The 118,557-nt window shown below is 43.0% G+C and overlaps 2 protein-coding genes, 1 long non-coding RNA gene, 1 other non-coding gene and 1 pseudogene across 7 annotated transcripts; 3 read left to right on the top strand and 2 right to left on the bottom strand.

Annotated features, from left to right (window-relative positions):
• Nucleotides 1-14,366: 14,366 nt before the first annotated feature.
• Nucleotides 14,367-34,992, bottom strand: LOC129862322 (F-box only protein 31-like). 2 transcript variants are annotated; one of them, XM_055933835.1, is made up of 10 exons: nt 34,459-34,992; nt 32,876-32,947; nt 28,645-28,731; nt 28,022-28,098; nt 27,655-27,822; nt 26,758-26,832; nt 26,298-26,407; nt 18,728-18,881; nt 17,153-17,556; nt 14,367-16,819 (listed from the first exon to the last, which is right to left on the bottom strand). In XM_055933835.1, exons 1-10 carry the CDS (start codon nt 34,877-34,879, stop codon nt 16,597-16,599), a joined length of 1,791 nt encoding a protein of 596 aa, XP_055789810.1. In that variant the 5' UTR covers nt 34,880-34,992; the 3' UTR covers nt 14,367-16,596. The 2 variants fall into 2 exon arrangements, with proteins under 2 accessions (XP_055789810.1, XP_055789809.1); XM_055933834.1 differs by lacking the exon at nt 28,645-28,731 and having other exon boundaries at nt 34,459-34,990.
• Nucleotides 34,993-37,415: 2,423 nt separating this feature from the next.
• Nucleotides 37,416-62,399, top strand: fanci (FA complementation group I). 3 transcript variants are annotated; one of them, XM_055933833.1, is made up of 38 exons: nt 37,416-37,637; nt 37,999-38,103; nt 38,396-38,468; nt 38,600-38,730; nt 38,927-39,080; nt 39,182-39,239; nt 41,649-41,690; nt 41,812-41,935; nt 42,028-42,113; nt 42,308-42,440; nt 42,670-42,747; nt 43,030-43,166; nt 43,351-43,534; nt 43,953-44,040; nt 44,230-44,360; nt 44,486-44,556; nt 44,803-44,917; nt 45,079-45,201; nt 45,747-45,815; nt 45,897-45,998; nt 46,184-46,375; nt 47,538-47,656; nt 47,954-48,109; nt 48,245-48,424; nt 48,574-48,740; nt 49,257-49,342; nt 53,079-53,195; nt 53,289-53,340; nt 53,972-54,099; nt 54,373-54,438; nt 59,625-59,721; nt 59,908-60,092; nt 60,168-60,224; nt 60,330-60,389; nt 60,638-60,715; nt 60,815-60,910; nt 61,133-61,234; nt 61,564-62,399. In XM_055933833.1, the coding sequence occupies exons 2-38, from the start codon at nt 38,008-38,010 to the stop codon at nt 61,624-61,626; spliced, it is 3,996 nt and encodes a 1,331-aa protein (XP_055789808.1). In that variant the 5' UTR covers nt 37,416-37,637; nt 37,999-38,007; the 3' UTR covers nt 61,627-62,399. The 3 variants fall into 3 exon arrangements, with proteins under 3 accessions (XP_055789808.1, XP_055789805.1, XP_055789806.1); XM_055933830.1 differs by having other exon boundaries at nt 37,416-37,734; XM_055933831.1 differs by lacking the exon at nt 37,416-37,637 and adding an exon at nt 37,744-37,837.
• On the bottom strand, nt 61,982-84,025 carry LOC129861808 (DNA polymerase subunit gamma-1-like; annotated as a pseudogene).
• Nucleotides 82,698-82,770, top strand: trnar-ucg (transfer RNA arginine (anticodon UCG)). The gene has a single exon. It is a non-coding gene; the product is annotated as a tRNA-Arg (tRNA).
• A 5,465-nt stretch (nt 84,026-89,490) lies between the features above and the next one.
• LOC129862320 (uncharacterized) lies at nt 89,491-107,634 on the top strand. Its single transcript, XR_008760755.1, has 4 exons — nt 89,491-89,693; nt 91,651-91,918; nt 93,765-94,045; nt 105,062-107,634. It is a non-coding gene; the product is annotated as an uncharacterized LOC129862320 (long non-coding RNA).
• Nucleotides 107,635-118,557: the final 10,923 nt, after the last annotated feature.

Below are 118,557 nucleotides of genomic sequence, written 5' to 3'. Positions count from 1 at the left end.
GCGGTGATGTACTGGGTCGTATGCACTACCCTATGTAGTGCCTTGCGGTCAGAGGCCGAGCATTTGCCATACCAGGCAGTGATGCAACCAGTCAGGATGCTCTTGATGGTGCAGCTGTAGAAACTTTTCAGGATCTGAGGGCCCATGCCAAATGTTTTCAGTGTCCTGAGGGGGAATAGGTTTTGTCGTGCCATCTTCATGACTGTCTTGGTGTGCTTGGACCATGTTAGTTTGTTGGTGATGTGGACATCAAGGAACATGAAGCTCTCAACCTGTTTCGCTACAGCCTTGTCGATGAGAATGGGGGCATGCACCGTCCTCCTTTTCCAGTTGTCCACAATCATCTCCTTTGTCTTGATCACATTGAGGGAGAGGTTGTGGTCCTGGCACCACACGGCCAGGTCTCTGACCTCCTCCATATAGGCTGTCTCGTCGGAACATAGGTGTTCCTTTTGTCCAGTTGAGAAAGGGCAGTGTGGAGTGCAATAGAGATTGCGTCATCTGTGGATCAGTTAGGGCAGTATGCAAATTGGAGTGAGTCTAGGGTTTCTGGGATAATGGTGTTGATGTGAGCCATGCCTTTCAAAGCACTTCATGGCTACAGACGTGAGTACTACGGGTCGGTAGTTATTTAGGCAGGTTACCTTAGTGTTCTTGGGCACAGGGACCATGGTGGTCTGCTTGAAACATGTTGGTATTACAGACTCGGACAGGGAGAGGTTGAAAATGCCAGTGAAGACACTTGCCAGTTGGTCAGCGCATGCTCGGAGTACACAGCCTGGTAATCTGTCCGGTCCTGCGGCCTTGTGAATGTTGATCTGTTTAAAGGTCTCAATCACATCTGCTGTGGAGAGAGCGTGATCACACAGTCGTCTGAAACAGCTGATGCTCTCATGCGTGTTTCAGTGTTACTTGCCTCGAATCGAGCATAGAAGTAATTTAGCTCGTCTGATAGGTTTGTGTCACTGGGCAGCTCTCGGCTGTGCTTCCCTTTGTAGTCTGTAATAGTTTGCAAGCCCTGCCACATCCGACGAGGGTCGGAGCCGGTGTAGTACTATTTGATCTTAGTCCTGTATTGATGCTTTGCCTGTTTGATGGTTCATCGGAGGGCATAGCGGGATTTCTTATAAACTTCCAGGTTAGAGTCCCGTTCCTTGAAAGCAACAGCTCTACCCTTTAGCTCAGTGCGGATGTTTCCTGTAAACCATGGCTCCTGGTTGGGGTATGTACATACAGTCACTGTGGGGATGAAGTCATCATTGCACTTATTGATGAAGTCAGTGACTGATGTGGTGTACTCCTCAATGCCATCGGAAGAATCCCGGAACATATTCCAGTCTGTGATAGCAAAACAGTCCTGTAGCTTAGCATCTGTTTCATCTGACCACTGTTTTATTGACAGAGTCACTGGTGCTTCCTGCTTTAATTTCTGCTTCTAAGCAGAAATCAGGAGGATAGAATTATTGTCAGATATGCCAAATGGAGGGCAAGGGAGAGCTTTGTACGCGTCCCTTTGTGTGGAGTAAAGGTGGTCTAGAGTTTATTTCCCCTCTGGTTGCACATTTAACATGCTGGTGGACATTTGGTAAAACGGATTTGTTTTCCTGCGTTAAAGTCCCCGGCCACTAGGAGCGCCGCCTCTGGATGAGCGTTTTCCTGTTTCCTTATGACGGTATACAGCTCATTGAGTGTGGTCTTAGTGCCAGCATCGGTCTGTGGTGGTATTTAGACAGCTACGAAAAATACAGATAAACTCTCTAGGTAGATAGTGTGGTCTACATCATATCATGAGATGCTATACCTCAGGCTAGCAAAACCTCAAAACTTCCTTAGATATCGTGCACCAGCTGTTGTTTACAGATATACATAGACCGTCACCCCGTGTCTTACCAGAGGCTGCTGTTCTATCCTGCCGATACAGTGTAAAACTCGCCAGCTGCATGATGTTCATGTCTTCGTTCAGCCACGACTTGGTGAAACATAAGATATTACAGTTTTTAATGTCACGTTGGTAGATTCATCTTGCTCGTAGATCATCAATTTTATTTTCCAATGACTGCATGTTTGCCAATAGAACAGACGGCAGTGGAGTTTTACTCGCTCGCCCACGAATTCTCAGAATGCAGCCAGACCTCCTTTTTCTCCGTCTTCTCTTCACGCAAATGACGGGGACAGTTAAAAGTGCATGTCAGAGCAAAAACCAAGCCACGAGGTCGAAGGAAATGTCTATAGAGCTCCAAGACAAGGTTGTGTAGAGGCACAGATCTGGGGAAAGGTACCAAAACATTTCTGCAGCATTGAAGGTCCCCAAGAACACAGTGGCCTGAGTAATTGGGGGAGAAGGGCCTTTGTCAGGGAGGTGACCAAGAACCCGATGGTCACTCTGATAGAGCTCTAGAGTTCATCTGTGAAGATGGGAGAACCTTCCAGAAGGACAACCATCTCTGCAGCACTCCACCAATCAGGCCTTTATGATGGAGTGGCCAGACGGAAGCCACTCCTCAGTAAAAGGCACATGACAGCCCACTTGGAGTTTGCCAAAAGGCACGTAAAGACTCTCAGAACATGAGAAACAAGATTCTCTGGTCTGATGAAACCAAAATTGAACTCTTTGGCCTGAATTCCAAGCGTCACGCCTGGAGAAAACCTGGCACCATCCCTAAGGTGAAGCATGGTGGTGGCAGAATCATGCTGTGGGGATGTTTTTCAGTGGCAGGGACTGGGAGACTAGTCAGGATCAAGGGAAAGATGAACAGAGCAAGCTATAGAGAGGTCCTTGATGAATACCTGCTCCAGAGCGCTCAGACCTCAGACTGGGGCAAAGGTTCACCTTCAAATAGGACAATGCCAAGACAATTCAGGAGTGGCTTCGGGACAAGTCTATTAATGTCATTGCGTGACCAAGCCAGAGCCTGGACTTGAACCCGATCGAATATCTCTGGAGAGACTTGAAAATAGCTGTGAAGCAACGCTCCCCATCCAACCTGACAGAGCTTGAGAGGATCTGTAGAGAACAGAATGGGAGAAACTCCCCATATACAGGTGTGCCAAGCTTGTAGCATCATACCGAACACTAAAGGCTTTAATCGCTGCCAAAGGAGCTTCAACAAAGTTCTGAGTAAAGGGTATGAATACTTATGTAAATGTGATATTTCCATTTTTTATTTGTAAAATGTGGGAAAAATCAAGGGGTCTGAATACTTTTTGAAGGCACTGTATACGGGCCAGATTATGATTTAGGAAATTATGTCTTTCTTATGCATGCCTTTCCAATGCACTTCCCAGTAGTTGGTATTCAGACTTACCTTATGAAGGTGCCTAAGTACATTTATCTTAGCCATCCCTTAAAACAGTTCAGATTCTGTCGACAGACTCAATAAAATACATAAAGAGAACAGGTTCAGATTATTAGGGACCAATGAAAGAAAGCCATCTAACTATATGCATATTCATCTCAGTTTCACCACCAATTGATAGATTAAAAAAATACTTTGATCTTGTAGATGATTTAGCGTTTGGAACGTATTTATGAATCATAAAAAACAGGTTTGGAGAGCTTTTATGTGCGAAAGAAAGAAAATTATGGTTTGATTCATTCAGAAAATTGCTACATTCAGTTTTTTAACTGTTAATTTTTTTTATAAGGAATTAAGATAAATGATTAAATAATTCTACCCAGAAACTTAACCATTAGGGATTAGATGTTATGTAGCATGGACAAGGAGTAATTAAAAATAGTAAGGGAAGAGAGGAATCTATGTGTGTGCCGAAAGAAAGCAAAGAGAATCCTTAACCTATGTTTGAACCGACCCGGCTATAACTCTGGGGAGATAAGATAGGACAGGGAGAGCCCCTCCAGGTTTCCCTTATCTGGGGGGGGGGGGGATGGGGGGGGACTGGAACTGTCAGCTGGGTAGTGATCAACTGTGGTGAGAATTGTAGAGACCAAGAAAGCTCTCCTAATGTTAGTGTGTATGTATGTGCGTATGTTAAGATAATGTTATAAAGGGAACATCATTGTATATGCACAGGAGCGCTCTCATAAATACATTTTCTGACTATCGTAGCTGGGCCTCCATTTGATTCATTTCAACCAGTTTCATACAAATTCTTGGTTTCAGGCTGAGTAGTTAATTGAATTGGGTTTATGAATATCGAGAACAAAATTCTCGTGACATTAACCCATGGTAATGTTGGAAGATTAGTGTACGGTAATTATAATAGGTAGATTAGTGTACATTAGTAGACTATACCCTCATCTATTGCCTGCACTAACCATGGAACTGTGTGATGACACAGCCAAGTATTGCGCCATGCATTGACTTCAAACAGTTACGGCTTGATCTGCGTTCCGCACCATAACTGTTTAATTAGAACGTATTTTTTTATATTATCAACTGTTACAAATGATCCTCAGTCAGTCAAGTCATGGTTCCATAGCCTCTGGAAGAACAGTTGAAACTGGAGCAGCAAGCACGACAAGGTAGCACTTCTGGTGAACAGGTCAGGGTTCCATAGCCACAGGAAAAACAGCAGAAACTGGATCAGCAGCACGACCAGGTGGATTGGGGACAGCCAGGAGTCATCAGGCCAGGTAGTCCTGAGGCCTGGTCCTAGGGCTCAGGTCCTCAGAGAGAGAGAGAGATGGGACAATTAGAAGAAGTTCACACTATGCCTTGAATCTATGCTATCGTGCCCAGAAACCTGCTCCTTTTACTCTCTGTTCCGAACGTGCTAGACGGCCAGTTCGTATAGCATTTAGCCGTACTTTTATCCTACTTCTCCTCTGTTCCTCTGGTGATGTAGAGGTTAATCCAGGTCCTGCAGTGCCTAGCTCCACTCCCACTCCCCATGTGCTCTCATTTGTTGACTTCTGTAACCATAAAAGCCTTGGTTTCATGCATGTTAACATTAGAAGCCTACTCCCTAAGTTTGTTTTACTCACTGCTTTAGCACACTCTGCCAACCCGGATGTCTTAGCCGTGTCTGAATCCTGGCTTAGGAAAACCACCAAAAACCCTGAAATCTCCATTGCTAACTATAACAAAGATAGAACTTTCAAAGGGGGCGGTGTTGCAATCTACTGCAAAGATAGCCTGCAGAGTTCTATATTACTATCCAAGTCTGTACCCAAACAATTCAAGCTTCTACTTCTAAAAATGCACCTTTCCAGAAACAAGTCTCTCACTGTTGCCGCTTGCTACAGACCTCCCTCTGCCCCCAGCTGTGCCCTCGATACCATATGAATTGATTGCCCCCCATCTATCATCTGAGCTAGTGATACTTGGTGACCTTAACCCGGGACATGCTTCACACCCGGGCTGTCCTACAATCCAAGCTTGATGCTCTCAATCTCACACAAATTATCAATTAACCTACCAGGTACAACTCCAAATCCGTAAACACGGGCACCCTCATAGATATAATCCTAACTAACTTGCCCTCCAAATAAACCTCAATTGTTTTCAATCAAGATCACTGCCTAATTGCCTGCATCCGTAATGGGTCTGCGGTCAAACGACCACCCCTCATCACTGTCAAACACTCCCTAAAACACTTCTGCGAGCAGGCCTTTCTAATCGACCTGGCCGGGATATCCTGGAATGACATTGACCTCATCCCGTCAGTAGATGATGCCTGGCTATTCTTAAAAAGTGCCTTCCTCACCATCTTAAATAAGCATGCCCCATTCAAATTTTTTTTAACTAGGAATAGATATAGTCCTTGGTTCACTCCAGACCTGTCTGCCCTTGACCAGCACAAAAACATCCTGTGGCGTTCTGCATTAGCATCGAATAGCCCCCGTGATATGCAACTTTTCAGGGAAGTTAGTAACAAATATACACAGGCAGTTAGGAAAGCTAAGGCTAGCTTTTCCAACGGAAATTTGCATCCTGTATTACTAACTCAAAAAAGTTCTGGGACACTGTAAAGTCAATGGAGAATAAGAGCACCTCCTCCCAGCTGCCCACTACTCTGAGGCTAGGAAACACTGTCACCACCGATAAATCCACTATAATTGAGAATTTCAATAAGCATTTCTCTACGGCTGGCCATGCTTTCCACCTGGCTACCCCTACCCCGGTCAACTGCCCGGCCCCCTCCACAGCAATCCGCCAAAGCCCCCACCATTTCTCCTTCACCCAAATCCAGATAGCTGATGTTCTGAAAGAGCTGCAAAATCTGGACCCCTACAAATCAGCCGGGCTAGACAATCTGGACCCTCTCTTTCTAAAATTATCTGCCGAAATTGTTGCAACCCCTATTACTAGTCTGTTCAACCAGGGGCGAAAATCTGATATCAACTTTGGAGGGGACAATTACATTAAATTTTCTCAAGAGCAATTTCTGAGGGGCACACCAAAAGTAGTGCTGTAACACATAGCATACGTTGTTATATGTTAAATGTATATTGAGGAACCATAATCACTACTACTGGATAATTGATAGGTACAGTATTTAACTGAAGGGTTGTCCCAACTTGTTCAAATGTTTAAATCATTATAATACTACTACTAATAATAGTTATAGCAGTGTTCCTTGTAAGTCCAGTATGTATGCAGGTATTTGTACTTACAACGAGCAATACCAAGAAAGGCCAGTAGATGGCAATGGTACTGTACACTGTATGGGTGCAGTTTTCATAAATACAATGAGCATGGTGTGATCTCGTCTAAAATAATCTCCATTGAAAACCATCACAAAGTTGATTCAAACATGCTCTTAAACTTTCCTGACTGGCCATAGAGGACACCTAGCTGATGGACCCAAGAAAGGGAATCCCGGATCAGTGGGGAGGCTGAGCAGCCAGCCTGTGTAATCAGATTTACACAGTGTGCTCCACAACGCACATAGAGAGCTAATGGCTGCTGCCTCCTCACAATTGGCTGTGCATTTTCCTGCCATGTTTGAGGCACCATCGTAACTCTGCCCACGTAAGCCAGATGATGGGCAAATTGAGCCTCAACAACACATCAGTTGCCACTTTCGCAATGCCCTCGCATGTTGTCTCCGACACCCTGTATAGCCCAATAAACTCCTCGTGAGGGACAAGGCCATGGTCAACATAACGCAGACAGCCACTCCTGTTCAGCACCAGAGACATCTTGAGTACCATCAACAATTACTGAAAATTGTACAATCGTTAGAGACCTAATCTCAGCTGCAATGCCTCGAATGACTCTATTGGCCATGATGTTCAGAATTTCATTCCGTGCTTTGGGGCCTGTGTACATTGTGGTACGCTCTGTTAACCACTTCAGTAAAATGGGATCATCCTCTTCTGCCCTAAGTTTCAAAAGCTGGTATAAATTCCCACTGTCATCCGTGTGGCCTTTAAAGGCGTGTCCCTGTCTTACTACATGCCGCACCGAACTAACAATTTTCATCAAGCAATGCCTTGCGTCCTCCTGCTGTTTACCCCACGCGCTGGATAACTGGACACTGATTGGATTTAGCTGGTGTGCTGTTACAGTTACAAAGTGGCGGTGGGTTTGGCAGTTTTGATGTGCTGTGAATTTTTCAATGGCTTTTCTCCAGTTCCTAAATCCTACACTACTGAAGGCAGCATCTGCTCTTTGGCCAAAAGATGGCTGGCTTGAAAACCCTTGACAACAGTGAAAACACAACACTCCTTTTATTGATGGACTATTTTACAACAACAACAAAAAATTGAGAACCTTTCATAATGTTGCCAAACAAAGACTCAACAAACTTACCTGAGACTCCCTGTCTCTGCCAGTCTGTCCCTGCATATCTGTCCCCAACTCTGCTGTCTATGTGCCATCTGTTGCCTGCTCTGCCTAATGACATCATTGTGAAACATTTCCATTAGCATTTCACTTCTTTCTTATGAACATTTTATCAACTAGTCTTTGAGATATTAGGCTACTAGGGTTCTTACTTTGCGTTTTGGTGTACTGAAAAATACTCTGATGTCCGTCTTTTTTCTGCCATTTTTCTACCTGGCTGGCTGGCTGGCTACACACACACACAGTGTGTAGGTTATTTACAGTAGGAGATGGGCTTCTATCTTATCTTCTATCATTCTATATGTGCTTCGATGTAAAAGGTAGCTAGCAAATGTGAAAAGGATTGCAGTGACAAGAGTTGACAGCTGTATGAGTTCACCATTTACACAACATATGCTGCAACCTTTCGTAATGTTAATTTAGTTTGTTTCATATTGGCTGGTTTCCAACAATAGCTGAATTTGCAAAGCTAGCGAGCACCAATTCCGTTTCTGTGGTATTTGCTATAATCTTTGCTACCTGGTTAAATAAAGGTGAAATAAAATTAAAATAAAAACGTTCACTAGCGAAAATTTAGCTTTTGCAACGAGACCATTAAATATATTTAAGACAATGGTAGAAGAGAGTGTAGTTCTGTTCAGTTTGGACTTCAGTTTATCGCTAACCTTATCACAGGGACTTTGAAGCACTACAGCTACATGCTGATCTTGGAATAAACTGACGATAGCAAAGATTCCATCTTTGACGACGCCACATAAATGGAATAGGTACTAGCTAGCTTGATGGTTAATGTTTGCTTTAGTTTGCGTGCTAGCTCTGCAAATTCAGCTAGTGTGTGTGTGTGAAATCTGCCAACATAAAAAAATCATTGCTATGGCCGTTTGACTAGATAAACCTCACGTCAGTTACGTGCATTGAGTGCCTTTCACACAGTGGATACGAACCCTCTGTTACCTTGTCAGCCAAGGAACTGGCAGTGGATCAAACCATTGTGAGACAAAGGGCGGGGGTCGCAATCTTTTGAAACTTAAAAACGCGCTATTAAGTGTCTGTAATCAGCATAAGTGCTTTCATTGCGTATTATTAATATTATTGAAATTACAGTTATGTTTACAGTGATATATTGGGGGGGACAAATCATATTTTTCCCAGGATGGTGGGGGTCGTGTCCCCCCCCCGCCCGCCCCCCCTGGGATTTCCGCCTATGCACTGTATATAGACTTTTTGTTTTCTTTTGTTCTACTGTATTATTGACTATGTTTTGTTTTTTCCATGTGTAACTGTGTTGTTGTATGTGTCGAATTGCTATGCTTTATCTTGGCCAGGTCGCAGTTGCAAATGAGAACTTGTTCTCAACTAGCGTACCTGGTTAAATAAAGGTGAAATAAAATAAATAAAAATAAACACAGGACACCAGATAAAACAGGAGAATTTCACCAAATAGGACAGACTGACCCTAGCCCCCTGGCACATAGACTATTGAAGCATAGATACTGTATCATTAAACAAGTGCATTTATATTGGCAAGGAGGTGGAGGTATTGAGAAGGGTGCAACTGCAGCCTGCAATTCGAGGCATTCCTGCATGTGGGCATTCCTGCATCTGCAGGAACCCCACTTTATACTTTTACTGGTACATTTTTAAGCTATGGTGCCAGTACATAGGTAGGAGGCAGGGGCCTTCTAGTGCAGTAGATGGTGGTAATGCACTATAACGTTGGATGCCAACCACCGATAAACCCCACAGAAGGGGCGGGGTGTGAAAATGATAGCTAGCAATAGCTAGTACACACTGGTAGTGTCCTTCGTCCCCACCTGTCATGCACTGTTTTGGTTGGGAGCAAAAAACACGGCCTATGGTGATGAAGTGAACATCTGAGACCCGCACCCGACCCTGACCCGCAAAAAATACCCTGTAGGCTACAGTCAGACGGCAGAACTATTTTTTGACAGGGGTGCAGGATTGTTTGGGGCCCAATTTAGATGAGATTTTGCTTATAGTTTCCAACATTTTGGTAGGCTATTAGTTTTTCACCTTGTCTATAGGATACATGCAGCTTATCTTCTGTCATTATATTTTACATTTACATTTACATTTAAGTCATTTAGCAGACGCTCTTATCCAGAGCGACTTACAAGTATGCATTCATACTTTTTTTTTTTTTGTGTGTTGTTGCCCTAGAGGACTAAATAAACCCTTTCTCACCAGAATAATGTCATAAATTATAGAACATCAGTAACATTTTCTTTGCTTTGTAAGCGGAGCAAAGAAGTTTCTGGACCCGGAAGAAAATGCTATGAAAAATAAATAAATAAACTAATGGATCAGATTTTCTGAGCAAAATTTTTTCAAAAAGCAGTTTGACCAGTTGTAAGGAAATAGAAAGCTGTGAAAACTACCCAACATGTTTCTGATAAGATTTCAGTTTGGCTTGAATGCATATTTAAAGTGGTTGAAATACAATCAGCTTTTATGATGCTGATATAATAGCACCTCTACAGATGGTCCCTAAATGTGCATGAACATTCTTTCAAGATGCTGAAAGAAATGAATCTCTCTACTCCTGTTCCCGAGTCAAAATGTACATTTGGTGTGTACTTTTACTGCAAGAAATACTTAATTATGCATGAGTTAGTCTTTAATATTACGTGAGAGAGGAGGCTGGTGGGAGGAGCTATAGTAATGCCTGGAATGGAATTTTTGGGACGGTATAAAACTCATACATATGGAAACCACATTTGACTCCGTTCCATTTATTCCCTTCAAGCCATTACAATGAGCCCCTCCTCCTATAGCTCCTCCCACCAGCATCCACTGGAGAGGTTATAGACCTACAGTCAGTGACCAGATTTAAGTTTCCATTTAACCCATCTAAACAGCAGGGTACAGCTCTCTTGACGTACCATAGGCCTATTGGAAGTCCCCTTCTTGTGACTATCTAATTTGTATAGCGCCTCACAATCACACATAACATAGGCACTGCTATCATCGTCTTTTAACACTTAAAATCTTTCCCAAACATTACTTTTCTGGCTCTCCCTTCTCTTTATTTTCAACTCTACATTTAGCATATTTTCTCTTGTTGAATTCAACTCAGACATTGTCATTTTTGCCTAAGTAGATCAATGTCAACTTTTACTGGCCATTCCCAAAACCATTTGGCTATTTGGCATGGGTACTTCTGTGCTTGCAAACTCCCATAAAATACCTTCACTTGAAAAACTAGAAAAAAGCTACAATATATGTAACGGATGTGAAATGGCTAGCTAGTTAGCGGGTACGCGCTAGTAGCATTTCAACCAGTTACGTCACTTGCTCTGAGACTTTAAGTAGGGTTGCCCCTTGCTCTGCAAGTGCCGTGGCCTTTGTGGATCGATGGGTAACGATGCTTCGTGGGCGACCGTTGTTGATGTGTGCAGAGGGTCCCTGGTTCGCGCCCGTGTCGGGGCGAGGGGACGCCGTAAAGTTATACTGTTGCATTGATGCTGTTGACCCGGATCACTGGTTGCTGCGGAAAAGGAGGAGGTTGAAAGGGGGGTGAGTGTAACGGATGTGAAATGGCTAGCTAGTTAGCGGGTACGCGCTAGTAGCATTTCAACCAGTTACGTCACTTGCTCTGAGACTTTAAGTAGGGTTGCCCCTTGCTCTGCAAGGGCCGCGGCTTTTGTGGAGCGATGGGTAACGACGCTTCATGGGTGGCTGTTGATGTGTGCAGAGGGTCCCTGGTTCGCGCCCGTGTCGGGGCGAGGGGACGACGTAAAGTTACTACTGTTACATATACACTAACATTCAAAAGTTTGGGGTCACAAAAAATGTCCTTGTTTTTGGAAGAAAAGCTACTTTTTTGCCCATTAAAATAACATCATGCATTTCTCAGAACAAGAATAGACTGACGAGTTTCAGAAGAAAGTTCTTTGTTTCTGGCCATTTTGAGCCTGTAATCAAACCCACAAATGCTGATGCTCCAGATACTCAACTAGTCTAAAGAAAGCCAGTTTAATTGCTTCTTTAAACAGGACAAATGTTTTCAGCTGTGCTAACTTAATTGCAAAAGGGTTTTATGTAGATATTCCATATTAAAAAATCAGCTATTTCCAGCTACAATAGTCATTTACAACATTAACAATGTCTACACTATTTCTGATCATCAATTTGATGTTATTTTAATGGACAAAAAAATGTGCTTTTCTTTCAAAAACAAGGACATTCCTAAGTGACCCCAAACGTTTGAATGGTAGTGTATTACTGTTTATCCCTCTTGATATGCCATAGCAACATAGCCAGTATACACTTCCTCAAAATAGTCTAAATTAATCTAAGATAAATAAAGAAATCTGTCATTTATTTTTATGTTTTTGCCAAGGTCTCAGACACTCTTTTAACTAAGATGTTTGGTGCAGTATTTCAAGTGAAAAAAATTGCATGAAAACTTGTCTTGCATTTAATGACAAACACTTCCTCGAAGAATCCTGTCCATAGTTCCCACGTGTACTAGGAGTAGACAGACCTAGTACTGTTGACCAACTACAGACGAGGGGGCATAACTTCGGCTTCCCTCAGGTAAAAATGTTGTTTGCGTGAACAGCCGAAAAAATAAAACTACCGGACACCAAAACGAACAAAAACGTCACAAAATTTTGCCATAATATATGCGCAAACTGTTTTGACTGGTAAGCATGCGACAGGCTTTAGAATGCTATCCGGAATCCTTGGGACGTCTCACCCCGTTGAAGTTGACATTTATAATGGTTAAGGTTAGTAAGGGCAGTACTTGACTTGGACTGATAAGTTACGGTACTCATGTTGGCTTTATACACTGCTCAAAAAAATAAAGGGAACACTTAAACAACACAATGTAACTCCAAGTCAATCACACTTATGTGAAATCAAACTGTCCACTTAGGAAGCAACACTGATTGACAATAAATTTCACATGCTGTTGTGCAAATGGAATAGACAACAGGTGGAAATTATAGGCAACTAGCAAGACACCCCCAATAAAGGAGTGGTTCTGCAGGTGGTGACCACAGACCACTTCTCAGCTCCTATGCTTCCTGGCTGATGTTTTGTTCACTTTTGAATGCTGGCGGTGCTTTCACTCTAGTGGTAGCATGAGACGGAGTCTACAACCCACACAAGTGGCTCAGGTAGTGCAGCTCATCCAGGATGGCACATCAATGCGAGCTGTGGCAAGAAGGTTTGCTGTGTCTGTCAGCGTAGTGTCCAGAGCATGGAGGCGCTACCAGCAGACAGGCTAGTACATCAGGAGACGTGGAGGAGGCCGTAGGAGGGCAACAACCCAGCAGCAGGACCGCTACCTCCGCCTTTGTGCAAGGAGGAGCAGGGGGAGCACTGCCAGAGCCCTGCAAAATGATGTCCAGCAGGCCACAAATGTGCATGTGTCTGCTCAAACGGTCAGAAACAGACTCCATGAGGGTGGTATGAGGGCCCGACGTCCGCAGGTGGGGGTTGTGCTTACAGCCCAACACCGTGCAGGACGTTTGGCATTTGCCAGAGAACACCAAGATTGGAAAATTCGCCACTGGCGCCCTGTGCTCTTCACAGATGAAAGCAGGTTCACACTGAGCACATGTGACAGTCTGGAGACGCCGTGGAGAACGTTCTGCTGCCTGCAACATCCTTCAGCATGACCGGTTTGGCGGTGGGTCAGTCATGGTGTGGGATGGCATTTCTTTGGGGGGCCGCACAGCCCTCCATGTGCTCGCCAGAGGTAGCCTGACTGCCATTAGGTACCGAGATGAGATCCTCAGACCCCTTGTGAGACCATATGCTGGTGCGGTTGGCCCTGGGTTCCTCCTAATGCAAGACAATGCTAGACCTCATGTGGCTGGAGTGTGTCAGCAGTTCCTGCAAGAGGAAGGCATTGATGCTATGGACTGGCCCGCCCGTTCCCCAGACCTGAATCCAATTGAGCACATCTGGGACATCATGTCTCGCTCCATCCACCAACGCCACGTTGCACTACAGACTGTCCAGGAGTTGGCGGATGCTTTAGTCCAGGTCTGGGAGGAGATCCCTCAGGAGACCAGCCGCCACCTCATCAGGAGCATGCCCAGGCGTTGTAGGGAGGTCATACAGGCACGTGGAGGCCACACACACTTCTGAGCCTCATTTTGACTTGTTTTACGGACATTACATCAAAGTTGGATCAGCCTGTAGTGTGGTTTTCAACTTTAATTTTGAGTGTGACTCCAAATCCAGACCTCCATGGGTTGATCAATTTGATTTCCATTGATCATTTTTGTGTGATTTTGTTGTCAGCACATTCAACTATGTAAAGAAAAAAGTATTTAATAAGAATATTTCATTCAATCAGATCTAGGATGTGTTATTTTAGTGTTCCCTTTATTTTTTTGAGCAGTGTATTTCGGTGCAGGAGCTCCACAATACTTTGAGGTAATATTCTATAAGAGGAACAGGAGCCCAAGTCAAGGGTAAGGGTCAAGGTTTAAGGTAGGGACGTCCCAGATTGCACTAACACTTTAGAAAGTGCTTTTAGATCCAAGAGGCAGAATGATCAAATGTGTGCGCTTATTTTAAATGTAAAATTTCAGCATTACTTGCGTGGAAAAAGAGAGAAAAACAGAGTAGAAATGTGTTGTTTCTTTTTTTTTATTGAGAAGAGAAAGAGCCGTAAGCTGCAAAGCTCCCTGAAATCAGATTAAGAGCAGTTCAACAGGTCAAACAGTTTCCAGTCGTGCCACTGGGATTGGCAATTTACAAAGCGCAAGACTCAATTTACAAATGTGATTCATTTAAACAGCGGTGTACAGAAGCATTACTTACAAACAGATGAGCGATGTGCTTGCTTACAAAACACAAATCAACAAGCAATGATTAAAAAATGTCTACAGTTGTCCCAAAAATAAAAACATCAAAACACTTAAATAGTTTCCCTTCATTAATATATATGACTTATTTACTCTCTATAGAGTTAGTTTTTTGCTAATGTTAGTAAAGCTGTAGTCTAATACAAAAGTACTGCTTTGAATGAAGCCTCCCATGAGATAGGGAGTCTCAATACTGCCCACTAGCTTCTTTTCCTTATGTCCTGCCCTCCATGATCACTGACATGTCAGGTGACAGGACAAGACTGGTGAAAGCCATATGGTGGAAAAACCCTCCTGGTCCATTTGTGGTCATGAAGGAAAGGAGTCAAGGAAAGGGACCCATAGAGGAGTAGAGAGTTGAGAGACAACCATCCACTGACCTGCCTAGAAAAATTAACTTGCAATAGGTGACCCCCTGGGCACCACTGTTGACTAATGCGAGACAAACACACATTTTTCACAATGTAAATAATGTAAAGTTTGAGAGTACCTTGAATTACATTTTGTGTTGTGCAATGTTTTGCAAATGGTCATTATTAAAGAGGATGTTGCAATATCTTTATAACACCCTATTATTAAAAGCATCCAAAGGACAATGCTATCAGTCCAACTAAGAATGGCTGATACAGCTACAGTACAGCATAAGCTTGTACCAAACACGCAATTTTCAAATCTCCATTCATTCATCATTTCAATTTTACTACATACAATCCATCAGAAGTATTTTGCAAATAAAAAGTAATAATTTCTGATATGCACATGCCCAATTGTGTAATATTAACATAGTTACAGTATATTTTCCTTGAACGAGTGACAAAAAGAGTGAAAGTGCTTGAGATGCAGTCTTTTCCAATTCCATAATGCCATCTGTGCACCAAACTATAAGCAATATACAGCAAACCAAAAGTGTTTAATCGGATTGTGAATAAGATAATTAGAGATAGGTGGCATTAAACAAATTAAATGCTGCATGCATCCAAACATGAGGCATTCAAATAGTTACACAATAATAGCTTTAGTAGAATGAATAGGAAATCCCTCGGCAATGCAGACATGGTATATAGTTAGAACTCATGGGCTGCATTTACACAGGGAGCCCAATTCTGATTTGTTTTCAATAATTGGTCTTTTGACCAATCACATCAGATCTTTTTCAAAGCTGATCTGAGTTGTCCAAAGATCAATGAGGGGAAAAAAGCAAAAGAATTTGGCTAAAAATGCAGTCAGAGGCACGGATACTTTGTTCCAGAGTTTGTGGGATGAAACGTCATCAAATCCTCTTCTTTGGTTTAAAAATAAATAAGAAGCTTTTGAGAAAGCCTTTGGCTGGGTTTACACAGGCAGCTACTAATTGGTATTTTGACCAGTCAGATCAGCTGTGAAAAAGATCTGATGTGAAAAGATCAAATTGGTCAAAAGACTAATTAGTGGAAAAAATATCAGAATAGGGCTGCCTGTGTAAACACAGCCTTAGTGTCATATCATATGACCTGTGGACATGCCTCAGCAGTAGAGATACTGAGGTCACGTGGAGGTAAGCAGAGGGGAAACATTGGACAGGGAGAGACGATTAGATAATAAGTGATATGGTACTATCTCCACATTTCCCTCCGATAGGCTAGGTGGACTTTTAGGTGCCTAGGGGGTAGGGGGGCTAAAGGTTGTTTCTGTCCAGGCCCAGAAATGTGTGGGACGGTGTCGAGGTGGTTGGGTTGTAAAGCTGTGTGTGCATACAGTAGTGATTCTACAGGGATAGGTGAGGGTAAATATCATGTTGTGTTTTCGGGGTCTATAGAGGGAAAATATACATACATAAGTGATAATTAGGGCCCAGAGTTTTTCCTAACCACATGACCTAATCAGGAAAAAACTTTGGGCATTAATTTTAGTTTACAAACTAGGGGCCTAGAGGTATTCCAGGTGCAGTCAATACATCGGGGTGTGTGTATGGGCCTAAGTAAACGTGTTTGTATGAGACGTGTGGGTCTGCCCCATCAGGATGTCCAGGACTGCATGTTGCGCAGCATAGCCTCAAACCGCTCCATGTTGGGGGCATAGGCGTGGGCCAGCTGGTCGGTCAGGCGGCTGTATAGGCTGAACGACTTGAGCTCCAACCAGATGAAGCCGAAGCGGTCCTCGTCAAACAGGATAAATAGGCCAGGTGTGCGCTCCGGGCTCGTGAAGCCGTGGCCGGCAATCAGGCCTGTCCCGTAGAAACTGAAATCGATGAAGAAAATCTATCAAGATATCCTGTTGCGTAGCCTACATGTTGCGATCCAATGTTTCAGATGGCCGGAGGGTTGTGCTTGTAACACTTGAGTTGTGTGGGTCTGACTCCCACATGGGCCACATATACTGAATACATGCATTAACTTTAAGTCCATTTGGATGAAGGAGTCTGATAAATTACCATTATATTCTATTACAAGTGTACATACATGTGTGAGTATCTCTTCTCACTCTGCTATGCAGCTACATTTGACAGGCACTCTTGGCTATACGAGGACATGTGCAAAACAACTTGAACACGTGTGAGATAGATGGACTCACCACATCTTGCAGGTACGGGGGTACACCTCGTTGCGGGCCATGACCCCCAGAGGCAGGACAAAGGGCTGGGCCTCCGAGGTAGCACTGCTGCTGCTGCTACTGGGCCCAGGCTGGGGGCTCTCTGATTGGGCTTCCATAGCCAACTCCAGACCCTCTGCCCCGCCACCATCCACAGCCCCCTTTGCAGCAGCAGCCCCCTGGGGGGCCAAAGCCCCCTCTCCAGCAGCAACCCCCTGGGGGGCAACATCTGGGCTCTGCGCCTCCTGCTGCGCCTCCTCATGCACCCCCAGCACCAGGCGAGACAGCTCCTCCACGCTGCGCTGGTGCTCCAGGTCCGGAAGGTGCACAGGCCGATTCAGGTCCACATCGAGCGTTAGCTGGCCTGCTGGAACGTTGGGGTCCCCCTGGGAGGGAGGAGAAAGGACAGGGGCATGTTCAGTAGGGGGAAAACGTTTTGAAATGGAAGAGGTACTACCCAAACATCGGTAATAAGGACATTTGTTTTCATGACACAACAGTAGTAGGCCTGATTACCAACAATGATGAGACAGCCTACAGGGAGGAGGTGAGGGCCCTGGGAGTGTGGTGCCAGGAAAATAACCTCTCACTCAATGTCGACAAAACAAAGGAGCTGATCGGGGACTTCAGGAAACAGCAGAGGGAGCACCTCCCTATCCATCGAAGGGACAGCAGTGGAGAAGGTGGAAAGTTAAGTTCCTCGGCGTACACATCACAGACAAACTGAAATTCTCTATTCACAGGAGGCTAAAGGCGGCTGAAGAAATTTGGCTTGTCACCCAAAACCCTGACAAACTTTTACAGATGCACAATTGTCAGCATCTGTTGGGCATCACTGCCTGGTACAGCAACCGCAGGGCTCTCCAGAGGGTGGTGTGGTTTGTTCGATGCATCACCGGCGGCAAACTACCTTTGACTTCATTTGACCTTCCCTACAGGACCCGATGTCACAGGAAGGCCAAAAAGATCAAAGACAACAACCACCTGAGCCACTGCCTGTTCATCCCGCTATCATCCAGAAGGCGACGTCAGTACAGGTGCATCAAAGTTGGGATCGAGAGACTGAAAAACAGCTTCTATCTCAAGGCCATCAGACTGTTAAATAGCCATCACTAGGTGGCTTCCAACCGGTTACGTAACTCAGCACCTTAGAAGGTGATGCCCTATATACATAGACTTGAAATCACTGGTCAATTTAATAATGGAACACTAGTCACTTTAATAATGTTAACATTTTTTTCCTTTACTCATCTCATATGTATATAATGTATTCTATTCTACTGTATTTTAGTCTATGCCACTCCGACATTGCTCATCCTAATATTTATAAATCCCTTAATTCCATTCTTTTAGGTTTGTGTGTATTGTTTGATATTACTGCACTGATGGAGCTACAAACACAAGCATTTCACTACACCCACAATAACATCTGCTAAACGTGTATGTGACCAATAACATTTGATTTGGTTTTCCATTTCAAAAACTGTTGGTTTGGAAACATTAGGGGCCAGGCAGGGTGGGAGCCCAGCCGGGGTGCAGTGGAGGTCGGGGACTCACGGTGAGCTTGGTGGCCCTGGCGCGAGGCCCATGGAAGCTGAGCATGATGATCTCCAGGCCGTGGCTGCCGTAGGTGCCTTTGAACAGGCCCGGCTGCAACAGATCAGAGGGCAGTCGTGGAGGGAGGTAGATCCGCCGGTACGTCAGGCAGTTACTGTCAGAAAATAACATTACAGCATCATCAACATTAATGAAACCAACTAGATGGTAATTTTCCATGACGAAAAATTGTGCGACTTTCTTCAGCTCTTTGAAAAAATATTTTTATGGTGGTGGAAGAAGTTTAAAACATTTTACTTAAGTGAAGCGGTGAAATACAGTCAAAGTTAAATATATACAAAAAATCTGGTCTGATAGACAACATTTACTTTAGAGTGTGGGGCAGTTGGATGACATTTCATCACAATTAATACTACTACACTTTCAAATTCTCCTACTAGAAAACCAAAGTATATACAAACTGTAATAATTACGCATAAGGAATTAGAAAAGTTTTAAGCTATCATTTGGGGAGGGAAATACAATGGTGCCTCTAGTGGAAGAAGTTTAGAAGTTTGTTTTAGCTATATTAACTAGAGGTCTTCACGGATATACGTTAACCCGATTACCAACCAGATATATGAACAAGTCGGATCCAAAATTCTACAGTTGACCCTCGGATCCCGGGTTGGATCACGCTCGGTGGCCACGGACCTCGGATTTGTCGGAAAATGTGTGAAATATTGACCAGATCTGAAATTATATTTGAAGACAACATCCTGATGAAAATAGGCTTAAATATGCTCTTTAAATCACATTTGCTACGCATGGCGGTTGGTTCAGTCAAAAGCATTAAGTGCTCTCCTCTGCCTGTCAACCTCTCTTGGCCTGGATTGAGCTTTCGCTATAGCAAACTTGCAACATTGTTTCAACTGGGCCCTCACCGTTTCCCGCGCCAATGAGCTCAAAACAGACATAACTGTAAATGTTCAGATAGCCTATTTTATGACATTCCCACTGGAGATATGGGATCAGCAATATGTTGCTAATTCACACTGAAGCACGGTGGTTACTTAGGCCTATTGAGAAGAACCAACTGGGCACAGACGTCAGTTCAACGTCTAGTTTGGATTTACATTTGGTTGAGTTGTCAACCAACAACAAATGTCACCATGTCATTGGAATTAGGTTAAAAGTTTGGTGAAAAAAGGTCTAAATGCCCTTAAAATTATTACTTTTTGCAAACCCAATCAGTTGTCCATATCATCACTTGGCTTGGGCGGTATCCAGATTTTCATTGTCATACACTACATTACCAAAAGGTATGTGGACACCTGCTCATCAAATATCTCACTCCAAAATCATTGGTATTAATATGAAGTTGGTCCCCCCTTTGCTGCTATAACAGCCTCCACTCTTCAGGAAGGCTTTTCACTAGATGTTGGAACATTGCGGCCGGGACTTACTTCCATTCAAGAGCATTAGTGAGGTCGGGCACTGATGTTGGGCGATTAGGCCTGGCTCGCAGTCGGCGTTCCAATTCACCCCTAAGGTGTTTGATGGGGTTGAGGTCAGGGCTCTGTGCAGGCCAGTCAAGTTCTTCCACACCGATCTTGACAAACCATTTCTGTATGGACCTCGCTTTGTGCACAGGGGCATTGTAATGCTGAAACAGGAAAGGGCCTTCCCCAAACTGTTGCCACAAAGTTGGAATCACAGATTAATCTAGAATGTCATTGTATGCTGTAGCGTTAAGATTTCCCTTCACTGGAACTAAGGGGCCTAGTCCGAACCATGAAAAACAGCCTCAGACCATTATTCCTCCTCCACCAAACTTTACAGTTTGCACTATGCATTAGGGCAGGTAGCATTCTCCTGGTATCCGCCAAACGGCCAGATGGTGAAGCACGATTCATCACTCCAGAGAACGCGTTTCCATTGCTCCAGAGTCCAATGGCGGCGAGCTTTACACCACTCCAGCCGACACTTGGCATTGCGCATGGTGATCTTAGGCTTGTGTGCGGCTGTTCGGCCATGGAAACCCATTTCATGAAGCTTCCGACTAACAGTTATTGTGCTGACGTTGCCTCCAGAGGCAGTTTGGAACTCGGTAGTGAGTGTTGCAAACGAAAACCGATGATTTTTACGAGCTACGTGCTTCAGCGGTCCCGTGCTGTGAGCTTGTGTGGCCTACCACTTCATGGATGAGCCGTTATTGCTCCTAAATGTTTCCACTTCACAATAATAGCACTTACAGTTGACGGGGGCAGCTTTAGCAGGGCAGAAATTTGACGGACTGACTTGTTGGAAAGGTGGCATCCTATTACGGTGCCACGTTGAAAGTCACTGAGCTCTTCAGTAAGGCCATTCTACTGAAAATGTTTGTCTATGGAGATGGTATAACTGTATACTATACTTTAGTATTGAATTGCATTCAAGTGTAACTTCATCACCTCATGTGTGCCGCACAACAGACTCGCCAGCGCCAGACTCTATTTAACTAGGCAAGTCAGTTAAGAACAAATTCTCATTTTACAATGACGGCCTACCCAGGCCAAACCCTCCCATAAGCTGGACGATGCTGGGACAATTGTGCGCTGCCCTAAGAGACTCCCGATCCCGACCGGTTGATATACAACCCCGGATCGAACCAGGGTCTGTAGTGACACGTCTAGCACTGACGCCTCTAGCACTGAAAACTATTAAATAACATACATGGTAACCAAAAAAAGTGATAATAAAATCTAAAATATATTTTATATTTAAAATTCTTTAAAGTAGCCACGCTTTGCCTTGATGACAGTCAGTTTTGCACAATCTTGGCATTCTCTCAACCAGATTTGAGGTAGTCACCTGGAATGCATTTCAATTAACAGGTGTGCCTTGTTAGAAGTTAATTTGTGGAATTTCTCTCCTTCTTAATGCGTTTGAGCCAATCAGTTGTGCTGTGACAAAGTAGGGGTGGTATACAGAAGATAGCACTATTTGGTAAAAGACCAAGTCCATATTATGGCAAGAACAGCTCAGATATTACCTCAATTACCTCGACTAACCGGTGCCCCCCGCACATTGACTCTGTATCGGTACCCCCTGAATATAGCCTCGCTATTATTATTTTACTGCTGCTCTAATTATTTGTTACTTTTTTATTATTATTTTTTTACTAATCTATTTTTTACTTAACACTTATTTTTCTTAACTGCATTGTTGGTTAAGGGCTTGTAAGTTAGCATTTTGTAAGGTCTACACCTGTTGTATTCGGCGCATTTGATTTGAAATTAGCAAAGAGAAACAACTATCCATCATTACTTTAAGACATGAAGGTCAGTCAATCCGGAAAATTTCAAGACCTTTGAAGTTTCTTTAACTACAGTCGCAAAAACCAACAAGCACTACGATGAAACTGGCTCATGAGGACCGCAACAGGAAAGGAAGACCCAGAGTTACCTCTGCTGCAAAAGATAAGAGGTGGTGGTGTGATGGTGCTTTACTGGTGACACTGTCAGTGATATATTTCAAATTCAAGGCACACTTAACCAGCATGGCTACCACAGCATTCTGCAGTGATACGCCATCCCATCTGGTTTGCGCTTAGTACAACTATCATTTGTTTTTCAACAGGACAATGACCTCCAGGCTGTGTACGGGATATTTGACCAAGAAGGCGAGTGATGGAGTGCTGCATCAGATGACCTGGCCTCCACAATCACCCAAACTCAACCCAATTGAGATGGTTTGGGATGAGTTGGACTGCAGAGGGAAGGAAAAGCAGCCAACAAGTGCTCAGCAAACTCCTCCAAGACTGTTGGAAAAGCATTCCAGGTGAAGCTGGTTAAGGGAATGCCAAGAGTGTGCAAAGCTGGCAAAGTGTGGCTACTATGAAGAATCTCAAATATAAAATACACTGCTCAAAAAAATAAAGGGAACACTTAAACAACACAATGTAACTCCAAGTCAATCACACTTCTGTGAAATCAAACTGTCCACTTAGGAAGCAACACTGATTGACAATAAATTTCACATGCTGTTGTGCAAATGGAATAGACAAAAGGTGGAAATTATAGGCAATTAGCAAGACACCCCCAATAAAGGAGTGGTTCTGCAGGTGGTGACCACAGACCACTTCTCAGTTCCTATGCTTCCTGGCTGATGTTTTGGTCACTTTTGAATGCTGGCGGTGCTTTCACTCTAGTGGTAGCATGAGACGGAGTCTACAACCCACACAAGTGGCTCAGGTAGTGCAGCTCATCCAGGATGGCACATCATTACATTACATTACATTTAAGTCATTTAGCAGACGCTCTTATCCAGAGCGACTTACAAATTGGCATCAATGTGAGCTGTGGCAAGAAGGTTTGCTGTGTCTGTCAGCGTAGTGTCCAGAGCATGGAGGCGCTACCAGGAGACAAGCCAGTACATTAGGAGACGTGGAGGAGGCCGTAGGAAGGCAACAACCCAGCAGCAGGACCACTACCCCCGCCTTTGTGCAAGGAGGAGCACTGCAATAGCCCTGCAAAATGACCTCCAGCAGGCCCCAAATGTGCATATACACACACAGGTGTGTGCCATTCCAAATCATGTCCAATCAGTTGAATTTACCAAAGCTGGACTCCAATCAAGTTGTAGAAACATCTCAAGGATGATCAATAGAAACAGGATGCACCTGAGCTCAATTTCAAGTCTCATAGCGAAGGGTCTGAATACTTATGTAAATAAGGAATCTGTTTTTTTATTCTTAATAAAGTAGCAAACAGTTATAAAAACCTGTTTTCACTTTGACATTATGGGTTATTGTGTGTAGATTGATGAGGGGAAAACATATTTTAATCAATTTTAGAATAAGGCTGTAACGTAACAAAATGTGGAAAAAGTCAAGGGGTCTGAATACTTCCGAAATGCGCTGTACATTTTTTGGGGTTGATTCAAACAGTTTTTGCCCAGTGGGGAGGGGGTTGGGGTGATTTTTCAAATACAGTGAGGAACTATTGTCATTCGCAATGAATGTAAAACACTCTGTTGACTTTCAGTGTGAGGTGATGAAAAAAATACTTTGAGAAGTTCCGCAGCTCAGAAATAGGTACTTAAATAGGTACACACAGGATAGGTACTTCTATGCGTGCTGAAGCAAAAAAAAAAAAAAAAACATTAACAAACAAAGGGCAAAGAATTCACACAATGATGCGCACAATTAGCAGAAGACAGAGAGCGCATTCTGGAGAGAGTCTTCGCCACACACCCCTTCCCTTCTTCTTGTGTCTACATTTTAAATTAGGGATGTAATTTATGACAGGTCCAGAACAGAGGCTGGGAAACACACAGCATTAAATAGAGCCAAGACTACATGGAACTCTCTGCCTCCTCAGTTAACTCAAGCTAGCAATAAAACCAGATTCAAAAACCAGATAGAAGAACACCTTATGGCACGATGGGGACTGTGAAGAGAGACATTTTTATTTATATGTATTGTATATTGCATTGTATTATGTAGTAGTAGTGTTGTGTATATTAAGTATTTTATTTGTTGTGTTTTGTTTCCTGTTTGGACCCCAGGAAGAGGGTATAATTGGGGAAGCTAATAAAATACTAAGCTGTAGTGTAAGTAGTGGCTCATAGGGCGTGGACCCTTCTCCTGTTTCTGTAGCGTGAGGCACCTTGATATAAAAGTACACCTCCTGGACAGTACACTAGTCTAAAGCAGGGCCTTACCCCCGATCCATCTCCTAGTGTAGACCACAACTAAATTATTTTAGATAGGCCTACAACAGAAAATGCATGTGAAATGTAAACGTTCACTGCCTGCCAGACAATTCAAAACAATTCTGCTGGCTTGCACATCAATAAAGCTTAATTTTTTATATTTCAGGTCCATTTGGGACCGATACAGACCCAACCCAATTTGGATCCGATTCTCCCTCATCTAGGACCTATTTTGGGTCTGATCTGGTCCACCTCGGTTCCGAATCGGTAATGATTTTAAAAGAAATGACAGGGTCCTGTCAGTGTTGGATGGGAATTTCACAGATCCAATTCAGTTCAGATCTCAATTTCAGGATCCGAGAAGACCTCTAATAGTAACGGCTCTTCAACCATACATGTATTTCTTAAGCAAAGAAAAAGACATCTCAGACTGGCCAATAAAAAGAAAAGATTAAGATGGGCAAAAGAAAACAGACACTGGACAAAGGAACTCTGCACTGCCTCTTCACTGTTGACGTTGAGACTGGTGTTTTGCGGGTACTATTTAATGAAGCTGACAGTAGAGGACTTGTGAGGCGTCTGTTTCTCAAACTAGGCACTCTAATGTACCTTCAGGCTCTGATCAGGCCCTACACCCAAACAAGGGCACTGCGTTCATCCACCTCTGGCCTGCTCGCCTCCCTACCTCTGAGGAAGTACAGTTCCCGCTCAGCCCAGTCAAAACTGTTCGCTGCTCTGGCACCCCAATGGTGGAACAAACTCCCTTACGACGCCAGGTCAGCAGAGTCAATCACCACCTTCCGGAGACACCTGAAACCCCACCTCTTTAAGGAATACCTAGGATAGGATAAAGTAATCCTTCTAACCCCCCCCCCCTTAAAAGAGTTAGATGCACTATTGTAAAGTGGTTGTTCCACTGGATATCATAAGGTGAATGCACCAATTTGTAAGTCGCTCTGGATAAGAGCGTCTGCTAAATGACTTAAATGTAATGTAAATGTAATGTACTTGTCCTCTTGCTCAGTTGTGCACCTGGGCCTTCCACTCCTCTTTCTATTTTGGTTAGAGACAGTTTGCGCTGTTCTGTGAAGGGAGTAGTACACAGTGTTGTACGAGATCTTCAGTTTCTTGGCAATTTCTTGCATGGAATAGCCTTCATTTCTCAGAACAATAATAGACTGACGAGTTTCAGAAGAAAGTTATTTGTTTCTAGCCATTTTGAGCCTGTAATCGAACCCACAAATGCTGATGCTCCAGATACTCAACTAGTCTAAAGAAGGTCCGTTTTATTTCTTCTTAAATCAGAACAGTTTTCAGCTGTGCTAACATAATTGCAAAAGTGTTTTCTAATGATCAATTAGCCTTTTAAAATGATAAACTTGGATTAGCTAACACAACGTGCCATCGGAACACAAGAGTGATGGTTGCTGATAATGGGCATCTGTACACCTATGTAGATATTCCATTAAAAATCAGCCTTTTGCAGCTACAATAGTCATTTACAACATTAACAATGTCTACACTGTATTTCTGATCAATTTGATATGATTTTAGTGGACTTTTTCATGTTGCTTTTCTTTCAAAAACAAGGACATTTCTAAGTGACCCCAAACTTTTGAACGGTAGTACACACACACACACACACACACACACACACACACACACACACACACACACACACACACACACACACACACACACACACACACACACACACACACACACACACACACACACACACACACACACACACACACACACACACACATACACACACACACACACACACACATATATGAGAGAGAAAGAGATCTGGCCACAGACCCCTTGCAGTACCTGCACACCCCTGACCCAATTTTGGGAACCCCTGGACTATGTCATAAGGAAAACCTACTCGTATTGGCTTGTGTAGATGAACTTCATGAGTATGAGCTCCTGCATGTGCTCATGGAAGATGTCCTCCAGTGTCCTCCCCCACTCCTCCTCAAGCCACGTCCGGAACTCCTGCCAACAGAACATCAAAAACCCACGGTCATGCCCACTTACCGATTCGCCCCAATCCCCTATTGAAATCAACTGTCATCACAGTATCTATCCTGTTACAATGAATAGCAGTCACTCTTGCCTGCTTGAGCATTATTTACCATCTGCTGAATGACTTGATTCAACACAAATTTTGACAATCGGAACACTTTCAGTATGATAGCTTTGAGGTTAAATGGGTTTGCAAAAAGTGCTATACAAATATGTGATTGATTAATTAATTAATTAGACAAATACTGAGTAGCCTCAGCCATGTGAGAACAATATACAAACTGTTGCGAAGTTACAAGAGATCGTTCTCTCCTCCTCACCTCCTGCCTCCCCCCTGGCATGCGGTGATGGTCTGTCTGGTTGCATTTGGTCGAGAACTCGTCCTTCTTCCCAGTCTGGAAATAAGAGAAGACATCCCAGCTTTTACAAAGCCATGGAAGACAGGGGACTACTTCACCACACAGTGAGTGCACCGGCTTACACATTACAAAAGGATAACATCAGTGATGATTATGACTATTTAAGCACAATAAGCGCATCATTATTTCCCTTATCGATTAATCAGTTTCCACCACGTCATCCCTCGTGTTGTCTGTCTCACCTAACAGTCCCTCTTACGGGCACTACAAAGTTGGAAAAGCTATAGCGACAAAAGACATGCAACATTTTAAAGTAGTTGACTGGGTGGGACTTGCTGGTTCAAAGAATGCCATCCAGGTCAGTAGATCAGTCAAATGATACTCCTGAGCAAACATTAAAGTGGCAATCCACAGTTGCTACATCCATTTTTTGACTTATAAATGAATTATACATTATATACCAATTGATTAAAATAGAACTTAGAAATGTCTCGCAAGCTTAGTTCAACTGTCAAACCCCATCAGAACCCAAAATATCAGCTTGTTTAACTCAAATGTTTGTAAACATAAACAAACACAGTAAAGAATAAAAATATGGTTAACACCATATTTTTGATATTGTGGATATTGTCCTTGTATCAATAGCTCATGAATTTAAGAGTGGTTACATTTCTCCAGGCCTATCCCTCAGATTTTTGCCAACTGCAGATTGCCCCTCTAAAAAGAACTGCAGGTTCTATTAAAAATGTACTGTCTGAAATGTTATTTTCTTTAAAGTTATGTGATAGGAAGATGGGGGGGTACAATAAATCACCAACGTTGGTTTTACGCCCATTCAAAATAAGAAAATGGACTCACTTGGACGTCCCCCTTGTGAGGGCCCTTGTGTCCATACATACACTCCACTGCTGCCTTGTTGCTCTCCAACATGTGGATGCGGAAGAGTGGCCGCCGCCTCATGGGATCCTCGACCCGAGGGTCGTGGGGGGGCAGATACATCCAGCCAAGGATGAATAGCCCATCAACCTGGAGAGGGATGGGTGTAGTAGAGAAGTAAAGGGAGAGAAAAAAAGGAAAAAAAGTGATCACCACCTAACACAAATAAAAATTTTGATAGGGAAAGACTAATTTTTACAACCAGGTGGGGCTGAACAATTTAAAAGACAATTTAAAAAAAAATGTGACAAAGAAGGAACACAATAGTGTGTGTGTACTGATTACATACCACCACGTTGAGCAGCCCTCCGTACGGCCCAATGTCAGGCTGCCAAAGACCCAGGATGTGTCTGTATGGGTGCAGCACTGCAACACAACAGTGCAACAAAGGGTTAAACACTAAGTGGTGAACAGTTCAATCACAGGGTATCACAGCAATACATAACAGAATTTGGATAGAGAAACTGATGACAACTCAACACACCATAGTCGAGGTCTGGCCTTAACTCATGGACAGCAGATATGGCAGAGGGGACACATTGTTATTGTACTCACATGAGAAGACGGGTGACACGTGAAGTTATATCAAGGGCATGGTTTCCATTGTTCCAAAAGAGTGCATGATGTAGACAAATTGAACAGGGAGCTGTCACCAAGCACTAACCATGTTGACTAGCATGCTAAATGCACACATACAGTGATTTTTTTCAGTACCAGTTCTAGTAGTCAGATGTCCCAGTTATGGTAAGGAACAAAGTGCATTCACTTCAAAACCACATCACACAGTCAGTAAACAAATTGTATATGTCACAACCGGCTGCAAAATCATAAAACAAGTCCGTATGCGAGTCAGTCACACACTAGCACACGCGTGTCGAGACAGTCAGGTCAGGCCTGTCCAGCAGTATATACAGTGCTTGTACATGTCCCTGTAGTTCATGTGCTCATAGTCCGGTAGGAGCTTCATGAAGAGGCCAGACTTAACCTGAAGGTTCACACCTGGACAGTTACACCAGAACAGCTAGGCAGACTAATCAATATGCATTTGTAGATGAGTGAATATGCAAATACATACATACAGTACCATTCAAAAGTTTGGACACGCCTACTCATTCCATAAAATTTAAAAAACGATTTTCTACATTGTAGAATAATAGTGAACACATCAAAACTATGAAATAACACATATGGAATCATGTAGTAACCCCCAAAAAGTGTTAAACAGATCAAAATATATTTTATTTGAGATTCTTCAAAGTAGCCATCCTTTGCCTTGATGATGCTTTGCACACTCTTGGCATTCTCTCAACCAGCTTCATCTGGAATGCTTTTCCAACAGTCTTGAAGGAGTTCCCACATATGCTGAGCACTTGTTGGCTGCTTTTCCTTCACTCTGCGGTCCAACTCATCCCAAACCATCTCAATTGGGTTGAGGTTGGGTGATTGTGGAGGCCAGGTCATCTGATGCAGCACTCCATTACTCTCCTCCTTGGTCAAATAGCCCTTACACAGCCTGGAGGTGTGTTGGGTCATTGTCCTGTTGAAAAACAAATGATAGTCCCACTAAGCGCAAGCCAGATGGGATGGCATATCGCTGCAGAATGCTGTGGTAGCCATGCTGGTTAAGTGTGCCTTGAATTCTAAATAAATCACAGACAGCGTCACCAGCAAAGCACTCCCACACCATCACACCACTTCCTCCATGTTACACGGTGGGAACCACACATGCGGAGATCATTCGTTCACCTACTCTGTCTCACAAAGACACGGTGGTTGGAACCAAAAACCTAAAATTTGGACTCCACCGGTCTAATGTCCATTGCTCGTGTTTCTTAGCCCAAGCAAGTCTCTTCTTATTATTGGTGTCCTTTAGTAGTGGTTTCTTTGTAGCAATTTGACCATAAAATGCATGATTCACAGTCTCCTATGAACAGTTGATGTTGAGATGTGTGTTACTTGAACTCTGTGAAGCATTCATTTGGCCTGCAATTTGGGCTGGTAACTCTAACGAACTTATCCTCTGCAGCAGAGGTAACTCTGGGTCTTCGTTTCCTGTGGCGGTCCTCATGAGAGCCAGTTTCAGCATTGCGCTGGATGGTTTTTGAAATGTTCCGGATTGACAGACCTTCATGTCTTAAAGTAATGATGGACTGTCATTTCTCTTTGCTTATTTGAGTTGTTCTTGCCATAATATGGACTTGGTCTTTCACCAAATATATTTTTTGGTTACTACATGATTCCATGTGTTATTTCATAGTTTAAAAAAAAAAAAAAAAAAAAAAAATGTTGATGTCTTCACTATTATCCTACAATGTAGAAAATAGTAAAAATAAATGAAAACCCTGGAATGAGTAGGTGTGTCCAAACTTTTGACTAGTATGGATATATACACATACTGAATAAATATATAAACGCAACATGCAACAATTGCGACGATTTTACTGAGTTACAGTTCATTTAAGGAAATCAGTCAATTGAAATAAATAAATTAGGCCCTAATCTATGGATTTCACATGACTGGGCAGGCGCACAGCCTTGAGTGGACCTGTGAGGGCATAAACCCAGCCAATCAGAAGGAGTTCTTCCCCACAAAAGGGCTTTATTACAGAAATACTCCTCAGTTTCATCAGCTGTTCGGGTGGCTGGTCTCAGACGATCCCGCAGGTGAAGAAGACAGATGTTGAGGTCCTGGGTTTGGCGTGGTTACACGTGGTCTGTGGTTGTGAGGCTGGTTGGACGTACTGCCAAATTCTCTAAAATGATGTTGGAGACAGCTTACAGTAGAGAAATTAAGATTCAATTCTCTGGCAACAGCTTTGGTGGAGATTCCTGAAGGCAGCATGGCAGTTGCACTCTCTCTCAAAACTTGAGACATCTGTGGCAATGGATGGATTATCTTGGCAAAAGAGAAATGCTCACTAAAAGGGATGTAAACAAATTTGTGCACAAAATCTAAGAGAAATAAGCTTTTTGTTCACATGGAAAATTTCTAAGATCTTTTATTTCAGCTCATGAAACATGGGACCAACACTTTACATGTTTATATTTAAATTCAGGATATTTCTGTCCATCCTTCCATCTAGTGTCCTGTCTGTTCAGTGTCCCGTCTGTATCAGTCTTTCTGGTGTCTGCCCATATAATGTCTTTCTGTCCATCTAATGTCTCTGTCCCGTCTTCGTCTAAAGACTGCCTGTTTAGTGTCCGTCTGTATTTCCAGCGTTGAAACATTTTAGTGAACAATTGAAACACCTCTTACATGTGAGGTGGTTTCTATGTTGGTGGTACAGAGAGAGAGAAAGGGAGCGGCAGACACATAGGGTCCCGGAACACACCACCGGTACCTCCACTGAGGGAGGAAGGGGCAGTGGGAGCCAGGAGAGAGAATAGACAGAGGGACACAAAAAGAGAGCTTGAAAGGACCTTGAGGATCGAGAAACACCTAGCCTGTCTTAGTCGTAGTACAGGGTTTGTTATCAATGACCAACCACACAATACTACAACCATACCCAACCTACCCCTAATCCTGTAAAAGCCCTGATAGTGTTCATGTCATGACATAGATGCTGAGTAGGCACCATCTCCACCCCAAGGAGCAATTTCCCACATGCCATCTTGAGATGACCCATACAGCTACAAAAAGGCATGAATATCCCTCCAAGGGTGCTAACCACTGGAAAGTGTTTAACAGCAGCCCCTGTCCAGATGAGTTCGAGGCTAGTCAAGATGCTGGAATTTGGAGGAGGAAACAGAGTCATCAATGGTTTGCAGAAAGTGACAGTTTGTGGTATTATTCCTGGACCTTCAATGCACAAGTGACCCTAGCGTGACTTGGTTTAATTAGTCAGTGTGGAAAAGGATGCCTATTGTAGTCTGTAACTATGGCCCAGAGTTTTTCCAGGTCAGGTCACAGGGTCTGGTCAGGAAAAACTTAAGGTCCCAATAATATATTTTGGATATTTTTAGTTAGAGTGGCTGAATCCCAAATCACCCCCTTCCCCCTTCACAAGTGATAACATATAAAACTCACAAGTGATAGGCTAATATTGTCACCATTAAACTATTCTTGATTTAATCTTGTCTTTACATATACTAAATAATATGTGTGACATTTTTTATTTACAATGGACCATTATTAAGCACCTGTCTCGAAACAGGGGCAGCAAAAATACATGTCAACTATGCACTTAAATAGCGAATGGAGGACGCTTTCACATGGTTAATTTTCATACCAGCCAGGTAGGCTATACTCCTGTAGGCCTAGCCTATAGAAAGCTGATGGGATCCTACTCTTTTTAGAGGCCATCACTCTGTTTTCTCACGCAATTTCATAGCCTATAGAAATGTTGCGCAAGATGAGCTCATGGGCTCTCATGAAGTGTTTGATTAGATTTTCTATTACATTTGCATTGATGTCAGAGTGATTCGAGGGACAATAGAGTGCCGAGGACCAGGCAGTAAGCAAGTTTGGTAAGCTACTAATGACCATCAGCAGCATCAGAGCTCGGAGAAGCCTAATTATCCTGACTAAATGGTCACTTGGAATTTGCCTGCCTTCATGACTCGTGACCGTTGGTGTGGTGGTAATACGGTCACCACAACAGCCCTAGGTGTTCCTAATTATAAGCCACCTGAATTTGTTTGTCTGATTTCGCAATGCGACACATGTAAGAGATGAAATACCAGTAGAGGCTGCTGAGGGGAGGAGGGCGTATAATAAAGGCTGGAATGGAGCGTAATGGCTGGAATGGAGTGAATGGAATGGTATCAAACCCATGGAAACTGTGTTTGATACCATTCCATTCACTCCATTCCGGACATTATTATGAGTCACCCTCCCCTCAGCAGCCTCCACTGTTAAATACCTCCCAAATTAAATGTTTAACTGTTACTGAGGTCTAAATCTTGTAAATCAACAGGGGGGTTAGTTCATTTGAATATCATACTTGATTTATTATTTAAACGTGGACCATGAATTGCATCATTCAAGTCAGGAGTGTGTCCCGAACTTTATGGGTTTATTGATCCCCTCGCCACTCTCTGGAAGTCACCCTCTGAGTCTCGTCAGCAACATGGTACAATGAAGGACCCTCGGAGCGAGTTGGTAGGGGCGAGGGAGTGGGTTGGGATTTACAGAGAGACTCACATTTGGCATAGAGCTCCCGACTGGACACACCCGCCACTTCTATCTTGCGCAGGTCTTCCCTCATGCCAAACTCTGTGGGAGAGAGTAGAGACAGACCATAGAGATAGATAGATGACTCATCTTTGTATCTGTGCCATTATATAAATTGACAACTCCATTTTGAAGTAGTCAATTTACTTCTTCAAAATTGGCTAATCCCTCCTGATGGCCCAGTTGGACATGACTCCAACAGGGTCACCAGGAGGGATCAGCCAATGAAGTTGGAAGTCCCACCTAGTTGCCTCCATTAAAATAGTGGAAGCCCTCAACAGCTCTGCCCATGCCAATATGGACTTTTGGCCACTGGAGGCCTCTATCATTCTCTATAAAACAGACATGTGACACTGAAGGACAAAGTAGGTTGTGACAGTACCTTGGTAAAAGCTAATTGTGCATACAGATCTAGTGACCAGGCAACTGTGCAATACATGATGGCATAATGGCACAATAAAAGTCAAGCGTTGGCTAAAGCAGGGGTTCCCAAACTTTTTAACTCGGGGGGCCCCCCTTCCAGCATTGTGGAACATCCCTGTTCATGACACAAACTGTTCACTTTTAAAACTAATTTTCTTGCAATTCTATACATTTTGGCATGTCTAATGTGTATTCATGTGATATTTGAGTGATTAAAAATGACAACAATATATATGGGCTAAAAAAAAGAAATTAAAAAAAGTTGGCTGACATGGGCTAGTTGATCTGGACATTTCTGACAAGTTATAAAACAGCTCTCTAATGTATGCAGTGAAAACAATGTGGGGGGACACCGCGGCCATCCTGCCGACCCACAGTTTGGGAACCACTGGGCTAAAACACATTCAGATCAAGCCCCCCAGTCTTGTATGAGATATGCACATCCCACATTTCAAAAGCAATACTGACCCAATAATGGATTGGATACTACGAATGTAGTAAGAAATCTAAATCCAATACATGGTATATACCAGGCAAATTCAAATCTAGACCTTGAAGCCAATTCCTCTGCCAATTCATTCTTCCCCTCTAATCAAGGACTGATTTGGACCTGGGACACCAGGTGGGCGCAATAATTATAAGGTAAGTCAAAACCAGCAATACTCTGGATCTCCGGGCTCCGATTTGAATAGTTGACAGGAGGTAGAGCTGCATGAACCCTTTTACAGTAATTTATGTCTAAGGGTTATGATATTAAGATAGGGTTGTAGAAGACAAGGATAGTTGAGGCAATGTAGTCTTTCATAATGGTGTGTTCAAAGCAAAGGTTGGAACGGTGCATTGCATAACAACAATCAACAAAGTTCCTTCTCGGTGCCCGTAGACTGGTCGATAAGAAAGCTTTCAGAAAAATCTTACATTGAATCTCTCGGGACCAAAGCACAATACATAAATAGAAACTGCAAAAACAAGAACGCAATACACGGACCCTTCCCTGGCCCAACCTATAGACTAACCTACGTCCCAAATCATATAGGCTACTGTCAATTCCCGTTTGATAAAACGCCACATTTTGCATAGGACATGATAGAAGAATATCTGCAATGATGAGCGATCAACGCATTATTTACCCTCCGTGCATCGCCTTCTCCAGATGGTTTCCGTGTTGAGGATTTGCCTGAATGTCTTGCAGACGAGCGCAAGGTTTGGAAGCTCTGTGCCCGGCAGCGAGGAGAATATTCCCACCAAAAGCTCTGGGGGCAGATCCAACAGGGACTGCGGGTTCGGTGGTCCGGTGCTTGCACTTTGCCCATACGAAAGTCTGACATTTGCACGACCACATTCAGCAGTGGCTTCATGGGCCACACTCGGCCCTGCCGCGGCCGAGGGGTTTTCGGGGCCGCCAGTGACGGCTTGTGTCTTGCCCACAATCCGCACCCCTTCCTCATCGTCCATGTCGGAGTCGCTTCCCTGGTCCTGTTGATTATGCCGCTGTCGCCGCCTGCACCTCCGCGACTGACCCACTCCGCAGAGCCTGGCACACACAGCCATCCGTAGTAGTCACCAAAAGGGTAACATTACATCACCACAACAACTGTACTAGCTGCAGTTTCGATTATCTCCCCCGTCCTTGCGTGCCTGGGCGGAAACCTATGACGCAAAGTCGACGTAGCTACGTAGGGACTTCCAATTGAATTGTCAACAAGGTTTCAACCAGAAAAACGTGGATATACTGTATATCTATGCATTTACATGCGTTGTAAATGAGTGATGGAATGTAATAATATCTGTCTAAATACAATTTACCTAGATGCGGGAAAAAAACGTGTTAGTCAGGAGTCAAACGCGCTATCAATTTGATATAACATTAGTCGAGGTCATGCCACCAGGAATTAAGTTTAGCGAATCAGCCGTGTTGCAGATCAACATCATTTGTTACGAAGGATCAACATGTATGGAATCCCGACACGGCTGATGTATTTAACCTTGAATTGTTGTTTTATGCTTTATTTTCCTTTAGTGTGAAAATCTGAGAGTAGAATAGCATCGGGCTTCTTCCGACAGTCCTCGTTCCTTTTACCCCGTAAATCTGTCATCATCCATACATTTGTATTATGAAAACCGTTCTCTTTTTGGCAAACCGTTCACCCTCTTTAGGATTCGAATTTATAGAAGGGTTGCCTAAATGTGGCCCAGCGTCGTCCGGGTTTGGCCGTCATTGTAATTAAGAATTTGTTCTTAACTGACTTGCTAAATAAAGGGTAAATAAAAACATACAAAAAACACCACAGCAGTTAAAACTTGTTTATCTCAAATGAGAGAAATGGCTTAATCTATACATTTAATATCAAGTTCACATCTAAAAACCTAATGTTAGATAATTTGTTTTGATTGTACATCAATTGTAGACACAGAATTGGAGGAAGACATGAGAATGACAAATATACAATAATTGTTTGAAATCAGTGCACAAGGCACACAAACAGGACAGTGAAATAGTTTATACAATGGAGCATTCAAAAACGGAAATTAGTTGATCAAAATGTAATTAGAGAATTCAGCAAAGGGCTTTTTTGCGCAGAGTGAATTAAGAGGAAGGGGGGCATACTGTTGAGTAATACATCAATGAAAAAGGATGCTGTATATACAGTTAAATAATCACCACAGAGGGACAAACAATTGAACACAAATAATTACAATGATATATAATTTACTGAAAATGGAGAGCAACTGGAGTAGAGCAGAGGATGGGGATGACTGAGGGACAACCGAACATAGGTGTGGAGGTCAAAGACAGGCCCAGCCAGGCACAGGTGTGGAGATCATGAACAGAGGCCCAGCTGGGCACAGGTGTGGAGATCACAGCTTTTGTGGAGTGATAGGTAACGATGCTTTGTGGGTGACAAGTTGTCGATCTGTTCAGAGGGTCCCTGACTCAAGCCCAGGTTGGGGCAAGGAGAGGAATGGAAGCAATACTGCTACAGGGTCAGTAGAAATATTCTCTTAAGGTGCAGATGAACAGCAGGTTCTGCAGGTGGATAGCCAGGCTTTTCCACTGTCTCATGGCCTGGTGGTGGATGCTCCGTTATAGTCAGCCAGACAGAAGCGGTGAGAACAGGCTATGGCTGAAGTCCTTGGTGATCTTCCAGGGGACAGTGCAGCTGCCTTTACAGGTGGTGATGCAGCCGGATGCTCTCAATGGTGCATTTGTAGTTGCTGTTGTCTTTCAGGACAAGGCTCCCATTTGGTAACTTTTTGAAGATGGGCCACCATGTCTGCTATGGAAATAGGAGGGAGGATGAGTATAAGAGTTTAAGTGTACGATGAGTATAAGTATACATTTTTAAAACAGTGAGCTGATTGGATGTATAGATGGAACATTAAATGAATGGCATCTAACCTTTACCTAACATCTTAGCTTGCTCAGCACATTAGAACACACACATAAGTGCATGTTTATTCACTATAAACGTCTTGCTAGCTAGCCACAGTAACGTTTGTTAAGTAATTTCAAAGTATCCAACGTTAGATAGCTGGGTGTGACAAAAAATAAGCCTACTATGAAATCACACAAGTATGGAAATATTGGGTCTGACAGACTATTTTGATGATGATGATGTGACAAACTATTTAGACAACCTGTCAAAACACACAGCTTGCTACTGTTACTTTAAGTATTGTAGCTAGCTAAGTTGTTAGCCAACTGTACTAACGTGATGTAGCCTAATGCACTGATGTTACCTGCTAGCAAACAAGACATTCCACAGTTTAAGTGAATGTTTTTCCATATCTCGTCTGTCTGTTAACGTTACCTTGACACTGTCAGATAAATTATCCAGCTAACACCTGGTACACAACGTGGGAATATGCATATTTCATTAGTTCATCTAGCTAATCGTTGGAAATTCGAGTTGCTAAATTTAGTTAGCTAGAAGCTAACTCGTCTGCTTTTCTTTCTTTTTTTTATTGTAAAGAAATAGACATTTGTAGGCAGCACATGTGGGCGTTCCATACACACAGAGAGCCAATCACTGGCATGCAAACATTGACAACAGGAAAAGGTTTGCTGGCGGGAATTTCGGTCGTCACTAGTTACTACAGCCACAAAGTCATCATTATGGCTAAATCCCGACTATTTCTAAAATGTATCTTCTTAAAATCGAACTTTAACCCTAACCACACTGATAACCTTATGCCTAACCTTAAATTTAAAACAAAAAGGACCTTTTTTGTTTTTAAACATTTTGACTTTGTGAATGTGGTAACTAGCTAGTGACAACGGAATTTCATTTCGCTGCTAATTCGAAACGTAAGTAGGAGCTGGCATGCTAGCTACTGGTGAAATTGTCCGAAAAATACAAAAATAAACCATTTTACTCGATAAAATACAATTAGGACCTGCAAAGGTATGTTCACCCAAAGTGGTGGTATTGTAGTTTCTTCTGAAAGTTCGTTCAATAACTTTTATCACACGACTGGAAGCGCGATAGCTAGCGAGCCTAACGTGAGGTAGTTAAGTGTTAATGTTATCTTAAAGCCAATGATTAGTAGTGAACTGGCAGTGGTGTACCTAGCTAACTTTGCCAACGTTATAATTTAACACCCTATTGAACATTGTGCAATACACTGTAAATCATATCAGAAAGTGTATGTCTTCTTTTACCTTGTAGACGTCCAACATGAGAGCTGACATAATGGAGAAGATAGTTTCGTTGTCTGATGGAGAGCGCATCCCAGAGCTGCAGCAGTACCTCTCATCCCTGACTGATGACCAGGTTACCAGTCAACACAAATTTTCCCAACACCCTACAACACAATTATGATAATGTATCTTGTAATACACATTATTCATTTGACTACATCTCAATAATGTATTAATTGACACATTGTATTACTATGTTGTACCTAACTAGGTATTGCATAGTCCCCAGATCTGTTTGTGCCAACTGTCATTGTCATGCCATGTCAATTCCATAAGAGGTTTCCATAAGAGAGCAGAAACAGAGTGGCAACCAGGCTAAACTATTTACCCAACTCTTGAATAATCTCTGGGTGTTTTCCCTCTAGCTGACCACTGTGGTAACAAACAGTGCGTTGAAGGGGAAGGACATTGGAGCCATGGTCAAATCCATATTCAAAGGTAACCATGTGTGATATACAAAACATTTCTTGACACTATGACCCAGGCCTTTGTCATTGTCCCATGCTATTTCCTTTGGATGCTTCTGCAATGTTGGAGTATGGTGTCTCAAAGTGTGTGTGTTCTCTCAGGTTCTCCGCCGAGTGCCCCAGAGGGGGCGAGTCGCAGGCTGCTCCTGTACCAGCACTGCATCCCCCTGTGTGAGTCTGGAGATCTCCAGACAGAGGTGGCATCAGACATCATTGGACTGCTCATGCTAGAGGTACAGGGATATTTCAAAGGTTGTTTTGCGCACAGCCATTAATTAGGCTACGCAGTTTCATAGGCAGATTTATTTATTCACAAACCGGAGGAGGGTTGTTTCTGCCATTTCTTTCATGTTTAAACTTAAGTCGTTTGGTATTGATGATTAGACTCATCCGTTCCAATAACCCTGTCCCTGTATGTTCTCATCCTAGACCCACAACCTGCCCGGCCCCTCCCTGGCACAGCTGGCGTCTCTTTTCGTTGATGCCATTAAGTTGGGTAAGATGGGCAGTGGCAAATCCCTGGAGCTCTTCCCCACAGTCCTCACTGCCCTGGCTGCCACTGAGGCTCTATCCTATGGCAAAGGTACCAAACCAAACTCAAAACCATGAATGCAGAAACCTTACCATACAGAATTGTCTAAATCGTCTTCTATACCCTTATTTTCTACCCTGATATATCTACAGGTGAGCTCAGTGGGGAAGAGTACAAGAAGCAGCTCATCAACAGCCTCTGCTCCAGCAGGTAATAGGGGGGGCGATTCCATGGTATCGGAATTATGCATAGACTCAGATTTTTCACTTAAAATGTGTGCCAAATGAAATCCATTGATTTTAAAAGTTTAACAAACTATACAACTCCATGCACAAGGACTACTTTTAACAATTTCACAGAAACTTTTACAAAAACACATTTACTGGAAGAACTGCAGATGCAAAGTTTGGTATCAGAATTTTGGTCAAATCTCCCTCCGTTTTTTTCTGTGTTCACGTTTTCCAAAAACACTTAAATATCTGCTCAGATTCAGAATGTCTGCAGAAAGAATGTGGTGTCAGCTATCACATGACACCTTGAGTTGGTTATTGAACTACAGTAAGTGAAGTGGATTTGCGCTAACGGAATTTTATCATGGGTCTCTAATCTGTAATACACAGAAATGCATAATTATGGATATGAATGTCATTCTCTTCATGGTGATGTATCCTAAATAGGTACACAAATGTATAAATATGTAATATCCTCCTTTGCATATTCTGATATTATTCTAGACACAGGCTATTATTTTAATGAGCTTTGCCCCCAAAGAAGACTGAATTTGGTTGGTCCAGACCAGACCAAATCTTATCCAATCATAGATGTTTATGCTTCACAAGTTTGGACATCAAAGTACAGCTCAGTAGAGTACAGCAGAGTATGGTACAATACAGTACATTATAGTGTACTCAACTCTAGTGTACTATACTGAACATTACTGTACTGAACAATACTCTACTTTTCTTTACGGTACTCTACTGTGTTGTTCAAACTGGTGAACCCAACTGTGGTTTGTGACTACTATGATTTCCCATTCTAGCCAATTCAATTGCAGAAATTCCGTTACCTATTTTATTTTTGGTAATGACATTTTGAATTTGAATCACTTAATAATTCATAAACGAAATTGATATCAGTAAAAACAAACTAATTGATAGGTTTACCTTCTCTCATGAGGGAAATAAAATATTTTCGATAAGTGGGTTTTTGTTACCGTAATTAAGGCAAAGTTTCTTAAACTTACAGAAGGCAGAAACATCCATCATTTAAATTTGTGTTGATATTCGTTTTCGGGGGTCATTATTTCAACATTGTTGTGTTTTGATGTATTTCTTATACTTTTTAAGACTTTCTTTTTTTCTGGTAGATGTTTTCTGAGACCCCTTTTCCACCTGTTTGAGCAGAAATCAAATCCTTTGCTTATTCCTAATATTTTGGATGGAAAATGGTTGAAAAATGTATATTTGCCAGCACATCCCAAACTCTGTCCTGGGGACCCCAAGGGGCGCACGTTTTGGTTTTTGCCCTAGCACTACACAGCTGATTCACATTATCAAAGCTTGTTTATTGGTTGAGTATTTGAATCTGCTGTGTAGTGCTAGGGAAGAAAACAAAAGGTGCTCCCCTTGGGGGACCGAGTTTGGTAAACCCTGATACATACCTTATCATTTGATATGCTCCTAGGAATTTCACATTTTGCTGCTCATGGGTCCTTTTTCATGGAAATGACCAGGGCTAGGAATTGCCAGGGAACTCCCGATACGATATTATCACGATACTTAGGTACTGATACAATGTGTATTTGGATTCTCATGATTCTGTCTATATATATATTGCGTTTCAATACTGCTATTTTATTGCAATTAAATGTTTCAAACATATTGCTCACTCGTCTGTTGCAGAGGGACAATAGGGAGCTTTGAGAACACAAGTTTTGATCAGTCATTGAACTAAAAGTGCTGGAAGCAAATTCTCACTATTTAAAAAGATGGAGAGCAAGCTATGCCGGTACAGCTGACTAGCGCAAAAATAATATTGCGATATATTGCCAAAAGTAATATCCCGATATGAAACTCGATTTAATAAATAATAATAATAATCCTATCACTAGCAGGTAAGGTCCTGGATTACACTGGAAATGACATTGAGTCAGCTCCCTCATGACATTGAGTGACACTCTTCTTCTAAGGCACAGGTGTCAAACTCATTCCACGGGGGGCCGAGTGTCTGCGGGTTTTCGCTCCTCCCTTGTACTTGATTGATGAATTAACATCCCTAATTAGTTAGGAACTCCCCACACCTGGTTGTCTAGGGCTTTATTGAAAGGAAAAACCAAAAACCTGCAGACACTAGGCCCTCCGTGGAATGAGTTTGACACCCCTGTTCTAAGGGTTACCATACAAACAATTCATTCAGATCCTGACACCAGTCTTATAATGGCTTGTATTTAAGGTGCTGTTATAGTAGTCTCATATCAGAGCACTGTTAAGAGGGATATATTTCATATAAGGATATTTGATGTAAACAGTTGCATGTACTTCAGGGAGCCATGATTGCTCACTGATATGGCACACAGCTTGTGGTCAATGCAACTTAGAAGTATTTGTTCTGTGTTTACAGATGGGACCCACAGTGTGTGATCCACTTGACCACTATGTTCAGGTAAACCTGAAAGAATTGGGCTTCACTTCGTTTCAATAGAAATGTTTGATGTTAGTCGATGAGTGCACTGGCACTAAGTTAATGAGTGCATCAACTCCCCGCCTTAAACAATCTTCTCCAGGGATGTGCCCTTGGCCCCAGAGGAGCTGCAGTTCCTGGTCGAGAAGGTCCTGAGGATGTTCCTCAAACTAGACCTGCAGGAGATCCCACCTTTGGTCTACCAGCTGCTGCTGCTGGCTGCTAAGGTGTGTGTGTGTCTGTTTGTATGTACAATGTCCTATATGTTTCCACATAGCTTGGTGAATGAACAACCTCTTGTGTTTGTGTTGTCTATCAGGGCTGTAAGAAACAGGTCCTGGAAGGAATCATCAGCTACTTTAAAGAGCAGGATCTTCGCCAGAAAGAGGAACAGAAAGATGGAGAGTGAGTGAGCATTATGACACCAATAATCCACAATGTCTAATTCAATGACAAGCTGTGTGTGAACTTCCTTGATGAGAAGACTATGATCTCTCTTTCTCACACACACACACACACACACACACACACACACACACACACACACACACACACACACACACACACACACACACACACACACACACACACACACACAGGAGTATGGACGTGGAGGTTCAGTCCGTTCCTCAGGACCAGCTGAGGCATGTGGAGGGCACAGCCATCCTGCACATAGTTTTTGCAGTGCGGCTTGACCAGGAGCTGGGGAGGGAGTTCCTGAAAAGTGTTAAGGTCCCAGATACACTCTCACATACTCTCTCACCCACCCCTTAAATAGATTGACAGTAATGATAAAGAAGGGGTGTTTTATTGGTGTGCTATTCATACTGCTTTTGGAGTGATGCTTTAAATTGTCTATAAATTGTTATTCAGGAATTCAGTCACCTGTATGTATGATGAGTAATGTTCAGTGTGGTGCTTAGACAGTATTGACTGTGTGTTTGGTATCTGTTCTCTGCAGGGGTCCCAGGGTGAGCTCTGTCCGTTCAGCATTGCTCTGCTGCTCTCGGTGGCCAGGATTCAACGCTACGAGGAGCAGGTACGAACCCAGACAACCTCCAATCACAAAAATAAAGAAAATTATCTTTCTCAATTTGTCTTTCCTGTGTTCCTCGCATCTTCTCTTTGCCTGCTTCTCAAAATGCATGGGAGGAGAAGATTTAGAGGGGAATGAGCTTGAAACTACGAGGAGCTTTGAAACTATGAGGAGACTGTACGCAAGGAATCGAGGAAAGACCATTGGGGAAAGAGCCTCTGACCCTCCCTTCTCTCATAACCCTCCCTGTTCTACCCTTTACCCCCTCCCTCCCTGGTGGTGTAGTTGTTTGATTTCTTGAAGGGGGCGATCACTAAGGGCTTCAAGGATGAGCAGCTGCAGCAGGGCTCCAAGTTCCTGCAGGACCTGCTGCCTCAGCGCTGCAGCCTTGCTCAGATGATCCTGGACACTGTCAAGAACAGGTCAGGGCTCGTATTCAGGAAGCAGTTTGGAGTAGGAGTGCTGATCTAGCATCAGGTCTTCCCTGTCCATATAATCTTATTCATTATGATCTAAAAGGGAGAACTGATCCTTACTCCAGCATCACCTCAGGGGGATGCTAGTGTGGTAACTAAGGACACCATCACTGACCTTTGACCCCTGCAGTGTGTTTGGCTGGGACCATGTGACCCAGGGGCTGGTCCAACTGGGCTTCATCCTCATGGACGCCTTTGGCCCCAAGGCAGGGCCGTTCGGGAAGACTGCAACCGAAGGGGCCAACGCCACAGCCAAAACACCCATACAGCAGGCCTGTCGGCTGGGGGGACAGGTCCTCTTGGAGGGCTTCAAGGTACGGTGACTATGGCCTCCTCCCCTGGATCATTTAATGTAGACTGACGGTGATTAATGAATAGATTATATAAGGAACAGGATCTGAAGTGACAGCCATGTGCTAATGTCATTATACTGATTATGATCAATCTGTTAGTTCTCATCTGAAGCACTATATCTGATTTGGGATGATTCTGATCCCCAGTTGCCTTTCAAAGAGCTGATTTTATTAGGACTAACCTGGTTAAACCAGACTGAATATTTTGCTCAGTGAAACAATGGTGAGCGCATAATTCAGTCTGCTTTAACCAGGCTATAATATTAGAGTGCTGTAACAGGCAATGTATTTTGGAACACTGAATATTAAAGCAGCTCTCCTGTAAGATATCTCTTGTTCTTCTGATATTTCAACCACTTTCTTTGGTTTATTTAAACAGATGCATGAGCCAATCAGGGGTGAGATTCTGGAGCAAGTCCTGAACCGATTGGTCACCAAAACGGCCTCCCCTGTCACTCATTTCATAGGTAAATATAGGTATCTTGTTCTCCTTGCGCTCTAATGGGATAGGTGTATTTTTTTGTTTGTTGCTATTTGGCATTAGGCCTTTTGCATACACATGTCCAATCCTCTCAGATCTCCACATGTCCAGATGGTTGGGACTAGGTATTGTTTCTGGATGTTGTCTGATTTCTCTCTCTCATCTTCATCATCAGATCTCCTCTCGGACATTGTGGTCTCGGCTCCCATGATCCTTCTGGAGTCATCATCCAAGGTGACAGAGACGTTTGACCACCTGTCCTACCTGCCACTGGCCACCGTGCAGGGGCTACTCAAGGCTGTCCAGGTAACACACACACACACACACACACACACACACACACACACACACACACACACACACACACACACACACACACACCAGGCCCAGTGCAGGGCTGCTTGTGTGATCTCTCTCTCTGGTGTTCCCAGCCTCTGCTGAAGGTCAGTATGTCCATGAAGGATGCTCTGATTCTCGTTCTGAGGAAGGCCATGTTCTCCAGGTAAGTTCCCCCTCCCTCTGTCCTAACCAGACATAGCTCTGATCAGAGATGGAGCCGTATGTATCAAGTGTCTCAGAGTAGGAGTATTAATCTAGGATCAGGTCACCCCAGTCCATGTGGTCTTTTTCATTGTGATGTAAAAGGCCAAACTGATCCTAAATCAGCAATCCTACTCTGAGACACTTGATTCATACAGCCCCTGGGCTCATACTCAATTAATCTTTCCTGTCATATGACCCCCTGCAGCCAGTTGGATGGGAGGAAGTCTGCGGTGACAGGCTTCCTGCTGCTGCTGAAGAACTTCCGGGTCCTGGGTAGCATGGGTTCCAGCCAAGCCAGCCAGGCCATCTCCTCCAGCCAGGTGTGTGTCTCGGTCTGTGATATTAGTGTCTTGATATCAGTACCACCACTCATAGTGACTGAGTGCACACTGAGTGTACCCCTGCACTTTCATTCATGTATTCAAGCCATTATGAGGGAATTTCTATTGGTCCATTAATCTGTGACGTGTCCTGTGCCCAGGTCCAGGTGGATGTTCACTCCCGCTACAACTCTGCTGCCAACGAGGCCTTCTGCCTGGAGATCCTCAGCAGCCTGCGCCGATGTCTGGGCCAGCAGGCCGATGTACGACTCATGCTCTACGAGGTCGGAACCCCCACACCACAACGTCTAGCCTGGTCCCAGATCTGTTTGTACCAATGACCATTACAAGACAGTGACCATAGGTGTTCACAAAACAGCACAAAAATATTTGGGATGAGGCTACACAATGTCAGCTTTGGCTGATACGTGTTATAAGACTGAATGTACAATACATACACTATATATACAAAAGTATGTGGACACCCCTTCAAATGATTGGATTCTGCTATTACAGCCACACCATTGCTGACAGGTGTATAAAATCGACAGCCATGCAATCTCCATATACAAACATTATTTATGTCTGTAATAAAGCCCTTTTATGGGGAAAAAAACTTATTCTGATTGGCTGGGCCTGGCTCCCCAGTGGCTGCACCCATGCCAATTCATGTCAAATCCATAGATTGGGGCATAATGAATTTATTTTAATTGACTGATTTCCTTCTATGAACTGTAACTCAGTAAAATCTTTGAAATTGTTGCATTTACATTTTTCAGTATACATATTATCTTCTAACACAAGGTTGTCATGTGTGCCTTATTTGTAGGGTTTCCATGATGTCCTCCGCCGCAACTCTCAACTAGCAAGCTCCATCATGCAGACCCTGCTCTCGCAGGTGTGTGTGATAGTGTGATATCTTAAGGTGTAATTACATGTGGTATATTGCACTGTGATTTGACGCGTGTGTTCTGTCTAGGTGAGGCGGTACTATGAGCCAGAGCAGGACCTTCTGCCCCCAGTGAAGCTGGAGTTATGCATCGGTGCTCAAGGAGACCAAGTCTTCCTCCAGGAGCCTCTGGTATGAACTTTTACCTATTATGTCACTTGCTCGTGCATGTGTGCGTGCGTGTGTGCAGAAGTGGCCCAACTAGTGAGCAGCACAGTCCACTCTACTGCTTTTCTCTCCCTTGTCTGGCATGCTTGTATGTGTGTGGTGTACGTCCACAAGAACATCAAGACCTTGATGCTTCCTGTTCCTTTCAGGCCCATCTGTTGAGTTGCACAGTCCACTGCCTGCTCTGGTACCAGGGCATGCGTCGTTCAGCCCGGCCCAACGCAGGCGGGAGTGACGATGATGATGATGAAGAGGAAGGGGGATTTCAGGACGAGCTGCAGAGCATCCTGGAGAGCATCACGCGCCGGATGATCAAGTGTGAATTGGAGGACTTTGAGCTGGTGCGTATCAGAGTAGTGACTTTCATAGAACAGTCTGTGAAGCAACTTAAATATACTTTGTATCCCTCATTTACTCAAGTGTTTCCATTATTTGGCAGTTACCTGTATATACAGGTAGGAGCAGATCCAGGGCTCTACGCTGACCTATTTTACAAGGACCATGTGTGCGCCTCAGTTGAGAAATGTAGGCGTACACAAAGAAATGTAGGAGCACAATGAAAAATATTTGAGGTAATAAAGCTAGAATTCTGACTTTTTCTAGGCTCACGGATGCTCCTAAATTTAATTTCCAGGTCGCACAGCAAAATATTTAGGCGTGTATGCGAGTAGAGCCCTGAGATCTGCATATTATATTACAGGTCCTGTTTGGTCCACGCGCATCGCAGTATGTACTTTTTTGTGATTCTACCTGCCGTTCTGGGGCCTTTTTTCAATCTCTCAACTAAAAATGTTAAAATATGTAGTAATGGTTAGTTTAGTTTATCATAAGGAGTACTTTAGTAATATTTAAGGTTGCGGTTAGTGGTAGTGTAATCTGTGGTTAAGGTCAACTCTAAGAAAATCTTACAGGGGGAGAGAAGCGGAATGCTTTTGATTGGTAGAATGAACAGCAGTAGGGTATTGTATTTTATTAGGGGTGCTGGCAGCGACGCTGCAAGCAAGCAAACCTATTATTTCTGATGGAATTCTTTCTTTCGCGCTTGTCTCAATGCCCGATTGTTTAAAAAGTATACTTTGGCTATATCAACACCGCTACTCTCAGACACCAAAAACGTCACCAATTGGTTTAAGTTTAAGGCTCAGCCTTTTTGCCCCGTTTGACGTACAACCACAAAACTTGGTATAGCGTTGTTTCTCGTCATAAGGACCACATTTTCCTCAAGGACCCATAAGGCATCTTTATAAAAAAACATATTTGTGTCCTCAATTAAACCGGAATAACTTAACTTCTCTTTGCTCTATCAACTTGAAACTTGCACATAGTGTTTTGAATTGTACGTGTACACGAGGGATGATGTATCCTTATTTAACCTTTATCCATACAGGTAAGTCAATTAAGAAACATTTGTATTTACAAAGACGGCTTGTCAAGTGGCAGAGATCACATCAACAGTACACTGTGACTGAAGTGATGTAATATCTGTGCAACCCCCCCCTCTAGGATAAGTCGGCTGAGTTCTCCCTGTCCAGTGTGGGGGTGAAGAACAGCATCTACGCCGTGCTGGTGATGGGAGTGTACGAGGTGCTCATCGAATACAACTTCACCAAGGCCAACTACAGGTAACCTGAAGAAGACTGGCTCACTGGATCTTTGGGAGAAGCTACTGTATCAGTGTTTTGAATAATGAACTTGTGTGCTCAGATGCTTAAATCAATGTTTAGAAATTAGGATAGTTTTTTCAGGATGCTCCGTCCCGGTGAAGTAAAAGACTGGGAAACGTGCTGAATAGGATTTTTATTTATTTCAATTTGACAAGCGACAAAACTCTTGAGGATGTGTAGGACTGGGATGGATAATATGCTACATTGTGAGACGGTGAGTGAATTTGTCTTTTACTATGACACTGTGTGTTGCAGTAAGAGTCTTTTCGAGGAACTCCTGGAGCTGTTTAGTCGCTATAACAAGCTGTCTGAGATCCTGAAGGAGAAGTCTGGAAAGGGCAAGAGCAGCAAGAGCCCTCGAAGCCTGCTGTCTATGGGCTTTGTGTCAACACTGCTCACTGCACTCTTCAGGTGTGAGTGTGTGTTTGGGGGAATGTATTTCCTGTCAAGGCTGCATATACAAGTGCCACATTTTAGTTCAAAGTCATACAGTACCTGTGTGTTTTGTGACCTGTCTTGCACCTGAAAGTGTGTGTGTTCTTCCAGAGACAGCGCTCAGAGCAGAGAGGAGGCTCTGTTGGTGCTGCGCTCTAGTGGGGACTTCCTGCGTTACGCTGTGAGCGTGGCTCTGCAAAAGATTACACAGTTGGAGGAAACTGGACACACTGACGGCCCCGACGGACAGAACACAGACAAGACCTTCCACCACCTCTGTGACATCACTAGGTCCGATTTTATCTAAGAGATCAGCAGGTTATATTCTCTGTGACACCACCTAGTAAGATTCTCTATGACATCGCTTGGTTAGATTCTCTATGACATCACCTGGTCATATTCTCTGTGACCTCTACTGGTTTATCCCCCTCCTCCCCCAGTGTCTTGATGTGGCGGTACACCAACATCCCGTGTGCAGTGGAGGATGCTGGGAAGAAGGAGAAGCGTTGCAGTGTGTCCCTGCTGTGTCTGGAGGGCTTGCTGAGGATCTTCAGCACCGGGCAGCAGCGCTACCCAGCCAGGGTGGCCCAGCTCCTTTCTGCCATCGGTGGGACACACACAAACTGCTCTCATTCTCAATGTGTCGCACCAAGGGGTCTTCTGTAAAGCGCAAATCCTGGAATGAGATAGTTGAAACTTTAACGTATCTTTCAAATAATCTATTGATATCAATGCAAAACCACAGTGGATATCCCATTGAGATACAGAATATATTTTATAAGGGAGAGCTGGCCGAGATGTCTCCAGTTTAAAAACACATGATCATACATTCAGAACAGACACAATGAAGCAACTTTGAGACCACAATACTAAAATCCCCAGACAGCTCTCATTCACAATGCTTTCAGAACAGGGAGTTTGCTTAAGTCCCAAGTCTTGACTCCACACACTTTCAATTACCAAACAGAACTGTTCATTCACACTCGTCAATTGAATTAATTAAATAAGTTCTTGTGAATGGCTTCCTCGTTAAAGTCGGTTCCTGTAGATATGATTTTGTGAATAACAGATGTCTTGTCCGTAACCGTTTGTAAAAACATATAATGTGGTGGTTTCTTTTCAGATGTCTCTGTGGAGGAAGGGAGTGATCACGGGCCAGGGAATGCCAGTGTCACCGAGAAGACTGCTTTCTACATTCGCCAGTTCCAGGTGTGACTGAAGTGTTAAAGTATACAGGATGTGACCTTGGATAGATTCTAGATCATTCTGTTCAAATCAAAATCAAATAAAATGTTATTTGGGGGGGGCAATGCAAATAGTCTGGGTAGCCATTTGATTAGATGTTCAGGAGTCTTATGGCTTGGGGGTAGAAGCTGTTTAGGAATCTCTTGGAACTAGACTTGGTGCTTCGATACTGCTTGCCGTGGGGTAGCGGAGAGAACAGTCTATGACTAGGGTGGCTGGAGTCTTTGACAATTTTTAGGGCCTTCCTCTGACACCGCCTGGTATAGAGGTCCTGGATGGCAGGAAGCTTGGCCCCAGTGATGTACTGGACCAAACTAACTACCCTCTGTAGTGCCTTGCGGTCGGGGGCCGAGCTATTGCCATTCCAGGCAGTGATGTAACTCGTCAGTATGCTCTCGATGGTGCAGCTGTAGAACCTTTTAGGACCCATGCCAAATCTTTTCAGTCTCCTGAGGGGGAATAGGTTTTGTCGTGCCCTCTTCACGACTGTCTTGGTGTGCTTGGACCATGTTAGTTTGCTGGTGATGTGGACGCCAAGGAACTTGAAGCTCTCAACCTGCTCTACTACAGCACCATTGATGTGAATGGGGGCGTGCTCGGTCCTCCTTTTCATGTAGTCCACAATCATCTCCTTTGTCTAGATGTTGAGGGAGAGGTTGTTGTCCTTGCACCACAGGTCTCAGAAGAATTCCTGACAGGTCTCTGACCTCCTCCCTATAGGCTGTCTCGTCGTTGTCAGTGATCAGGCCTACCACTGTTGTCATCAGCAAACTTAATGATGGTGTTGGAGTCGTGCTTGGCCACGCAGTCCTGAGTGAACAGGGAGAACAGGAGGGGACTGAGCACACACCCCTGAGGGTCCCCCGTGTTGAGGATCAGAGTGGTGGATGTCTTGTTACCTTCCCTTACCACCTGGCTTGTCAGGAATTCCAGGAACAGCGAAGTTCTGTTCGGCAATGGGAAGGATGCGCACACACAGCCAACATCAGCTGGTGAAAGCAAGCAATGAGTGTGGGCAGACAGGCTTCGCTCCAGATCTGATTATACATATCGCGCAGGCGACTGTCTTGCTTCCCCGTAGCTAACCAGTTACCACCAGCCACTACCCTTTGCCTGGTTAAGAAACAAGCTGCTTTATGAAATAAAAAAAAATAGCAGTATTGAGTTTAATAGTAAACAACAGTCTAGCTATGTTTTTCTCTCCCTTGAGTTTAGAAAAGTAGGCTGTCTTTGCATTTGTAGTCTCACTCAACCCTCCCACTTTCCCCACTGCATTCCATAGCCAGGTTACGTAGCCAAGTCTCCCTCTTTTACCCAGAAAATGTCTTGAGAGATTAACTCACAGAAGATATTAACCATAATACCGGCGCTACGTTTTTTTTATTTCTATTGTGCATTGGTGGGCCGCATTTTATATTCATAAAGCATATCGCGGACCGTTCTAAAACTAGGCTACTTGCGGACCCGAACGTTGGCCATTTGTTAGGCTACACCTTGTTCAGTCATGTTACTCCATTAGCTAGCTATAGCTAACAACCTGGGGTGCATTCAGCAGGATCCAACGTTTTGGAACGTTCAGATGGAAGTATGCTATGTAGAACAAACATGCCTCAGACATGTTGAATAAGGAATAAAGTTTGCTCTATTCATGGAATTTCTATCTGCAAAGTTCGAGAACGTGGCACAGAAAGAACTCGGACTCTGACTTGAGCACAGGGGATTTGGGACTCGATTCGTACTCTGTTTAGTGACTTCGACTACATCACTGGGCGAAACAGTCATTAGCTCCCATTCTACTTCTGGACATCAATGTGTCTGTGGAACATTGATTACAATGGCAATGACACGACCGACTGACGGAGGTGCAACTCATACTACTTTGACAATACTTTGCGGCACCATCTGGTGATTTTGCTTCTGTCTCTCTGCATTTGTGTGTGACGGTTTGTTTTGTATGTAATGTGCAATATCTATGTAGGCTGAAATAGACATTTACATGGCCAGATAACTATTGTATGTTCCTATATATTTTTGTAATATTTCTGATGTTGGGAAGAGAATATGATGTAATGCATAGAAATATGTTGGTAGGACAAGGGTATGTACAGTACCAGTCAAAGGTTTGGACACACTTATTCATTCCAGGGTTTTTCTTTATTTGTACTATTTTCTACATTGTAGGATAATAGTGAATACATCAAAACTATGAAATTACACATATGGAATAATGTAGTAACCAAAAAAGTAGCTAAAAAGTAGCCACCTTTTGCCTTGATGACAGCTTTGCAAACTCTTGGCATTCTGTCAACCAGCTTCATGAGGTAGTCACCTGGAATGCATTTAAATTAACAGGTGTGCCTTGTTAAAAGTTAATTTGTGGAGCCAATCAGTTGTGTTGTGACAAGGTAGGGGTGGTATACAGAAGATAGCCCTATTTGGTAAACGGCCAAGTCCATATTATGGCAAGAACAGCTCAAATAAGAAAAGAGAAACGACAGTCCATTACTTTAAGACAAGAAGGTTAGTCAAAGTTTCTTCAAGTGCAGTCACAAAAACCATTAAGCACTATGATGAAACTGACTCTCATGAGGATCGCCATGAGGACCACCATTAGAGTTACCAGCCTCAGAAATTGCAGCCCAAATAAATGCTTCACAGAGTTCAAGTAATCTCAACATTATTTATTCAGAGGACACTGTATAATTCAGGCCTTCATGGTCGAACTGCTGCAAAGAAACCACTACTAAAGGACACCAATAAGAAGAAGAGACTTCCTTGGGCCAAGAAACACGAGCAATGGACATTAGACCGGTGGAAATCTGTCCTTTGTTCTGATGAGTCCAAATTTGAGATTTTTGGTTACAACCCCCGTGTCTTTGTGAAACGCTGAGTAGGTGAACGGATGATCTCCGCATGTGGTTCCCACAATGAAGCTTAGAGAAGGTAGTGTGATGGGGTGTTTGGCTGGTGACACTGATTTATTTAGATTTCAAGGCATACTTAACCAGCATGGCTGCCACAGCATTTTGCAGCGATACTCCATCCAATCTGGTTTGCACTATCATTTGTTTTTCAACAGGACAATGAACCAACACCTCCACACTGTGTAAGGTCAATTTGACCAAGAAGGAGAGTGATGGAGTGTTGCATCAGATGAGCTGGCCTCCACAATCAACCAACCTCAACCCAATTGAGATGGTTTGGGATGAGTTGGACCGCAGTGAAGGAAAAGCAGCCAACAAGTGCTCAGCATATGTAGGATCTCCTTCAAGACTTTTGGAAAAGCATTCCAGGTGAAGCTGATTGAGAGAATGCCAAGATTGTGCAAAGCTGTCATCAAGGCAAAGAGTGGCTACTTTTAAGAATGTTAAATATAAAATATATCTTGATTTAACACTTTTTTTTGGTTACTACATGATTTCATGTGTTATTTCATAGTTTTGATGTCTTCACTATTATTCTACAATGTAGAAAATAGTACAAATAAAGAAAAAACCTTGAATGAGTAGGTGTCCAAACTTTTGACTGGTACTGTATGTTTGTCCACATGGAAGTCAGTGATTACAATACAGAGACAATACAGAGGCAATACAAAATGTGATGTGACTAAAATGAATAGGTATTTACAAAAATGATTAAGACGAGGCTAAATCTAAAAGAAAAGTGCCAAAATTAACACTGTTGCCCTGTACATCCACAGAGGTCACTGTTTACCCAGCTGAGTGGAGGGGAGGAGGACTTCAACAGCAAGGAGGCTCAGCTCCTTGTAAACATCCTGAGTGTGCTCTCACGCCAGCTAGAACCCTCCTCCCAGCAGGTAGGCACCCTCCCAAGTGCACTTCATAGAGCCAGTGAGGACTCGGATGAGTGGGCTAGGCCTCCTGCTCACTCTCCCCTCTCTCTCTCCCAGTTTGTTCAAATGATCACCTGGACAGTGAAAATCTGCAAGGAGACCAGCTTTGGTGAGTAAATGGCAACAGTCAAGATAAAGTGTTGCCGTTTTGAACCCTAGGCCCAAGGCTGCATGATATGGGCAAATAATCAAATTGCTTTTATTTATTTTTACCAACTATTGTGATTTAGATTTAAAACCCTTTGGTGAATTGTTGGAACCATAGAAATAAAATATGTATTCCGATTCTATGGTTGGTGTTGTTTGGCATTACAACTAATGAAAAGGCCAGGTACAGTAGACGTTGTAGGAACGAAAGTGTTGGTCAGAGTTTCCTAGGGGACCCTTATTAAGTTAGAATGTTACTCTCATGGCATGAGATATTGCACATCAATATTGCAATTTTGATAAAAATTCAATTAATTGATTTTAAAACACTGCAGATTGAATAGGTCTGAACTGACACAATGGAGCCATTTGAATTCTGTCACAACATACGCAAGAGCTTTTGTTCCTAAGAATCAGTTTGGCATTAATGCTGCTAGGAGTTCTGCATTTAATAGAACGGGTAGTGGTTATGTCTCTTTTTCCTTTCTTTTCCTCATTCACTCCCTCCCTCTTTTTTCTCTTACTCCCTCCCTCAATCTTTCGCTCGCTCACTCACTCCCTCTCTCCGGCTTTCTTTTCCTCCCTCCCTTCAGAGGACGTAGCGTTCAGTAAAGGCCTGCTCTCCCTGCTCTTCAGTCTGCACGTGCTCTACAAGAGTCCCGTCACTCTGTTGTGGGAGCTTTGTCAAGACATACACAGTCAGCTGGGAGACATCGACCAGGTACCGACTGCTACAGACCGCACTGTATCACCAGGAAATCTCACTGACAACAGCCTTCAGATGGTCATAGTATTTGACCCAAAACAATAAATCATTATGATCAGAGAAAAAATGTCAACGCTGTTTTAGCCTTACTACAGGGTCGGTGTCAATTTCAATTCCGTTAATTCAGGAATTAAACTGAAATTCAATTTCTTCCTGAATTGAAGTGGAATTGACCCCAATCCTGTTTTACTGTAGCCATACTGTTGTGGTTTAATTATACAATAACAGGATTTGGAAGTGGAGAAGCAGTCTCACTTTGCCATCGTCAACATGAAGACCGCTGCGCCGACAACAGTGAGTGGCGCTTACCTACCTGCCTTTTAAATGCAAAGTGTTATTGTGTCTCACCCTTCCTGCCTAATTGACCCTTACCCCTAGGCACCTGTAGATCTAAAAGTAAATTCTTTGTGTTAACTTCACAGTTATGTCCATTGTCCATTTAGCTTTTGGAATACTCGGCAGGATTTTAGACAGATTATACCTATCCCATCCTTCAAGATCTACAAGACTTACCTTGGCATGTTTCTTACACTGCCTTTAGCCATGGAGGGAACAGGGCCCTCGGAGGGTCTGCATTGCGTGACAAATTCCCATGATTTGTGAATCTGTTCGGACCAAACACCTAGCGCGACAGCTAAAATGGATTTGAAAAAGTTCGATTTCAGTTAATAGGGGAAAGTATTTAACAAAATAACTACATGATGGCCTTCACTAATCTGTAACTATTTATATACAGTGCATTCAGAAAGTATTCAGACCCCTTGACTTTTTCCACATTTTGTTATGTTACAGCCTTATTCTAAAATTGATTAAATCGTTTTTTTCCACATCAATCTACCCACAATACCCCATAACGACAACGCAAAAAACAGGTTTTTAGAAATTTGTGCAAATGTATTAAACATAAACGGCAATATCACATTTACGTAAGTATTCAGACCCTTTCCTCAGTACTTTGTTGACGCAACTTTGGGTTCTTGGTCACCCCCCTGACCAATGTTAAGTATATGTTTTAAGTATCCCTATATTTCTGTTATTACGGGGCTATCACTCAGTCAAGAGTGCGGATGCGCAGGAAGTCTAGTCGTTGATGGACCTGGCCTTGAGTGTAATGGCTACTTGTAGTGTGTTCATATAGTATAGTAAACTTTGTTAAACTGGAACCTTGTCATTTCGAGTTAACATTGGTAGCAGAGGATGGTTTCTAACTACAATGTGCCACCTCGCTTCGACGAGAAGAGGTCGTACGAAAGTTGGAAAAATGAACTGGGAATCTGGACACACGTTGCTAATCTGGACGTGAAAAAGCAAGCACTTGCGGTGGTATTATCGCTCGAGGGAAGAGCGAGAGATACAGCACTGGAAATATCCGTTGAGGATTTGAACAAGGATGACGGTATGGGAACTTTGATCACAGCACTGGATTCTGTATTTCTCAAAGAAGAGAAAGAACGGGCCTACGAGGCATATTCAAACTTTGACAGTGCTACGAGAGATATTTTGGTTGCAATGACGGACTACATCATTGATTTCGAACAGAGGTACAATAGGATGCGCAAGTACGACATGGTTCTCCCAGATGCAGTGTTAGGGTTCAAGTTGTTAGACACTGCCTGTCTAGATGGTAGGGAGAAACAGTTGGCTTTGACTGCTTGTACTGTGCTGACTTTTGCATCTATGAATTCGACACTAAAAATAATATTTGGTGAGAAGACGTCTGTCGCGCCAATAACAGATGGAATGCAAGTGAGTGACGCAGCATATTACACTGAGCAGCACAGAAGAGGCGCCAACAAGTCACGTTCTCAAGACAACCAGAAGAGGGCGCCATTTCCCGGCACAAATCCACTGGACACATATGGAAGGAGATCAAAATGTACAATTTGTCAAAGCACTTACCATTGGGTTAAAGACTGTCCTCATAAAAATGAACAAGTTAAACTAACAGAGGAAAATGTAAACACAGAGATAGAGCAGTGTAACATTACACTGTTTTCAAATGAATCTGCTTTTGATACTGAGATTTTTATAGTTGAATCCTTAGGATCTGCTGTGATTGATACTGCATGTACACGGACAGTGTGTGGTGCAAAATGGCTTGATAGCTATGTCAGTGAACTAAATATGAAAGAAGTACAAAATATGATTGACACACCAAGCAACAGAGCTTTCAAATTTGGAGATGGGAGAATTGTCCATTCTACCAAGAGAGTTAAGATAAAATTGGTCAGACTAAGTGTCACATTGAAACAGAGGTGGTCCCTACAGATATCCCCTTACTATTAAGCAAAGCTTCCCTCAAGAAGGCAGGGGCTGTACTAGACATAAAAAATGACCAGGCAGTGATGTTTAAACAACCAGTGACTCTTGAACTTACTACCTCAGGCCACTATTGTGTAAACATTTTAGACAAAGACATCACACAGAGTCCATGCAAAAATGAGATTCTGAATGACACAGAGAACATGAGCACTAAAGAAAAACACAAAGTATTGTTAAAGCTTTACAAACAGTTTGGACATGATACAGTTGACAGACTTCAGAAGTTACTCAGCAGTTCAGGGAATAATGATGATGAGAAGTACGAAACTGGAAACAAAGTGTACTACAAACGAGTTGACTGTCAAGAGTGGAAAGGACCGGGAGTAGTCATTGGTCAAGATGGTGTGGTGATATTTGTGAGGCACGGAGGCATGACTGTCAGGGTGCATCACTCAAGATTGCGGAAAGTAAATGATCAACAAGATAGAGGGGCTGTTGCTGAGAATCAGTCTCCTAATGAAAATGACAAAAAGGACCCAGTAACAGACACAAACCTACCAGATGTCGCATCCAATGATATGGACACCGAAACTGACACAGGAAATGGAGTAGAGACCTTCAACCATGCCACAGGTAATACTGTTGAGCGTTCAAATTAGGAAAACATTCAACAGCCACATGTGTTAAGAGAACATGGTTGTTCCAATCTGAAAACTGGACAAAATGTTAAATACACGGACAGAGAAAGTGGTATTCCACATACAACAACCGTCATTGGACGAGCAGGAAAAGCAAAACACAAGAGCTGGTACAACTTGCAGTACTCTGAACCAGCTACACTTTCTGGTACAACAGGGTCAGCTGACCTGCCACTTGTAGATAATATCAGAATTGAACCAATAGAAAATCGAGAAAAACCGAATGACATTCAAAATGATGATGTACTTGAAACAAAGGACGTGTCATTTGACTCAGCTAAGCTAGATGACCTCAGTAATTGGAGGAAAAATGGAGTGTTTGAGGAAGTCAAAGACATTGGCCAAAAGTGCGTCTCAACAAGGTGGGTGTGTACCCTTAAAGAAGCCTTAACTGGAATAGTGCCCAAAGCACGTCTAGTGGCTAGAGGTTTTGAGGAGCTGGCTGCTAAAGAACTCCCAAAAGACTCACCGACATGCGCCTCAGAGTCACTCAGATTGCTGATGTCAGTGATCTGCCAGAAAAAATGGAAACTTAATTCCATAGACATCAAATCTGGATTTTTGCAGGGAACAGAGCTGTCAAGGGACATTCACATCCGACCTCCGCCTGAAGCTAAAAGCGAAGGAACTCTGTGGAAACTAAAGAAGTGTGCGTATGGACTGGCAGATGGATCACTACTGGTACAACAAAGTCAAGGCAACAATGCTGAATACAGGTGGAAAAATGTCACAAGTGGATCCTGCAGTCTTCTATTGGCTTGATCAAGACTGCAATGTGACTGGAGTACTTGCCTGTCATGTTGATGAATTTATCTGGGGTGGCTCACAGACCTTTGCTTCAACTGTGATTCCACACCTCAAAGCTGTTTTCTAGGTTGGCCGTGAGGAGCATGATTATTTTTGTTATGTTGGCATAGAGTTTATTACAGTTGATGGAAAAATACTGATGCAACAGGAGAGCTATATCAAGAATCTTCAACCTATCCACATGGATTCTTCAAGAGCCGTACAAAGGAATTCCCCTCTGTGGAATTGAAGCTGGTCAATTGAGGTCAAAGATAGGACAAATTTTATGGGCTGCGAGACAGAGTAGACCTGGTTTGATGGTTGCAACTTGGCATCTAACACAAAACACGCCACTGTACAAACCATTCATGAGGCAAACAAAGTTGTTCGTAAACTGAAATCACAAAAAGTGACTTTAAAGTTTCAGCATGTTGGAAAAGATGACTCTTTGAAACTAGTTGTCTTCAGTGATGTTTCGCTAGGTTAACACTGGTGGGACAAAACGGCACTTTCTACCTGTAGTTTGTGTCACTGTCAACTACTCATTAGTTGATGCTGTGAAGTCAACCAAGTCTGTCAGAGAAAAGACTTTGAGATTAGCAGCATCAAGGAACTTATTCAAGCACAGAGAATTCTGTGGTCAACCACAAAGGAAAAGCTTGCTGACTGTCTGACTAAAAAAGGAGCATCCGGTCTTGTGCTCCTACAGGCTCGCGCTCCTACAGGCTCTCAGTAATGGAAAGTGGCAGCTTGAGTAATACAAATAAAAAATGTCACACAACCCATTTGTAATGGGGATCTTGAATAATACGTGGACATTTAATTATGTTGTTGATGTTTTATTTGTCTTTAAAGAAAAGGGGGAGATTTTTAAGTTCATGTTTTAAGTATCCCTATACTTCTGTTATTACGGGGCTATCACTCAGTCAAGAGTGCGCCTGCGCAGGAAGTCTAGTCGTTGATGGACCTGGCCTTGAGTGTAATGGCTACTTGTAGTGTGTTCATATAGTATAGTAAACTTTGTTAAACTGGAACCTTGTCGTTGTGTCATTTCGAGTTAACAACCAAGGCCCTTCTCCCCCAATTTCTCAGTTTGGCCGGGCAGCCAGCGCTAGATAGAGTCTTGGTTGTTTCAAACTTCTTCCATTTAAGAATGATGGAGGTCACTGTTTTCTTGGGGACCTTCAATGCCGCAGACATTTTTTGATACCCTTCCCCAGATCTATGCCTCAGCACAATCCTGTCTCGGAGCTCTACGGACAATTCCTTTGACCTCATGTTTGCTTTTTGCTCTGACAACTGTGGGACCTTATAAAGACAAGTGTGTGCCTTTCCAAATCATGTCCAATCAGTTGACTTTAACAAAGGTGAACTCCAATCAAGTTGTAGAAACATCTCAAGGATGATCAATGGAAACAGGATGCATCTGAGCTCAATTTCGAGTCTCAAAGCAAAGGGTCTGAATACTTATGTAAATAAGGTATCTGTTTTTTATTAATACATTTTCTGAAATCTATAAAAAAATATATTAAAGTATTTGCTTTGTCATTATGGGGTATTGTGTGTAGATTGATGAAGAAAATTGTATTTGAGCCATTTTAAGCTGTAACGTAACAATGTGGAAAAGGTGAAGGGGTCTGAATACTTTCCGAATCCACTGTAAAATAGACATTTTGGTACATTAGTGGACAAAATTCTTACTTAACCTTTAATGTCCTATTTCTCTTCTTTCAGCTCCTGGTGCTGTCTCAGGTGGGGAAAATATTGGATGAGGTGGACTGGCTGATCACCAAGAAGAAAGGCCAGTTGGTCCCTGACAGGCTCAGCTCTGGTACGGTACACACACAGCATGACTAGTCCTCAACTGGGAAGGATGAGTAGCAGGGGAGAGGATATGTGTAACCTGTGTGTGAATGTGGTAGTTGCCCTAGTCTGTCTTTCTGTCCATCCCTGTTCTGTCTGCACACACACACACATGCACCATCTTTGTCCTTCATCTTCATGTGTGTGTTTCCAGGTGATGCCACCCAGGCTGCAGGCCAGCAGGACCCAGTGGAGAAGGCGCTGACGCTGCAGCTGGGGACTCTCCTGACGGCCCTGAACGAGCTGGTCCAGACCGCCCTGCCATCTGGGGTCTGCACCAACACACTGCTGGGAGAGCTGAGCCGTACATACACCATCCTCACCAATCTGGTCAAATATGTAAGTCTGACTTCACTATACCTACCTACTATTTTCCCTCTAAAATTAATTACCCACTTATCTTTTCCTTTGCAGTATATCCAACTGTGCTCAGGCCAACAGGGCCTGCTCCCAGCACGCGTGGAGAAGCTGGTGAGTCTGCAGCATTGTCCCAATGTACATTTACTGTTTTACCTGTCATATGAGCCCCAGGTGTGCGTGTGTCCACTAAAATCCCTAATACCCCTGTATTTCCAGGTCAAGCTGTCCGGCTCTCACCTGACTCCACAGTGCTACTCCTTCATCACCTACGTGCAGGTATAGCCTCGTGTTGATGTAATCTAGCCTCCCCATCAGCCATTGTCTGCCAGCAGGTGGCATCGTTTGCTTCTGTCCTCGACGTTTGACAGTATGGGACAGATTTACTAAGTGTCTGCACCTGTTTTTTTCAGCAAGGGATAGACTTTCACCCAGTGCAAATGCTAATAAAACCTTTCTTGTTGACACTGTCCTCTAGCTAGGAGGCCTTTGTTGTTATGACCTTTGAGATGTGTGTTTTCCTGCAGAGTGGTGAGCTGGCCGGTGGAAGTGCAGATGATAAAAAGAAGAAGAAAAAGGAGGGGGAGGCCACAGCTACAGCATCAGTAAGAATTTATGTTAGACCTTTTATTTACAACCACTTCAACTGATCTTCGGAGCCTTGGTCTAACTAAAGCTATGTGTGCTGTTATCCCATTCTCAAGGCCAAACTCCTACGTGAGACCAAGGCCATTCCCAACCTGATCTACAGTATAGAACAGTACGAGAAATACCTCATCACCCTCTCCAAGAAATCAAAGGTATGTAAGGGAGTGGTTTGGGATGGGAGATTGTCTCACATTGAATTGATGAGTATAGCTGCTTGTAACCAGTCAAATCCAGATCTGGAATGGAGGACACAATAGAAGATATAGAGGCGTATGGGCACTTCTCAGTAACAGACCAATCTCCAGAACTAACCAAAGCACTGCATTATTGTAACTACAGTGAGAAACAGGTGTCTGGGTGTTATTGTTGTGTAGGTGAACCTGATGCAGTACATGAAACTGAGCACGTCCAGAGATTTCCGCATCAACGCAGCCACTCTGGAGGCAGCGCTGCAGGAGCACGACAACAGTCAGCAAGTGAGCATCAACCATACCACTGACACATACTGTATAGATGAAGGCGGTCTAAAACTTTGATTGTCTCCTATTCACTCAGCTCCATCATGACTTGTCACACCAAATTCACTAATGCTTAATTAGTCCTGTCCATACTCCCGCATTCCTCACATCTACTGCTATCGCCCACATTCAAAAGTTTGAACTCCATGGATCGTTTTTGTGTCTTTCCCAAACCCAATGGTCTGAGCTGAAGTCATTCATTTCGTCAGTGTCTGACACCACATATCCAAGTGCGTTTTGAAGAGGATACATGTGTAAGTTCTGGTTTGTCTCTCCTCTCCCTTTAGACCATAGCCTCCCAGGAGCCAGAGCAGAGCCAGGAGCCCAAGAAGAAGAGGAAGAAGCAGTAATGGAAATCAATAATACCCTGGCCCTTCTAAACCTCTCAGTACACTCCTCTCTTAACCAGTCTGGAGTTGCCCCCATTCATCCGGATGCATTCTGATGATCTGCTGAGTTGGGTTGTGCTCATTAGGCCACACCGTAGCAAAATGTTTTGCAACAGAAAACAAACATTTGTGTTTCTTATTGGCACTTCTATTTAGTGCCTCATCATGAACCTGCATAGAACCAGTAGTTCCTATTGCGTCATTGGTTTGATGACTCAGTGCCTGGGTTGGGGCAGCTCTGGAGGACCTGTGTATCTATCCCATGAAGCCTCTGGCTGCACTAGCTACATCATAGAGGACTGCTCGGTTCACCCTGTTATTTCCCTTTTCCCAGAGAGCCTTTGGGGATGTCTGATTTGGTATATGTCCAGGGCCTCACCTGTGAAGAGTCAATGTGTTGTTATTCTAGGTATACATACTGTACAGAGAGATAAACGATGTTTTGCATTATGATCATTTGTTAAAAGCAGATTGAGAGCATGCAAGAGCATTTCTGCTGTATTTATTAATTTACAGTAAAAATGCCACTATGTAAAACATGTTTGTTACTTTACAATCTTTTTTTGTTGCCCATTTGTGTGTTCACTGCCAGTCAACACTACTTCCATCTGGTATCGGTGTTTTTTTCTAGTGTTTTGAACAGCCAAAGCTGCTGTATACAGTTTGAGGTAACATGGTTTGTAAAAGCAACAAACAACTTTATATACTGAATTAAAAGTGCATAAATTTGTTTACATCTGTTGGTGAGCATTTCTCTTTTGCCAAGATAATCCATCCTCCTTACAGGTGTGGCATATCAAGAAGCTGATTAAACAGCATGATCATTACAAAGGTGCACTATATGCTGGGGACAATAACAGGCCACTCTAAAATGTGCAGTTTTGTCACAACAATGCCACAGATGTCTCAAGTTTACAGGGAGCGTGCAATTGCCATGTTGCCTGCAGGAATGTCCACCAGAGAGCTGTTGCCGGAGAATTTAACGTTAATTTCTTTATCACAAGGTGCCTCCTATGTAATTTTAAAGAATTCGCCGATCACATGTAACCACGCCAATCGGGGACCCCCACATCCAGCTTCTTCACCTTAGGGATCGTCTGAGACCATCCACCCGGACAGCTGATAAAACTGATTATTTCTGTAATAAAGCACTTTTGTGAGGAAAAACTCATTCTGATTGGCTGGGTCTGGCTCCCCAGTGGGTGGGGCTGTGCCCCTTCCCAGTCATGCGAAGTCCATAGATTAGGGCCTAATTCATTTATTTCAATTGACCGATGTCAATCCTTATATGAACTAACTCAGTAAAATAGTTGAAATTGTTCCATGTTGAGTTTATATTTTATGTTAAGTATAGATCTGTTTTCCATCACATTCACCCTACAATATTGCAACGCAAAGACTTTAAAGAATGAAGTACAATGATGATATACATGACACCCTATGGTAGGCAATATCTGCACTCCAGCCCTGTGGGGTTGGAGGGAGTCACACAGTCCATGGTCACCTCCTTACTCAGACACTGGTCAATGTCCACGGCACTGAAGAAAGCCAATGACTGGGGCATGCCCTGCATACTCAGCGCATGGGCAAACAAACTTAAAGCACAACGATAAAAGATGGACGAACACATAAGCAGCTTATTGAACAGATGTTTGAGACATTATGTAAAATGAGTAATTCACGGGCTATGAATAACAATACTTTCAATTTTAACTTACAATTAGCTACATCCCAACCATTTAAATGACCACATGATCATTTATGTATTATTTAGCCCGAAACGACCATTGATGTTAGATCTTTTGCTAGGGTGACCTGGCAAGAGGTCAGCAGGAGACAGTGTATGAGCTAGGGCAGTACTACTGACCGTGTGAGCAGGTTGGTGATCTGCAGAGCCAGTGCTGCACAGTAGCGGTCTTCACTGCGGACCAGGTAGCGCACCTCATTATGAATACTAATACAGAAGCATCCGTCAATGTCATGCTCCTCCATCAGTCAGCGTACAGCCATCAGCATAAGAGTGGGGGTAGTCCACCACCGAGCTCTGTACCACCCAGTTCACCCTGCTGGTGATGAACTGACACACACACACGTTAATCTCTTCATCTACAACAAGTGTGTGTTTGAGTGTCAGACAGTCTGTCTTATGATTGAGTGTGTTACGTGTGTGTGTTATAATTATGTGCATTTTATGTACTTTTATGATTGTGTTTTGCATAAGTTCTCCAGACCTCATCCTTCACGGTCTGAGGCTCCAGTGCTCTGCTGATCCTGCAGCCCGGGACAGGGGTGGCCGGCTGAGCTGGGTGGGCGATGTTCTCCAGCTTGTTGAACGTACCTCCAGACCACAAACACTGGCCTGCCACCTCCCACTTCATCTTCTGATAGAACTGCACACCCAAATAATGAGTGGGTGAGATAGAATGTGAAAATGTGTGTTCCTAGCCAGATCTACAGGGGTATCTAGGGGGGAAGGGCTAGTGGGTTGATTTGGAATTCAGAGTCAGTGTTTGTGAAGGACTTCAGTTCATATAAAGCTGACATTATTGCCCGGTTCAAAAATACACTACATCACCAAAAGTATGTGGACACCCCTTCAAATTAGTGGATTCGGCTATTTCAGTCACACCCGTTGCTGACAGGTGTATAAAATTGAGCACACAGCCATGCAATCTCCAAAGACAAACATTGGCAGTAGAATGGCTACAGCTACCTTGTCCCGGACCTGCTGTTTTCGACTCTCTGTACCGCACCTGCTGTCTCTAACTCTGAATGAAACTAACATTTACTCCTGAGGTGCTGACCTGTTGCACCCTCTACAACCACTGTGATTATTATTATTTGACCCTGCCGGTCATCTATGAACATTTGAACATCTTGGCCATGTACCATTAGTCTCCACCTGGCACAGCCAGAAGAGGACTGGCCACCCCTCAGAGCCTGGTTCCTCTCTAGGTTTCTTCCTATGTTCCTGCCTTTCTAGGGAGTTTTTCCTAGCCACCGTGCTTCTACATCTGCATTGCTTGCTGTTTGGGGTTTTAGGCTGGGTTTCTGTATAGCACTTTGTGACATCAGCGGATGCAAAAAAGGCTTTATAAATACATTTGATTGATTGTCTTTCAACGTGACACCGTCATAGTATGCCACCTTTCCAACAAGTCAGTTTGTCAAATTTCAAATTTCTTCAAATGACATTCTAGACGATTCTGTGCTTCCAACTTTGTGGCAACAAAAGTTGTTTCAGCATGACAATGCCCCCGTGCACAAAGCAAGGTCCATACAGAAATCGTTTGTCGAGATCGGTGTGGAAGAACTTGACTGGCCTGCATAGAGCCATGACCTCATCCCCATCGAACACCTTTGGGATGAATTAGAACACTGACTACGAGCCAGGCCTAAACAGCTAACATCAGTGCCCGACCTCACTAATGCTAGTGGCTGAATGGAAGCAAGTCCCCGCAGCAATGTTCCAACATCTAGTGAAATGCCTTCCCAGAAGAGTGGAGGCTGTTATAGCAGCAAAGGGGGGACCAACTCCATATTAATGCCCATGATTTTGGAATGAGATGTTCGATGAGCAGGTGTCCACATATACTTTTGGTCATGTAGTATCTCTAACCACTATACCTTTGTTTTTTTGCAGAACTGAAGGAACCTGATAATGATGATCATCGATCACTCATGAATTTCACTTTTTCTTCCTGTATTTGTCTGTATGTCCTTTGATTATGTGTTTTTATGTATGCACAAAGCAGCAAAGCACATTTCCCCAAGGGGGTAATAAAGTCTTATCAGGGGTTCCCAAACTTTTTCACTCAGGCTCCCCTTCCAGCATTAGGGAACATCCCGCACCCCCCATGCACACACCACATGTATTACTATGGCACAAGCACTGTTCATGACAGAAACTGTTCACATCCCTCTTCTTGGTAGGTTAGCAGGTAGGTTAGCAGGCTTTAGCAGGTTTAAAGCTTATTTCCTGCAATTCTACACATTTTGTCATGCGGTGCAGAGAACATTTTACAGTTTTAAAGCTCATTGTCTTGCAATTATATACATTTTGTCATGTCTAATGTGTATTCATTTGATATTTGAGTGACAAACATTACAACAAAATCTATGGGTTAAAAAACCTAGCTACGGCCTCCCGGGTGGCGCAGTGGTCTAGGGCACTGCATCGCAGTGCTAGCTGCGCCACCAGAGTCTCTGGGTTCGCGCCCAGGCTCTGTCGCAGCCGGCCGCGACCGGGAGGTCCGTGGGGTGACGCACAATTGGGCTAGCGTCGTCCGGGTTAGGGAGGGTTTGGCCGGTAGGGATATCCTTGTTCATCGTGCTCCAGCGACTCCTGTGGTGGGCTGGGCGCAGTGCGCGCTAACCAAGGGGGCCAGGTACATGGTGTTTCCTCCGACACATTGGTGCGGCTGGCTTCCGGGTTGGAGGCGCGCTGTGTTAAGAAGCAGTGCGGCTTGGTTGGGTTATGCTTCGGAGGACGCATGGCTTTCGACCTTCGTCTCTCCCGAGCCCGTACGGGAGTTGTAGCGATGGGACAAGATAGTAATTACTAGCGATTGGATACCACGAAATTTGGTGAGAAAAGGGGAGAAAAAAAGTGGCCATCGAAGGTGAGCATTTACTCACTGAAGTCGGTTACGAAGCCAAAATGCAGTCAGATCAAGACCCTGGTGAGGACGAAGAGCACGCAGAGGAGCTTCCCAGAGATGGTAGTTTTTGCAGAAATTCTTGGCATGCTTATGTAACCAGTGTGAAATGGCTAACTAGTTAGCAGGGTGTGCGCTAATAGCGTTTCAATCGGTGACGTCACTCGCTCTGAGACCTTGAAGTAGTTGTACCCCTTGCTCTGCAAGAGCCGCGGCTTTTGTGGAGCGATGTGTAACGATGCTTCAAGGGTGACTGTTGTCTATGTGTGCAGAAGGTCCCTGGTTTGAGCCCAGGTAGGGGCAGAGAGAGGGACGGAAGCTATACTGTTACACATGGTCTGTGGTTGTGTGGCCGGTTGGACATACTGCCAAATGTTCTAAAATGACGTTTGAGGCGGCTTATGGTACAGAACATTAAATTATTTGGCAACAGCGCTGGTGGACATTCCTGTAGTCAGCATGCCAACTGTACGCTCCCTCAAAATGAGACATCTGTGCCATTGTGTGACAACACCTTTGCCCCCAGCACAAGGTCCACCTGTGTAATGATCATGCAGTTTAATCAGCATCTTGATATGCCACACCCGTCAGGTGGATGGATTATCTTGGCAAAGGAGAAATGCTCACTAACAGGGACGTAAACAAATTTGTGCACAAAATTGAGTGAAATAAGTTGTGCATTGGAACATTTCTGGGATCTTTTATTTCAGCTCATGAAACCAACACTTAACATCTTGCGTTTATATTTGTTCAGTGTAGATGCATTTAAAGTGCTTAGATCCAAGCTTACACCTCCAAAAGAGCAAGTAGAGATTACTTTATGACTTTCACAGTATAGCTCTGAACTGCCATAATCTTAACTGTCCTGTACACCTCTGTGATACTACACACTGGTAGTGGATGAGGTGAGTTACCCCCGCCCTCATCCTTACAATCTGAAGCGCTTTGATCACTAGGTCTGCGTCTGAAATGGTACATTTTATTTCCAAGCGTGACATTTCAGACACAGAGGGTCATCACTAACTAAATCCGATCCACCACTATCCTTCCTGTACCTACCTAGGCCCTTGATGAGGGCATACATCTGCCGGGTTGCTGGTGGCCTACGGCTGGCTGAGGTTGAATTGCAGGCACTTGGCAAAGGGCTGCCCGGCTCTGTAGATGTGCCTGTAGTTGAAGCCCTTGGCATGCTCGCGGCTGATGCCCACCGTGTCGGCGGTGCGGCTGTACAAGTCAGTGCCCTGGCTCTTCTTGCCCTGCAGGGTCATCCAGCCAAACACTGTGCAGCATGGACATACAGTAACTGGCTACATTTATTATTGTCAATGGATTTCTCAAGTATTCAGATATATGCCACCTTTTGTAACATGATGTATGTTGTGTAAAAATATATCTGTGACAAAATGCAAACAGACACTTAAATATTCTGACTGGGAATGTTCTGTAACATGAGTTCCCCATTAGATTGCCGACTTTCTTGGGCGCTTGCATAAACATTGTTTGGAAGTTGTCAGAAACTCACATTTCTGATGATTCTCATAAAATGAATGCTGCATCAAGCTGAGTATCAGTGCCAGGTGTGAGGTCTCACTGTGCATGCCAGCGAAGTGGGCCTCTCCTAGCCCGGTTAGCAATCCACAGCTCCTGGCAGTCCACGTCCATCCCCACCAGGTGGTACCCAGGGGGCCCCTGTACCATGGCCTTCAGCTCACTGCCCACTCGATCCCGCTGCACAGACAGCACGCAAAGGCTATGTCAGTGGTTCCATTAAAAATCTGTATTGTCCAGTCCACTTACGCCCTTTCCCCCCCATATTTTTTTCTCTCTATTCTCTTACCTGAGTGTTGCTGGCAGTCAACCACGTTGGTTCCTCAGCCCTGCAGGTGACGGTTCCCGCAGTGAAGACCTGGGGCAGATGGCGCCATACTGCCCCTCCTCATGCCTGCTGACAGTGCGATGGAGCTCCCCTTTCCTCAGCCACACCACCTTCTGGGAGCTGCCAGGACACAGACATGATAACAACTGTACTTTAACCCTGTAGGATCAGTCCTTTCAGATGTTTTATTGTGTATGATCATGATGATTAGCTATGTAAATGCAGTATGTCTTCAACCATTGTCTTCTCCATTAAGTTAATTGAATTCCTATTTATGAAGTCATTCTTACATGCAACGGTCCACATACAGTGGAGCCTAGGTGTTTTCTGAGTGTTCCTCCAGAAGGGGATCTTATTGATCTCCAAATCCCGGGTGGCGTTGGTGCCCTCAGGGTCCCGTCCTCCATCTTGGACAGAAAGTCATTGGAGAAGGGGCTGCCCACGTTGTTGTCGTTTTCATCCTGTAGCCAAAACAGTCTCTTAAAACCTGTCTGGCACCGGGGTTCCGCTAGCGAACTCCTCCCACATTCAACTGAAAAGGCAGAGCGCGAAATTCAACAAATATTTTTGAGAAATATTTAACTTTCACACATTAACAAGTCCAATACAGCAAATGAAAGATACACATCTTGTGAATCCGGTCAACATGTCCGATTTTTAAAATGTTTCACAGCGAAAACACCACATATATTTATGTTAGCTCACCACCAAATACAAAAAAGGACAGACATTTTTCACAGCACAGGTAGCATGCACAAAGCCAACCTAACTGACCAAGAACCAACCAAACTAACCAAGAAACAACTTCATCAGATGACAGTCTTATAACATGTTATACAATAAATCTATGTTTTGTTTGAAAAATTTGCATATTTGAGGTATAAATCAGTTTTACATTGCAGCTACCATCACAGCTACCATCAGAAATAGCACCGAAACAGCCAGAGTAATTACAGACACCAACGTCAAATACCTAAATACTCATCATAAAACATTTCTGAAAAATCGATGGTGTACAGCAAATTAAAGACAAACATCTTGTGAATCCAGACAATATTTCCGATTTTTTAAGTGTTTTACAGCGAAAACACAATATAGCATTATATTAGCTACTGTCACGTTCCTGACCTATTTCTGTTAGTTTGTTGTATGTGTTAGTTGGTCAGGACGTGAGTTTGGGTGGGCATTCTATGTTTTCTGTTTCTATGTTGGTTTATGGGTTGCCTGGTATGGCTCTTAATTAGAGGCAGGTGTTTGGCGTTCCTCTAATTAAGAGTCATATTTAGGTAGGTGTTTTCACAGTGTTCGTTGTGGGTGGTTGTCTCCTGTGTCTGTGTATGTCGTTGCGCCACACGGGACTGTTTTCGGTTTGTTTGTTTTTGTTAGTGTATAGTCGAGTTCGTGTTTTCTTTAATAAATATGTCTTCAAACTCCGCTGCATATTGGTTCAATCCCTGCTCCTCCTCTTCTGATGAAGAGGAGGAGGAAAGCCGTTACAGCTACTACAATAGCCTACCACACTACCGCATTCATTCATCAAGGCACGTTAGCGATAGCAATAGGCACGTTAGCGATAGCGAATAAACAAGCAAAAGATATTAATTTTCACTAACCTTCATAAACCTTCATCAGATGACAGTCCTATAACATCAGGTTATATATACACTTATGTTTTGTTCGAACATGTGCATATTTAGAGCTGAAATCAGTGGTTATACATTGTGCTAACGTAGCATATTTTTCCCAGAATGTGCGGATATTTTTATGACACTCAACTATTCTGACCAAATAACTATTCATAAACGTTACTAGAAAAAACATGTTGTATAGGAAATGATAGATACACTAGTTCTTAATGCAATCGGCGTGTTAGAATTCTAAAAATAACTTCATTACGACATCCAGCTTAGTTATAGCGAGAGAGTGCGCAAAATCTGGGCGCAAACGACTATTTCACATGTTCGACAGATATATGAAATAGCATTATAAAATGGGTCCTACTTTTGATGATCTTCCATCAGAATGTTGTACAAGGGGTCCTTTGTCCAGAACAATCGTTGTTTGGTTTTAGAATGTCCTCTTCTCCAGTCAATTAGCACGGAAAGCTAGCAAAGTAGCGCAAAGCTCTCCTTCCTGAACAAAGGCACACAACGCAACACGCCTAACGTCCCGAATAAATTTCAATAATCTAATAAAACTATATTGAAAAAACATACTTTACGATGATATTGTCACATTTATCAAATAAAATCAAAGCCGGAGATATTAATCGTCTATAACGACAGCTTTTCAGAAGGCAATACTAGGTCCCTTCGCGCACGTTCCAGAAAACAGGAAACTGGTGACACGTCATGCCAAGAGCTTTTATTCGACCCCAGATGAAGTTATACACTCCATTTCTTCTCTCACTGCCTGTCGACATCTAGTGGAAGACGTATGAAGTGCATGTATACTAATTAATATCAAGGACATTTATAGGCAGGCCCTAGAACAGAGCATCAATTTCAGATTTTCCACTTCCTCTCAGGAAGTTTGCTGCAAAATGAGTTCTGTTTTACTCACAGATATAATTCAAACGGTTTTAGAAACTAGAGAGTGTTTTCTATCCAATAGTAATAATAATATGCATTTTGTACGAGCAAAAATTGAGTACGGGGCCGTTTAAATTGGGCACGATTTTCCCCCAAAGTGAAAACAGCGCCCTCTGTCCTCAACAGGTTAAGCATTTATGAGTGCAACAGTGCCTCTTCAACCTCAGGAGGCTGAAGAAATTCAGTTTGGCCCCTAAGACCCTCAAACTTTTACAGATACACAATTGAAAGCATCCAGGCGGGCTGTATCACCGCCTGGTACGGCAACTGCACCGCCAGGAATCGCAGGGCTCTCCAGAGGGTGGTGCGGTCTGCCCAATGCATCACCGGGAGCACACTGCCTGCCCTCCAGGACACCTACAGCACCTGATGTCACAGGAACACCAAAAAGTTTATCAAGGAAATCAACCACTCGAGCCATGGCCTGTTCTCCCCGCTATCATCCAGAAGGTGAGGTCAGTACAGGTGCACCAAAGGTGGGACCGAGAGGCTGAAAAACAACTTCTATCACAAGACCATCAGACTGTTAAATAGCCATCACTAGGCGGCTACCACCCGGTTACTCAACCCTAAAGATCATTAACCCTAAAGATCATTGCGGTAATAGTTGGTATCGCGGCGGACCATAGAGAGAGCAGTGTTGCCCAAAGTACACAATTTCATTGTAGCCCTGGACAAAGTCATTGAGGGCTTGGTGATTAGTTAAGGTGTGCTTGTCCAGGGTTACAATAAAAATGTGTACTGTTGGGAGTACTCAAGGACCAGGGTTGGGAAACACAGAGAGGGTGCACTTGCCACAAGAATCAATCAATGTCAAAGAGAGGAGGTGTGCCCTCGTCGCATCTCTATGGAGAGGACAGTTCACCTCATTTCTCTTGGTCTTCGTCACGCTGCCGCCATTCTCCTCTGACACTCTCAAGATGACTCAACTCCACCTACAGGTCAGCACAGGAAAGACAACCACCTGTTGAACTATTTGACAGAAGAGCATATTTGATATTTGCACAGAATTCCTGGTTGATATGGGCAGTTCATTTTCTGTGTGTACCACTTTATTACACAGTTATCATTGAATGTATACATTCCAGCTATTAAAAACGGTCATCCAGGAGGTGTCATGAAGACAGACCAATCCTGTGTTCACGCTTGTGCGACAGGGTTTTACCGTCTGCCACAGCGAGCTGTCGGTCAGCATGAGGTCATCAGAGGCCGTTATCCAATCACCTAGGCTGCTCCTTACCTTTCTGCTCACAGTACAGTCGTGGTCAAAAGTTGAGAATGACACAAATATTAATTTTCACAGGCTGGGGCCTCAGTTTGTATGATGGCAATTTGCATATACGCCAGAATGTTATGAAGAGTGATCAGATTAATTGCAATTAATTGCAAAGTCCCTCTTTGCCATGCAAATGAACTGAATCCCCCAAAAACGTTTCCACTGCATTTCAACCCTGCCACAAAAGGATCCGCTGACATCATGTCAGTGATTCTCTCATTGACACAGGTGTGAGTGTTGACGAGGACAAGGCTGGAGATAACTCTGTCATGCTGATTGAGTTAGAATAACAGCCTGGAAGATTCAAAAGGAGGGTGGTGCTTGGAATCATTGTTCTTCCTCTGTCAATAATGGTTACCTGCAAGGAAACACGTGCCGTCATCATTGCTTTGCACAAAAATCCTTGCTTCACAGGCAAGGATATTGCTGCCAATAAGATTGCACCTAAATCAACCATTTATCGGATCATCAAGAACTTCAAGGAGAGCGGTTCAATTGTTGTGAAGAAGGCTTCAGGGCGCACAAGAAAGTCCAGCATGCGCCAGGACCGTCTCCTAAAGTTGATTCAGCTGCGGGATCGGGGCACCACCAGTACAGAGCTTGCTCAGGAATGGCAGCAGGCAGGTGTGAGTGCATCTGCACGCACAGTGAGGCGAAGACTTTGAGGATGGCCTGGTGTCAAGAAGGGCAGCAAAGAAGCCACTTCTCTCCAGGTAAAACATCAGGGACAGACTGATATTCTGCAAAAGGTACAGAGATTGGACTGCTGAGGACTGGGGTGAAGTCATTTTCTCTGATGAATCCCCTTTCCGATTGTTTGGGGCATCCGGAAAAAAGCTTGTCCGGAGAAGACAAGGTGAGCGCTACCATCAGTCCTGTGTCATGCCAACAGTAAAGCATCCTGAGACCATTCATGTGTGGGGTTGCTTCTCAGCCATGGGAGTGGGCTCACTCACAATTTTTCCTTAGAACACAGCCATGAATAAAGAATGGTACCAACACATCCTCCGAGAGCAACTTCTCCCAACCATCCAGGAACAGTTTGGTGACAAACAATGCATTTTCCAGCATGATGGAGCACCTTGCCATAAGGCAAAAGTGGCTCAGAGAACAAAACATCGATATTTTGGGTCCATGGCCAGGAAACTCCCCAGACCTCAATCCCATTGAGAATTTGTGGTCAATCCTCAAGAGGCAGGTGGACAAACAAAAACCCACAAACTCCAAGCATTGATTATGCAAGAATGGGCTGCCATCAGTCAGGATGTGGCCCAGAAGTTAATTGACAGCATGCCAGGGCGGATTGCAGAGGTCTTGAAAAAGGGTCAACACTGCAGATATTGACTCTTTGCATCAACTTCATGTTATTGTCAATAAAAGGCTTTGACACTTATGAAATGCTTGTAATTATACTTCAGTATTCAATAGTAACATCTGACAAAAATATCTAAAGACACTGAAGCAGCAAACTTTGTGGAAATTAATATTTCTGTCATTCTCAAAACTTTTGGCCATGACTGTACTTTGTACACTCTCGATGGCCCTGCAAGTCACAGAAACATACATACACACACACACACATATATATATATATATATATATATATATATATATATATATACACACACACACACACACACACTTCCTCTGGTGGATGCACGTATGGTACACCCAGTGATGTACTGCTAAAAAGAAGAACAAATAAATAGGTTGACTGATTAAAACTAATTCATTCAGTAATGCTTATTGGCTTATTGACTCATCCCTGTGCTGCCTTTGTCTTTTGTCTCCATTTCCCCTGGTGCCCGTGTCCCTGAGCTGTTTGTTGTTCTGACCTACCTATGGGGCACACACTCCGTGGCATCCTCCCCCTGGGGTTCCATCATGTTGTCCCTGCAGCCAGGCCCCATGAAAAATTAAAGGAGAGCCACACTCTTGGAGCTCAGATGCAATCATTTAACTACCTAATAACCAACGTTTCAACAGACAAGCTGTCTTCATCAGGGTATAATGACAAACACGGTGGAGTGACTAGTTTATATAGTGTCAAAGGACACACACAGGTGTCTGTAATCATGGCCGGGTGTGGCCTGATATCATTGGTTAATTCTCAGATATAAAAATAACATACCAAAAACATGAAAGGATAGCATACGATCATAGATCAAATTTGGCTACATAGGCCTACAAACATTTACAATAGCAAAATCACAAGAATCACAAGAATGGCTTCAGATCAAAGTCTACGTTGAGGCCGAAGGGAGCAAGGGTCTTTAAATTAAAGATCCAGGCAGCCTTTCGTTTTAACAATAAATGGTTGAGGTCACCCCCTCTTCCAGGGAGGGTTACATGTTCGATGCCGATATAACGAAGGGACTAAATCGAGTGGTTTGCTTCCCAAAAAGTGGTCCGCAGCTGGATAAGTCGAGTTTTTGCACCTAATGTTGCTACGATGCTCTGAGATTCGTATTTTTAATTTGCGCTTTGTTTTACACACATTATTTTTACCACAAGAACAAGTTATAAGATAAATAACTGCCTTAGTGGAGCACGCGATAACACCTTTGATTGGGATCTGTTTCCCTGTTTGGGGGTGTTTGAAGGATCTACATTTGTAAGTTCCATTGCATTGAGCACAGCCATTACACTTGTAGTTTCCATCTGGTAGGGGCCCAAATATACGCTGTGCAGGGATATCTTGGAGTGGTAAATCAGAGTTTACCAATTGATCTCAGAGATTTCTGCCCCGCGAGAATACGACCAAGGGAGGGTCCAAAAACACCTTACTGATACTGTCATCGAATCTTAGAATGGGCCAATGTTTGTGAACGATTCCCTTAATTTTTTCAGAGCACTTCGAATAGCAGGTAGTTAGAACGCATGAATGCTTCTTTTTGCGAGACTGTCCTTGAAAAAGATCATGTCTCGGTTGTTATGAATTTTATGAATAAATGACTAAACGATGTATACATTTAACTAGAACTATAACTAATTGAATTCTACCCTGTTTTTCTATATTGATAAATAATGTTAGTTCATAAGAAAAAGGTTATGTAGCATGTACATGGGAAGAAAGGAATGTCTGTGTGTGCCTAAAGAAAACTAAGTGGATCATTAACCTATGTTTGAACCGACCAAGCTATAGCTCTGTGGAGATAAGAGAAGACAGCAAGAGCCACTCTAGGTTTTCCGTATCTGGGGGGACTGGAACTGTCAGCTAAATGGTAATAAACTGTGGTGAGACTTCAGGAGATAATCCAGATATAGTGTGTAATGTACGTGCGTTAGTGTGTTGGAATGGACTTTTGGTCAGCTTTGTCCTTGTCGAAGAAGAGGAGGGACATTTAGAAAGCTATGACGCTGTGTGTGATATATAAACTAATGTAGATGTTTTTTTGAGTAGAGATCTCTCGAGAAAAAACGCTATTGAGTAATTTGGTGACTGGTCTTTGTCTATTTTATGCAAATAAGAACCTTACAAATTCTTATAAACTGACAGAGTGTTTGCATTGTTATAATTAAATTGGTTAACGAACACATAGGAATCAAATTCCTTTATCAGGTTTGTTTTGAATTTTCTCAATAGCAGTATTAATCTGACCATTTTTGTACCCCCTCTCCTTGAATTTTCTTTGGGTCTCAGCTATATTTCTGTCGAAATCTGATTGTTTTTTGCAAATTATTTTGATTCAACAGAATTGGATGTAGGGCAAACTGCTTTTCAAGGGAAGCGGGTGACAACTATTAGTCCCTCAACAAACTATTACGATCAGTAGATTTCCTGTAAAGATCAGTGTATAGAACATTATCCTCACACAAGATCAGAAGATCAAGGAAACTAATTTGACGTGTGTCAGATTGCATAGTAAATCTCAGATGCTCAGAACAAGAGTTAAGAAAAGCATGGAATGCCTGGAGCTGTTTTGCATCACCCCTCCAAAGAACAAAAATATCATCAATGTACCATTTCCAAATAATGATGTTAGGCAAGAAAACATTTTTGAGAGGATTGAAAATTGACTGTTTCTCCATGTAACCCACTTACAAATGAGCAAAGTTAGGAGCCATGGGGGATCCCATAGCAGTACCCTTCGTCTGAATAAAGAAATCATTTAGAAACATGAAGTAGTTGTGTGTCAGTACTATTTCAGACAACGTTATAATGCGTGCCAAGGAAGGTAGTTCATTAGGGTCACGTTGCAGAAGAACAGGTTCCATAGCTTCAATACCGCCCTTGTGTAGAATATTCGTATAGAACGACTTAACATCAAAAGTAACTAACAAAGTATTATCAGGGAGAGGATCAAGAGATTCAATAATAGAGATCATACTGCTGGTGTCCTTTCGCCTCTAGATTTACCAGGTTGCCCCAGCCATGCTGCTCCGTGCAGTGCAGGGGGAAGCCGTCCCACGTCAGCCCCATCAGCTTGGGAGTCACCCGCATCGCCAGCCTGCTTTGGCTGGCCCCCGGCGACCAGCTCTCCTCCCCCGACATCTTCACACACAACTTACGATACCACCTGGTAAAGTAAGAAGGAATGGACTATGGCCCTTTCTCAATGAGATTTCCTTGACTCACTTTTCACCATATAGGAAAAAGTCCTAGTGTCCCTCGCAACAGACCTTCTTCTCCAGTGCATTTTGAGGCGAGGAGAAAGGATGCAAGGCATTAAGGAAAGAGAAATTGAGAAATAGCCCAAATGGGAATTTGAAGAGTGAAATGGGGAAAATAACATTAGTAGGTGTTGCCTGATGTATGTCACAGCCACAGTTATCTGTACCATGGTGTTAGTGTGCTATATTAGTTAGCATTTAGCAAGATGGAGCTCCACAAGGGGCCCAGTCCAGCCTAGCTCACCCAGGATGTCCAGGCAGGTGCTGTTTCTTTTTGGGAAGCCAGCTAACCGTCTCCTTCAGCCTCTCCAGAGCCTCCCTACTGGGGCACCGCCCTGCAATCTCCTCCTTAGTGGTAGGGACCTAGGTCTGACAGCACAACACCACAGCTAGAGTAGTATCTTTGATGACAGTTGTGTTTGTGATGCTAACGTTAGCTCATGAATGTGAGGATGTCTGAGTTGGATAGCGTGCACTGCAGCACAACGGGAAGCTGTGAACCAGATGATTTGATTACTGCCGGCCGTGATTAGACTGTGCCAGGCAGTGGTCCTGTGTGGGCAGGGTTGAAATCAAAACCCATCTCTCATGTAAATTGTGACATTCTCAGTTACACAGATCTCATAAAATTCAGTTTTGGAATATACTGACTTTGTGACCAAAATTATTAACTTTGTAGTCAATTTTGACACTAGAATAAATGTTTAATTCATATTGATGCCACACAGGCTGTTTTCCACCAGAGAATTTGTTTTTTCGGTTCAGTCGCTCTTTAATGCTTTGGTTTGGCCATATATTTTCATCCTGACAACTACTTGGAGAGGATGGGCAATCTACTCTGCGATTGCTATATCCATTATTTTTTATTTTAAGTAAATGATATCATACAGTTGAAGTCGGAAGTTTAAATACACTTAGGTTGGAGTCATTAAAACTCGTTTTTCAATCACTCCACAAATTTCTTACAAACTATAGTTTTGGCATGTCGCTTAGGACATCTACTTTGTGCATGACACGAGTAATTTTTCCAACAATTGTTTACAGACAGATTATTTCACTTAGAATTCACTGCATCACAATTCCAGTGGGTCAGATGTTTACATACACTAAGTTGATTGTGCCTTTAAACAGCTTGGAAAATTCCAGAAAATTATGTCATGGCTTTAGAAGATTCTGATCGGCTAATTGACATCATTTGAGTAAATTGGAGTTGTACCTGTGGATGTATTTCAAGGCCTACCTTCAAACTCAGTGCCTCTTTGCTTGACATCATGGGAAAATGAAAAGAAATCAAGTCTGGTTCATCCTTGGGGGCAATTTCCAAACGCCTGAAGGTACCATGTTCGTCTGTACAAACAATAGTACGCAAGTATAAACACCATGGGACCACGCAGCTCTCATTCCGCTCATGAACGAGACGCGTTCTGTCTCCTACAGATGAAAGTACTTTGGTGCGAAAAGTTCATATCAATCCCAGAACAACAGCAAAGGACCTTGTGAAGATGCTGGAGGAAACAGGTACAAAAGTATCTCTATCCACAGTAAAATGAGTCCTATGTCGACATAACCTGAAAGGCCGCTCAGCAAGGAAGAAGCCACCGCTCCAAAACCGCCATAAAAAAGCCAGACTACAGTTTGCAACTGCACATGGGAACAAAGATCGTACTTTTTGAAGAAATGTCCTCTGGTCTGAAGAAACAAAAATAGTACTGTTTGGCCATAATGACCATTGTTATGTTTGGAGGAAAAAGGGGGAGGCTTGCAAGCCAAAGAACACCATCCCAACCGTGAAGCACGGGGTGGCAACATCATGTTGTGGGGTGCTTTGCTGCAGGAGGGACTGGTGCACTTCACAAAATAGATGGCATCAAGAGGAAGGAAAATTATATGGATATATTGAAGCAACATCTCAAGACATCAGTCAGGAAGTTAAAGCTTGGTCGCAAATGGGTCTTCCAAATGGACAATGACCCTAAGCATACTTCCAAAGTTGTGGCAACATGGCTTAAGGTCAACAAAGTCAAGGTATTGGAGTGGCCATCACAAAGCCCTGACCTCAATCCTATAGAAGATTTGTGGGCAGAACTGAAAAAGCGTGTGCAAGCAAGTAGGCCTACAAACCTGTGTCAGTTACACCAGCTCTGTCAGGAGGAATGGGCCAAAATTCACCCAACTTATTGTGGGAAGCTTGTGGAAGGCTACTCAAAACATTTGACCCAAGTTAAACAATTTAAAGGCAATTCTACCAAATACTAATTGAGTGTATGTAAACTTTTGACCCACTGGGAATGTGATGAAAGAAATAAAAGCTGAAATAAATCATTCTCTCAACTAGTATTCTGACATTTCACATTCTTAAAATAAAGTGGTGATCCTAACTGACCTAAGACATGGAATATTTACTAGGATTAAATGTCAGGAATTGTGAAAAACTGAGTTTAAATGTATTTGGCTAAGGTGTATGTAATCTTCTGACTTCAATTGTACATATTAATGCCCATGATTTTGGAATAAGATGCTCGACTAACAGGAGTCCACATAGTTTTGGTCATGTAGTCTGTCATACAAGCACTCACCACTAACTAGCTAAACTCAGCAAAAAAAGAAACGTCCTCTGTCAACTGCGTTTTATTTTCACCAAACTTATTAACATGTGTAAATATTTGAATGAACATAAGATTCAACAACTGAGACATAAACTGGACAAGTTCCACAGACATGTGACTAACAGAAGTGGAATAATGTGTCCCTGAACAAAGGGGGGGGGGGGGGTCAAAATCAAAAGTAACAGTCTGTATCTGGTGTGGCCACCAGCTGCATTAAGTACTGCAGTGCATCTCCTCCTCATAGACTGCACCAGATGTTACCCCACTCTTCCACCAAGGCCAATAAAGACATACAAACACGACAACATTCAAAACCATTTGTTAACCATTGAGTTTATTTTGTAACTTCGGGAAGGAAATAACCAAAGCCAATCAAGGGAAGGAGAGCTGAGGAATGAGCTTGTTAACTGATAGATCGGCAACAGCAACATTTCTACAAGTATGGAACCATTGCAAATCAATAGTTTTCTGTGTACTTCTACTAATCGTGAGGCTAGAAGACAGAGCGTACTGATCATGGACCCTTCCTCCCGCCAAGGCCGACCCACTTTCTTCATGTGTTCTTTGACCTCCTGGAGGCCCCGCCACAGCGTGAGCTGGAACTCAGTTAGACCAGAGATGGCCATGTGGAGACTCATTGTGTCCAGGAAACTAGCCTTCGAACCCTGTGGGACAGAGAACATATACAGAGGCTGTGTTTCAATCCAAGGCAGCTACCTGCTGCCTACCTGCTTCCACTGGAAGCATCCTTGAGGATTGGGAAACAGCACAGAGATTGATAAAGGGCTCTCTTATCCGTATTTTTTTAAACTGCATTGTTGATTAGGGGCTCTTAAGTAAGCATTTCACTGTAAGGTCTACACCTGTTCTACTCGGCACATGTGACTAATAAGATTAGACTTTTAGTGGCCAAAAGGCAGTATTATCATGGGCAGTGCCATTGAGGGCTTCCACCATTTTAATGTAGTCAACTGTGTTGGACATCCAACTTCATTGTCTGATCCCTCCTGGTTAGCCTGTTGGAGTCATGTCCAACCGGGGGATCAGCCAATAGTGAAGAAAATGTACTACTTCAATATGGATATTGCCTCAATGGCGCTGGCACAGATACAAAGATGAGTCCTCTATCTCTATGGGAAACAGCCAGACTAAAGACAGAGCATGAGCCACTCCAAAGACCCCAATGCCTGATTCACACTATTGGGCCCAACCGAGCCAAGTCTGTCTATTCTGGGATAGCTTGGGGAAAATAAAATATCCGAGCCAGCACAGTAGGGTTCCATTCGGTCCTATAGTGTGAATCCAGCATAAATTACTGTTAATTACACTAAATAGGGATGAAGTACACCTCAAAACGTGACCCCGGAACCCTGTGAACTTTCAGCAGGTACTGCTCCATGATGTAAGATCGGTCAAAGCTAACATTGTGGTCCACAATCAGTGGTCCGGGTCTCCAAGGGGATGAGGTCAGCAGGCATCAGCTGGTTGGATCAGGAGTATCTCTCCTCTATCAGATGCTTGCTGGACCAAGAGTACCTGTCAGGAAACAGAATGATAGAATACAGAGTATTCAGTGAAACTGCAATCCACTCCGGCTCAGAATAAATAGTCCTTGTTAAATAATTGTAATCATTCCTGCCCAGTCCCAACACAATATTATACACCATCTATTAACCTCACTACAAAAGCCTTTCAGTATTTTTTACATTTACGAATCATTTTTACATTTACAGATCATTTTACAGTTACAAATACTAAGAAGTGATATAAACTCTCCTGTACTGAAATAAAGTAGTAATTTCCTCCAGCCCAGCGTAAAACCCTCCCTCCCACAGTAGAGGGTCTTGGTCCTCTCTTTCAGTCTCACCAGGCAGTGGGGGACACGGCCAAAGCCAGTGTGGCCTGCCTCGTCTGGGAAATCCACCCGTCTGGCCTCCCCATCCGGCCCGTAACGCATCCAGCCCACCTCCCACACCCAGTCCTTGGGCATGGGCGGCAGCGGGGCCTGCTGAAGCTTACTGGCAGCCTCCAGGTAGGGCAGGCTCTGCTTTTGGGCCAGCAGGCGGAAGTGGCCGTCAATGTCCTTCCCTTCCATGTGGGGCAGCTGGAGTTTCATGCCAGGGAGCAGAGACCTCTTTCCCCACAGCTGGTGCCTCTGCAGGTGCCTGATACTCCGCTTCACCTTCTCGTCCTCGTACTCCTGCTCCGCGCGGCGGTTGATATGCTCCTGGAGGTTTTGGGACAGCATCTGGATGTTGAGGGTGTTCAGGCGGGTTTCTGGGGGGTGGGAGCCCTGGAGAGAATGGTGCTTCTGGGTGGAGTAGGAGGTGCGGCATAGTGTCCTCCATAGGACAAAGGCCTCCAGAGGGGACGAAGATACAGAATTGTCTCACTAGTCGTGACAGTCAATTGTTCCTCCCCTTGGACTTTGGTCAGGAGCATGATGAAAACCTTAATGGAGAGAGAGTCAGGATGTAACTTTGTGACCATAACGAAACCATCCAATAAAAGCCATAAAATAATCAATAAACATTAAATGTAATCTTAAGATCATCAACATGAGAACATGATGATTGCTGAATAGACCTACGTTAGAAAACTGCTATAACTACAAGCGGCATTGCAGAGAATGGTCAGAATGCTGTGTTACAACAGAATAAAAATATCCCTAGAATTCCTAGCTAACGTTTTGCAATCCTCAACTCGCATCAATGTGACACATATAAACAATGTTTATCGGGATTTCCAGGCATGGATTGTGAAACATTGCAGCAGACCAGGTGTAACGACTGTCTTTCGGTGAGTTAGTAGACCAAGGCGCAGCGGGTTGTGAATACATAATGACTTTATTTCAAGACGAAGAACAGACACAAAATATACTTGACTAATTTACAAAATAACAAAACGAACTAGACAGACCTAAACTACGAACTTACATGAAACGAAGAACACATGAACAGGAACGACCGAACGAGACGAGACAGTACCGTGTGGTGCAACAAACACAGACACAGCGACAATCACCCACAAACAAACAGTGAGAACAACCTACCTTAATATGACTCTCAATTAGAGGAAAACGCAAAACACCTGCCTCTAAGTAAGAGCCATACCAGGCAACCCAAAACCAACATAGAAACAGAAAACATAGACTGCCCACCCAAAACTCACGCCCTGACCATCACACACATACAAAACAACAGAAAACAGGTCAGGAACGTGACACCAGGTATCTAGCGATATCCAGTGGCAGGGATGACCTCCCCTTGCGGAAGCGTGTAAAATAAAGCGAATGTTTTGCAAAGTATATGGCCAGTATTTGACCAAAATATGTTAAACAAATCAATTAGTCACAGGCTAAAAGTAATAATAATATCGAATATTATAGCGTGTTTTCAGTAAATGTTTATCGGCCTTGTGGCCTAATGGATAAGGTGTCTGACTTCGAATCAGAAGATTGCAGGTTTGAGTCCTGCCGGGGTTGGTTTTTTGGGAAATTATTGACGGATAATCGGATAATGACCTAAACATGCACAACTTGCTTCGTCAATCAATGTGATGATCACGGATACAATCATACAACAGGCTATATAGTATGGGAATCAACGATATGTTCGTCTCTTAGTTATTCCTGAATAGAAAAATCCATCTCTTTATGACATTCTGTGCAGTTCATGCTCTTTGCAAAGTAAACTTGCTGGGCTATTCAATTGATTTGGCCTTTATCCTTAACCAAAATAGGATTTAAAAATATAAAAAAATCTTATGGAAAACCATCGCTAGGAGTCAGTCTGTCCATTCAAACTGAGAATATACCTCCCATTACCCTCTGCATGAAGGAAGGCACACAACAATAACAAAATCTCAGAACGAATTAACACAACTGGGCTTTCATTGCTCGAATTAGATAGGCCTACATTCATGATACAAAGTCATGATGGTGATAGGCCCAGTAGAATCACCTTACGTTTATTATATCTAAGCTTGATGCCCTCAATCTCACTCAAATCATCAAGGAACCCACCAGGTACAACCCTAAATCCGTAAACATGGGCACCCTAATAGACATTATCCTGACCAACTTGCCCTCCAAATACACCTCTGCTGTCTTCAATCAAGATCTCAGCGATCACTGCCTCATTGCCTGTATCCGCCACGGGTCCGCGGCCAAACGACCACCCCTCATCACTGTCAAACGCTCCCTAAAACACTTCTGCGAGCAGGCCTTTCTAATCGACCTGGCCCGGGTACCCTGGAAGGATATTGACCTCATCCCGTCAGTTGAGGATGCCTGGTCATTCTTTAAAAGTTACTTCCTCACCATATTAGACAAGCATGCTCCATTCAAAAAATGCAGAACCAAGAACAGATATAGCCCTTTGTTCACTCCAGACCTGACTGCCCTCGACCAGCACAAAAACATCCTGTGGCGAACTGCAATAGCATCGAAGAGCCCCCGCAATATGCAACTGTTCAGGGAAGTCAGGAACCAATACACGCAGTCAGTCAGGAAAGCAAAGGCCAGCTTTTTCAAGCAGAAATTTGCATCCTGTAGCTCTAACTCCAAAAAGTTCTGGGATACTGTAAAGTCCATGGAAAACAAGAGCACCTCCTCCCAGCTGCCCACTTCACTGAGGCTAGGTAACACGGTCACCACTGATAAGTCCGTGATAATCGAAAACTTCAACAAACATTTCTCAATGGCTGGCCATGCCTTCCTCCTGGCGACTCCAACCTTGGCCAACAGCCCCGCCCCCCCCGCTGCTACTCGCCCAAGCCTCCCCAGCTTCTCCTTTACCCATATCCAGATAGCAGATGTTCTGAAAGAGCTGGAAAACCTGGACCCATACAAATCAGCTGGGCTTGACAATCTGGACCCCCTATTTCTGAAACTGTCCGCCGCCATTGTCGCACCCCCTATTACCAGCCTGTTCAACCTCTCCTTCGTATCATCTGAGATCCCCAAGGATTGGAAAGCTGCCGCGGTCATCCCCCTCTTCAAAGGGGGAGACACCCTGGACCCAAACTGTTACAGACCTATATCCATCCTGCCCTGCCTATCTAAGGTTTTCGAAAGCCAAGTCAACAAACAGATCACTGACCATCTCGAATCCCACCGTACCTTCTCCGCTGTGCAATCCGGTTTCCGAGCCGGTCACGGGTGCACCTCAGCCACGCTCAAGGTACTAAACGATGTCATAACCGCCATCGATAAAAGACATTACTGTGCAGCCGTCTTCATCGACCTGGCCAAGGCTTTCGACTCTGTCAATCACCATATTCTTATCGGCAGACTCAGTAGCCTCGGTTTTTCTAATGACTGCCTTGCCTGGTTCACCAACTACTTTGCAGACAGAGTTCAGTGTGTCAAATCGGAGGGCATGTTGTCCGGTCCTCTGGCAGTCTCTATGGGGGTACCACAGGGTTCAATTCTCGGGCCGACTCTTTTCTCTGTATACATCAATGATGTTGCTCTTGCTGCGGGCGATTCCCTGATCCACCTCTATGCAGACGACACCATTCTGTATACTTCCGGCCCTTCCTTGGACACTGTGCTATCTAACCTCCAAACGAGCTTCAATGCCATACAACACTCCTTCCGTGGCCTCCAACTGCTCTTAAACGCTAGTAAAACCAAATGCATGCTTTTCAACCGTTCGCTGCCTGCACCCGCACGCCCGACTAGCATCACCACCCTGGACGGTTCCGACCTAGAATATGTGGACATCTATAAGTACGTAGGTGTCTGGCTAGACTGCAAACTCTCCTTCCAGACTCATATCAAACATCTCCAATCCAAAATCAAATCTAGAGTCGGCTTTCTATTCCGCAACAAAGCCTCCTTCACTCACGCCGCCAAACTTACCCTAGTAAAACTGACTATCCTACCGATCCTCGACTTCGGCGATGTCATCTACAAAATAGCTTCCAATACTCTACTCAGCAAACTGGATGCAGTTTATCACAGTGCCATCCGTTTTGTTACTAAAGCACCTTATATGACCCACCACTGCGACCTGTATGCCCTAGTCGGCTGGCCCTCGCTACATGTTCGTCGTCAGACCCACTGGCTCCAGGTCATCTACAAGGCTATGCTAGGTAAAGTGCCGCCTTATCTCAGTTGACTGGTCACGATGGCTACACCCACCCGTAGCACGCGCTCCAGCAGGTGTATCTCACTGATCATCCCTAAAGCCAAAACCTCATTTGGACGCCTTTCGTTCCAGTTCTCTGCTGCCTGCGACTGGAACGAATTGCAAAAATCTCTGAAGTTGGAGACTTTTATCTCCCTCAACAACTCACTCCAGTGTTAATCTGCTAAATTGTAATTACTCGATTTATTGCCTACCTCATGCCTTTGCACACATTGTATATAGATTCTCTTTTTTTTTCTACCATGTTATTGACTTGTCTATTGTTTACTCCATGTGTAACTCTGTGTTGTTGTCTGTTCACACTGCTATGCTTTATCTTGGCCAGGTAGGTCGCAGTTGCAAATGAGAACTTGTTCTCAACTAGCCTACCTGGTTAAATAAAGGTGAAATAAAAAAATAAAATAAAAATGTCCATTTCTCATGGCATAAATTTGCATTCAGCTATTTTGACTACATGTGGGCATGTTGTAAGACATTTTTTTTCATAATTTCTGTCAAATGTAGGCCTACATAAAAAAATGAAATGCATTAAAATGTTGCCACTGTGGTGCAAAGGGAGTGTAATGCGTGGACACCAGTAGGTCACAGTCTTGGAGCGCTGGTAGGGTCACCGGCAAGAACTTGGCCCCTGCCCTGCCCCATGTGCTTTGTTAGCTGACAGTGTCACGAACGATGAGCATACATCATGTTGTTGTGATTCTGAATGGTCAGATAGCTAGCAACAATGACAAGAAACTGCCTGCCATGTGTTGAATCATAAGTGGCTCGTTTGATCTTGTTCTTGATACCAAGTCTTGTTTTGTGGTATTTTGACTGCCACGTCTATGCAAATATGGCTTAAATATGCTAGCTAACCAACAACTGTAACGATGTATTTGAGAGAAATGTGTGCATTGTGCAACTTTGTTTTCAATAAACATTGGAGACAAACTATAGCTTAAATGTTGTCAACAATCTAAGAAGGGGGTTATCAAGGCATAACGCGAGACCCAGATGCAGACACAGGAGGCAGAGGGTTGGAGTCTTACAATGTTTAATAATCCAAAGGGGTAGGCAAGAGAATGGTCGTGGACAGGCAAAAAGGTCAAAACCAGATCAGAGTCCAGAAACAGGCAAGGGTCAAAACCGGGAGGACTAGAAAAAGGAGTACAGGAAAAACACGCTGGTTGACTTGACTAAACATACAAGACAAACTGGCACAGAGAGACAGTAAACACAGGGATAAATACACTGGGGAAAATAAGCGGGACTTGGAGGGGGTGGAGACAATCATAGGAACAGGTGAAACAGATCAGGGCGTGGCAGGGGGTAGCTGCATCCCAATATGGCGATTGGAGTATGGGTGAGTGGGTGTGTCGAAAGGAAATTAGTGGGCGTGTGGAAAGGAGTGGGTGTGTCAAAAGTGCTCTGCCATACATTTGCCGGTTTTGATTGAGCTATGTTTTTTGGGGGTCACTCAACTAGGATGTTGTAGCGATTTTTGTACACCAGTAATGCCCATTTGATGTGGACTTCAGTTATAAGAACAGTTTGGGCTGACCGGGTTTGAAGTGGAGGGAGTACAGGGCTTAGCATGTCTCTCAAGGAGGCTAAAAATACATTTTGGCTTGGAAAAGTAACATTTTCAGAAGGAGGCGATAGTTGGTTAAGGGAGGAGAAAGTAGCCACCCTTTGCCTTGATGACCGATTTGCACAGTCTTGGCATTCTCTCAACCAGCTTCATGAGGTAGTCACCTGAAATTCATTTTAATTAACAGGTGTGCCTTGTTAAAAGTTCATTTGTGGAATTTCTTTCCTTCTTAATGTGTCTGAGCCAATGAGTTGTGTTGTGACAAGGTAGGGGTGGTATACAGAAGATTTGGTTCATAATATGGCAAGAACAGCTCAAATAAGCAAAGACAAATGACAGTCCATCCTTACTTTAAGACATGAAGGTCAGTCAATGCGGAAAATGTCAAGAACTGTGAAAGTTTCTTCAAGTGCAGTCGGAAAAACCATCAAGCGCTATGATGGAACTGGCTCTCATGAGGACTGCCACAGGAAAGAACGACCCAGAGTTACCTCTGCTGCAGAGGATACGTTCGTTAGAGTTAACTGCACCTCAGATTGCAGTCCAAATACATGCTTCACAGAGTTCAAGTAACAGACACATCTCAACATCAACTGTTCAGAGGAGACTGAGTGAATCAGGCCTTCCATGATTGAATTGCTGCAAAGAGGTAGGTGTGATGGTGTGGGGGTGCTTTGCTGGTGACACTGTCAGGGATTTATTTAGAATTCAAGACACACTTAACCAGTATGGCTACAGGAGCATAGCTACAGCAGCATTCTGCAGCGATACGCCATCCCATCTGGTTTGTACTTAGTGGGACTATATATATATTTTTAAAGGACAATGACCCAACACACCTCCAGGCTTTGCAAGGGCTATTTGACCAAGGAGAGTGATGGAGTGCTGCATCAAAGGCCTTGGCCTCCACAATCACCCGACCTCTGAGATGGTTTGGGATGAGTTGGAGTGTGAAGAGAGTGAAGGATAAGCAGCCATCAAGTGCTCAGCATATATGGGAACTCCTTCAAGACTGTTGGAAAAGTATTCCAGGTGAAGCTGGTTGAGAGAATGCCAAGCGTGTGCAAAGTTGTCATTTAGGCAAAGGGTGGCTACTTTGAAGAATCTGAAATCTGAATCTGAAACTTTTTTGGTTACTACATGATTCCATATGTGTTATTTCATAGTTTTGATGTCTTCACTATTATTCTATAATGTAAAAAATAGTAAAAAATAAATAAAAAGCCTTGAATGAGTAGGTGTGTCCAATTTTTAACTAGTACTGTATGTTTCAGTAAGATTGGCTTCTTAGTCTTGGGATGTAGCACCTCCGGGTGTAGAAACTCTGGTAATAGTGCTCACTTTTGCCCCTAGTGGCCAGTTTTGAAGGCATTTCCTGACGTCCTCAGCACATAGATAGACATCCAATTTTGACGTCAATCTTGAACCACCTGGCTGATTGGCTATACAGTTAAACCATGCAAGGTGGTTAACTGAAGGCTACACATGCTCAGTTTTTTTTGTAAGATAGACAGTCATGTCCCTTTGGACAGGAAATTAATATTCAAGCTCGAGCAGTTATTTGGACACAGCCATTCTCAAAACATCACTCATATAGGCTGTTAAAACGTGCATTAGTCATCTATTTCATTGGAAAGTTTATAGGGACATATATTCAACACACCACAATAAGTGTTGTTTGTGTTCACAAACAAAATAAACACCAGAACATTGGACCAACTACTGAGAGAAAAGTCATAATTTCATTCATGGCAGATTAGTCAAATGGAAAAATAAAGTCTGAGTTCAAATTCCACCAATTCAAATAATATAATGGCTTCGAACGTCAGAGAATCAAATATAAACTCCCATATAGGAATTGAGTCATCATTCAGCCATAAAGCAGTTAGAATATAATGTTACTGAATTAGGCTACTATGACATTAATCAATCACCTACGTGTACGTTGCCATATTGTAATCAATGTTGCTGGATGAAAAATCGCCTTTTACGCACCAGTTAGGCCTACGCATAAATAATTATAGCTATCAAGTGAAATTTACAAATACCTCTTAGTTTTGTGTCTGCGTGATGGCTTTCCCTATATGGCTACGTGATGGCCTACATTTATAGAGTAAACATGAGTCATAACGTTTGTTGTAAGAAGCCATAACTGGGAATCATCAAATATATTATACTGTAGATTGCTCCGTGTAGGTTGCATTGCCTTATCATAATCGCAAGCGTACAATAACGCTTCCATAACCGGCACATTTGGATTCCCAAGCTGTAGCAATTGGCACTGACTTTTTAATGGAGTAACTCAATAAGTGTTAATAAGAAATGTAAAGACTATGTACCCGTGGCTCCCATGCACCTTACTAACACATGCGCACATAAAAACCTTTCGTTACATCTGGTTCTGTGATTGGACATAAAACAAACTGCCACTGGAATGACGTCACGGAGGCCGTAAATTGTCAACAGAGGACGCGCGCAGCAGGCGAGTAGAGCTCCGAGGACTAGTGAAGGAGACGGACTAACCCGGGGAAGATCGTGCATATTAATCCAATGATTGGATCGACAGATGAAAAGTGAGACCGCGAATTAGCCAGACATACGCACGTGGAGGGAAGGTAGAACTGAAGACTAAATAAAGGGGATTCCAAAAATGTATTTATTCATCTTGGACCTATAACACAAGTAAGCCATATCAGCATCACTAAGAACTGACATGGTATCTCATTCCATGGATTGATTGCATTTTACAATGAATCTGTTCTCTCGTCATGTCCATGGTCTGCCTGCTACCTTGGATGTGTCTGATTTGCTGGTGGTCGCCTTTTACTTACAATTATCGTTTTTTTAGTTGTGCCATGTTTAGCAATAGGCTTGCGCTTCTGGCACCGGTGACATTGAACAGATTTGGGTATATGTTATTTCTTTACATCAGATATAAAATAAGCCTACATTCTTGTCCAAAGTGTTATAACAATGTAGGCCTACTGTGTTATTTTCAGTAATAGATTACAATACAGTAATTTTGTAGGTTATAGCCTTCTTGCTTTTGATGAGAATAGCCCTTGGTTCAGAAAACAGGTCATTGGCACGAAGTCTCATTAAAAGTGACCAGGCCTAGAAGCACACAAAGGCAACTCTGCAATCATATGACAGTCTGTTAAATAGGTCTCCTTTCATGTCTTGTATGTTTGTAAACGGGTCGTTTTTTTTTAGATCGGAACGTGGTTGAACCGAAGCATGGCAAAGGGCCGAGACCTATACGATCTGTTCTCCATTTTCATTGCACGTCCAAGTCATCCTCTAAATATGTTACACTTCTAAACAGGGACGTATAGGCCATGAGCAAATCAGTCTTTGAAGCTAGTATGCACAACTAGGCCTAGTGTTGTTGTTCTTAAAATGATATACACAACAAATAGGTATTGCGATTAAGAATACTCCCAGAATAGAAGTAAACCTAGGCCTGCTTTCAATTGTCTATATGCCTATGTAATTTGATTATAGACAAGGACTTGTTCAATCTGGTTGTAGTTCTGTAACCTGTTTATTAATGGAAAGAAGGAAAATAACTGTCCAAATGCAAACAAAACCAGTACGCCCTATGCAGCCCAAACCCTTACACAACTAATGAGTAATTTCGTAAATACAAATGTAATTTTGCCTTTTTTTCAGTGGATGTTCAATAGTTTAATTTCTGTGTAAGTGTTGTCCAATTATTTTAGCCAAATGAAATGTAACAAAGCACCTGTTGGTTAGGTCAGTGTCATGCTAATTAATCAACACTTTTCACATCACATTTACTGAATTACCTACTAAGATTACAATTGTCATTTTCAAGATATAACCCAATAATATACTATTTTACTAGACTATGATTTCATACTAGACTACAGGAAAATATCCATTATTTTTCTCTCTCTGAGATAAATGAAAACATCTCAAATTGTCAAGGAAACATCTCCAAAATGTTGCAGAGATATCTCCTAAATTACGATACTTGATTAATTTAATTTGGTGACAGAGAACTATAGGCTCAACATAAACCAGGTCGCATGCGCATATGATACAAACACTTGTATTTATCATAGAACAAATGATGAACCTCTCTGTTCGTACCGTTTTTTTGTTTTGGTAAGCTAGAAATACATTTATGTTTTATTCAATCAAAGGCAATGTAGTTTTTAACTCGAATCGATTGTAGCTCTAGATATTTTAAAGGCTACTTGTTAATGGAACTTAATACTGATTATGTTTTATTTTGAATCTATTATAGATATTAGAAAATTAAATATAATCGAATGACATGCCTATTAATAATAATGTATATCAGTATAGGCCTTTTTGTTGTCATAGCCTGAAAGAAGTGGTGCTATATTGTAATTACAGGCCAAACTGTATAAACCCACTTATAGTCCATGTTATTCCAGGTCTTATTGGTCTTTTAAAAATTATTTTGTTGCTTTGCTGTCAGTGTCCTGTCTTCACGCCACATCGACATCTACGAATAGAATAAATTGACATCTCTAGAATAGAAAATAATTCTTCCCCTCTTATTTTCGGCCATCATTTTAAAGGAAATGTATAGCCTAATGGTCATAAGCATATTTAAATCATATATGTCATTCCTTCCTCTCTTAAGGTGTCTGATGAAGCACGTCATCACTACCTGCTCACCAACCGTCATGAGTTTGAGGCAGCAAGACAAAGTAGTCTACGAAAATGTGAACCGGAGGTCGTTTTCTGTCTTTGGTTATCTAGCTGTATGAGTGTTAAATACCTGTCATAAAGCTAGATAACCGAAAGTAGAAATTACTTCCACATTCTTGTTCCGGTGGAAAATAAGGCGTAGGCTATGCCTACAACTAAATTGGGCCTTTTGACAAGGTTCGCCAAGTTCCACCTCAAAGGTAAGCAACACGTCATATTGTTAATTTTAAAACAATTAACATATTTGTTGTCACACTGCTTGCAATGAAATTGGTACAAAATGATGGTGTTTTTAATATTTTGTAAAACGCTTACAAATCGAATCAAATCAACAATAAAAAATGGCAGACTTTTTAATTTCAGACAAAAAAATATGAACAGATAGCCTAGCCTACTTTTCTCCCAACTCACTGACATCGTAAAACATTTCTTAGTTTTGATATGGCCCTCTCGGCAGTTTTTCTTGGCATATTTGGCTGTTTCCTAATGACTATGTTTATGGCCTAATAAGGACTACAGGCCTCTCTTTACATTTGTAATAAATAAATAGTTAAACATCGTTGCATTTTTTATTATGGCTTGGTGCTGCCATAAAAGCTATTTAAACAGGCACATGACTCAAATAATTTGGTGGGACACATGTATATGCTTATACTAGAGCCTGATGTTGACAAATGTTTTTCGATTTCGATTTAATTTTGGTTGGTGGCATTAGTCGGGGTTGTATGAATCTGTTTCGATTGGTTGGATTAGTTTGTCTTCTTGGGGCGATTATCCGCGGAGTCTGGCCACTTGGGAGCTGTCCCGTCCATTCTAGAACATGATGCTGAATGCTAAAGAGCTTGCGCCCACTCGGAGAGAACGGCGCGCGCTCTCTGGCGGGGTTTCAACTTAAACCACCACCCTGTCAACACTTTGTCATCACCACCAATGTGTACACAATTAGGCCTCCTAACTGAAATTAATCTCTTTTACAATTTGGCAAAATATTACAGTAGGCCTATTCCTTATTCAAGCCATTAGGAAAACAAAAAATGTAAGGATGTTTGAAATAATGGTCAAAGCACTAAGTGTTTCAGGCAGTGTATTCTATTTGAATAAACAATACACTAGCAATGCAACTGAAGTTGAATGGTTTAGGCCTACTCTAAGAATACACCCATGGGTAAGAAAAACACTTGCAGACTGCAGTTAAAATTAAAGTGCATCTGAGAGCTTGGGAGTAATTCTACCAATACCTTGACCTCTCAATAACAAGGGCAGGGGCATCCAGGATACAGGGCTTGAACATCTGAACTTGGTACTTCACCTACTCTGTATGCTTTGGGCAGAGAATTAAGCAACTGAGATTGTAAAGCCTAGAGAGCTCTAAAGTGAGATGAGTTTTCATTCATCCCCTTAACTACCTGCTGCAGCGAAGCTCACTGTCAGCCCATGCCTGGCTAATTGCTTTGATTCAAATAGGGAGATTGGATTTATGCAAAAAGTCCAAGGTCTTTTCCCTTGCAGGCATGGACCAAAGCTTTCACTCAGTGTGGTCTTCACAGTATTCGGGGAATTCTGTATGCCATCACAAAATCTTGCAATAATATAGATTTCCTTTGATTCCATTAATTGTGGTATTGTTAGCCTGTTTGTATGATATAAAAATTATGATTTGGGGAGAGGCTTCTGGGAGAGGCGTGTGTGCGTGTGCTTACCATGCAATCTTCCAGAGGCAGCTGACAGAAAATTCACCTCTGTGTTAGTATAATGTGTGTAGAAGTATGGTATGAAATAATTACTAAAACACTGTGATATCTAGAATGTGTATTAGACGTATGCTAAGAAATAATTACTAAATCATTATAGAATTGGTTTCTGTATGTTATCATTATATTGAACTAAAGGAACAATACAGGAATGTTGTGTTTACATTGGTCTCTTATAAATAAACTGCAGAGGTAGTTGCCATGGTTTCGGATCTGCAATAATAACCTCATAACATAGTGTCTGTTTTTAGTGTTTATTCTCATGTCCTCTCTCCTCCACCTGCCTTCCTCACAGGTGACTCATTAACAAAATGGTGTGATCAAGGAGCACAAATAGGGGACAGAATCATCAAAAAAAGCGAATGAGGAGGAAAATTGCCACACAATACCCCACCCCCTTTACCCACCGGCCTCTAATGCCATCTGTACTGCAAAATGGGAGACAAGAGACGCCGTGCCTATGCCAAGATGGGGACAAAGCCAGCTCTCCAGAGGATGGGCATGCTGAGAGTAGAGAGAGGAACCATCTTGGGAGACATTGCTGCAGCACCTAAGATGGCTGGGCTGGCATACGACGTGAGTTGCATTATGGTCCTGTGTTTGGTACCAGAGTTGGGGGGGTGGGGGTGAAAAATTGTTAGGGGGTGATGAAGGGAGGAGGGTGTTCCCTATTTCCTCACACCTCACACTTCTTCCCTCGCCTATCTGATACTACTAATTAGAATAGAAGGGATTGGGGCGAGGTGGAGGAGGCAGAGGGCTGGGAGGCAAACAAAATGAATGAGCTGGCACCGATTGGAGGATTGCAGGAAAGCCTGCCATTTTCTCTTATCATGGTGGCTATTTACTCTTTACTCCCCTCCCGCCCCAAACGTCTTTTGCTAGTTTACAGTAGATGAACACATGCTGAAGGCCTATTCCTCCCACTCAAGTAGAATATGTTATTCTGAGAAGCCCTTGATTATGTTATGTAATAATGTAACCGTATTTTGACAATAGGGACATTTTTGTTCTGAAAGGCTGAAGGCTTAGTGCTCTAGGAAAATATGCTAGCATGGGTTGTGTTGATGGTTGGTTTGCTTGATGCAAATAATTATTAATTCATTCTCAATCTTCTTTGGCTTTTTCTCATTATGTTTTTTGTTCAGATGAAGACTAATATACAGTACAGTTGTTGAATGATAATTGATCTAGAATAATTATTTAGATATTGTGGGAGATTATCAAACACACATCAAGCACGATTTATATTTACATTTTTTTGTAATTTAGCAGATACTCTTGTCCAGAGCGACTCACAGGAGCAAGTTCGATTGTAAAACAGGAAAGGCTGTTAATTGCATTGTGTGTTGCCATTCTCAAATGATTATTTTATTGATATTAATCTATATTAAAAAAATGAATCAAATGTGTGTGTGTGTGTGTGTGTGGTATGCGTGCGTGTCTGCATCTTTGTGAGCATAGTTTGCTCACAAATTACTCCCACATTTCTGTATATATTCTACTCCCAAATATTAGTGATAAGACACGGAGCCATTATCTTCACAAATATTATAGAAATAGCATTGCATATACAGTATTGCACAACTGCCTTGATGCAGTGGCTGTGTGTGTTCGCCATCCTAATCAAATGACTTCCAATGTATCCACTACTATGGTAATTAAGCTCTAAGAACATGCAAAACACACTCACACCAAAATCAGACTTGTGTCTGGTATAAATAACGCCCTGTGCCCCTGGCGGTTTCTGCCACAACCTGAAACGGGGAGAGAGAGAGTCTGCTTTAAGGGCCAATGTGTGCAGCTGCAGCCTGAATTCGCGTGTTAATGAACAGAGCCTTCCGTTTTCACATTATCATTCAGCCCCACTTTCTCTCCCCCTCAATGGCTGTTCACCCACCCCTACCCCCTCTTAACCCCCCCCCCCCCCCCTCCCACCCTTCAAAAAAGCCCATGCTTTCCCACCATTGTAAGGGCTGGTGGTGCGGCGGGCCCTGGGTCTGGAGGGCCTGGGGCCGGGGGCAGGGTGGGAAAGGCCCTCCAGACTAGACTATGAGCAGATGCCACAGACATAGGACTTTCACAGCCGATCAGGAGGGTCTTGTGAGCGACTGAGTTTAATGTGTGTGGTGTTTGTTTAATATGTGCGTTTGATATGTTGGCTGGGTGGCTGAGGGATGGTGGGTAGGTTTACACACTAGAGTGCCACCTGACTATTCAATCTGCTCTGCATGTCTAAGAGGGGTGTAAATCCTGTGGACTGGGACATTCTTTGACAAACGTATAGGAGATTTTACTGCCATTATATGTACGCTGACAATATACACAGGACCAAGCTGGCATATGACAGAAATATAAGTTGCAATATAGGTGAAATGTTACTCATCACTCTTATTTTGATTGTATGAGAAACATATTGTATTTTGCATTCTAGATTGTGTTGCCTTAAGTGATAAAATAGATTTGGAGACAAAGCCAGGGAGTGTTTCAGTATTATCAGTGCGTCTGACGTGCTTCCTCTCTACCAAGTTCTCCTCCTCTACCTAATTTTTCTCTGTTTATCTCTGGGGTGCATGGTACGGGTTCCACAAAGGAACCAGGTAAAGATAAAGAAAAGACACTGAAACACTGGATGTATCAGAGGGAATCTAATGGTATAGTAGTCAATTTGGGTGAAGTATATTTTTTTATTTTTTTATTTATTTTACCGTTATTTTACCAGGTAAGTTGACTGAGAACACGTTCTCATTTGCAGCAACGACCTGGGGAGTAGTTACAGGGGAGAGGAGGGGGATGAATGAGCCAATTGTAAACTGGGGATTATTAGGTGACCATGATGGTTTGAGGGCCAGATTAGGGAATTTAGCCAGGACAGATGAAAAGTGATGTATTGATTGACTGAGCATTGTCAGCAAACCTGTGTGTTTAAACAGCAGACTAATCATCCATCTTCTTCATCATGCAGGTTTAACGAATGTGTCGTTTATATTTGGAAGGCTGGTTTCTCAGACCCAGATTAAGACTGGTCCTGGACTAAAAAGCACTTTAAATAGAGAATCTCCATTGAGCATGCTTTTTAGTCCAGGAACAGACTTAATCAGAGCCAGCCCATAATGTATTGCCCTTTTTATTCAGATGAATGATACTCACAGCTCTTTATATACTGTAACTGCATTAGGGCGATTTGTTTTATGTCTATACAGCATAAGTGGAGCTATGATGGAGACAGAAAGAGAGAGACAATTTGTTCATACTATACTTAGTCTCTTTTTCTATTACAGTTTTTTCCAACTGCTTACACACATTTTCAAAACTGTCTCCTTTTTTCAAAACTCTACACACAATTCCCAAAACTGCACACACAAAATGCAAAATGCCTCACATCTCCTTCAAAATGTAACACTGCTTTCAAAATGCCATAAACACATGTCAGAATGAAGCATTTGCATCAAATGGCAAACACTGCTTTCATAATATTACATTTTTGGATATACCATGTAAATGTAACAGTATAACTTTAAACCGTCCCCTCGCCCCGATACGGGCGTGAACCAGGGACCCTTTGCACACATCAACAACTGTCGCCCACAAAGCATCGTTACCCATCGCTCCACAAAGGCCACGGCCCTTGCAGAGCAAGGTGCCACACTAATTCTAGGTTTCAGAGCAAGTGACGTAACTGATTGAAACGCTAGTAGCACGTACCCACTAACTAGCTAGCCATTTCACATCCGTTACACTCACCCCCCTTTCAACCTCCTCCTTTTCCGCAGCAACCAGTGATCCGGGTCAACAGCATCAATGTAACAGTATAACTTTAAACCGTCCCCTCGCCCATACCCGGGCACGAACCAGGGACCTTCTGCACACATTAACAACAGTCGCCCATGAAGCATCGTTACCCCTCGCTCCACAAAGGCCACGGTCCTTGAGGAGCAAGGTGCAACACTACTTCTAGGTTTCAGAGCAAGTGACGTAACTGATTGAAACGCTAGTAGCGCGTACCCGCTAACTAGCTAGCCATTTCACATCCGTTACATAAACACTGTTGTTCTAAATCTAAAGCTCTTTGGTCTTTCATAAGCTTATATCTACATTTCAATACAATGTTCTACAGTGAAAGTAATCTGCTGAGAGGGGTAACAAGTACACTGTAAACACCAATGCAATGTAGAAACAGAAAATATTTATTAGGCCAAACATTACTGTTGTATACAGTAGCATACAACAAAACCATAAACATATGTAAACCAAAAGTATATTCTTTAGAATACAGTAAAGAACACAATTGTGTGTGGGGCCCCGGGGGGGGGGGGCAGTCGAGGAATTGGTAGGGGGGGTTGCAGTCACCAGTGCTAAGCTACGCTTCATCTCTTCTCCGGCCTGGGTCTGGCCACAACACAAGATACGTTTTCTCTTGCCAAACATCGAGGGAAGTATCTCCTAGCATGGCGTATCCAACCTTGGACAGAGGCAACCTCTATGTCCCCACATGCGTCCTCCATTGCATGGAGAAGCGGCATGCGGGCATAGGGTTGGCGATCATACACTTTCCAGCGACAGGCTGAGAAAAATTCCTCTATGGGATTTAGAAAAGGTGAATATGGGGGTAGGTACAAAACTACAAATTGTGGATGGGTGGCACAGTTTTGGACCAGAACAGCCCGGTGAAAACTAACATTGTCCCATAAAACCACAAATCTAGCAGGCTCCTGATCTGTATCAGGGACAAGCATTGTGTAAATTGCATCCAGAAAAGTGAGCATATGGCCGGTGTTGTACGGACCCAGTGTGGCATTGTGATGGAGGACCCCGTTTTGAGTGATGGCAGCACACATAGTTATATTACCCCCACGCTGTCCAGGGACATTGGTAATTGCCCTCTGTCCTATTACATTTCTTCCGCGGCGCCTGGTTTTGGTGAGGTTGAAGCCAACCTCATCCACATAAATAAATTCATGGTGAATTACATGGGCATCCAGCTCCAATACTCTCTGTAACAGACAAAAGGATATACAGATGAGTAAATATGGTATTTCTGAAGTACTGGAAGTAGTGTTGCATACATACCTCTACAAAGTCATGTCGTATATTCTTGACTCTGTCAGAGTTTCTCTCAAATGGCACCTTGTAAAGTTGTTTCATCGTCACTCGGTGCCGTTGGAGGATGCGTTGTATGGTCGACAGGCTTACAGCATTGATGTTGTTAAATATGGTGTCATTATTCAAGATATGCTCTCTTATCTCTCGAATCCTAATTGCATTGTTGGCCAAAACCATATTTATAATTGCAGTCTCTTGTACATCTGTAAACAAGCGTCCTCGTCCTCCATGATGTCTTTGCCTTTCCAATCTGTACAGAATTCAAACACAGTATGTGTTCAGCATAGGAACTGTAAACAATGTACCAAAAAATGTAGTACAGCATGATAACCAACCTCATTCATTCAATGCAGTGCAGTAAATGAATGGCTTAGAGTTACAAATGTTTATGCAATACTATGCAGTCATACGTATTTTACAGTACATTACTGTAATGCTAAAATAGTCATTAGATAGTTGCATACCTGTTCTCATTTCTGAAGGTTCGAATTATGGACGCCACTGTAAATCGACTCAAGTTGGGCTCTCAGTCCAGCCTCTCTCATGGTCAAACCGTGGTTGATCACATGATCAACAAGTGTAGCCCTAATCTCATCAGAGATGGCTCTCCTTCCTTCTCTTCTTTGCCCTCGTCCTCTTCTTCCTCTTCCTCCTACTCCTCTTGCTCTCTGTCCATTGTTGGCATCCATTGTTCAAAACAGGTAATCTGACCTTTGACCTATTTATAGGCCTATACTACAGTAAAGCAGTGATTGGTTAGTGATCAGTTAAGCTATTAGTGTTTACACATGTGAGGAGTGTGTGTGATCTGGTGAAGAAGTGTAGCATTTTGATTGGTTGTGTTTGGAAAAGGAAAGCAAGTCACTTCCTGTTAGATTTTTGTGTTTTAGGTAGAGAATTGTGTGTAGTGTTTTGAAAAAAGTGTTTTATGCAATTGACAACTGAGTCAAAGGCTGTGAAATAGCTTATGGTTTTGGATATTTGGTGTGTAGTTTTGCACTTTGAGTGAGAGGTTTCAAAAATCGTGTGACATGAAAAGATTTTGTGTGTAAGCAGTTGTAAAAAACTGTAAAGTGGTGTACTGTGTTATAGCAAACAAAGAGAGGAAGAAAACCTGTTTGACAGACAATCTGCTTTTTGAAAAGGTAAAAACAGCTATAGTATGCCATTTCTGATGACAGTTGTTCATCGAAAAGGGGGATAGACAGATGAGTGGAAAAGGACAGGGAGAGAGATGCAGAGAGATGCTAAGGGGGAGGAGAGAGACAAGTGACAGTATGTAGAGGGTGAGCTGCCATCTTTCTTCCCTCTGTCTTCCCGCGTAGAGCACAAGCTACTGTAAGTAGAGGAACAGTGAGACGCAGGCTCTTCCAGTCTCTCTATGTGTTGAATTGCATATCAGTAATGGAGCATTAGGGAGGATGTGTGTGTGTGTGTGTGTGTGTGTGTGTGTGTGTGTGTGTGTGTGTGTGTGTGTGTGTGTGTGTGTGTGTGTGTGTGTGTGTGTGTGTGTGTGTGTGTGTGTGTGTGTGTGTGTGTGTGTGTGTGTGTGTGTGTGTGTGTGTGTGTGTGTGTGTGTGTGTGTGTGTGCGCAGCTCTATGTGACAGATGGTACAGTCGTTGGCAGGGGCACAGTGGCGACCGAGGCAGATTTGTCAGGCGATCTAAATGTATTCATGCTCACTCTACTAGTATTTAGGGAGACAGGTTTTTCTTTCAAATACTGGAAGCGTGCATGCATGCATTTAGACCCTCATCCAGCCCCAGTACTGTCCATGCAGATCTGTTCAGTGTTCACAGACATGCACTGTTCCCCTATGTGTTTTCTTTAATGATACACTAAGCCATTGTTGCATTAAATGAAGGAAAGAACACAGTTAGTTCATATGAAATACATTCTGTCCAACAGTTCCAGATCATATGAATTTGGTATGGAAGTAAAACCTCAATTGTTATCAAAACAGAAAACAGAAAATCAACTCTAACACAAAATACCAAAATGATCCAAAACAAGTCAAATGTGGCATAGCTTGATGGTCATTATAACGTGCCAGTATTGAGATGCTTAAGGAGGAAGACTTAAATCTGTTCTTAAACAAAGACCCAGGTGTCAATCAAGACTGTGGCCATGTCCATTCAGTGATTGGTCATGGAGGTCAGTGGCACTAAGATATGGTGTCAAGAGGATTTGGGATCTAAATGTTCCCATGATTCCCCCACCCGTGTATGCATACCTCAACCATAGATTTTACCTTAATCTCTGAACAAACGTAGATATCCGTATAGGGGATGTAATGTGTGGAATTAGAAAATATATTGGAGCCTAGCATTAATTGCATTAATATAACTGTTGTTTGAGGTTCTTGGACCTGTTGGATATTTTTTCTAAACTGATTTTATTATGTGAATAAAGTATTTTCTAATGTTTGGAGTTATTTCAGTGATTGAGAGTCATACCAAAAAGTGATCATGTTTATTTATTTAACTAGGCCAGTCACTTCTTATTTACACTGACGGCCTACCCCGGCCAAACCCTAACCTGCGCCGCCCTATGGGATTCCCAATCACGGCCAGTTGTGATACAGCCTGGAATCAAACCAGGGTCTGTAGTGACGCCTCTAACACTGAGATGCAGTGCCTTAAACCACTGCGCCACTCGGGAGCCCAAATATGTGTGTTTCTACACTTCCCATTCTCTATACGTAAGTTAAGTAGCCCACAAACAGTTAATGAAATAAGTACAGCTCCCCAGTTACCTCTCTGGACTGCTCTCTCGCTGTGTGGATACTATAAACGTTCACTCTGATATATATTAACCCTGGCTCATGGGTTGTCTTTGGGTGTGTGCGCATTTATTTGTGGGTCCAATGTGGGTCAGGCTGGCCTCATCAGGCCTCCTTAATGTAACTCTTGCCGAGACTAATCTAGCACAAAGCCTTGTCCTTAAGTATCTTATAGAGGAAGACACAGGAGAAATTTCTATATCCAGGACTTATGTCTGGTAGTCCTGGAGCAGGGGTCTTCTGTGCTCCAATGAAAGTAGAGGAGAATTAGGTGACTGAGCTTACAGTACTCTTATACTGTATAATCACACTAGGAGAAGACGAAGTTTGGAGGAGGGAGGATGGGGTGACCTGTTTTTTAAAATCTTTGCGTATTTCTTAATCTGATTGAAGATGTATAGCTACTGTATAGTACTATCTACAGTTCTGTAATTATTGTGTTTTTCCTTCTTTGAAATACTTCAGGTTTGCGAACTGAGAGAAGCGGGGAACACTTAGAAAGAGGAGTGTCCGTTTTCCAGTGTCAAGTACAACACTGTATAGATTTCTAATGCTCAGTTCTTACTGATACTGCATACTGGTTCTTTCTCCATTTTGTTCTTTCTACTACTGATTCTATATTATTTGACCCGATTTATATTTGACAAATATCACCGTCTTACCAAAGTTATATAATGAGCAGGCTTTTTTGTTTCTACATTTTTTTGTATTATGGGTCAAGTTCGTCAAGTTCATGTTCATGGCTGTCAAACTGCCTGGTCTCTGGCCAGTGGGAGAGGTGTCTTGGAGATGGTGCGGAGGAGTTGTTTTTCCCTTTGACCCCTGTGGAGGTTGCTAGGGGAGGGAAGTGCACCAGTGAGAAGGCTGAGCTGTCAGAGCTGTCTAAGACACATCAGCCCCCGCACGCACACACACACACACACACACACACACACACACACACACACACACACACACACACACACACACACACACACACACACACACACACACACACACACACACACACACACACACACACACACACACACACACACACACACACACACACACAGCTGGGGGATGTCAGCTCTGAGCGAAGGGGGGCTTTATGCTCATCATAAAGCCCCCCCATAAAGCCGTCCCTCCACCTCCACTACAATTCCAGTCTATCACTCCACCCCACTACAATTCCAGTCTATCCCTTCACCTCCACCCACTACAATTCCAGTCTATCCCTCCACCCGCACTACAATTCCAGTCTATCCCTCCACCCCAGTATAATTCGTCCATACCCGGGCGCGAACCAGGGACCCTCTGCACACATCAACAACAGTCACCCACGAAGCGTCGTTACCCATCGCTCCACAACAGCCGCGGCCCTCGCCCCGGGCGCGAACCAGGGACCCTCTGCACACATCAACAACAGTCACCCACGAAGCATCGTTACCCATCGCTCCACAAAAGCCGCGGCCCTTGCAGAGCAAGGGGAACCACTACTTCAAGTCTCAGAGCAAGTGACGTCACCGACTGAAAAGCTGCTAGCGCGCACTACCGCTACCTAGCTAGCCATTTCACATCGGTTACATTAGTGTAACGGATGTGAAATGGCTAGCTAGGTAGCGGTAGTGCGCGCTAATAGCATTTCAATCGGTTACGTGGATGAATAGACTGGAACTGCAGAGGGTCCCTGGTTCGCGCCCGGGTCGGGGCGAGGGGACGGACAAAAGTTATGCTGTTACACCTCCACCCCCACTACAATTCCTGTCTCTCCCTTCACCTCCACCCCACTACAATTCCAGTCTATCCCTCCACCCCCACTACAATTGCAGTCCATCCCTCCACTGCAATTCCAGTCTATCCCTCCACCTCCACTACAATTCCAGTCTATCCGTTCACCTCCACTACAAATGCAGTCTATCCCTCCACCTCCACTACAATTCCAGTCTATCCGTTCACCTCCACTACAAATGCAGTCTATCCCTCCACCTCCACTACAATTCCAGTCTATCCGTTCACCCCCACTACAAATGCAGTCTATCCCCCCACCTCCACAACAAATGCAGTCTATCCCTCCACCTCCACTACAAATGCAGTCTATCCCCCCACCTCCACAACAAATGCAGTCTATCCCTCCACCTCCACTACAATTCCAGTCTATCCCTCCACCTCCACTACAATTCCAGTCTATCCCTCCACCTCCACTACAATTCCAGTCTATCCGTTCACCTCCACTACAATTCCAGTCTATCCCTCCACCTCCACTACAATTCCAGTCTATCCGTTCACCTCCACTACAATTCCAGTCTATCCCTCCACCTCCACTACAATTCCAGTCTATCCGTTCACCTCCACTACAAATGCAGTCTATCCCCCCACCTCCACAACAAATGCAGTCTATCCCTCCACCTCCACAACAACTGCAGTCTGTCCCTCCACCTCCACTACAATTCCATTCTATCCCTCCACCCCCCACTACAACTCCAGTTACCCAACCCCCACTGGCACCCCAACTTCAGACACACAATCTAACCCACCATAGGCACACAGTTCACCCCCAAAACCCAAGTACTCAGTCTACGCTCCATAGCTCCAGTCTGGCCCCTCCTTCAATCTACCCCTCTGTAGATCTGTGTAGGATAACCCCCACCCTTGATCCCTGTCTAGACTCTACCTCAAAGTCTACAACAACACCCTCACCATATAGAAGATAATCCATGCATCCTCGGCCCTATATTAAAACTTTTCCCTCTGACACTCACTGCATGCTTTGCCTACTCATATTTGAAGTAGTATGCTTCTGTTGTATTGTCTTATGTTGTTGTGTTGAATTGAGGATTCATTTGGATGGCATAAACCTCTAGTGTTACAGAACCACCTTATGGCTGTGGTAAGGCCAGGACAGATAACAGTTTTACTTTTCAGTGTAAAATAACTGGTATGTCAGTCTGTATGTGCCAGTGTTTGCGTTTGTAAGTCTGTTCGTGTGTGAGTGTGGTCCCCTTCGAGGTTGTACCCGTTCAGAGGAGGGGTCTTGCGAATGAAAGGGTCTCTATTTGCATACGCTGCATGCCGTCTGAGAAGAGGGAGCAGTCAAAAAATATATCAGAGGTGGACAAAGAGAGAGAGGACAAACCCTGCATTGTGGGGCTGGTGAGAGAAAGAGACTGTTTGAATGGGTGAGTGGGTGAAAATTGACAGAGAAAGAGTTTGGGCCGGCTCCCTGAAGTGATTAAAGCCTACAGAGCTCCATTCATACAGAGTTAAAATGGAGGAGAGGAAATGCACACAGCACAGTGCATGCAGGGCCTATTTGCCGAAATATTGAAAAATACTGTTTGCATTTTCAGGCTTCAATAAATGTTTGAAAGTGTCTAAAATGAACAAAAAATAAAGATAAATTATGTTATGGTAGCCTAAATAACAATAGTGGACTGTGGAGGTGGCTATCATGTTGACCAAGGATCTGGCATTGTTATGGATTGTGTAAGTGTTTCGGGTAGGCAATGAAATGCATTTATAGTTAAACCTTGTAGGGTGTCGTTCTGCTTGATTGAGCATCTGAGCTTCCTATAAGCTTGCCAATAAGCTTGCATACATGCGTGTGTGCATGTGTGTGTGTGTGTGTGTGCTCGTGTGGTTGTCTATTAACTGCAGGTTTTGTAGCTCTTGTCCTCATTCTAATGCTAATGATTCATAACCATTTATTTCTGTCCTATATTCTCAGGTTTGGATGTGAAGTGGTCAGTAGGGAGGGAGATTCTGCATACTCTATTGGTGTTCCTGGTACAGTATTCACCAAACCACTAAACAACCATCAGAGTTTTGGAAAACATCTCTGTCACTGTCATACAAAGTTTATACAACCAGAGGACCACGACAAGGAAGAGGGAAGATTTGTGCAATTTAGTTTTATTTGTAGTTTTTGTTAGCAATAGGGTAATAGTGTAATGATTCAAATCTCTTTTTTATTTGTATTTCTAATCTACAATTTGTTTCTATTTGTCTTTGTTACTTCTTTTTGATATTTATTATTTGAGTCTTATTTTTGTATATATTTATATAGTTTTAAATGCTATGATTATTTGTGTTGTTCCAAATGTCTGAATAAAAATTACAGTTAGTGTAGAATGGTGCTGCTTTTTTGGGGGGGGGGGCTGAACTGGGGGTTCACCCAGGAAGCCATACAAGCTAGAACCGCCACTGCTTAAGAGATACGTTGCCCCCCCCCAAATAATAATCTCCTTCCATAGAAGAATGGGGGCGGGACAATGTCTAAAAATACTAATCTCAACCCCCAGAACCAAATCACAAGAGACTAGAAAATACTGGAGAAATATGATATTTCTTTCATGGAATACATTCACACTTTGACTTTCACTCTTGATTGATTTTGTTGTTCTTTTACTAATTCAATTAAATAATCCTGAAAAACATTATGAACCCACTTATGCTCTCAAATCACAAGTGACAGTCATATACTCAGCTGTATTTGATGTAAAAGTACTGAATATGTATGTGTGTGTCTGTCTGTGTGTGTGTGTGTGTGTGTGTGTGTGTGCGCGCGCCTGTGCGTGTGTGCGCCTGTGCGTGTGCATGCATGCAAGTACAGTGCCTTCAGAAAGTATTCAGACCCCTTTACTTTTGACACATTTTGTTAAGTTACAGGCTTATTCTAAAATGGATTAAATAGTTTTTTGCCCTCATCAATCCACACTCAATACCCCAAAATGACAAAGTAAAAACAGGATTCTTAAATTTCACATTTACATAAGTATTCAGACCCTTTGCTCAGTACTTTGTTGAAGCGCCTTTGGCAGTGATCACAGCATTGAGTATTCTTGGGTATGACGATACATGCTTGGCACACCTGTATTTGGGGAGTTTCTCCCATTCCTCTCTGCAGATCCTCTCAAGCTCTGTCAGGTTGGATGGAGAGCATGGATGTACAGCTTTGTCCGGGCTCTGGCTGGGCCACTCAAGGACATTCAGAGACTTGTCCCGAAGCCACTCCTGCTTTGTCTTGGCTGTGTGCTTAGGGGTGTTGTCTTTTTGGAAGGTGAGCCTTCACCCCAGTCTGAGCACTCTGGAGCATGTTTTACCAAGGATCTCTCTGTACTTTGCTCCGTTCAGCATTGCCTCAATCCTGACTAGTCTCCCAGTCCCTGCTGCTGAGAAACATCCCAACAGCATGATGCTGCCACCACCATGCTTCACCGTAGGGATGGTGCCAGGTTTCCTTCAGACGTAACACTTGGCATTCAAGCCAAAGAGTTCAATCTTGGTTTCATCAGACCAGAGAATCTTGTTTCTCATGGTCTGAGAGTCCTTTAGGTGCCTTTGGCAAACTCCAAGCGGGCTGTCATGTGCCTTTTACTGAGGAGTGGCTTCCGACTGGCCACTTTACCATAAAGGCCTGATTGGTGGAGTGCTGCAGAGATGGTTGTCCTTCTGGAACTCTAGAGCTCTGTCAGAGTGACCATCAGGTTGACCAAAGCCCTTCTCCCCCGATTGCTCAGTTTGGCAAGGAGACTAGCTCTAGAAAGTCTAGGAGTCTTGGTGGTTCCAAACTTCTTCCATTTAAGAATGATGGAGGCCACTAGGTTCTTGGGGACCTTCAATACTGCAGAAATGTTTTGGTACTGTTCCCCAGATCTGTGCCGTGACACAATCCCGTCTAGGAGCTCTACGGACAATTCCTTCAACCTCATGGCTTAGTTTTTGCTCTGACATGCACTATGAACTGTGGAACCTTATACAGACAGCTGTGTGCCTTTCCAAATGATGTCCAATCAATTGAATTCACCACAGGTGGACTCCAATCAAATTGTAGAAACATCTCAAGGATGATCAATGGAAACATGATGCATCTGAGCTCAATTTCGAGTCTAATAGCAAATGGTCTGAATACTTATATAAATAAGGAATTTCTTAATTTTTTTTCTCCTAAAACCAGTGGTTTGCTTTGTCATTATGGGGTATTGTGTGTAGATGCTGAGGATTTGTTTTTTCAATCCACTTTAAAATAAGGCTGTAACATAACAAAATGTGTAAAAAGTCATAGGGTCTGAATACTTTTCCGAAGGCACTGTATATGGATGACATTGCTGTATGTGTGTGTGCATGTACATGTACGTGTGCATGTGTGCATGCGTGTATGTGTGCATGCGTGTATGTGTGCATGCTTGTACGTGTGCATGCATGCAACTATGTGGATGACATTGCTGTTTACAAACCCTGAAGAAAGTGATTTTGCATTATTTTCAATAAAATTATGCAATTTGCATTGTACAATGATAATTTGTGTCTTGCTTCATGTTTATCAATATTTTAAGTGATGGCAAATGTAGGGAACCAAAATAACACATTGGGTGGGGAGTAGGACCAAGGACACCTGCTCCAAACTGGAATTAGAAAAGTAGCACAGGAGTATGGTGATGAAAACAATTGTAATCTACCATGCTGCAAAAAAACTTTGAAGCTGGCCAGTGTCAACTAAGCAAGCAACATATAATTTAGCCGTCTTGTTTAAGTACATTGGTACATTGGACAGCGCCACACAAACAACACTGTTGAAATACAATGAGTTAGGCTTCAGCTCTTTTCTTTTACATTTAGGTTTATAACACACTAATTTATGCAGGTGGGAGTAAAAAAAACAATTGTGGACAAGACGGACGGTGCGTTCTGGAAGTGGTTCTTATCAATCAGGTTGTCTGGTATTTTGACAGATTCACACGCAAATGTGTGAGAAAGTGTCTCCGCGTGACCCCACCGCCAGCTGCCATTAGGCTACTGAATGGCAGTGACGGGAGGACCAGACGTTAGGACGTGCACGGAATCCGCCCCATTTCCCGGTGTGTGGGAAACATTAGGCCTTCCAAGCACACGCCTTACTAAATTTCCCCTGATATTAAAATTGGCATTTGCAGGGTGGCAGGGTATTTTGTACTGTGTTAAAACGTATGCCTAGACAACATACGAAAAAGTGCTAGAAAATATTCAGTATTTTTTTGTGTGAATTTCTATGCCTCAGACACGTGATAAAATGTAAATTATTAGGCTAAATCTAATGTAATCGAATATTCTCATATTTAACGTTATAATTTCTGAAATAAGTTAAATCGGAAGTTAGAATCATGTTTTGATGGAGTTGTTTACTCTGACAAGAGGTTGCTCCTAATTCTTGATTTAACTAGATTTTGATTAGTGACACCATTTTTTTTTACACCAAATCTGTATTAGGATTATACAGTGTAGGTCTGATTCGATGGACCCTCCAATATCTCACCCTTGACCTCAATCAGTCCAAATTCACAACACGTGGACAGGAGTAAGGTCAAGAGGGGATTATTTCTTTGTGTTGTCATAGTCAAAATATGTTTGTTGGTGACAGACAAAATGTAGTAAATTAACGCTTATCATTGGTATTGTTGATAACACTTACAAAGTTGTCTAGGATATTGCTTAATTTATGTTGAAAAACTGTGCAAATATTGCTGTTTTGTTGGAGCGAAATTATTGAAATACATTGAAATGTAATACATTTGCAGAACTGTTATAAACTATGATTATTCATTTCGATGTATTTTTCTAACAAATATTTTCTTACATTGATAAATCATGATATTTTCTTGCATCTCCCAAAGACAGAATTTACACAACTGCACAAGTAATCTTACAGATTGTGCATTGACTGTGACATTTCACATGTATAAAAATATTTCCTGAAATATAAGGCAGCCAGCTCTCTTCATCGTGAATATAATGGCCTATATTGTAGTTTATGATCACAAGTGGACGTAATTTGTCTCATTTGACTGGACAACAAAGGAAAACACAGAAGAATTTATATATGTATATTATTATAATTTAATGTAATATTTATTTATTGTAAAGTAGGCCTACTCTCCACCTCCTTTGTTAGTATTGAGTCAGTTAAATTAGCAGCTTGAAGTGATGAAAGCATACTCTTTGATGAGACAAAGTGGGTCCGAGGTACATGGACCTGTTGGTATAATGTCCTTGTGGCGGCTAGAGGATGGGGTCAGGAGGTCAAGCTCTGGACAGTCCCCCAGAGGACAGTAAACAGTGCCAGCGAGATATCAAGGTCAGGGGGCACAGCCAGAGATCAAGGGCCAGTAATTAAGTGGCTATTTCCTGCCATTCCCCAGTGACCGCTTGGCTGAGATAGACAGGCAGAGGCTTGGGGAAGTCCTTGATGACCAGGCTTTACCAAACACTACACGGTGATGAACTAACTAAACTAACTAGTGATTACAGCCTATTCACCACAATCAGGAGACTACTGGAGGGAGCAATAATAACATTTTACAGGGTATGTTTACTGGGATATTTACCACACAGTATTTCAGGCATATTTCAAGCATAATATGTGGTAATCTGTATAATACTGTAGTAACTACAATTTTGTTTCTTTTCTGATTGATCATTGATGATTGTACAATATTAAAATCATGTTGTCTTGTGAAAAGGTAATAGTTTTCAATTTTTTATATGGCAAGTAGTAAATGAAAGAAACACAATCGGAATATTGTGTTTATTTTCCAATTCAGCAGTCAGTGGGGGCTGGAAGTAAGTTTCACAGTGAGAGAATAGGAATTGTTTATGTTTCTATCCAGTGAGTGTATCAGCCGTTAGCATGAGAATAGGCATGGGTCCTATGAACTTCTCTGACCTATCTGACCCACATCCCATCCCGGGATGTAATAGTATCACTCGAGAGCTGCCCGCTCTCTCCGTCAGACCTGAGCCATGCCTAAACTCATAATCAGGCTGATGTAATGTATCCTACAACCCCCTTCTACACATCCTCACCCCCCACTTCTTCAGACTGGGGGTAAAGCAGTTTGTTTAAGGCATACACCAACCCCAATTCCAAACTATAGTGTACCCCACCCTCATCCAATTTATGGGCATCTGGACTTGGATGTTGGAGGAGTCTGAGGAGCTGGTATGAGACAACAGGGCCCCTTTCTCTCCCTAAAGAACCTGGGCCTCTACATAATCACTAAGCTGTTTGTAGCTAATCCTAATTAGAATGGTAAAAGTATCAGACTGGTGTCACTCTGATCATAATCACTCATTTCACATTCAATACCAAAGTGTCACTGAACTGGAACAGCTAATTCAAAGGTGTGAATTATAATAAGGATAACATGCAATGGGCATAAAACGTGATGCAGAAAGCTGGTCTGAGAGGATAATATTTGTATCAAAGAGATAGTGACAGAGCTTCAGTGAAATGTTCAATCTTCTCAGCAATGGAGTCTCAGATGCAGTCATCGAGGGCTGGCTTGAAAGACTGACACCTTCAGGCATGGAGAATAAACATTTCAGGCTGTAAAATCCAGTCTCACATGAATGTCAGGAATATAGCTAAAAAAAGCCCTTCATAACAGAGAATGTGCATCTTGGCCTATTTAATTACACCTTTTGAGAAAATGGACTTAATTTAAGATTCCTTGACAACTTGTGCCCTGTACCTTTAATTCAGGACATCTCATTGTTTGCAATTTGTTTGAATGAAACATTGACCCAAAACTTAGGCCACTTAACCAGCAAAACCTTATTTGTCGCCAAGGCCTATTGGGAGAAAGGGGAGATGAATTAGCAATACCACTACATATGTCAGATAGGCTAATTTATGGTATGGGTTCGAAGTGCTGAAAGTAACCACATAAGCTACTTCCAATGAATCTGTAACTGGCTTGCAATTCAGGACCGGACATAGGCCATTATTGTTTATCTAATCTGTATTTATGCACATGATATGGTTCCAGTTTGTGTCTTTATATGTTCAATAATAACCGTTTTATTTAGGTCGTATGCGTTTTCATCGATTTATTGCTATGAAATCGTCGAATAATAATAGATGCAATTAATGTAAGGTCACAATCAATTAGTGAGAATGTCAGACATCACTCTCTCAATGCATTAGATTGGGTAAATGCTCTTATGTCCGTGGCACTTGCTATATGATACAACGTAAGCCTCACTCACAGAATAATTGCAGCGTTGTTAGTAATACCTATAAACTGGAACAGTTAACAGCTGGGTAATGTAGCCCTACTGGAGACGAGCGATGTCTGGCTCTCTTCCCAGAGCATAAGTAGGGCTCAAAACAAGGTGTGAATATAATGTATTCAACATGGTTATACATCATTGTCTTAATAAATCATATTATTTCATACCTTACCTTAGACCTGTAAAATTGGTACATAACACGTAGGCCTATAATATGAATAGCTCCTTGTCCTCAAACGTTTTGCTATATTTGGAAATATAAATGTATATTACATTCTCGCATTTCTTACGAAATTACAGTATATTGTTCGAATTGATTTTCGTACTGTTACACAATGGCAAATCAAATAAAAGTTTGTTCCCTTTTCATTTCTTGATTGAATCCTCACATTAGCAATTAATGGTAGGGCTAATTGTTATCTAACGTGGAATATGTCAACGAAACGTCTTGAAAAGCCTTTCTGCAAGTGAAAGGGAATGTTCTGCTGCTCTCTTATTCAATTGACAAACAAAACATTTTAGACGAAAGTGGGCTACAAATATTTCACAGTCAAATAATTGACGTTTATTAGTGCAATTATTTCTCAGACTGTTTTGCTCTGGCTATTGTTCAGGCCTACACAATGAAGGCAACATAACCTAGGCCTACACAATGTGTGAAACGTAAATGCTTTAAAACGGAAACAGGAGGGAGAGAGGGAAATATAGATTTTGGCACACATTTTTCGTTAATTTTCTAGTTCTAATAGTCTATAAATATATATATATATATATATATATATATATATGTTTTTAATCTTCGTATTTATACTTATTTGCAAAGCAATTTCGTATGGCGCAAAACTGCCTTAATATGCCCAAACGTTTAAAAAGAAAAAGGCAAAAAACATCTCTAACGTTGATCAACCCCTGAATTATTTGGAAGTATAAAAGGATTTTATTGTTTCTAATTTAATCGTGTGATTTTATAAATCCCATGGTCTTGAATTGACAGAGATAATAAGGGAGATAAGTGGTTGCTGATCCACCTTTTCCTGTCACTCCCTGACACCCACGTCTATAAGGTATGCATGATATACACGTGAGTATACATGAGTAAAAAAAACATTAGGAACACATGCTCTTTCCATGACATAGACTGACTGGTGAATCCAGGTGAAAGATATGATCCCTTACACTTCAATCAGTATAGATGAAGGGGAGACAAGTTAAAGAATGATTTTTGCCTTGAGACAATTGAGACATGGATTGTGTATGTGTGCCATTCACAGGGTGCATGGGCAAGATGATAAATGTAAGTGCCTTTGAATGGGGTATGGTAGTATGTGCCAGGTGCACCGGTTTGTGTCAAGAACTGCAACACTGTTGGATTTTTCACGCTCAACAGTTTCCTGTGTGTATCAAGAATGGTCCACCACCCAAAGGACATCCAGCTAACTTAACACAACTGTGGGAAGCTTTGGAGTCAACATGTGTCTAATGTTGACGTCCAATGGTGGAGGAGAGGAATGCTGAATACACTCAGCCGCCCTCCTTCTTACAGCAAGAGACAAACAAATAGCCCATTACTGCTTGTAGGCTATGCGCTAAGGAGGTTGAATGAGAAAAGTACAATTTCATCCGCCACTCTAGAAAACAATCCAACCAATTTGAGTAACTCATTATGGGTCTATTCAGAAAGGTGAAACATTCCAAACATTGCATATAGAAATGTGCTAACGGGATCCCTTCTATTCAACAAGGCAGACAATCAGGTTTGTTCTACACAGTACATTTCTATCTGAACGTTCTGTAGCGCAAGGATGAGAGTGAGGTATGGATTGGTTGAAACCAGGGGGAGTCACCCCTGGTAAAAGGTAGAGTGTATTTGAGCTATGAGTTATGGATACAGAAACAGAACAACGTTACTAAGAACAGTAGCTGAAACTATGTATATTTAATAGCAAATCCAAAAATGAAATTGAATAGAAAATTGTCTATCATATTTTAAAGGTCTGAGGTCACTTTATTTAATTTATTTAACCTTTATTTAACTAGGCAAGTCAGTTAAGAACAATTTCTTATTTACAATGATGGCCTACCAAACGGCAAAATACCTCCTGTGGGGACAGGGGCTGGGATTATTTTTTAATTTTTAAAAAATGTAACATATATAGCACAAAACACACATCAAGACAAGAGAGACAACACAACACTACATAAAGAGAGACCTAAGACAACAACATAGCAAGGCAGCAACACATGACAGCACAGCATGGTAGCAACACAACATGACAACAACATGGTAGCAACACAAAATGGTAGCAGTACAAAACATGGTATAAACATTATTGGACACACACAACAGCACAAAGGGCAAGAAGTTAGAGACAACAATACATCACGCAAAGCAGCCACAACTGTCAGTAAGAGTGTCCATGATTGAGTCTTTGAATGAAAAGATTGAAATAAAAGTGTCCAGTTTGAGTGTTTTGTTGCAGCTCTTTCAAGTCGCTAGCTGCAGCGAACTGAAAAGAGGAGCGACCCAGGGATGTGTGTGCTTTGGGGACCTTTAACAGAATGTGACTGGCAGAACGGGTGTTGTATGTGGAGGATGAGGGCTGCGGTAGATATCTCAGATAGGGGGGAGTGAGGCCTAAGAGGGTTTTATAAATATGCATCAACCAGTGTGTCTTGCGACGGGTATACAGAGATGACCAGTTTACAGAGGAGTATAGAGTGCAGTGATGTGTCCTATAAGGAGCATTGGTGGCACATCTGATGGCTGAATGGTAAAGAACATCTAGCCACTCGAGATCACCCTTACCTGCCGATCTATAAATCATGTCTCCGTAATCTAGTATGGGTAGGATGGTCATCTGAATCAGGGTTAGTTTGGCAGTTTGGGTGAAAGAGGAGCGATTACGATAGAGAAAACCAAGTCTAGATTTAACTTTAACCTGCAGCTTTGATATGTGCTGAGAGAACGTGTGCACCGTCTAGCCATACTCCCAAGTACTTGTATGAAGCGAATACCTCAAGCTCTAAACCCTCAGAGGTAGTAATCACACCGGTGGGGAGAGGGGCATTCTTCTTACCAAACCACATTACCTTTGTTTTGGAGGTGTTCAGAACAAGCTTAAGGGTAGAGAAAGCTTGTTGTACACTAAGAAAGCATTGCTGTAGAGCATTTAACACAAAATCCCGGGAGGGGCCTGCTGAGTATAAGACTGTATCATCTGCATATAAATGGATGTGAGAGCTTCCTACTGCCTGAGCTATGTTGTTTGTAACGGTTGTCGTCGGTGGAAGGAGAGGACCAAAGCGCAGCGTGGTTAGTGTTCATCTTATTTAATAAATCAAAAACAGAACACTTCAAATTACAAAACAACAAAGTAACAACCAAAACAGTTCTGTCTGTTGCAGACACACAAAGACTGAAAACAACCACCCACAAAACCCAACAGAAAACAGGATACCTAAATATGGTTCCCAATCAGGGACAACGATTGACAGCTGCCTCTGATTGAGAACCATATCAGGCCAAACACAGAAAACCAACACAGAAACACAAAACATAGATTACCCACCCAACTCACGCCCTGACCAACTAAAACAAAAGACAAAACAAAAGACAAAACAAAAACACTAAGGTCAGAACGTGACATTGTTGATGTAAATTGAGAAGAGCGTGGGGCCTAGTATTGAGCCTTGGGGTACTTCCTTGGTGACAGGCAATGAATGAAACAGCAGATTTTCTGACTTTATACACTGCACTCTTTGAGAGAGGTAGTTAGAAAACCAGGCCAAAGACCCCTCAGAGACACCCATATTCCTTAGCCGGTCCACAAGAATGAAATGGTCTACCGTATCAAAAGCTTTGGCCAAGTTAATTAAAATAGCAGCACAACATTGCTTGGAATCAAGGGCAATGGTGACATCATTGAGGACTTTTAAGGTTGCAGTGACATATCCATAACCTGAGCGTAAACCAGATTGCATACCAGAGAGAATACTATAGACATCAAGAAAGCCAGTCAGTTGATTATTTTTCAAGTTTTCCAACACTTTTGATAAACAGGGCAAAATAGAAATAGGCCTATAACAGTTAGGATCAGCTTGATCTCCCCCTTTAAATAAAGGACGAACCATGGCTGCCTTCCAAGCAATGGGAACCTCCCCAGAAAGGTGAGACAGGTTAAAAAGGTCGGAGATAGCCATGGCGGTGATAGGGGCAGCAACCTTAAAGAAGAAAGGGTCTAAACCATCTGACCCCAATGTTTATTTGGGGTCAAGTTTCAGGAGCTCCTCTAGCACCTCGGACTCAGTGACTCCCTGCAGGGATAAACTTTGTAGCAGGGCAGGGGGAAAAGGGAGAAGCATTGGGCATAGTCACATTAGAAGGGGTGGGAGATGAGGAAATGTTGGACGGGCAAGGAGGCATGGCTGAGTCAAATAGGAATCTTGACTTAATGAAGTGGTGATTAAAGAACTCAGCCATGTGCTTCTTGTCAGTAACAACCACACCATCAACTTTAAGGGACATGGGCAGCTGTGAGGAGGAGGGTTTATTCTCCAGGTCTTTAACCGTTTTCCAGAACTTCTTGGGGTTAGACCCACAGAGAGAGAACTGCTCCTTAAAGTAACTAACTTTGGTCTTCCGGATAGCCTGAGTGCACTTAATTCTCATTTGCCTGAACGAGAGCCAGTCAGCCTGAGTATGCGTGTGCCGAGCCTTTCGCCAAATGCAATTCTTGAGGTGGAGTAACTCTGCAAGATCACAGTCGAACCAGGGGCTGAACCTGTTTTTAATTCTCATTTTCGTTATGGGGGCGTGTTTGTTAACAATACCACTGAAAAAATCAAAAAAGAAGGTCCAAGCGTCTTTGACAGAGGGGATCAAGGTGATTCTATACCATTTTCCAGAAGGGCGACTACACTTCCTTATTCATTTTAGATTTGGTTCATAAAGAAGCTAGCGGCCATGACTGATTTCAAACGTGAGTTTGTTTCGAGGTGTGGTTTGATGTGGGTGTCTATTGTGTGTGTTTGCAGGTGGGAAGAGTTAGCCAAATTATTTAGCCAATTAATTTCAGCCAGCTGGTGTGCAATCTTAGCATAATTGGTTTGACTTGGATAGCCTATCTCTGGGGATAGTTAGGGACCGTCAATAAATCACAGAATGTAAATTGTACAATATTTTAACGTTGCACATCTTTCAGTTGTCTCATTTTATGCTTTCAATATTTGTATATGAATATATACAATGTATAGTTTATGGTTTGAGGTTTTTAAGTAATTGAAATTTGGAGCTAGTTACCTTTTGAAATATTGTTGCATGTACATAGTGTAATTTACTGATGGTCCCTAACAAGCCCCATAGGGATATCGAATTGACCATGGACATTATGATCGGGTGGTGTGCAGCGGTGCTCCAAATTTATGATTACTTGGGTGCTGCCAGCTGTGGACATGTTGGCAGAATTAAAATAAACCCAACCCATGGAAAACTGTTACGATACCCTTCATTCCGTGGCATGCAGTCTTTTCCTAACCTCTTGCAAATCTCAGTTTTGGACGAGACTGACTATGACCAAAATGATCCTATTCACACTTTGTAGTCAATTTTGACTCGATCCCACATAGGCCATTTTCTAAACAAGAAGTTGCTTTTTAGAGGCAGTTGCTCTTCAACAACAACATTAACAATTTAGCAATTATAAAGCAATATGTCCTGTCATATGCTTAAACATAAGCTAATGCTTTAAAAAAGAATTGGCCATATGATATGGATTGTTCATGCGCTTTATTGCGGCAATTATTTTAGGTCTTTGGGTCCATGTCTATAGGAATGCACTAGCCACATTCCAACAGGTTGACTCTCAATCTGATTACCATTATTTCCCATGCACTTCAATGCAGGCATGGGCCATCAACCATGTCTGATGTGTGGCTACCAGGCTAACCTTTGACTCCAGTCTGTCTGGAGGGCCACTGTGACAGGGGGGTCAAGGTCAATGGGAAAGAGGGATGGGAGCATATTGGGCATATTTGGGGGTGCTAGGGGTCCCTGTCTGGGAGAGAAGGGTCCAGACTGTTCCAGATGTCTGGTTGAGAGAGGAAAGATTGTGTATCACACACCCCTTTAGCTCCTCACCCAACCCCACTCCACCACCCCTCTGTTGGTTCCCCTTACCCCCTGGGCCCGAATGAACAGGGGGACTGCTGAGGGACTGTCTGGGTACTGGCGGAGTGCTGGTTCCCAGATAGGGATGTGTAAAGAGGGTACACAGACAGGTACTAGCGTACACAACACACATATATTAACTGCATAAACACATTATATCCTTATATGAAAATAAACACATGAAATCAGAATCCCACACTGTATATCTGCACTGTCTATTAAGACATTGGAATGTACATTAACACCACATTGATTCACTTTGCATTTTACAAAGCAGTCTGAGGGCCCTGGGAACCTAGTCTTGACTAGGGGTAACAAAGAGCTGTGATGGATGTTCTGGTGGGGCCCAGACAGTCAGCAGACATGTATTGGACTCACTGGGAGTTTCGGTGGCACTTGATTGAATGAAGAGATGGAGCATACTTCCCCCTTTAGGCCATAGTGAACTGGGCTGGTTATGGACCAGAATATGTGCTAGAAGTTGAAACTTGAGAGACCCCATCCTATTGACTTACAAACAGAACTCTCAGGGTTTCACCAATGCTATTCTATTGGTAGTGCACGCACGCACGCACGTGCACACACACAACACACCCCCCCCCCCCCCCCCCAACACACACACGCGCACACACACACACACACACACACACACACACACACACACACACACACACGCACCCACACGCACCCCCCCCCCCCCACACACACACGCACCCACACGCACCCCCCCCCACACACACACACACAGCACCCACACGCAACCCCCCCCCCCCACACACACACACGCACGCACGCACGCACGTACGCACACACACACACACGCCCCCCCCCACACACACACACACGCACACACACATGCACCCCCCCCCCCCCCCCCCCACACACACACACACACACACCACCCACACGCACCCCCCCCCCCCCCACACACACGCACGCACACACGTACGCACACAGCACCCACCCCCCCCCCCCCCACACACACACACACACACACGCACGCACGCACG

Source organism: Salvelinus fontinalis, chromosome 9, assembly GCF_029448725.1.
Source record: "Salvelinus fontinalis isolate EN_2023a chromosome 9, ASM2944872v1, whole genome shotgun sequence".
Lineage (NCBI taxonomy): Eukaryota > Metazoa > Chordata > Actinopteri > Salmoniformes > Salmonidae > Salvelinus > Salvelinus fontinalis.
Note: the sequence above shows the minus strand (reverse complement) of the source record. Positions and strands in the feature narration are given on the sequence as shown.

Bases quoted from the DNA above. Each gene is read 5' to 3' on its own strand.
- fanci (XM_055933833.1), top strand. From the start codon at position 38,008: ATGAGAGCTGACATAATGGAGAAGATAGTTTCGTTGTCTGATGGAGAG. The intron at 49,343-53,078 runs GTGTGACTGAAG...GTACATCCACAG, and splicing joins TCTACATTCGCCAGTTCCAG to AGGTCACTGTTTACCCAGCT. The intron at 54,439-59,624 runs GTGAGTGGCGCT...CTCTTCTTTCAG, and splicing joins AGACCGCTGCGCCGACAACA to CTCCTGGTGCTGTCTCAGGT.
- LOC129862322 (XM_055933835.1), bottom strand. From the start codon at position 34,879: ATGGCTGTGTGTGCCAGGCTCTGCGGAGTGGGTCAGTCGCGGAGGTGC. The intron at 26,833-27,654 runs GTGAGTCCATTT...TCTTATTTCCAG, and splicing joins CTCACAAGGGGGACGTCCAA to ACTGGGAAGAAGGACGAGTT. The intron at 16,820-17,152 runs GTGAGTCCATCT...CATCGATTTCAG, and splicing joins CCCCGTACCTGCAAGATGTG to TTTCTACGGGACAGGCCTGA.